General features: G+C 35.0%; 1 protein-coding gene across 7 annotated transcripts; it reads right to left on the bottom strand.

Annotated features, from left to right (window-relative positions):
• Positions 1–12082: 12082 nt before the first annotated feature.
• On the bottom strand, positions 12083–125520 carry CNOT2 (CCR4-NOT transcription complex subunit 2). Of its 7 annotated transcripts, XM_068561082.1 has the most exons (18): positions 125149–125519; positions 108202–108289; positions 83258–83400; positions 66778–66835; positions 56252–56374; positions 45791–45857; positions 34946–35093; positions 34014–34196; positions 31659–31738; positions 28885–29010; positions 26992–27116; positions 25850–25970; positions 25600–25756; positions 22965–23026; positions 22826–22875; positions 20872–20972; positions 19171–19315; positions 12083–13227 (listed from the first exon to the last, which is right to left on the bottom strand). In XM_068561082.1, exons 4-18 carry the CDS (start codon positions 66796–66798, stop codon positions 13141–13143), a joined length of 1596 nt encoding a protein of 531 aa, XP_068417183.1. In that variant the 5' UTR covers positions 66799–66835; positions 83258–83400; positions 108202–108289; positions 125149–125519; the 3' UTR covers positions 12083–13140. The 7 variants fall into 7 exon arrangements, with proteins under 7 accessions (XP_068417183.1, XP_068417178.1, XP_068417181.1 ...); XM_068561077.1 differs by lacking the exons at positions 66778–66835; positions 108202–108289 and adding an exon at positions 122236–122362 and having other exon boundaries at positions 83258–83330; positions 125149–125518; XM_068561080.1 differs by lacking the exon at positions 66778–66835 and having other exon boundaries at positions 125149–125518.
• Positions 125521–133504: the final 7984 nt, after the last annotated feature.

The raw sequence follows: 133504 nt of genomic DNA, 5'->3' as shown, positions 1-133504 counted from the left end.
GGCTGGCGCTCGGGATTCTCGTTAAATCCCTTCGGAGGGACATCCGAGATAAAAGCTTAGGATCAATATAATTTAACCGGAGTGAAAGTTTAAAACACAAAACAAAAAACAAACGAAGGAGAGGGTGTAGCGCAAGTGAAGCGGCGGGAATTTTGAACTCCAAACGGGGATTGGTCAGCCACCGGGGAGAGTGAGCCAGCGGCCAGGCGGCGGGCGCTCCCGGGGAAACGGGCCGCCGGGACCAGCAAGACTTGGCTGGAAACCCCTGGGCGAGCGGCGTGCGCTGGGGGGGCGCCCCCGTGGAAACCCTGGCGCCAGTTCCCACGCTTGGGGCGGGAGCGCACGCGGCGGGGCGGGAGGCGTGACCCGCTACCGCCCCCTCCCCGCCAGCGAGAGCGGTAACGGTCGGGCCTCAGCGTCCCGGCGCTGCCAACCGCCCTGGCGCAGCCGGCGCTCCCTCGGCCCCAGCCCGGCCCGGAAGGCAGCAGGAGAGGAGTCAAACAGGCTGAGTCAGACGGAGTTTGCAGTGGAGGCAACGCACGTGGGGGCAGGAGCCTGCGACCGGCAAGACCCGGGAAACTCGCTTCCTGGGTCCTGGGTGGACCTCGCGGCAGCTTAGGTCTCCGGCTGCCGGGTCGACCCCAACTCAATTTGCCCTACGGCTGGGGCTGACTGAGTAGGGACCGGAGGAAACAAGTGCAGAGGCTTGCAGCCCTGGAAGGAGACACCACTTTCCCCATCAGGACCGTCCCCTCGCTCCCGGCCTCCCGAGAACAGGATCCTCTCTGTTCTGTCTCCCTCCTTAGGAGTCTTGCCACCCTTGGCCCATCCCGGAATTTGTAGATGAGCTTTCCAGGAGCGCTGTGCAAGGCGATAGCGGCGTGCAGACTCACTTTGGGACAGGTACCGTTCGTAGAGCTGCGTCCTGCTCTCTTAATTCTTCCCTCCACACCCACCTCCCCACCTCGCCCGCGCATACCTTCAGCCTCTATACTTTTCGTGACCTTTAAAAAAAAAAGTTAAGATGATCTTTTTCCAAACCACACTTCTATCAAAATATCAAACTTGGAGAACTATTTCGACCTACATTTTGAAGAGTCAGAATGTTCACTTTGCAAAATATATAAAGATATATTTTTCTTGACTTGCAAGTCCCAAATGAATATACTCTTAATTAAATTCAGTTATGTTCCTGATGAATATGGAAACACCAAGTCATGGAATTCTTGACTTCTCTTTCTTGGATTTCAAATGTTACTTTACTGGTATAGTACTTTTCAGCTGGAGTCCCGATCTGCTACTTTGAAGTACTCCTTGTCGTGGCAGGTAACAATATTTCCAAGCAAGGGGTAAAGCAAGTTTAATTACAGGAAGACCCTAAGTGTTTTTCTGAATAAATTAAGAAGGTGCAGGGTTTGGAAAACTTCCAAATCAGGAAGACACTTTGTACTTTAATACCTTTCAAGTTTTGAGAGACTAGATTTCTTTCCTTCTTTACCTAGGAATTATATTATTTTCTTCCCTTTCTGTTGGCATAAAGACAATTGTTAGTGGTTACACACACTACCTGAAAGGAAAAGTGAGTTTAATAGTTGAAGCAGCTTAACCTAAGATCACAGATTTTCAGCGTGAATCTTTTTCCTACGGCAGGTTATAATTATCTTCCTTTTCAAGAAGGCTAAAGCCAATCTAAGATCTGAGGCAGTGGTGAGCAAATAAGATCCTATTATCTTTTAAGATCTCATAGCTCTGATAATGCTGAGCAACTTGACCTTGAGGCAGAATTAATTCCTATAGCGTTCATAAAACACAGGGATGGGGGTGTCTAAAAATAATTTAATGAATATGATTCATTTTTCAATGATTCCAGAGCTCAAAGAGTTCTGTGAATGAACCCTTTGCCTCAAAATTGAAGCAAGATGGTCTTCCAAGTAAATCTAGAGAACAAACATCAGAAAATTCTGTCTTAATTTAACCTAAATTCTTAAAGGCTTTTAAATCCATTTTTTTCAAGTTCTGCATTTAGTCACTTTCCTTCTTTATAATTATTCTAAAAGTATTTGAAGAAACTGTTGCCATCTAGCCTTCTGTTCTTTAAACATTTACTTTTCTCCTCTTATTTCCTATTTTTAAATTAGCTTGCTTCTCTTCTGAACCTTTCATCATTTCATGTGTTTCTTATTGAAAGTGAAACACATCAAAAGACTTTCCAAATTTCTGTTTTATCCTTAATGGAACACTGTGTGTGTTATCAGTTTCATTTATTTGAGGTGGGGCTGCCTTTTCACATTTCCAAGGAAGGTTGGGTATGTCAGCCCCTCAGTTTCTGAAAACAGGTCACCATTGACTCTCTTAAGTTAGAATGGTAGTAAGAACCCCTGGGATGTCAGAGATGCTAAGCTCTGAGGTCACTGCGCATGTTGTTTCCCTTGGAGGGCAGAGGCACAGGAAAAAAAGAAAAAGAAAAGCGAGTCCTTTCTTTGCGTAGTTGTCCACCAGTTAAAATTAAGATTAAAACTGCAATTCTCAGAACCAGACTGACTTATTTGATGTACTTCATTGTCTACAACAATATTTTCAGGAGAATCATGGCCAAGCCTTGATGAAGTTCTTTTTAAAAGAAAAATAAAATCTATCTAAACAAGGACATTAAAACCATTGTTATTTATAGTTTGTTCTCATGATCAGTATTCTTCAAGAAGTTCTGTGACTGATGTTAAAGTTGCAATATACAATTTCATATGTATATATACTTTTATTGAAAGATTCTAAAAGGAATGATCATAAGTAGGGCTTTGGTATCCTAGGAATAGAAGGGAATTTGGAATGTGTTGAGAAAATGTTTATACATGGTTTTAAAAATTGGTACATTGTGAAGTTTTTCAATAACATACTGCTACTGTACACTTGGATAGCTAAAATATATAGGGGAGAAAATTAATACTGTATCATCACCTTTTCTCATTAAAATTCACATGCTGGATAGGTTTTAGACATTTGCAACGAGAATAACTAGGTAAGAATAAATATGAATGAACGCATGAGTGATCCAACAACAAAAAATATATAGAAAAAATTTATCTTTTCCATTTAGCTTATATAACTTCAGATTTTGTTATTGTCACAGAAAATTAAGTTTCCTTTTTATTTGGTCTTAACTTAAAAAATGCTTACAGTTGTACTAAATCGTTTCCAGCTTGCTGATATTAACTTTCTTGCCATGCTTCATTGTGAATGTTAAATATTTGTTATTAGCGTCAGAATTTTACATTCGAAATAAATTTCCTATGTGGCCACTATCTTTTCTAATTACATTTATTTTTTCCTATCCATAAACTTTACCTATTATATTGAGCATATAATTATTGAGGACACTACTTACTATTTCTAAATATTTATAATCATATTACAGCAGGAAGGGATCTTAAATATTACCTAGCTACATATTAAGCAGGAAAGAGAGCTTCCAAAGACTTTGCATTTTGTTTGAAATAGTAAAGAATGATTATTAAAAAATATTTTTTCAAAGTTCAAATTTGTTTGCATACAGCCTTTATCTTTGCAATTGAAAAAGAAAAGCAAAAAGCACAGATAATCACTTCATATTAGTAAATTAATAATACTGTACTGCAAGTGCTGGCTGGATTTCCTAAATTCTTGCCATCTGTCTATCATGTTAATGGAAGTGAACTTCTGTGGGAGGTATATATACATATATGTAGTAAAAGGGTAATCAGCTTTGAAATTGGAAAGCAAGAAGCTAAGAAATTCTGGTCTCAACATTGAGTAAATAGTTTATAACTGATGTTCTTAGATTGTTTCCTCCTCCCCATACAAAAGGTTTTGAACTAGAAGATAGTTTTAACATTTCATGATTTTTCTTCCAAGTTGATTTTGTTCTTCCCATGTTCTGCAAAAACTTGGGTATTACTCTCTAATGGCACCTAGTCCTGTTAAAGAGTCTTTTAATAATTCCCAAATATGGAGAGCACCTCCTAGTACAGTGACTAAAAGGGAGAGTGTTTGTCTTTGGAGAAATGGACCGACGCCTACTGAACACCTACTATAAGCAAATGCTCTAATTTAATCTTACCGTGAGATGAAGAGGAACAAGATTAAGTAACTTTCCAAGATTTCGCACGTATTGACTATGGCAGATTACAAGGCCCATTCTTTTTCTACTGTACTATGCCATCTCTAAGGAATTTCTGTATTTAATAAAAAAGAAATGTAGGTAATACAAGCAGATTTAAAATGTGCTTATATACTTATATTCAAGTATGGTTAGGCTTGATCAACATCCATATTGTGAAACCTGACTGAAGGGGGGAGCAGTGGGTAGAGAATCAAGGAGCTGATGATTTAATCTGATCCTCCTGTTTAATTTTACTCTGAAACACTTGTGTTGAAAATAGCTCTTTTTTAGATGCATAGCAAATATAAGTAGTACTGTTTTATGCAGGAGAGGGAGATTAAGTGTAGTATTTAGGTTTCAGAGAGACTTGTTAGAAATTCAAGCTATTCAAAGTAGAAGTAAACACAGGGAACAACTAGATGTTAATACAAGTCATTAAATAGTTCTAGGGTAGAAGAAAAGCCTATCCTCTTAATGCACGGAATCACCTAATACTTTTAATAAGTTTCCTTGCTTTTGCTTGGACACTTCCAGTGATGAAAAATTCATTAACTCCTGGGACTTCCCTGGTGGCACAGTGGTTAAGAATCTGCCTACCAATGCAGGGGACACGGGTTCGAGCCCTGGTCCGGGAAGATCCCACGTGCCGTGGAGCAAGCAAGCCCGTGCGCCACAACTACTGAGCCTGCGCTCGAGCGCCCACGAGCCACAACTACTGAAGCCCACACACCTAGAGCCCGTGCTCCGCAACAAGAGAAGGCACTGCAAGGAGAAGCCCGCGCACCGCAAGGAAGAGTAGCCCCTGCTCTCCACATCCAGAGAAAGCCCACGCGCGGCAATGAAGACCAAATGCAGCCAAAAATAAATAAATAAATTTATAAAAAAAAAAGAAAGAGAAATCCATTAACTCCTAATGCTACTCATCTGATTTTTGGACCTTTTAAAAATGTATGATGTACAATTTACTTTCTTGTAAATTGAAATCTGCCTTGCCATAACATCCATGTAAATATCCTTATTCTGCCCTCTGGTGTTACACAGGTTAAAGATAGTCTGCCTTACAAATAATAATCTGCCTTACAAACTTAAGATGTGGGAAGACAACTGTCATGTCCTTAGGCTCTTTCTTCTTATGCTCATCTTTAATTTCTTCAGTATTCTCTTTTGATGTGGTTTAGAAAACTACGGTCATATCCTTACCCCAAAATGCTAAGAAAAATAGATAATTCGAAGTTGGAAACATTCTCTAAAACTAGTCTGCACCTTTCTTTTCCATGTTATCTAGTCTAAAAACACTTCTAGGATGGTGGATTTTGTTGTTCACTAATTAACATTATCATTGCAAAATGATTTGGGCTCATATTTATTAGACAGAATTGGGATTCCAAAAAGTGATGTGCAAGTCAACTAATTTAATATTCAAATATTAAATCATTTAGAATAAGCTGAAAAAAATAATTTTTAAAAACAGGTATAGGGCTTCCCTGGTGGCGCAGTGGTTGAGAATCTGCCTGCCAATGCAGGGGACACGGGTTCGAGCCCTGGTCTGGGAAGATCCCACGTGCCGCGGAGCAACTAAGCCCGTGCGCCACAACTGCTGAGCCTGCGCGTCTGGAGCCTGTGCTCCGCAACGAGATAGGCTGCGATACTGAGAGGCCCGCGCACCGCGATGAAGAGTGGCCCCCGCTTGCCACAACTAGAGAAAGCCCACCCACAGAAACGAAAGACCCAACACAGCCAAAAAATGAATAAATAAATAAAGAAGCTTTCATTTAAAAAAAATAAATAAAATAAAAACAGGTATAATTTTCACTCAATAAAGGGACATAACTTGTTTTATATTTCAAGAATATTAGCCATTTGAAGATAATTACTTAAAACATTGAAAATAAAAAATCAAACATGTCTGACTCCTAAGAGAAATATTTAACAGCTCAAATTTTCTCTTAAGACAGACCGTTTTTCATGCAACTGTTACATATGGTAATTAAAACTTCATCTTAAAATAAATGTTCAGTATGTAACAGATTTAAAGGTAGCTTCAAAGCATGCTGGCTGCCCCAAATCTTTATTTTTATACAAAGGATGAAACTATTTATGTCATTCCTGCATGTATTTTTTTCCTCATTGAGCTATATATTTTTGAATAATCATCAATTTCAAAGTTCAATTTCAAAGTTTTTTCATTAAAAATGAGTATCCATTGAGCTGGTCCTAGAAATAATCAAGTTCACCCAGCCACTTGTTGACATCATAACACTCTTGAAATTTGATGCATTTCTTCCAAAATGTTTAAAGAACTCTCATGTGTTATTCCTAAAATTATCTTCAGTATATACTAGAGAATAGATTAGTCTGGAAGAAAAACATCACTTGTTAAAAGTTTTAAAAATTAAATTATGTGGTCAAAACGTTACTTAGGCTAAATACAAATGCATGGTAGCAGAACATTATGTTTCAGGATATGCTTATGAAAATTAATAAGAGAGTAGTTCTGATTCATAGTGAAAATTTCTGTTTGTTTTCCTCAGCTAGTATCCTCAATTGTTGCTTAAAGGAACTACCACTTGGGGGGCATAGGGCGTTTTATTTCACCTTCTCTAACAAAAATGTCGAAATATATTTGTGGTGTGGTAGAAAGAAGCCTATCAGGCCTTGGAAATGAAAACTTAGTTTTGCTATAGAGAAGGTAAGTAGGTTATTAGCTAAAGTATTTTGGCAAGTGTCAACTGGTGGTCATAAGCTATTAGACTATGCAATAGTTTGGGTTTTCAACAGAGACAGGAAATTATAACAATGAAGACTATCATCACTGTGCATTTTCAAGAAGTCATTCATTTAGGGACTTCCCTGGTGGCACAATGGTTCAGAATCCACCTGCCAATGCAGGGGACATGGGTTCAAGCCCTTGTCCGGGAAGATCCCACATGCCTCGGGGCAACTAAGCCCCTGCGCCACAACTACTGAGTCTGTGCTCTAGAGCCCGCGAGCCACAACTACTGAAGTCCGTGAGCCTAGAGCCTGTGCTCCGCAACAAGAGAAGCAGCCGCAATGAGAAGCCCGCGCACCGCAATGAAGAGTAGCCCCTGCTCGACACAGCTAGACAAACCCCGTGTGTAGCAACGAAGACCCAACGCAGCCAAAAATAAAATAATTAAAAAAAAAAAAAGTCATTTAAATGACCGAGGGAAAACTGTGGCAGACAACTGAAAATATTTAGCTTTTTAAACTGAATATTGAATTCTTATGATAAATATATCATTAAAATCTTGTCAGGTCGTAGTATTTATACAACAGGATGACTGGATTTTAAAAAAAGTTTGTTGATGGACATAGAGTTGATAATGCACATAGCTGCCCTTAGCAGTTTTTATGCATACAAATTGAAGTGGCAATCTAGCAAAAGTATTCCTAGGAAATAGCTAAGATTTGAGGGGGGGGGGGAAGCATCTTTGTTGTGTTATACTTGGAAATGGATTTAGCTCTCCTCATATTCTGCTCTAATAAATGCTACTGTAATAATGTAGTTTCTGCACTAGAACACTGGTTGATACAGTAGAAAGTATCAAGTAAAAATGCCCCCGATACACAGGAATGCATTATCCCAAGATCAACTTAGTTGGGTTTCACCAGAATTTTATTTTATTCTAGTTAATACTTATACAGTAGGCAAAGTATAGTTTAAGTGTAATTGGTAGTTCACTAACTTCAGAAATGACTTGTGACACTTAACTAAATTTTGTATTCTTGGCCTCTCCCTAGACATTCGAAAATCAGAGTATGTAAACATGAGGCCTAAAATATATATTTTAATATGTTTTGCAGTTGATTCTTATGCACATTGTTTGAGAATTACCGAACTAGAGGATAACTTTGACTCTGGTGAGCTCCTGCAGTGGTCTAAATCCAAACTGAGCTTTTTATAATCAAATTTAATGATCAGTTTTCTTTATGAATAGGAGGATTATTGCTTAATCTAATTTCTGTGATCACTACTGTGGCAAAAAACAGGAGATTGCACGCTAATGCAATGTATAATTTCAGGCTGAAATTCACCTCAAAATTAACTCTCTCTTCACTCCTTTGAATGTAGAACTACATACATAAATAAATGCGGTGAATATACACATACATATAATTTACTATTTGTTGTGCTTTAATATTTCATGTTCCTATTCCAAAATTAAAAAAAAAAAACTTGAGAGATGTTGTCTTAACTCTTTTTTGATTAAATTTCTTTCCAAAGATATTGCAGTAATTTAAAGTAAACCTTACCTATGACTCAGAGAAGAGCACATTTTAGACTAGGTCAGTGTTTTAAGTATATAATTTTTAGCACTGATGACATCTTCAACTTCAGGTAAAGAAGAGTATCATCTTAAAAGAGCTTAAGTTATCAAATCCAACGTTATTCTCAGTCCTCTGAATAGCAGTTGATAGTCATCTAGTTTCTGCTTGAACGTTTTTGCTGATGGAATCCTCACTTCATGAAGCATTTAATACCGTGGGATAGCACCTTAAAATAGAGAACCAAAATCTGTCTCAACTTCCACCTGCTGGTTTGAGACTTGCCCTCTTCTTCATCTAAGACCTTCTTATATTTGAAGACGGCTGTTAAGTCTCTCCTTAGTTGTCCACTGTCTCTTCTTCAAAGGCTACATCTCATCAACTAAATTCTTCCCATGCATGACATCTTTGAAATTGCTATGCATTTTGTAGTTGATTTCTCATACTTCAATTGAACTACTTTTTTTTCCTTAGTGATATAAAAAATAATGGTGTACCTTAAAATTGTTGGCAAATAGGTTTGCTGAAATACAGTAATCCCACTTAAACATTTTTTCAGTCAATGACAGGAACTCTTGAGGTCACCCAGTTCAACTCCTTACCTTATATACAGAACACTGTCCAGCCCGTCTCTCCTCGGTTATGTTGGATGAGGTTGAATTTAATGCCTTACAAACCAACTCATTTCAAAGTCTCAATTACCTCAGTTACATTTTAATATTGTGCTGAAATCTTTCTTACGGGTCATAGTTCTGCCCTGCAGTTACACAAATGAAATGTGTCTTTCACTGACAGCTCTTGAGTTTGATACTTGAAGACAGATACTGTTTCCAAAGTTCATTCTCTAATGCTAAACATTCCTTCTTCCTGTTTTTTTTTTTTTTTAATGATATTTTGGGGATACTCAAAAACCTACCTCATGATGCTATGATGAAGACAATGTATTAATGCATGTAAAACACTTAGTATGTTGCTTGGTAGCTAGAAGGCATGCCACATTCTCTTCTTCCGCCTTCCCCAGTCATGGCAGCTCTTAAAAGACAGCAGACTTCCTACCTTGTTCTGAGCACTACTTTTGTTAATGTAGTTGAAGGTTACTTTAGTATTTTTGGCAATAAAATCACAATTTACATTGATCTACATATGAACCACTCTTAAGCCATGGTATATTCCACCATCCTTTATTCTTTTAGAAACCAAAGTGTAAAACTAAGTAATTATCCTGGTGCAATATGTCCTATTTGATGTAACTTAAAAAAAAAAAATTACTGGGTTAGATTTAGATTCCAATTTTGACTTTCAATGTGTTTATTTGCTTCATCTCCTAGATCTGTCATTTATTCATGGTATGATCTAACTCACTGGTAACACTAGCACCAAGGAGAGAACCTTGTGACATGCCATTAGGATCTAGGTTTTAAAGACAATTGAGATATGTCTGGCTTATCTTATTTTCCAGAGACTTGTTTTAACAGAACCAGTTACTAAGTATTCCTATACCTTCGTTGTTAACTACACAGACAAATCATGGTTAAGAGAAAACGTTACAGACAGACACTCCCTTTCTTTACACACATGCACATTTAGGTTTTCAGCAACTTTTTTGCAAAATTGATGCTATCAACCAAATTTAAGTTAAAATAAGTGCAGCCATGCTCAGATGCCAAAGAATGGAAGATCTATGGTTTTGGAATGAAGGAGGATTCAGAGGGAAGGATCAGTTAGAAAGGGTAGAGTGGGAAAAATTTGAAAGTTTTGAAAATTAATTGAAAATACTTAAAAAAGATTCTCTTGAAAATGGAACTACAGCAAAAAAGTTATTTCAAAGCCAACTGCTTTAATCTGTACATTTTATTTTCAAATTAAAATTATCAATTTATACCAATCAACATGTATTTACCAAGCACCTACTGTGTCCCTAGTTCAGTGGCAAAAAGGAAAAGACCAGTTAAATGGTTTATATACTGTAAGAATTTAAATAAATTTTCAGTTCTTAAAATTTGTTATATCTAAGGAAAACTATCTGTGCAATTGAAAAATCCCTGAAGATGGAGTTTGTTATAGTATCACGACAAGAAGCATAAAATATATTTGAAACTAAATAGCTGAAAGCCCTTTCCTTTGCAACTAAATAGCTTTTGTTTCCAGAAAGCCAATTATAGTATAATCACAAAAATTATTTAACATAATGTACATGGCACTAGTTACATAGGGAAAAATTAAGATAATTAAATCTAAGAAAGAAAATTTGAAATATTAGTTTGTCAACTTCTGTACATGTACAATATAACCACAAGTTATAAAACCAAGGAATATAACAGTGTGTTATATTAAAGAGTTTAATATTGTATTTTAAAGATTTCAAATAGAATTTTAAAACTTGGATTTGGAGTCAAGAACATGGTAATTTCTGACAATTTTATTAACAAGTTATAAAAAGTTGGTTTACATATAAGAGTTTTCTCATTTTGATGATTCAGGGTAAATAGAATTCAGAAAACTGGAAAAGTGTGCACTTAAAACTTTGCATATGGCAGTTAAAGCAAACAGCTGGAAGCCAGACAACAAACCACTTGAGCTATTTTGTTTTTCTGAGTCATTCACACAGTACCTACCAGTCATGATGGTGGTGACACTTTATACTATTATGTTTATATTCATAAGAATAAAGATCCCCTTCCATTTTCTCTTTTCTTTCCAGCTGTTTCTTATGATTATGTAGGAAAAGTTACATTTTACGAAGTAAATTATTATGAAAAAATGTAACCTCTTTTTAAGAAATCGATTTCTGGATTTAACAGACGTCAAATTACATATGTGTTCTGTGAAGTTTTTTTGCACAAAAGTTAAACTAGAATTACATAAGTTCCATTTTCCTACAGAAGAGATGCTTTGGTTTAAATCTAAAGATTAAAAAATCCTGATATTTTTATGTCAGTTTCTCATATCTCAAAATATATAGAAAAAGGTAAATTTAAGTCATTTTATATTCCTGATATACAAATACAGCAAGGTCATAAATGTTTCATTTTCAAACATGATTTGGTAGATGTCAACAACTTCCACTCTTCATAGAAAAATACGTTAAAAATGAAAATTTAAAGAATCAAAACTCACTTTTTTTTTTTACTTCTATCTCTAGTTCTGCTTTCATAGCTTCAGTCTTCAAACATTTTTAAATATAGTATCTTTAGATGGAAAAGAATCCATCAACTTGTATGTGAAACAACCAGGCGATCAAATTGAAGGGGAAGTCTACCCCACTCCTCCTCTTTGGCTTACCTTAATTTGCACATTACTTCTTTAAGATATATCTCAAAGGTCTAACAAGAAATATCTTATACACTTCTCACAAAAGCAGAGTATTTTGATTGGGTCTCAAGAGTGTTCAGGAAGTTTTATTTCTAATGCTGCCATTGTTCATTTAAAAAATAGTTTTCTCTGTTCTGAACTTGGTTAATACTAAGAATGTCTACATTTTTAACCTACAAGTGAAACGGTATATGGTTCCATTAAATGACCTGTCAAAAGCTGGAAAAAAAGACTACGTTTTAAATTGTTTAGTCACACCGTTCAGTTGTAAAACTTTAGGTTGGTTTTTCTCTATTTTTCATGTTGAAGAAATAATTTCACAATTTCAAATCAAAGTCAACACTGCAGTGAGGAGAGCTTTTCTACTTTATTACAAAGAGAAGAAGCCTTTATGTGGTCAGAAAATACAAGATTGATCTTTTTTTCTCTTCCTATGAAACGCTGCTGTTCAAACAGCCAGAGTGAATTGTCTCAGTTCACTTCTTTAAGTCCCATCACATTCACTTGGGTATGGATGTCCTTGGCTGCTGAAAATCTGGCCCTTTAGTGCACAGGGCGACAAAGTCCCCTGACCAGCAGTTCCAGAATGTCCCATTTTCATATATTGCATCCATGCACACCTCCTAAAAATGAGGTACAGCAGGGCAAACATTTTCCAAAATAGATGTCATATATATAATATATACACATTCGTACATACATACCTTTATTCATGTGATGTCCAAAAATTTAAAAAAAATGTACACATTTATTACAAAATCGTAACAAAGACTGGACAGTGTTTTGCTCATTCTGGAAAGATGAAGCTCAGTAATAACACAACCCTGGAAACCATCCAGAGATTGTGGCAATATCTTTCTTCTAAACAGTCATATATTCTTGCGTTAAGCTTGGCGCAACTGCCTTTCAAAAACAGAAGGGGAAGTAAAATGAAGGAAGCAGACCTTGCTCATCTTTCCAAATGAAATACGAGAAGGATCTTCACATAAAAATGCACAAACATTTCTTATTTTATTACCAAATAGTGCTACAATGAACAATGCAAATTTTGTGGTCTAATTCTGTTGAGTCTTTTGTGGGTTTTCTTTTTTACATTTTAGAAACTAAATGGTAAACTTCTGTCAGTGTACTTGCTTGTCTTTACAGACCCAAGTCTGTCTGCTGGCAAAAAAGAAAATAAATGAAAAAATTCAGACCCTGCTCGAACTAGAGAAAAACAAATTACAAATTTAGTTGTTGGGCAGCACATAATTAGTAAGGCAGGACCTCAAATGGTGACCCTTTGCGTAAGCCAATTGCCAGATCCTCAAGGAATTAAAACCAGGGTGCCTGAGCCACATCAGTTCTGCAGTTATGTTGAGTATTGTGCTGAGACAGCCATACCCCAAGAAAAGGGAAGTCTTTTTTTAGAAGGCTTGCTGAGCAGGGTTGTAGTTGAAGGTGGATGGCAGGTGAGGCCGTTCTTCTAATTTGTCATATTCCAGATGGAACTCCTATAAAACCAAATTTAAAAATTTAGATGATTTCCTTTCCATCTGATCTCACATTTTTGTCAAAATATATTTTATTTACTATACAAACAAAATAACTACAGGTATGAGAATGAACAGAGATATTAACAACTCTTTTTTCCGCTAAGTAAAATATAACTTGAAGAAAAATATGCTGTAGTTTCTATCTGATAAGTACAAAAATGTAGACTTTCTGCATAAAAGCCAGAGACTAGTCATGAACATTTATTTTATGACACACAAATTCTATGCATTTTTTTTGCTCAAAAATAAAAGGTTGAAGGGAGCAATTACTATATCACTAATAAAAAGCACTGAAAATTATACGATATTTAAAGTAAAGCTACCTTCAATGAAGTATAAAACTTAAAATTTTACTTTTTTTTCCATGAAAAAAGTTTAGAAATAAAGGATTTTCCAATTTGTCTTATCACATGTTTTTTTAAAAAAAGCAAACAAAGTTATTCTAAACTTGTTATCTCGGGAAAACAATGAATTTAAAACTCACACATCTCCAGACTTCCCATTTCACAAACCCAAAACCCTGAAAAGATGTAACTGCCACCCCAAACTAGACAGTGGTTTTGCTGTAGGCACATCTGAAGATGAACTATATAGCTCATTTTAATTAAACTTTCAAAACACTACATGAATTTTAAAATTTAAGAATGGTGAAGCAAATTCTTCATGATACTCCCCCAAGATCAAGAGGTGCAGAATATAACTTTGTATATTAAAAAAAAGCAAACCAAAAACATACCTTTTTAAAATCCAAAACCTAGAGGTTTGAAAATTACTAATTCTACAACCTGAATTCAAGTAGCACAAACTATCTCAGTTAATCCCATTTAAAACACTATGAACCGTAATATGTATTATGCACTAAAGAAAGCCCACAAGTAATGTTAGTACCATGGCTTAACATATTTCACCTTAACTGTCTTATTTCAAATTAATCCCATAGTAGATGTTTCCATTATTAAATTAAGTGAAAATTTCATTATTAAATTAAAATGAAAACCTAGGTCATGATTAAATTTTGAGATATAAAACCAAGTATTTAGAATTTAAGGATATTACAATAACAATTACAGAAATAGCAGGTATAATTTATCAGAAGCCTAATATGTGTCAAAACTAGAGACAAAGCTAAGTTTATTCTCATCTTTGTAAGCCTGTAAAGTAGATATCGTTATCTTCATTTTTGCATTGGAGGAAAATGAGGCTCACAAGTAACTTGCCCAAATCATACAATAATTGGCAGATCTAGGATTAGGATCCAGATCTGTAGGATACCAAAGCACATGATTTTTCTAGTATAACACATTATTTTTAATATTTTTAGCCCAAGATCCAAAACCAAAACTACTTAATTACACCCCTATCCATAAATAATGTTGAAAAAATTCAGTCCACTGACAAATGATGATAAAGAAGGCACCCTGTGATGACTTTTAAAAAGTTCACTTTAGAGTTAACTAAGGCACAGAGCTTCTTTGTCAGTAAAAACTAGCAAACACCAGAATCACCATCACAATCACCATAGCCTCCTTAATGCATTGTGTAGGCACCTCTCCCTCTCTCCCTGCTCTGTCCAGGCTTTAAAAGAATTTTATTGCCTGGCTGAAGATAAATATCTATATTAGTGGAGGAAGTATCTTCTTGCTGTAGCATTCTTTTATTAAAATTGGCTAATTTTAGTTCTAAAATATGTGTAGTTATTGGGTAAAAAGTCTATTTGTAACTGACAAATCATATACTCCACTAAGTTATATAAATTAAAATTTTCTTCAGTTGTCTTATCCTCATCATTGTGCACTGGTGAACTACACTGTATAATCAGAATTTAAACTAGAGTAACTTCACCAATGCACACAATTCCCCCCGCTACATATTAAAAAAAAAAAAAGATCAGTTTAAACCTAGGGAGCATAAATATTTTAATATGATAATTAAGAAAATCTCAAAGACCTTATATATCAGATTCAGAATCAAATTTTGTCTCCCATTTTTTTAAATCATTTTTTTCTCTTCTATGTATTTTCATTCTTCTTAAAAGACATAAAGCTTACAATCCATTTGCTCCCTAACTCTGATTACTGATAGTATCTTTTTTACATGTTTATGTTATATGTACACACACAACACATACCACCACACACACACACCTTTGTATAATCTGTAGGGGCAAGAAGTGTGTCTGTTTTGTTTATCACTACCTACTACTGAGAATACTACTGAGCTGCCAGGCTCCCAGGGGGTGTGTAATTAATGGCTGATGAATCAATGAACACAAGTTTTCTTCATTTGTTTTAGGAACAGAACACAAATTTTTTAAATATTCAAAGATCAGGTATTAGAAGTTCTATGTATATATTTGCTTTAATGGAGAAAAGATTTTTAGATTACAGTTTAATGGTTTAAAGCCTAGAAAGAGTTCTAGGTATAAAAAATCACATTTATAGCAGGTTATGATATGATAAAGAATCCTAAGCATTAAAAATCCTATTCAGTGTTGGACCCACAAGGTGAAGTCAGACTGAAAGAGTTCTGAAACTTTTAAGTCTTTAGTTTGAGAAAGCTATTGATAATAGAGGGGGAACTTCTATCACCTAAAAATTCTCTGTGGATAAAATTATTTTAAAAATCTTACTCATTGAGACTATATATATTATAACAAATTTTTAAATTAATGGGATACTGAATTATTCTAGCTGAATTACATATAGGATAGACCACATAGTCTGCTGACAAATCAAGATTATCTAAAAGAGAATAAGCAAATACAGTGTCAAAATTTTTATGTACATACATTATTGACATACAGGAAATTCTTTATATAAATAATGGGCTGAATCCTATAACTCACAGAATTTTTAGGGGATAAGGAATACTTCTGATTTAAATGATCTAATCCCTTACTTAAAATTACAGTTCTTCAATTCTCTGAAAATATTAAGTTATTTGCAAAAGTGAAAGAACCTCATACAAGTGAGATTAAAGACCTGATTATGGTCTAGATCAGGTCAATACTTTTCAATGATACCATGATAACATCAAGCTATTACTTAAAATACTAATTCATACTGAAGGCTTCTTATGAGTTGAAGCTATTAAATGCATGTTCTTTACCTGTGAATTATAAACCACAACCACTTTACAGATGGGGACTTTGACTTGGGACATGGCACGTCAATGGATTTTCTGTAGTTTGATGAAGTCTGTTAATAAATATACTATGGAACTAAATTTCTTAATTCCTAATCCAATTTCTGGAAAAACACTGAAAACATCCTTAAAAAACAAAACAAAACAAACAAAAACTCAGAAGCCTTTGTGAAAAGTTTATTCTGTGAATATAACACAACTTAAAAGTTTTAAGTCCATGAATTCTTTAAATATAATCAAAAGAAGTGAGCTGCATATTAATACTTGATAGAAACCAATATTTCTGCTTGCTTTCATCACTATGAAAATAATTTTGTTGAAGAGTATCAGCACAAGTGGCCAGTAAATTACCTTAAGATTTTTCAAAAATAGTTTAATAATAATATTTCTCAAATTTTATTTTCCAACTTCACAGCTAAAAATTTTAAAGGTAAAAGTTAAGACAAAAGCTCAACTGTACATAGGAGAGATCAGATAAAATTAGGTAAAATTATTACTTTATGCACGCGCACACACACACACACACATATAAATAATTTTCTTTAACATGACATTTACCTGACTGAGGAATTGCTTTTGTGGGAAATTAGGGGCCTTATTAATGTTCAAGTTGTTTCTGAATATTTAATTTTATGGTGAGAACTTAGTTCTGGGAAACTGATTTTTTCACTTAAGTTGATTTCTTCACAGATACCAAACTAAAATTCAACTAAAATTACCCATCTATCTATTATTGCAAATACCTATTTCTTTTTGTACGTATGTTTGGAATAATTTATGATGATATTGAGCAAAAAGCTTCAACTGAATAGAGAAAACTTCAGTCATTTACTATTAGAATTTTTCCCTTCCAAAGATACTCTTTCTCTCCTGAAGAACCAGGTTCTCAAACTATGAAGCCAAAGACCAGCATGATCACTGGCATCACCTGGGAAGTTGCTAGCAATGCAAATCCTCAGGTCCCATCCACAGACTTGCTGAACCAGAAACAATGGAGGTATGACCCAGCAATTTGTGTTTTAACATGGCCTCCAGGTAATTCTGATGCAAGCTAAAGGTTGAGAACCACTGACCTAACCTAACAACAAGCAGAATTTTTCCATCTTGGAAGAACAGTTAACAAGCTGTAATAATAATGATGATAAAAACAACAGCAACAAACTACCACAACTACTCTCCTGTATCAAATACCCAATATACGCCAAGCACTGTACTCAGTGTATATGTGTGCCTGTGTAATATCAATTAATCTACATGATAAATCAGGAGGCAAAAATCATTTTGATTTAAAAGATAAGGAAGCAGACATGGAAAGGAAACTTATACAAGGTCCAAGTATGAATAGCAGAAACAGGAGTTAATTTCAAATCCTGATACAAAAAAACTAAGGTTTTCTACTTCACTACATTTCTTAAAGAACAGGTAACATACACAATGTACTGTATACTATTTGTAATTAATTATTTATTACTTATTTCATGGGTCTACCTTTTAAAGTCAAGACATGCATATTAATTAGAATTGTTAAAATAACTCAAATACAGTGTAGGGTGGTATACAGTGTAGGGTGGTATACAGACTTGGTCTGAGAAGCAATGACATTTACCATTAGAGAAACACGCAAAAGTAATAATAAAAAAAGATTTAACCTTTTGTATGTGTCTTCTTTTGGGCGTTTTGGTTGGGCTCAGCCTTTCTATTTCTTTTTCATGTTTTATATGAAGTCTTCTTGTGATGTAAAATTTTGTAATAATTATTACAAAATTATTTTTGTAATAATTATTACACTATCTTTTTAAAATGTTTTACTCTTTTATCAGTTTAGTAAAGCTGATTAAAAAAAAAAACCCCAAAACCCCAAGCCAACAACTAAAAAATTACCCAATGAACTGAAAAGAAATATTTTTTTTCTGTTTAAATTTAATAAAACCAACAAAACTAACTCTTTAGTTTTTAATCCTAAGCCTCATCAATGGAAAAGGCATTCAGAGAAATCCTGGAGTTATGAAATCAGATAATGTGAGTTATATTTTCTTCTAGGTAGACTAAGTACATACATAAGGAACTAAACACAAATGTGTAATATGCTATGACACTGATGCAAACTGTTCACATGGGACAGTTAGAAAGGTGTTTTTGTGAGGAAAAGTTGCAAACCAAAACAACTTTTTCCACTGGCCTCTTTCCCCAAATATTCAGCATACTAGTCAAAGGAACAATCATGATTAATGCTTGCGATTTTCTTTCTTTATATCACTTGCAAATAAAAACTCAAGCACATTTCCTGCAAAGAGTGCAAGTGTTTAAAAAGCCTATATACTGGTTTTATATGAAAAAATATATATATTATATAAAAATATATATAAAAATATATTTATACTGGTTTTAGGAAAAATCTCATATTTGCTTAAAGTAATAATAATATAAGAATACATGACCGGGATTGCAAGAGGGTATCTTTATTTTACAACTGAGTAGACACAAAAATATTTCAAATGTTACCAAGGCTTGTGAAAAATTACAAAATTTCTTACCAAATTCAATCAGTTTCCTAAACTACAGGTAAAATGAACTGTTTCCAGATACTCTCCTAGAGTTTAAATCAAGCCAAGGAGGTGGAGACCTTTTAAAAGACTCAGCAAATATCTGGCACATTATTGGAATGGATGTACTGGTACATATAAACAGATAAAAGAGGACACTTCTTTTTAAAATCTAGATTTTTAGTTACACATTTGCACATGGAAAAAAATATACCTTAGCTACTTTCCTCCAGTTAAGACAGTCAAAGAAGTAATATGTTCCCCTCTCATATGTATTGGTTTTCATTGTTGGCTCCATGCCTGGTGCCCTGGTAATCCATACTCGTTCTTCTTTGTGGTATCTCCAATCACGGTTAAAACTTCAATTTTTAAGAGAAAAAGACAATTAATTTTTTCCTGTGGCTCACATCAAACATTTTCTACATTTTGTAAAACATTTTTCAGAAAATAGTCACACATAAAATACATAAATATTGATGCTTCTTTTCCCTGATTTTTGTTATTAAATACAACCTAGTAAAATAAATATAGGAAAAGACTTTCTTAATTTGCCCCAAAACCATACTCTTTAATTAACACACACATCTTTATTTAACTGAAGACATTTTTTATGCAAGCGAAACAAGATCTTAAAAGCTCTATGAGCAATGTGATAAAAACTTTGGCAGACCAAAGATACACTGTGTTCCAGAAACCTCACTCCTTTCTCATTCTTCTTAACATTCAATAGAAATTAAGATACCTATTAAAACAAACAAAACCCCCAACTATTTGGATTATTTTGTAAGAAACTAAATACAAAGTCTATTTGAATTAACTACATAAATTCACATAAAATTTGTAACTATGATGAAAAACCTCCATGCAAACAAATACCTTCCTATCAATACAATGAGGGGTTATTTTAGACATATATTTTATTTTAGACATATATTTTTTATATATTTATATATTTTTAGTCATAAATAAGATATGAGACAGAACTGCCAGTGATGAATGAATGAATGACTGATGAATTTATTTACTTATGAATAAATTAAAAGGAACAGGTAACAATTGCTATCTTACAAAAAATGAGGGAAAACATGGAAAAAAACATTCTCAATTGAGAAATAAAAAACAATTTATTATCAACACAGTGAATTTTACATTTTAAAGTATCTGATCCAAGGTCATTTATAGAAATGTTAGTAGGAATATTATAAAATACTTATTAAATCTATAAAAAGGTCTCCCAATCATTACATTGTAAGTTTTTAGTAACAATTCACTCTACAGTAAACATGATTAATAGAATAGTCTACTGGTAACAAAATGTTACCACCTGGACATATAAAAAATGACACAAAATTTTTATTCTTAGAGCATCAGGTAAAAACAAAAATGCTCAGAAAAACAATGTATTCAATGGACCAATTTCTTAAGACTATTTAAGTTGGCCAATAGGCTTCTGATAATGAATGTGGACTTTATCAATATTTCAAAATACACAAGAAATATGCACAGTGCCTTGCCCATATAATGCTCGATAAATATTTCTTAAATGATGAAATTCACTGTCATTAACATATGTGGTTCCACAAGGAGTAAGATGAACCACACCTTATACTTCATATTTATAAAAATTAGATTCACCACACCCATGAATCAAGTTGATTCTGTCTTCTTATACATTTACAGTTATTTAAGTTTGGAATTATTTTTATGTATACAGTGATTATGAAGACATGGTAATATAAGGTTTCAATCTAAATTAATTTTTACTAAATATAAAAAACTTAGATTTCTTGATGAAGAAATAGTTCCACTTTAAAAACAAAGACAAAAACTACAGCCACCATCATTTTAAAAAATGTTTTTAGAATAAACAATATCCACTATAATACAAAAGTTTTAAAAAATACTTTGAACATACAGCTCTACTGCAGCTAAAAGTTGTAATACGTCTCCTCCATTCATGTAATAGAGATAGAAGAGAAGGTCTTCTCCGTATCGACCAAGTTTTATTGCAGCCAGCTGGAAAAGAAATAAATTATTCTGAAATGTAAAATGAGTTTGAAAATCCTAACATATAATTGATAGCACTAAAGTAAAAATGGAAAGATAAAACAGAAACCCCTCTTTGTAGCAGATAACTGTTATTACATGATTACAAAGGTACAGTTATATAATTCTAAAGGGAAGTTTCATCATTTAAATGACTAAAGTCATTTAATAATTATTTCTGATACATTTATTTTAGGTACTAATAGGGGGAAAAAAGCTAAATAAAAACTTCTAAGCAAGACCTAACGCTGTCTTACTGGAGGTGTTTATTAATACTCAATGTGGCAATAGTGGAACACTGTGCTGCTCAGAGATGCAGGACTTACATTCAAGTCTTAATTTCATTACTTACTAATATGACCATATCCAAGTTATTTAATGTCTCTGAACTTTCAGTTATAAAATGTAGTCAACGATACCTATAAGGATTACTAAAAATGTAAATGAAATTAAGTGACACTGTGAATGCACCTTCTGTAGAGTGCCTCACAGAAGACTTAAAAGAAATAGTAACTGAATCTACATCTGACAGTGATTCACAAATCGATTATGTACTTTAGCAAATCACAGTTAAGTACAAAAATCATAAAGGGATAGTTCTTTATTTTGTTTAAATGGATGACGAAAAGATGACTGCTTTACATGTCGCTCCACAAAGCAGAAACATAACTGCCTATCAAACTATCAAACACAAGTTCAATAATCTCAAATTCTCACAGTAAGACAAATCTTTATTAAAAGCTCACTGAAATGAAAACATTCTTCTCTTTACCTAGTCCTGTATCTAAATGTTTAACTGTTGTTACACACTCTCTGAATGTTATTTTTCTGTCCATTCATATTATCCCCATTCAGGCAGCAGTCTTGAATGTGACAAATTCTCCTAAATTATTATTTCTTAAACTGGCATAAGAAAAGGTTCTGGAACCCTCAGGTAATTGGAGCAAAAAATGAGTGCTATAGTGGAGGTGGCAGCAAATCATACAGTCCACAGACAGAAAAAACTAGCTCTCTCTATCTCGTATTTCTTATCTTCCATCTACTCAAGTATTACAAGACATGTCGAGAAATACGTGTATCTCTTTAGTTGCCTGTCCACCACATCAACAACCGTTTGGCTACACAACTGCATGGCACAGACGCAGAACGCTGTCATTTATATATATTTATATTATACATACTTATGCACCTAAGTATAACACAAATATATCATTTTTAACAAACTGTATCTATCCTTTCACATAACCAAAATCTAGATACCATTCTAACAAAATTGAACTCTCAACGCTTTCCCCTAAAGCAAAAGTGTTGTTTTCTTTCTCAGGAAAAAAAAAAAAAAAAGATTAAAGTTCTAATCTGTTAATAGTTATTTTATAACTAGAAATTCAGGTAATTAAAACACAGAAAAAGATGACATTAAAAAGTCAAAGATTACAGTTTTAAAATATATATTTTTTCATTAAAAACATTTTATCTGTAAACATAAAATGAGAATATCAGAAGGAAATTCATCAAATTTTCCAAGTTACTTTATTCCCATCAACTGTGGTTATGATTGTACTGTTACTAATAACTATAAGAAAGATTTTACTGGTCCTGACATTGTTTTTAAAATATTTTTAAAATATAACCCAGACCTCACCAAAACACAGGATTATAAACAAAAATAGAAATTGAACTGTTACATATAACTGAATGGACATACAAAAGCATACCCCTGAGACCACTGCTAAATATTTCAAAAATATTATGCTGTCTGAACTGCAAAACAGCACCTGAAAATAGATAAGTTCACGCTGAGTAGAATAATAAACTACACTCACCTTATCCCTAATGTGAATGTTCGTTAAGTACTCAGATGGAACATGGAAGTCTGGATAATAAAATGAGAAAAGCCTTATTAACTGATTCTCAGTTACAAATATATTTTTTAAAGGTCTAAACAAAAATAGATTCTCCTACCTATGTCTTGAGGTCGACAAGGTGAAGATGCCCAGGGTGATGCAAATTTGGGGTAGAGATTTCTGAATAAGGGAGAAAAAAAACATTCTGAAGTCCAAAGTAGAAAAAGAGATTTCTAATTTTATTTCAGCAAATCAGGAAAAACAACGACTTCAAATGTAAAATGAGCATCTTTAAATTTCTAATATCTTTTCTTGGTTTTACTATGACTTATACAGCAGGAAACCGAAACAAGGTTAAAAAAACATACATACATACACACACATATCTGTATGTGAATTATTACTTCAACTCAGAATGCTTTAAATTCATTAATACAATGAATTAAAGTAAAATTACTTTCCCATTTATATGGCCAGAAAAAAAATATCAGTAATTATTAAAAACCAAAGCTCAAATTCAGCAAACACTTACTGAGTGTCTATTATTATATGCCTGGCACTAGCATGCTTATACATCAGCAAACATAACAAAGACCACTGACAACGTGAAGCTTACTTTCTGGTTGATGATGGTGGATTGGGAGGGAGGCAGACAAAAACAATTTACGTAATACATAGATAATATTCCATGTTAGTGGTGGGGTAGGGAGGGAAGATTAGTTGCATAATTAAATAGGGTAGTCAGGTTAGGGCACATTTAGAAGGTCAGGTCTGAACAAAGATTTGAAGGATATGAGGGAGATAACCATATCTGTTATCTGGTAGAAAACTACTATAGTCAGAGGGAACTGCTAGAGCAACTAATGCAGAGTTATGACTGACATGTCTGACATACAGCAAGAAGGCTAGTGAAACTGGAACACGGTGAACAGAGGGAGAAGCTGTTACGGTGTAGGTAGAGGAGAGACACAGATCATGTCTGTACAGATTAGTAGGCCTATCAAGATTTTGGGTTTTTAATCATAATAAAACTGCAAAACCTTACTGTGTATTGAGCAGAGAATGAACTTATTCAAAAAGGACTGTCCTGGCTGTCATATGAACAAAAGATTATAAGGGGCAAAGGGAGAATCAGAGACACCTGGTGATTGGCTAATGGAGTAATCCAGGCAAGAGAAGATGGTGATTCAAACCAGGGGGGAGCAGTTAAACGTAGTGAGAAACAGGGAATTCCCTGGCAGTCCAGTGGTTAGGACTTGGTGCTCTCACTGCCGGGGCCCTCAGGTTCGATCCTTGGTGGGGACCTAAGATACCACAAGCTGCGAAGTACAGCCAAAAAAAAAAAAAAAAAGTGAGAAATAATGTAGCAATGATTCCACTATGTCAGACGTTACTGACTGGTTAAGGAGAAGTTCCCAAAAGTAACTGCTGAATTTAATGACACAAAAGCAGTTTTAGTAAAATGGTGAGGGCAAAATCCTAAATGAAATGGGTTTAACAGAGAATAGGACAAATAGGAGATACAAAGATGGCTCTCCTGAGGAGTTTTGCTCCAAAGGAGAATAAAGAAATGGGGGGGGGGGCAATAACTTACAGAATAAGCTGGATCAAGAGAAGGTATCTGTTAACGTGGAAGAAGTAACAGTGTATTTGTATGCTGATGGAAATGATGCAACAAAGTGCAAAAAATTGTTAGATCCATATCTTTGAGTTTTCAAAGGTTTTAGGTAGAAAGCATGGATCAACTATGGCAACAGGGTGGAAGACAAGAGTAAGGTAGATGCAGATGGTTGTAGGTGACTGATTTCGTGGCAGGACTACGCTGACACTCTTCTGATTGCTTCCTTCGTTCTTAGTAAAGTAGAAATAAAAAGCAAGGTCACCATCTGACACTAAGCACAGGGGAAAAGGTATTAGGGGTTTGAAGAGGCAAGTGTAAAACAGTTGCACAAGAGAACAAAAGAATGAATGGAGTAGGCATGACAGCTTGATTATGGCTGGCAGAATTAAGGGCTCATTCTTGAGGTTCCTGGCCATGAATCTGAAGTGAGACCAGGCAGTGAAGTTGTGTATTTTTCTCTAGCCAGACTTAGTAGCACAGGTCAAGAATGGAATAGGCAGATATAACCAGGGCTGTAGTTTTTGCCATGCAAGTATGACAAAGCAAGAGAGGGGCAAAGCAGTCAGGGGTCTATGTAAACAAGCCATCATGACTGACCATAGAATTTAACTGGAGAAGAAGGAAGTGAATTCATCTAACGGGAAGAGAGACAGGGATGCTGAGGAACAGTAAAAAGGTACAAGAATCAGTGGGATGAAGGTCCCAATGGAATCTAATGATTACAGGAGCCCACAGTAGAGGGAGAGAAATGGAAAACAGGAAGTGGCATGGCAGCACAATCTTACAGAGAAACTGAGGTTACCAAAAAATGACGAAGTCAAAGGGATGACTAAAGAAGCGAGCAGCTGAGGTATGATGAAGGGTAAGATTTTTGGAGGAGAGAAATTCAAGAAGCTGGGATTTCAGGATTTAGGAAAGACCATATATGTGTATTTCGAAACTGCTAAATTATAAGAGGAATATTACTATAAAGTGAGAGTGATCCAGGAACTAATATAAGAGGGAATGACCCAAAGAGTCAGCAAATACCAGCAACAATGAGTGGCAGCAGATGATATAATTTGCAGACATGAAATTAAAAACTGCAGGGAGGTATTATACACAAATGTAGGGAGAAAAGAAAGAAACTTACTCAGGAGAGTTCAGATTGAGGCCTAATGTTGTTAAGTCACTTCCTAATGCAAGATGTACCATTCCTGGGTCTGTCTCTGCTGCCCTGATAAATGTTAACAGGCCAATCATTCCAAACTGGTCTGTCACCATCCCTTGGGGAATGTTAGTAACCCGACCTGGATAAGAAAAACATAGTCATTTTTATCTTTGAGGAAAAAGTAAAAAAAGTGAATTCTATAATATCTTTGATATATTTTATAGAGTCCCACCATCAGGTAACACCTGGATCCCTTTTTTCTGCTGGTTATTATTTTGTGTTGTTGAACTTTTATCTCCAGGGAATTTGGGTCCATCTGTACTTGAAGTTGTCTTCCCAGATGTATTCAAATTCTAACATGAAAAAAATTAAATGTGACATTAAAATTTGTTATGTGTAAAAATTTCAAGTTCATATACTAGTACTTTTCTATTCATTTTTTATTATATTTAAGTTGGTAGTAAATTATTACCTGTTTTTCAAGTTCTACATGAAATTTTTTGTTTCCACAACTGTGCCATGGTATACAAATAAATCCTGTATTGTACATATTTGAGTACTTAAAGGACAAGAAATATATGGAAAATATTCTTATTTATCTCAGATCTTCAGTCACAGACAAAAAAACCTCTCTATCTCAGAACTTTTTGTTTTGGGATACACTTGAAGTTACACTCCTCAATACTTTATTAGTATTTTTAGAAGTATATTTTAGAAGTATATTTAGAAGACAAACTAAATATAGTACATTACCTAAAATATCACCATAAAAGCCTCCAAGATAAGTTAGAAAATATGAACTTATTATTTTTATTTAATTTTAATTATGAACTTTTAAAATTCATATTTATTTTAATTCTTACCCAATAATCTTCTTTTATCAATTATTTTAACAATATACAACTCCCATCACACACACAAAAAGCTATTTTCAGTGAAATGTGGAAGAAATAAACACACTCGTTAAGTCAGAAAGAGGAAGCTGGGTTGGCTGAATCAACACAGGAATAAAAATGTGTATAAAGATTCTTCAAGGAGAAAACTTACTCAAGAAAAACACAGCTCCTTAGAAGGCTATAATATCAAACTTCATGGGATCCAGCTGACAGGGACTACAATAAAAGTCTAAATTAACTCTGAGAAGTTCAACAGAAATTTGCAAACCTATATGAAATAGGGAAAAAAATAGGCTATCTTCTAAGTTATAAAGGTTTTCCACATTCTTCAGAAGTTAGATTATTACAGATATTCAAGATAAACAATTTCATAATAGTATTTAATAAGTCCTTAATATAGTGTACAAAACTGTTAATATAACAGAAATCTGAAGGGAAAAAACTATATAATTCACATACATAATTCTCAGTTACTTACAGATTTACTGTCATCATTACTTGATGTTGGATCTTTATAACTGGAACCAGGTAACGCTGGAAAATCTTCGTTGTGTATTGAGAAGTCCTGGGATTGCTCATTTGCTGGTTTTGTTACCATTCCAACTATGTAATGAAAATAATCCAGAGAATTGCAATTGATATTTATAATATTTTGCTACAAATTATAAAAAGTTAACTTTTCTCACAATAATATAACAAAAGGATTTTTAAGTTACGCTATGAAAGCACACTTCAAAAAATTGGTGTTCTGGGTACCAATGAATAACTAAATTCTTATATACTGATTAATAACTAAATATACAAAATAATACAAGGGAAATAAGTGGTAATCCTATAATTCTAATCTAATGTCATATATAGATGCTGAAAAAACATAATTTGATATTGGTAATAATTATTGAAATTTTTGGTTTAAAAACTTGCTTTAAATATTTGACTAGTTATTATAAATACCAGTTAATTGTCAAATACAAATGAACAAAATAAATTTTAAAGAACATGTCAGTATTCTACTTGAAAGTGACTTACAGGGTGAGAAAATTGCAATCAATTATAAAACAACTCCACATTATTTCAGATTTTCTTGGACTCCATGTAATAGATGTAAAACATGCAAGAACTGGGAAGTAATCTTCCCACTATACTTGGCATTAGTCAGGCCCTTATTGGAGAACAATATCCAGTTTGGGGCTCCACAATTCAAGAACGATATGGAGAAACTAGAGATGGTCCAAGGAGAGCAACAGGAATGATTAAAGGGATGAAAAAATGGACCTATGAGGAAAGGTTAAAAACATTAGAGTCTGAACTGAGAATCAAGTAGCTAGGTACTCAACTTCCAGGGCAGATCATTTTTGTTTTTTTCTGGGGGGGAAGGCTAATTAGGAAACTCTTAATGTGTATAATAATAAATTTTTCCCTTCTTCACATGTTGTTATTTGTATTCATATTTTGAAAGCCACAGAAATCCCTCTTGGTTGAAAATGGGAAAAACAGTTATCTTAGAAAAGTGATGAAATGATCCCTCTAAGTTCACTGTTTCTGCTACTGGTCTGTATCAGATTCTACCAAAAGGAAACAAGTATGTGCAAAGGATAAAAAGAATATGGTTACATTCCTGTTACATAATTTTAATGTCTAGTTCATTTAGCATCTATTAGCCAAATCTCTTATTTATTAAAGACAGTGAAAAAGGGTATTAATGGTGACCAAGAGTCTACATAAATTATACATGACCCACAGGCAGTTCTCAACAGGAGGTAATTTTTTTCCCCATGAGACATCTGTCAAAATCTGGAGAGATCTGTGGTTGTCACAATGTGGGGGTGGGTGGGGGGTGCTACTGGCAGTGAGTAGGCAGAGGCCAGGGATGTTGCTAAATATTCTACAATGCACAGGACAGCCCCTCATTTACAAGAAACTACCTACTCAAATGTCAGTAGTGTGGAGGTTGAGAAACTGGCTTAGAAAAAATTGTTAATGTATGGTTAGTCATTATTAATCACTAGGAATGTGGGAATGTATTCTTTTAAAAAATGTGTGATGAATGGAGGAGAGGCAGACCATAGAATCATTATTAAGGTGAATTAAGGCAGAAATGCCTGAAGAAAATAACTTCTGAATATCAATGAAGACTTCCTTTTGGGATTTCTATACAAATTAAGTTTTCCCATTTAACTTTGCTATCATGGTATTCTGGGAGAAAAAAGCACTCTGCATTTATCAACTCTGACAAAATTACACTACTCTGATTAGAAAACACATAAATACATGTGTGTACACACACATGCATATACGTACATATATATATGTGTATGTGCGTGCAATAGAAAGTTTTCACTGGCCATAATTAAAAAGCTTAATTAATTACCATAAGGAGCTCTTCCAGCCAAGGGGTTTATTAATGGAGTTGGGTTACCACTTCCTTCCCTTCTATTTCGGTCTGCTAATGCTGGAAAATCTGAAAGGTCCAATCCTGTCACATTTTCACTTCCATCTAAATAATAAGAAAAAACACTAGTTACTGATTCTACAAACATTTTAAAGAGGTTATTAAAGACCAACTATAATAAAGTTTGAAATAACAGTGCCTTCTTCCTAAACAATGTACAGCACTGTACTTGGTATATGTAAATGTACAATAAATATTTGTGGATTGACTTCATGTGAAAGAATTTTATGAACAATTCAGCAAAGCAATATGTACTTACTAGCATAATAAAAATCCCAAATCCTAGAGACTTAACATAGAGAATAAGGAGTAAGGTGATACATTATTTCCCCTGTGAAAGATGGTACTCAAGTTATAGGTTGTTAGTTAGCAAGAGGGGAGACTGTTGCGATAAAACTACTCTTTCATTATATCCAAAAGCAGAGGTTGTATCTGGAATGCTTGGAGCTTCATTTATAACACAGGTGTGATAATGACACTGCCTCCTGCAAACAGCCTGAATCATATTTGAGGCATAAGCAATGGAAGCAGAAGCCCTAAGGACTTCTTTTTTCCTGTGGCCTATTAGTCCCATACACAAATGTGTATGCATGTGAGTGTGTGAAAGTGTGTGCGTGCGCAAGCGCGCGTGCATGCGTGCACGTGTGTTTTGCAGCTGAGGGTATAAAGTAGGGTGGAGAATGTAGGTAAATGTAGGGTTCCCATGTCTAGTGCGTGAATTGTATGAGAATATGATACAAAGCCCAGAAGTTTATATTACCTATTACACAGTAGGCGCTCAATAAATATACAAGGAATGAATAAAATTTATTTTTGTTCATTTTGAATTTAAAAAATCAGTTTCTTTCCTTTTAAAAAATAAATTTAACCCAACATTTCTACTTTGCCTATTTTAATCGTCACCTTGATCTCTTCTCAACATTTATTATTCTATTATTCTTACAATCGTATAGTCTTAATTTTTGAAGAATTTATTTTCTAGCTTAGCTTTACCCTGACTATTTTTCTTTAATCTGTTTCATCTAGTGTATTATAACCATGTTCAATTTATTTTGCCCCCTTTTCCAGTTAATTTTAATTTTTCTCTAAATTTCGTAATTAGAAGAATCTCAGAAAGAAACTATTAACTCAAGATTACTCTGTTGATAGAAAATGGTTACATTCCAAGTCAGGTGACAATTTAAATTTATGAAGGGTAAAAGATAAAATCATTCATACCCATTGTTTTTAAAGAAATTGCAGTTCATCAATTCTGAATTTTAAAAAGATACTACTGTATAAAAGGGCAACAATAGACATTAACAATTTATATAGTGCTTTAATTTAAAAAGCAATCTCTTTTGAATTACTTGATTACAAATTAACTAAAAACTTTCAATAAGTATTAACTTTTAATACACTTCTTCAGGTCCTCTAAGATGGAGTTTAAAACTGCCATATGCTATTTGAGAATAATTTTATCCTAAAAATATTAACTCACAAATTTTTATTTTTAGGGTAAGACTTGGAAACAATTTTCCTAGTGTAAAATATACTTAGTTAAAAATGACTTTTAAAAGTAATTCTAAAATTTACAGAAGTGTATAAACCATAATTCAGAATATAAGATGGCACTGTGAGACACACTGTTACTTTATGGTTCATTTAGGGAAAAAACCCTCGCTAATTAAACTATGATATGCAGCCTAATTTCAGAGATATTAAAATATGAAAAAAATCTGCATTTGAGGAACAATGAAATAGGCTATTTCCTATTAGAATGCAAAACTTTAAATGCTAAAATTTGACATTTTAAAGTCTCACTTGGTCAATCTATGCTACTAAACATACAATAACACTGAAAAATTAAAAGCCGATAGCCAGAAATTCCATTTCAATTACTAAATCTTCTTGTGCTTTCACATACGCCCCATTTCATTGATCATTCTTTCACCTTCCACTTCCTTCACGTGTATTTCTCTCTCAACAATCATATTCATTTTTGCTCCTATGACCATAACAACATTCTTTATTTCCTTTCTCAGGAAAGGGTTTGGAGGCAAGGGTGGAAGAAGGTGAAACCTGAAGCAGAATAGCAACAAAGCCTCCTGTTCTCTTCTGTCTGAAGCAGCTGATAAAAGAAATAAACCAACAGACTGCAAGAATTCTTTACTGTCAAAATCAGAATTGGTTTTCCATGTAATTAAATCCTGAATTTTACACATAAAACTGGATTAAAAATTTGTAAGAGTTAAATGCCAAAATTAGTATTATTAAAACTATTAAGAAAAAATTGTAAGCGCTCCATATAATTTTAAAGGTTTCTTCAATCTGGGTCTCTATAGCCAGAATGCCATACCACTCAACCTAGTTTAGACTGTAGTAACAGGACTGAGATAGGAAAAGCTCTTGAAGCAAAAAAGATTCTGAGGCACAAGTACAGACTAAGTAAATGTTTACGCTTTCTCCAGGTGTTAAGGAAACAAATCTGATGTTACAACACTATACTATTAACATGCCAAGTGAAAAAATATATTTAACTATCTTTCAACTGTTCACTGAATTAAATCCTATTGCCTGTCAAATTCTCCCTAAATTAAGTTCTATCATCTTAACACAAAAATTCCTTTAATATTTTGACTAGTATGTTGAATTGCTTTATATTTCAAGATCTATCATGTTTTTATAGGGTACTAGCTCCAGAATAAGCTTACCTGTTCCATTAAAAATGTTACTTGATAAGGAGTTATTCATTCCAAATGCCTGATTCCTGTTCATTCCAAATCCAGACATACTGGGTACATAGAAAATAATTTTAGATATACAGTAAGAACACTAACTTTCAGTTGAAGAAAAACAAAAGTGTTTACTTTTGATCTCCTCATATAAAACAACATGTTTAAAAACAAATACTAATTTTTTCTTGAGTTGAATCTTTATTGTTATTTAAAGCTTCCCTAAAGTCCTTCCATGAACAACTGAGAACCAAAACATCTTAAACAGATGAATTAAAAAACAAAAAGCAAAGAATTTATATAAGCCTTGAGGAAAATAGAGATTAAGGGTATAGTTTTGTATACTTGGAGAGCCAACTTACTGGATATAATGGAAGAAGTAATTAACCTCAAAAATAGGCAATTTAGTTTAAGACTACTGTTCCTGAATACTTGTTTTTCTTCCACTACTGGTAAAATGTGCTATTATTACTTTTCATAAAAGATCTTCTTTCATACAGTCTGTCTTTCCCAACTAGAACATAAACTCCTCATGGACAGGGTTCATGTCATATACTTCTTTGCATCTCCTGCCCTTAGCTTTCAGGAGGCTACAAAAGGCACTCTCAGTAAATGTTCAGTTGACGTGAATTAAATGGTGCTTTTCTTTAACTGAATTCAGTGTTCTAAAACACATCATCTAGTTTATCTTTTAGCTACTTAAAAAAAAAAAATCTCTCCATAGTGCTCTTAATTCTAAAGTAAGGTATTTGGTAAATAGTTACCAAAGCTTCCCTTTTTTGCACAAGCCTAAACATGGGAAAACAAACAAACAAAAAATAAGGCTGAATTTAAAGCAAGGCCAGAGTAATTAAGCATGTCAAAAAGAATCGTTAACACAAATTCTAAAATGAAAGTATGCATCTTTAACATCAAATAATCTGATAAAAGAGAGTGTATTAGTGTTATGAGTAAGGTTAAACTGTTTGAAGATGACAGGGTTTTAAATTTTTTGCCTAGATTTGTAAAACTAACTATGGCCAAACAATATTTTCATAAAATAATGCAGCTGGTGAAACACTCTAGAGAAGAGGAGAAAAGTCAATAGAAAGTTCTGTTTAATAGCATGTTAGAACTGCTGATGATATAGGTACCCTCAAACACTGAATAAGTAGTAAGAGATGAAAACATTCCATAATACATACAGCTTATCAATAGTAATAAGCAGGGCTTTAGAGACCCATACTTCATTGACAATTTATAAGCAAAGGATTTTTTAAAAACTAGAATGTGAAAAAATATGGAAAGGCAAAAATTTAAATATACATTCAATGAACGATACTACAAGAATGCAGCAAGATGTGTTAAAGCCCAAGAAGTATTATATCATCAGGAAACTGTCAAGGAGATGAGAATTTTGATAACCCTTTACAAAAATAACTTCTGTAAAAATTAAAAGAGCAGTCAAATTATAAAAGAAGTACTCAAAAGTCTAAATAAAAGTAAGAATTGGAGGTTATGGGATGAAGATTAAAAAGGAAATGTGCTAATAACCTATTTTAATTCAGAATTTACGAGTCCTAGATAAAAGAAAGTGAATTAAATGGCTTTGATGATAGCAACATCCTTTCCCCCCATATTCCCCATTAAAAAAAACGAACAATCAAACTAAAATGCTTTTTTTTTTTTACAGTAAAGAAAGCCCTATTGCAGACATAACTCTCATATAAATTACCTGAATAGCTTTAAAATCCTAACAAAATGGGTAACTGTTTTTCATATTGTTAACTATTATTTGCATAGCAGTATATGCAATGACCAGTGCAAAAAGGAGTGAAAAGCACAAATTCATCTTTTTGTTTTAAATCCCAGGACATGACACTATTTTCAAATACTACAGATGTAGTCTTCAAAAAGTCTTTGTCATTAAGTCTCCAAAGAACAAAACTGAAATTCAGTTGAAAAGGAACTTAACCAAAGCATAAATGAAGGCAGTAATAGTCAAACATGTCTCCAGTCCTATTCATAGGTATAAAGCTCTTACCACACAGGTGACCAGCCTCATTTAATAGAGGAAGGACATATCAACAAAAAATCTGCCGGTTGGCAACCTAAGAACAATCCTTTTCTAACAACAGTAACAAAAAAGTAAACTGATTTTCAAAAGAACATGTCTTTAGTTTGGGAGGTTAAAGTTGTGATGTGTAACAGAAAGAGAAGCTTTGGTCAAAATATATGATGAAACACACTTAAGAAACAGAAGCCAAGACTCAAGAACAGAACGTTGAATATGAAAAGGCAAATTTGAAAATACCCAGAAAGAACAATTATACACAGTATCAATAAACATCTTACCTGTTCACAGTAAAAGGCTGTCGAGAAGGCTGCTGCTTTGGCATACATATTATGCTTGGCGAGCTTCTGTTGGGGCTACCTAACCCTGAACTGCTCATGCTATTTGTCCTGCTAGGAATTCCAATGCCCTGACCAACCTGGGAGTGGTTCATCATATTCCTAGGATTCATAGGCAAAATACCCCTGAAAAAGAAGTCCATTATACTAAATAAGCTCTCTACAATCACTCATTAAAATTCTCTGTAAATAATCAATTGGCCTAACCCTAGAATCTCAAATATACTTTCAAATTGCATTGCTAATTTTTATTCATTTAACTCTTTTGTCTGGACATTTGAAAAGAAAAAAAGCTCTTTGAAAAGCCAAAGTAAACAAACCAACAAGAAAGGGCAAATCACAGAAGAATATATGGTGATATCGAAGATGAGAGAACTACTGGTGTGACTATGACATAAAATACAAATGTATTTCACATATATATTTAGAATAATTTCATTCCAAATGTATGTCATTCTATCTTCTTCATACTAATATGCACCATTTTTGTAATCTGTTTTATTTTATTCTCACTAGAGTAATGGATGTGTGGTGAGGGAGCAATAAACAGAATTATCTGAGGAGTGATCTGAAATTGCACATACTCCTTTGAGGAAGAGTGCTTGCTTTTGAAAAAAGCCCCCCAGGTGGTGATTAATCCTTGATACCCACCCCAGCTGATAACCAGTATGCTAGCTGCAAGATAAAAGCATCTTAAACTATACTTATCAATTTGCAATGAAATAAAATGAGCATAGGGTATCAACTTTCTTTTCCTCAGTGAAAGGCACTGAACCAGAAAATCAAATAATTAAGTTACCTTATTAAAAAACTAAAAAGCTTGCTGAATCTACAAAGATACATTTTGAGAAATATTCTGGTCCATCAATAAATACCTGCTTGGAGATGGAGGCGTGTGAAGTGACATTGTTGGTACCCCTGTTGTTGGCGTGACGTGGCTCGGTAACTGAGTGCCTTGTGATAAGCTGCGATTTAACTGAGGGGTATTGTTGCTCATCCCCCTCATTGGAAGGCCTAGTGCACCTATTAAAAAAATTCAGAAGAAGGAAATTCATTGCCATCAGGAATGAAATTGTTATCCATCTTCTGGAGTTGGTAATTTAAAACATTTAAAAATGACCTAACGTTAATAATATGCAAATTTTAAATGGAAATATTCATTTCACTCCAAATGGACTCTGATTTTAACAAAAATGTATGTCTGAAATTTAATATTATGAATTTTCATATTGCTTCCATTATTCTTTCATATTTCTTCTTTGCTTTCATATTTCTATCTTCTTTGCATATTTCTATTTTACAATAAACTGTCTGCCAATGACTATAACAAACTAGATGACTTATGTTTCAAAATAAAAACATTTTATACAAATATGCCTTTAAGAAATTTGCAATCTTGTGTGTTTTTATGTTTTAAAATCATAACTGAGGTACGCAGACATTTAATCCCCACTTTGCTGAAGTAGCTTTAATTTTTATATGATCCTTTTCAAATGCATTTAAGAAAAAGTCTCTTTATTACTATTTACACATACATACTTCTCAACATTACAATTTTTTACAAACCCAACATAAAATGTCAGCAACTGTTAAAAACTCAATCTGATATAGCTGTAAGAGACAAGAATATATAACATTTTAAAAGATTTCAAAGTACAATGACCTTCTATTTGTCTAGTATTTCTGGGGCCAGGTGTGGGAATGGATGTCCAATATGTGTATTTTTCAAAACCTACTGAGGAGTTTACCATTCAGAAACAAAACATTAAAAAGAAAAATTAACCATCTGGGATAAACTTAATTGTTTCCTGCCTTGTGTTAATATGAAATATAAATTATTATTTTGTTAATGATTCAGAATAATCATTGTGGATATTTAATGTTCTGGATGTTTTTTCCCCCTTTTATCCCTCAAAGCAAGGATGTTCAGCTATCACTTATGTTGTCATCACACCTGCCTATGGATGTCAATATGCCTCCTTGCCTCCATCTTCCTTACTCACACATTTTGGTGCCTTCTGTTACTAGTCTGCTGTGGAATGGCACATCAGTCAACCAAACATTCTAAACTGGAGGTTAAATAAAAGTGGTAAGATAGAATGAGAGTTAGTGAATAAGTAGAGGACTTTAGCAATAGGGATTTAAAGTGACTCCCTCCCTACTTTTTGGTCTAGTTTTGGGTCCAAGAATTTCAAAGACCTGAATATTTTGAAACTATGACTTCCAAAAATTGGAATATATATATTATGTTCTGAATATTTTCCTTCAAATATCTCTGCAAATTTATCTTTTTGCATAACAGTAACCTGTTTGTAACAGTAACGCTTTGTAACCTAGGGATACCAGTGAATCACAAAGATTTCACTGGAATCTGCCAGCTTCAGTACTCAGCTTGCAGCCTAACTGCTTCTCAACTGAACGAAGCCAATAAATCCAACTCAATATAGATGATATATTCTATGTGTACTCATATTCCATGAAGACCTGAGCTTGGTTCTGCATTTCTTTAAGTCACACAAAGGGAACTGATTTAGATCATATGTTGGTTTAGTCATTATATGTATGTCTGGTCACTACAAGTTTTGTGACCACGAGTATACCGCTAGCTACAGCCACTTTCTCTGAATTTGGGACAAGATAAGGAAGAACAAGAGATTAAAAACCAGCCTACGTAAGATTTCTTCAGAAGATACCAGTCTTTTCCTTTTCTCAAGCACACTAGTTTTCCTCTAGGCCCTCTAGATGCTCCCGTAATGAACCACCAACATGACACTTTTCACATCACTTACTCAACAAACATTTATTGTGTGCCTACCATGTGCCAAGCACTGTGTTAGCTGCTGGGGATACAACAGTGAACAAGATAGAAAAAGCTCCTACCCTCAGGGAGCTTACATCCTTTTCCCTAAATATGCTGTCCTAAAGTCAGCTATAGCTGCAAATTTCTCACAGGAATGTGTTTCTCAGTTACTGATAACCAAGAAACCTAATCCAATGTTCACATTTTACAGATGAGGAACCTGAGCCTCAGATAAGTTAACTGACTTCTCCAAGGTGACACAAAGAACCGAGACTCCTAGTGTTCTTAATGGCAGCCCTATGGGAGCCCAAGAACACACTAAATGAGCACCCTTGTGAGTACCTACTGACTTGTAACACCTTTTATCTATTCTTTTTCTTTTCTCTTGCTTTCTTTTTCTGAATATGTTTACTTAAAACTTTTTCTAAACCAACATCTCTTATCTCTTCCCTCCATTTTCTTCCTCTTCTTCTCTATACCTGTCAAGTTTTCTTTTCCTCCACATTTACTTTTCCTTCCCATTTCACTCTCTACATCTTCATCATTATAAATATACATGTTCCAAAAAATTGCACCCTTTGGTTCTTCAATAGGCCCTTCTAAAGACTCATGAGGTTTGTTTACTTCAACCTTTCATATACTTATTATTCTATGCTGTATTATGAAAATACGTAACTTCAGAAATATTTTAGAGATTGGAGATTATCTGAACATTAGTAAAAAAAAATTTTGGAGAAGGAAACACGAATGGGTAAGGTAATATATTTAGTCAATTACGGATTGGCACACTTGAATTAATTTATAGTGAGGAGAGTAGAGGAAGACAATATGAAATAAAGAACTCAAAGATTAGCATTTACTTTTATTTTTCCTTTAAAAAACACTTGATTTCATAAAAACAGCTAATAAATTCAAAAGCTCTGAGTTGCATTTTATTGAACCTGGTGGGTAGGAAAAAAGAAATCAAAAGAGAAGAAAGGAATGCATCAATTTCAAACTGGATCATCAACCCTTGAATACTTTATAATTGAGTTATTTTAAATTCAATTTAAAAACTGAATTCCTTTAAAACATATAGAATTAATACCACTGAGTAAGAACAGAGAAAGATTTATTTCTAGGAAACAAAATACATGGTCATTAAATTTGAGTTGCTTGAGTCAAACTATTACAACTGTGTAGGGTCAAGGGAGGGAAAATTTTACTTTTACTAGTATAATTAGAAACATGATAGAAAATTATCTAAAATGTTATACTAAGAAGAAGACATGTAAGCTGAAAGGGGGAAGAGGGGGAATAAAAAATTAGCTTAAAAAAAAATTGACATGAAATAACTACAAGTAAAAAAACATAAATATGTATGCCTGAGCTTGTGCACTGGAAGGGCAGTAGAATTAAATTTTATCAAGCACCTAAGAAATATGTGAAGCACTATGCTACTTCATCTCCTTATAAAATATTATAGAGAAGGTATTTATCCCCTTTTTATAGACAAGGAATAAAAGAATGATCAAAAAAAAAACAGCTATAAAGCAGTTTAAAAGGTTACAGTTTTGAAGCAAAGTTTTCTTTCTATTTGACAAAGTGATAATAAAGGATAATACCATATTAGAAGGAATACATGAACATATTCTAAGTAGATTCCTATTTCCTATTTGGCAGGGTGCTAAACAAAGAATGAACTGAATTCTGTATTGATCATTTTTCAGAAATCCAAAAGAATACGACCTAAGAAATGTTTCCATGAATTACTTCCATTGCACAAACTGATTAACAGCACATTCCTTAAATAGTTATGGAATGATATGCCATGCTTTAGTCAATCTTTTGTTAAAGATTAACAATATTAATAATAATACAAGTTATAAGAAAAAAAATACCAGCAACCAAATCCTTGAATACTCATACTTAAATGAAGTCTCCTGAAATCTTTAAGGAGAAGGGAGACAATTTTTAATTGATGCAAGAGGGCTTAAAGTATCCCCCATTCCATTCCCAAAGCAACTACCTTTCCTAAACTCACTGTCTTGCCCACACATAAAGGGCAACCATCTTCTTACCTCCAACCTGTCCCCATGTCTTCTTACCTCCAACTTGTCCTGAACCTAGCTGGTTAACCTTCCCTGTAACACTATTTCATTATACAATTTCCTTAATTAAAATCAAAGTATTTTAGAGATAGAAAAATCTCCAGAGAGTATCCAACCAAGTTACAGATGAAGATCATTTCAACTTAATTATAGATGAACTAACATCAGGCATTAAGTGACTTGCCCAAGTTCACAAAAAATGAAGAATAAAAACCATGATCCAGGGACTTCCCTGGTGGTCCAGTGGTTAAGACTCTGTGCTTCCACTGCAGGGGGCATGGGATTGATCCCTGGTCAGGGAACTAAGATCCTGCATGCTGCTGATACAGCAAAAAACCCCAAAAAACAAAAAATACAAAGCAAAAAACCACACACACACACAAACAAACAAACAAAAACATGATCCAATTTCTTGACTCTAATTTCAATCCCTTTTTTCAACCAATCACACTTTCCGCTTCTTGAAGTAGTTGCTAACCTTCACATCACGTGGGAAACTTTAATATCTGTGTCCCACACCCAGAAACTGTGACTTAGTCTGGGTCTGGGAAATTCATGGGCAGTGGGATTTTTTAAACTCTTTAGGTGTTTCTAGAAGGGCAGTCAGGGTTGAGAATCACTGTTCTAAAGTTAAATCCAATCACAGTGTAGTCTTTAAAATGCTGTCAAGACCCAAAAGATTCTTCTAATCTTTATTTTTCCCAGCTTTATTGAGATATAACTGACATAATACTCTTCTAATCAATTTTAATACTTTACTCACCCCAATACAAACTCTTTTTAGATACCACATACTTGACTTATAATCTTCTTTGTAATTTCCCTAGTCCCCTCCCCAAAATATGCCCCGCTATCTTTACTCATATCCTTCTCCCCACCTAGAATACTTTCCCTCCTCTTGTTCTACAGAGATATACAAGACTATTTAAAAAAGAAAACAAAAAAACCACTCAAAAAACAAACTGCTATGATCAAGGTGTTTACATGCAGTACATGTACAGTGTACTTGGTGTATATGGGGGGCAACACTCAGACATGAAAGTAGAATGAATTTTGGATCAGAACATGTTTCCTAGACAATACTGTATATGAACTCAATAATGAAAGAGACCTAGCCAGGCATTTGGTGGTGGTGGTGAGGAGTCAGGGGAATAAAAATGTCACACCAGTTCGGTCTGAGAAAACTGCAAGATATATGAAAATGAGGACAAGTGATATGCCTGGAGGAAGAGTGGGCTTACCTTCTGGGTAGTAAGGATGTATGAGACAAGCATGGATGGAGCTAACCTGGCTTCAAAATCCTCAACTATGAGAAGTTGCTGCTGTGTTAGAACCAGCTGGGAGTCCCAAACATCTGGCTGGATCTTTACAGCAGGTGGCACTCCATCTGTGGAACAGCTCTGTGAATCTCCTACATATACGTTGTACTCCTCCTCCTCAACCTATGTTTGCATGATACATTAGCAGCACCCTTTCACAAAGTAATGCAGGTCTCTAACCTTAGATGTCATCCTTGATCCCTCTCTTTCTTTCATATCCCACATCCCCAAATCATATTAGCTCTATGTCCAAAATATCCCAAATCTAACCATTTCTCAACACCTCCAGCACTAGTCCAAAGCCACCTTACTTTCCTGCCTGGACTACTGCAGTAATTGTCTTTTTCTTTTTCTTGTCACTTGTCCCTCCTCCACTCAGTCCATTTTCTACACAGCAAGGTGATCTTTTAAAAATGAAACTGTATCTTAAAATCCTTCCCATTAAACTTAGAATAAATCCAAATGCTTTACCAAATCTTTACAAGACTCCATGACCTGACACCTGCTACCCATTAACCTTCCACTTTCTTTGTTCATTATACTGGCCCTCTCATTCATCCTTTAACACATGAAGTTCATTCTTACATTCTCATGAGTAAGACCATTTGCATTTGCTGTTGTCTGTACCTGAAAATCTCTTCCCCAGATCTTTCCAAGGGCTTCCACTTCTCAACAGACTGGTTTCCATTCAAATACTACCTCCTCAGAGAACAGCCTCTTTGCCTGCTCGAAAACTACTGATCCCATCCATTCATCCATTAACCTGACAATTTTTTATAGTACTTATTATCAGAATCATATTATTTATTTACTAAGTAAATAAATTTATTTGCATGCTTATTCTGTTTTCCTTCATTAAAATATAAGCTCCATGAAAGCAGGAACTTTGTTATTTGCCATACTCTTCAATCCTGGAATGATTCTTCACTCATGGTAGGTACTAGATAAATAACACAATAAATGAATAAATCCTATCATAATGCCTTAGTCAGCAGACTCTTGGAATCTGTGTATTTAACATATGCAGTTTCTACTGTGTGCAAATTGCTTTCTAGGGTCATGACATTCAGTAAGTAATATGTAGCATCCAGGTTTCAAAGAAACTGCTGTTCTCAACTCATGTTCACATAGTAAAACTTACAAAGTAAGGCAATCCTGGTTCTACTACTTACTATCTAGGCAAGTCCCTTAACCTTTAATCGGGTTGTTGTGAAGATTAAATGAGTTTATATTTATATCAAGTACTTAACATAGCCCCTGACACATAGAAAATACTGAATAACTATTAGCTTTTGGGGGGTGAGGGTTGGGTGGGGGGATGAAACATGCCTATGGAAAGAAAATCAACAGGTGGTCCTAAAGGTAAGATAAAATGAGATAGTCTAATGAAGTAACAACGGTTTTCACCTATAAATAGTTGTTTTCTGGGGGAAAAGAGTATGCTATAGCTGCGTTCTTGAACTTGAAAAGTAGCAAATATCTTGAGATAGATTCCATAAAATTGTGAAGATTTGTACTTCTTGGATGAAACCAATGTAACAGCCTAATAGATTTCCCTTGTCTTGATAAAGCAAACCACTCAAAAATTTATCCCATGCTGTAGATTTTGTTCCCACTACTAAAACAACCTTACTCATAGTCTCTTCAAGGACAATGTCAAACATGACCTCATCTGTAAATCCTGTCCTGATCATTTAAGGTATGTGATTACTCCTACCTTTCAAGTCTCCAGAAAACTCTGTACTTCTTCCTCCATTTTGTAGGAAAATAACTTGTGTATTTATCCTACTAGATTATATATAAGGACCATATCTTGTTCATCATGCATTCAACAAACATTTAGTGAGTGCCTATCGTGTACAGAGTAATGAGGATACAAAGGCAATGAAGACATGCAATAAATAAACGCAGCAACACCGAAGGCGTATATACACTGTACAGAGATGGCATAAAAGAGAATGCTCTCTTCTACAACACATCTGCAGTCTCTAGCATGATGCAATATATATGGTAGGCACTCAAAAATATCTGTTAAACTCAATTCCTACCTCCTTTTTGAACCTTTCCCGTACTACTGTAGCTTACTGTGCTTTTCTCTCCAATCCGCAAGTCTGTCCATATCATTCAACATGATACCTTTTAACCTATGGTATTTAATACTTTGCATATAAATATGTCTTGACCTCCCCAACTATAAAATGCTTCTAGAGAGCAAGAACTCCCAGGGTATTCATTATTAATTCAAGTATCTGTTAAATGATCCTGCTATTTCCTAAAAGCTACCAAAATGTGTCACATGCCTAACTATACTGTCAAAAGCATTATTTCTGAACCATTCCACCTGTGCTCTGGTTCTCCACAAAACAAGTAGCTTTCATATATGTATTCTTAAAATAGGAGGCCAAAGGGATGTTGTTGAAAGCATAAGGCTATGCCACTGCTTTTAAGCCAGGAGTCCGGATCCCAGAAAGAGAAGTTTATTTCCTTTCCCAGCTAGTGGTCTGGGTCCTCTGAGAATTCAGATACAAATGTATATAATGGATTCATTCAGACAGCTAGTTAACCGATGTGGCTAGATTATAGGCATATAAGAAGTACTCCTTTTTCTCAAATCCTCCAAGGCCCTAAATCCTGTTGGTAAGAAAGAAAAAGTCACACCAACGATACTACCACTTAATTTCAATGCATTGACTATCCAGGGGAAATTAATTCCTGGCTCCCTGTTCATTCCCATCTAGTACACAGCTTCAGGGAGCCCAGGGGTCTTTAAACCTAGACAGTGTACTTAAAATCTTATGCACAAGTAGAGAACAAGTAGAGAACATCATGCAACTTGAATACAAGATTCCATTCACCAGCTTCTACAGTTACCACTTGATGCACAGTAGTCACATAAACCCTTGGATGAAAAGTTACATTATTTGGATACAACTATACTGTACTAGAACCCATGATCACACAAGCTCCTAATCCAGCATTTTCTGGGTATCCTTGTGTACTATACAATCACTTCCACCCAAATCTGGCGAAAAGTCGCTTTAAGCAGCTCTGTATCCATTCCAAGAGGAATTCCTTCCCTTGTTTTAAACTCAGTGAGCCTCAGTTTTGGAGAGGGCACTCTTCCTTCTCCACCTCTAATCTCTCTAATCATCAAGAACACAAAACAGATAGTAAACCTCCATTTTAATGGCTCAAATTCCTACTGAACTTTGCCAATCTGAATACAGAGTTAATGGTGGTACTCAATACACTTGGGGGGCAAAAGAACTTTGTAATATCAAGCCCAATGCACAATTAAAGTTAGCTGCCATAAGAATAACATCATGAATCTATTCCCACCTACTTATTCTATCTCCCCATCCTTTATTAAGGTCAGCCCCTCAAGTTTTATCTTTCTGACTTACTTATACTACCGAAGCCCTGACCCTCAAGTCCTACATGTTAGCTGGTGTTCTCCTCTCTGAGAAGGTGTGTGTTCAAACTACTTAGCAGCTGAAAGACGTATCTGGCCCTGTCAGGTCTATCCTAACAGACAGAGACTAGGAATTCAGGCTCTGTTTTATTTTATTTTACTAGTTGTAGCTTCTAGATCTGTGCACTAGAAAGGAATAATTGTACCCTGACTTGAGACATTTCCGTTTCAGTTGATCTAAGGTTCATTTTTTAAAATAAGTTAATACCTACAATGTCAGTTAAAAGAGTGAGCCATGAATTGAAAATGCTGGTTCATCAATGCTACAATAATAAAGCCATTTATTATACTAAACTCCAACAGGAAATATTTGTCATATGTAACTTCTTCTTAAATTACTAAGTACCTTAAAATACTTTTCCTAATGAAAATAACTTTGCTCATTTATTAATCTTTGTATACCCTTAACCATCAGCACAATCATGTACACAAATTAAGTCAATAAATGTCTACCTTACCAATGAAATAACTATATTCCAAACCTAATCCATTCTATAACTTAGCCCAATTATAACTTCACATTTGTAGGTTAAAAAAATTAGATCAGATTTTCAAAGTCCATATAGCTGATTATATTGTAAAATAATTGCCATTCTCCTTCATTAAATAACCTTGGCTTCTCAAATATAACTTTTCTCTATTCCATTATCTACTTTCTGCTGTGATAAATTGTGGGCTTTAAAAAGAAAGCAGTGTAAATTCTTTGCAGTTTCTCTATAGAAATAAAGGGTAGCTTTAAAATTTAACTAGATATTTCCAACGTAAGGGTTACCAGAAAGGTGAAAAGTAGTAGGCTTCAAACAAAAACAGTCCAAACGAAACAAACTGTTAGCTAATAATATTCCCTCAATAACTAGAATGAACATTTGCTGATAAATAAGCAACATCTTTTTTGTGTAATAAAAGACTTAAAAATGTTTTCTACTTAACTAGAGGAAAACTAATATCTGTAATTAATAACTTTCCTTACTAATTCTGTACTAACAAAATTGTTTCATAGCAAAAAAAATGCCACAAGAGGTAGAGAGAAAAAAAATTAGATGGAAACTGTATTTGTCTAACAAAATAAGTTTTTTTCCCCTTACTAAATTTCAAAATAAAATTGAAGGGTAAAGTGGTATGACAAACTACTCTTATATCTATCAAAACTTTGCCTTTCATTATACTGGGAAAGAGTTCCAAATCAAATAATTGATTTTTATTTGAAGCTGGTTAAATTATTTGGTCATCAGATTGTCTGCTTCAGTTACCCTATTATTCTGTAGTCTTTGATGGGAATTTACATCCCTTTTAACACTCCCCTCCCACTACAGAGATGAGAGATTAGCAGTCTCTGACATTAAAAGATATGACAAATCTTATTAATATATAAAAGTTTGGAAAATTAATTTTAAAAAAAGGGAAAATTTTATAATTTAGTTTTATAAAAATTATGTCATAATAATAGTTAACATTTATTGAGCGCTTACTATGCGCCAGGCACTGTGCTGAGAGCTATAAAAGTATTACAACACATAAAAGAAATAAAATCTTGTATACGGAAAAAGCTTTGAACTGTTAGTCAAAAACAGAGATTGTATACCCAGACTGAGCCAAAGTAAAAGAAGTATTTGCTAAACAAAGAGAACATTTCACAAACTGCTAGGTAATGGGCTTACATTAATAATAAGACCAAAAAACACAAACAAAACAACCTACTTAACTGACCAATCAAAAAACCTTTAACTTCCTCCAACTGAAAACATAGAGAATGTCTATTTTTAATTTGTTTAGCAAATCTTCTTCAAAAATATTGCAAAGGAACATACACATACAAAAGATGAAGAAATAAAATTTGATCTACCCTGTATCCAAATAATTTTGAATTAGAAAGGTCTGAAATAATGAGGTTTTTTGCTAAGTAAAATAAGAAAAACTGAAAATTAAATATCTTTCCTTTTAAACCCTAGAATAAACCCACAAGGGCAGCATTATTCTTTATTTGGTAGTTATTTTTTTTCTTTAAATAAAGTATCCCAGAATAAATACAAAATTCTTACTTTGTTGCCCGTATAAACTTGCCCCAAACTGAGACAGCTGACCTGATGTAGATGGTGATGCCAGCATCTAGAAACAAATTAATTATATTAGAGCATAAAGAAAGTACACAGAACATTGCACTGACACTTTACAAATCTGTACAACATATCGTAATATGTGAGAATCAAATCCATATTTCCCAATCTTCAGAAAAACAAAAACAACATTGCATAATAAATTCCATGTTACTTAAGAGCGTATCACAATTGCATGACATCAAACTATGCAAATAAAATTAATTTTTGATAATTAAAGTTTTTTTCCCCAGTTACTCTAAATGAAACTATGACAGCATCATTACCTCACTTTTAAAAAAAGCAAACTATGCTAACAAATACATGAAGACAGTACTTCAAAAAGTCTAAATTTAAGTAAAATTACTTGATTCTTAAATAATATATTAAGCTAAATTCTAAATTCAGTTTATTAAAGTTGAAAATAAAATTACTTAAATAAAAAAGTTGTGTATTTTGTAATAGTTACTGATTTTTATATAGAAATATGTGTATCAAATGGGTAGAAAAATCTAACAAACATACACACAACCATGTACGTGGAGAGGTGATACAATACCAAAGGACAAACCCAAAATACTTACAAATATGTATAGACATGGTATATAATGTACAGTGTATGTACATTCACGGCACTTGTGTACAATGCCTTTCAATTTTTTGCATCATCTTTTTTTCCCTAGAATAAAAATTCTTTGAAGGCATGTTATATTCATTTTTTACTTCTTCATAGAGACTAGCACTGCATGTGGCAGTGCTATAAAAAACTAGATACTTAAACTGAGTAAATGAAAATGTGTACGTGTAAGTGTATTCTGTGTATTCCCTGTCTTATATTAAGCAACCATCAAAACACCGTAATTAAATAAGACATGAGCTACGTCATCAAAAGGGTTGTTGTAATCTAGTGGAAGGACAGAATGAATTACACAACTAATTATGTTCCAAGGCACAGTATGGTAAGTGCTCTTAAGGAAGTATAAAGTATCACTGGAGGAAGATATTTCTAAAAAAGGGTGAGGTAACAGGAATACTTTGTAGAATGGTAACATCTGATGTGGGTACAGATGAGGGGTCTTCCAGTGTGAGAATATGCAGTGAGTGCGATAAAAGTTAGTGAAATGATTAGAACACAAACAAAATAAGAAACATCAGTGACTGAACAATAGGGTAATTAGGGAAGGGAGATAAGGCCTACCCTACGCACACTGGGGAATAGAAGAATGGGAAATAAAAGAGTGATGGGACCAGATGCAAAAGGTCTTCTTAAATGTTATGCAAAGACGGCTACTAACTATGGCGATAAAGAGAAAAAATAATTTTAAGCCAGGAAGTGACATGATCAAACTGTGCTTTGGGAAGATAATTCCAACAGCAAAACTGGATGGAAATGGTAAGATACTAAGCTAGAACAGGAGAACTGCGACTACGAAGGAGTCCTACTGAAATGGTTGAGATATAGAGGAAAAGAGATGGGTGGAGAATCACCAGACAGGGAACTATCAGAGGCCTCTCTGGTTTCCAGTGAAGAACTGGGCTGACATTGACCACAGTAGGAAAGCCAGGGGGAGAAATATGTAAACAGTAGAGGTTTATACAATACACATTTCATGCTATTTTCATGTCAAAATTCAAAATTGTTTTAATTATTCTGAATTCACGCAAGTTTTTATACAACAGTAGTTTTAAACTAATGACATACACCAGACTCTTCTGGGGTTGGGCTAAGTTACTACTGTAAACACAGCAGTATTTAAATATAGTAACAAATTTTCTAAAAAAGCATCAAATCTTATAAATATTCCTTCTGAAATCCGGAGGGTATACAATATAAACAGTTAAACTGAAAGAATACGCATTTTATGCCTGACCAAGTTCTTTTGTTAGGTACAATTATCGTTACTATTACCACATAACCGCAAATATTTTAAGCACATTAAAGGTTCATTTCTAAATTGCAAGAACAAGATCAAAGAACATATGTAACATACAACGAAGCTTTAGTTGGTGACAGAAGGTAAAATGTTTATAATAAAATGCCTTAACAATCATGATTTTCTGTTATCATTATAAGCTATAAACAAAAGTAAGAGTATAGTTTCCAAAGGCTTCACATAAAAGATGCTGGCCAGCATGAATCCATGACTTAGAATGATCCATAATGTGAACATTCTAGAATGGACCATTAAAAATTTTACTTTTCCCAGAAATGTGTATGTTTATTGAGCACATAACTCCAAAGAACAGACATTTTATAGTCTACTTTCTCACAAAGGTTATACATCCACAAGTGGGTTATAGGTATGCCAACATATCACTCCTCTCAGCACTGGGAGATAAAGTAGAGAAGATGACACAACATGAAGGTAAAGGGGGAATGGCTCCCTGGGCCAAATATTTGAGTTGAAGAGCAGCAGGGTGACCCATTTACCAGTATGACATATTAAATATTATCATTTTCTCTATGTGTGAGTACATAGCACATAGAGAAGGTTAGTAAACAATGCTTTACAGAAACATGAAAGTAGTTTGTTTAATGGTTTATAACCTTCAGACCATCCAAGTAAAATAAGCATTGATCAGCTATACAAACCGATGTTAAAATGACTGCTTCAAAATGTGTCAAAAATGCAAATATATAATTTCTTATAAAATCAATCCTAGCGGTATGTATTTTTAAACTCTGAAAGCATGCTTCATGAAATATATCAGTGCTAAAAAATGGATTTTAAAATGGATTTAACATACAATGAAGGAATATGGGGTAGAAACACTATTTACAAGCGTAAAGAAAATACACAAGAAATGTACTCTGGCACAGAAATTAACTACAATTAACAGATGATAGAAAATTTATATAATTTTTTAACTGCTGAAAGTTAATTGTATAAAGGTAAATTTCTTAGAAAAATATAATACTTTAGATCAAAAGACATATTAGAGTAGGGAAATATAAGCATAAGTGGAAAGAGCCCAGCTTTGAGTCAGAAAAAAATCTAGGTTCGAATCCTGATTCTGCCTCTTACCTACGGGAGAGCCGAGCCTCTGTTTCCTTCCTGTAAGATGGAAATAACACTACCTACCTCATAGAGTTGAAGTGAAGATTAAATTAGATAAGATATACACATATTAAGTGCTCAATAAATGGTAGCAGCTGCTGCTAGTAATCTAATCTTCCTCCCAATGCAGGACTCTCATTAATAGCAATCAGAGGGGCAGCCTTCGGGGAATTTATTGAATAGTACCCTAATTTTATATTCATTTTTGCTTAAGAAGCTAAAGAAAGAAGTTTATCAAATGAATTCTAGATAAAATAAGGAGCAGAACTTGTGTTCTTAGAGGGGGAAAATAGTAGAAAAAGATTAAATGTCACACAATCAGTAGAATGCTGAAACCAATAAGCAGGTTACTGTGTTCCCAGTCTAAAACCATTATAACAACTATATTCTTCCTCATTTCTCAAACAGTCTATAATACAACACTGCATTCAAACAACAATAAAAACCAGGAAGCAACTAGAAGAAACAGTAATGTAATACAAGTTATTTTCCTGACTCAACAAAGAGCTCCTTTATCCTTTTGCTTAATATACAGACTATCAAGGAAATCAACAAGTTAGAAACTGTATTTCTAAAATTATTTCCACTGTTACTAGATATAATTCTGAAATCCATGACCAAAAAAACTCTAAAATTATTTTGTTTTACAAAATGTATATTTGAAAAACTTAATAATAGGCCAATCTGGCTCCTTCCAGCAATCCATAAAAGGAAAGAAGTGTTAATTATTCTATCCCCCTCATGCTTCACAATAGTGATCACCTCTCGCAATTATTCCCTCCAATAAAAAGTACCTTCAATCACAAAACCTATTTCAAGAAACATTAAAATCAGTATGGTCAAGAAATAATTTTCTACATAAAAAATGACTTCAAAATGCAACAAAGTATTATTAAATAAAAATTCCCTGACCACAAAAGCAATTTAAAAATGAAATATATAAGTTTTTAAGTGTTCCTTAAAAATTCATTGTACAATATACTTAAGGTATGGTGATAATATAATTCCTAGCATTCTGTTATTTATTTCAGGATGAAAACAACAAAGAAATATGATTTTGCCTATATCATATCTACAAACAAAAAAAACCCAAAAAGTTTTAAATCTAGATAGAATATGAAAAACATTTAAAAATTAAAAACAGTATGGTTAAAAAAATAAGAAACCACTGAAGTCAGAATGAAATCTAGTAAACAAAAAGAAAGACTATTAGAAGATAATATATTAAAAAGACCAAAAGAAGAAAGGGACAAGAAAGGAAGCAGGCAGAAAAACAAAATAGTCAGTAAGTCATAGGATCTGGTAGCTTATGAATCAGAAATCAATAACAAATTATGAGTTTACCAGATATTTCAAGTAATTTTGATTAAAACATTAAGTTTTCAAAAATAACATTTTCAGAAAGTGTAATATATGCTGAAATAGTCAATGTAATTAATTCCTATAGAACATTTAACATTCAAAACATACTAAAGAAAGTATGGCAACGAAGATCTCTATATTATGTTGTCTGAATTTTAGGTTAGAGCCAAAGCACAAATTTAAAGGTATATTAAAGGCTCTTAATATGCACTGCTAAACTGTTTTCTACAAAGTTTGTATTAATTATGCTTCCACAGCAGTTACTTTAATGTTCCCTCACAGATAATGGCTACTCTTCCACTTAAAAACAAAAACCAAAAAACCAAACAACAACAAAAACCCTCTTTGCTAGTATGAAGAGGAATAAAATGGTATTTTCTGACTATGATTTTTTTATGATTGTTATTTACTGGATGAAAAATTTCGTAATTATTTTTGTAGATGTATCAAAATTTGTTATATCTTTTAAGTATATCATTTTAACTCCCTTTTATAAATAGGCTTTTATCTTTAAAATAACAGAGTTTGAAGATTATTTAAATGGCAATGAATTTAAGAGATTTTTAGAACACTGCCTTCAAATCATTTGACATTTAATTCTAATTTCTTTAAAGTCTGATTTATTTACATTTAACTCTATTAGGTTATTGTTGCCATATAAAATTTTGACATACTTATATACATTCAAATTAAAAGTTTTAAAGGTTATTTTTGAGTTTTTTTTAGGTAAATAATCGTATCTGCAAATAATATTAATTTTGTTATTTTCAATATCAACTCATTTCCTTCCTTTTCTCTAACAAAAAGACTCAGTAAGAGCCCACTATCTCCTACATCTTATAATAAGTTTAAGAACACAGCAGTAAACTAGAGAGGCAAGGTCCTTGCCTCTGTTAAACTTAAATTCTAGTGGAGTAGACAGGAGAATAAATAATTAATAAATACATACTTCAGGAAGAGATAGTTGCTGTAACTGTTAAAATGCAAGAAAGAAGTTAGAAGGATATAGTAGTAGTAGTAGTACTGACAGTATATACAAGGCTACTTAGGAAAAGAGTGATCAGAAAGGCTTCTCGGGTAAGATAGATTTAACAGATACCTGGATGTAGTGAGAGAGAATACCATGTGAAGATCTGAAAAAACTAAGCATAAGGTCCTGAGACAGAAACAAATTCAATGAGCTGGAGAGTCAGCCAGGATGACTCTGTATGTAGTTAAACACTAATCATGAGGATGACAACAATAATGGTGATAGAAGGTATCCTTATGTTATACTAGATTTTAACAAAATATTGATTATAAATTGGCCTGAGAGAAATCCTAGTTGGCATAATTGCTGTAGGCTAACACAAGTATGAAAGTTAGGTACAAGTTCAAAATGGTTGCCATTTGTCAAAACAAGGAAGTAGTCTACTCTAATCAGTTTCATGAGTTTTTTTTTTTTTTAAGTAAGGATAGGTGCTACATTTCATGTCTTTAAAGCACATATTAAAACAAGGGAAAAGAGGTTCCCACAAGTTTGTGCGTCTAAAATGATTATGCTTAATTAAGAATCACCAAATGAGTGCAACAAAGACTCAAAAGACTAGAAAATACGTTAGCAATCAAAATACAGATATAGTTTTTAAGAAAACCCTAAAATTGCTTAGATTATACTGCCCCCAAAGAGTTGTCTATTGTGTCTTATATGAATGTTTTTCATTTTCTATAAGTCTCCAAAAAAAGATTATAATTAAAAACAAATAATTAAAAATCACACAATTACATGATACAGGAACTATCAGTATCCAAGCTTTACATATAGATAAGGAAACCAAGGCATGGAAGAGGTCATATAACTTGCCTAAAGCCACAGAGCTAATAAATGACAGCGCTAAGATTCAAAAAAGGGAAAGGGAAAGGGAGAAATCAAGCCCACATCTGCCTACGATTTACTTAATCTTGTGAAAACATTTAAGTAATAAATCTGTAATATTTATATTACTTTTATACCTCAAAAACAGCAAATTCAGCATTCTTCTGAAAGACACATACATGTACAGGCATCTCTTGAAATAAAAGGCCTTGGAAAATATGAAGCAGCCCTAAAGAAATACTTAGCAATTTAATCAGCACACAATCTTATAAAGAACAGTTTACCAAGTACTTCTACAACCATGCATATGATGAAGAACAATTACGTTTTATGCTCTATGGTTAGGGTAAATCAGGAATTGGTTAGGTTTTGGGGGTCTTTTTGCTTTTGGCGTTTTTTTTGGATAGTTGGCTTAAAGATTCACTGAACTACTGGCCAGTTTTCCTTTATCATAAATTACAATTTAAAATAATTTTCTCACTGTTGCCAGGAAGAAAAATAATACAAAATTATCCCAGTCATTTATTTATTATGTTTAAATTTTTTCTCTTCAAAAGCCTTATAAAGCACCAAATAATCATTATCTGCAGATGATATACATAACTACCGAAAAAACCAAAAGAATCAATGGCATAATGTTATTATTATTCATTATAGTAGCAACATTTAATATTTACTATTTGGTCTTCTATAAGTTTTGCATACAGTTATCATTCAGTCCTTAAAACCACCACCCATTAGACATGTACTATTATTCTTATTTTATAGATGAGAAAACTGAGACATACAGAGACTGAGTAACTTGCCCAAGGACACAGCTAGTAAACCCTGTGACTGAGATATAAACTCATAAAATAGAATGTCCAGAGCCCATACTCCCAATCAACAAAAACTAATAAAAAGAGTTTTGTAAGGTAGTTGGTTATAAAATAAATATATACACATACAAACTATTTCATATATCAGTAAAAACCAATTAGAAAAATGTAATGAAAACGGCAACCATAAAACCCTACTTATTAAACGGCGTAAAGAACAGAAATAGAAGAGAGACATACCTTTCTGAAAGAAGGTAAACATCAGTATAAATGTGCAACAGTAAAAAACATTTTTGTAAAGGATGTGAAAGACCTTACCTGGCTAAGATGTGAAAATTGCCTATAAAGCTACAGCTATTCAACTATGTTGTAGTTCTTCCAAAGAATCAATATGATATACAGAACAAGAGTTAAGAAACAGGCCAAAAAAATCAGACATTAGTATATATAAGGGAGAATTCCAATTAGTCATAAATGAATGGTCTAACTCAGGGGTGGGCAATTTACTGAATGCAGGCCAAATCCAGCACACTGCTTATATTTGTAGGGTGCATAAATTAAGAATGGTTTTTCACGTTTTAAATGGTTATATAAATACCTACATATTATCCTTTATTTAGCCTCTTGGCCCACAAAGCCTAAAATATTTACTATCTGGTTCTTTATGGAAAAGCCTTCTAACCTGTGATCTAAACTATAAAAAAAGTGTTGGGACAACTGGATACCAGATAACCTTATGGGGGTGGGGGGGTGGCACGAGGAGAGTAATCTGGCACCACAAAATTCACACCTTAATCCAAAACACATTTCTAATGAATGTAGTTATATGTGTAGAACTAAGCACAAAAGTGCTAGAAGAAAGTAGGTGGGGAAAGTCTTCCTAGGTATGATCTCAAAAACTGAAAACATTAAAACCAAAAAACCCACACAAAACTGATGAGTCAAATTCAATAAAAATGATAAATATTTTTATATTAAAAAAAACCTGAAAGCAAAAAGCTGAAAAACTATTTATGACAAGAGGTTATTAACCTTAATATATGGAAAACACTGACAAATAAACAAGACTTATCCTCTCAATAGAGAAATAGAAAATGGCACAAAAACAGTAATCCACAAAGGAAGAAATAAAAATGGCCAACTACACGGAAAAGACACATTGCCCTGTGTGTGTGTGTGTGTGTAAATTAAGCAATGTTTTACTGCACATTAAAACAGTAAGTTTCTTTTGTCTATCTGTAAAAACTTAAAGATAATAGCTGGTATTCTCAAGGGCACAGAGAGTGCTGATGAGAGTAAAAATTGGTACAAACTTTCTAGTGAAAGACATGTCAATATGGCCCAGAGATTTAACTATTAATATATTTTTAAATAAAAATATGTGAAATATAGAATCAAAATTTTAGCCGTAAATTATTCCCGACTAGCATTATTGGTAATTTTCCCCCTCCCCGACCCCACGCATATTTTCTAAAATTTGTGCAATACCCCTTATTATTTTGTAATGAAAAAAGTATCAGCAACACAGAAATTTATAAGTAGCTACTATATTATTATTCCCATTTTCAGATGAGAAAACTGAGGCTTGGAGAAGTTCTTGCTAATAGGCAAAGCCAAGATCCAAACCCATATCTGTCCTGTTTTAGAGCCCAAATTCTTAATCTCCATGTCTTAACTACCTTATTAATTCATTAAAAAAAAAAAGTTTTGTGAAGCAAATCATTCTGTTATTTCTGTGACAATTAACCTGGAATAGTAACTAACATATGTATATGACTGTATGTAAGAATTCTGACTAAAAAATTCTGACATATAATACAGTATTTCTGTTCCCTAGAAGACAGATATCTCTCATTCATTTTCTGCACATACTTTTTTAAGAATTTCAGTTTGAAAGCTTTATATCTTCCTGATAAGAAAGAATGCTTTTCATCAATAAGTAATATTCCACTACCATTTTTGCATCAATCTTAACTTGCACTGTACAATCACAGTAACACACATGCAGATTAGTTTCTGCAGTGATGCTACCGGAAAGACATCCCAAATTATTTAACTATAGCATTAAATCTTAAGCTTAGAAATTTATGTAAAAAATAATTGTTATAATTTACATCAAATAGCAAATAGCTAGAAAGGCAGTAAGATAACAGAAAATTAATTAGATGACATTATTCTGTCAGCTACTCAACTGCACAAGAAAGCCACCAAACACAAAATTTGAAGAGTCCTAATAATGCACTTGATAGTCTGTTGCCAAAATGACACAATTTTCAAATAAAAATAAAGGGGAATAACACCAAAACAGGAAAACAAAACAAAACAAAACCCCACCAAAATTCTAACTTAAACCTTGAGTAAGCCTATTTGTGAAATTCTAAGACACAGGAAGTAATTTACTAATGATCAACTTTAATGAAAAATGATGGCATTTGTTACAAAACTTAGAATTTTGAAAGTGTTTTAAAACATCAGTAAGAATCTCATTAGATTAATATCTAGAGTAAATTGCTGTATAGACAGGGAAATTAGGAATAGCAAGTTTATAAAAGTTTGAAAGGGAAAAAAAAGTTGGGCAGGTACAAAGCACAAGAATGCAACTGGTTTGACTACAGTATATAGCGTATAATTTAAAGTAGCTTAACAGAATTTGAAAACAACAATGGAATTTATTTTAAAATATTTTATCAATTTGCTAATTATGACTTGGCTGTGTTCTAAATCCTTTCATTCCAAAAGGGATTACTGAACTACTAACCTTCCAAAGCATTTAACTCATACTTCTATAATATATCATCTTCCATGTTTTTGAATACAGTTCTTCAAAATTTTTCTATTGTAGCATACTTATAGCTAACAGAGGAGAGATGGTCTGCCTATCTGAGGCCTAGGATTATAACCAGAATATTAGAAAGCAAAGGAAAGGTTTCATTGCAGCCTGACATTATATCTTTAAATCTGTACAAATCAGCTTTCTGCTCTTTATAAAAGTATTGTTTTAATATAAAAGCAAGTTATTTCACAAATTAAAAATCAATGGATGTTCTAGAAGTAATACCTTGTTTACCCCATGTCTTTTGAGTACTTCCTACCACAGTATTACCATATCCCAACTTGAGAATCATATAACATTTTGTCTCCAATAAGAATGTAAGAAAGCTCATCATCTTTGTATCCCCAGGGCCTAGCACTATGCCTAAAACATAGTCACTCAACCAAAGGTGGTACTCTACAGTTCATATACTGCTTTTCAGGAATCAGAAAGAGACAGACATATACTATTGAGTAAACACAGCTTAACTGGTTAACTTACATCTTTTTCTGACCGATGCGGAAACATAGAAGACTGGCTGTAGTACATGTTTTCGTCATGGTAGTCACTGTCGACCCCCTCTACAAACTTCTTTCTTGAAGCACCAAACATGCTGTTTGTCACCTAAACAAAAATATTACTTTTATCAAGAATAACGTTTTGGAAAATGTCAGGCTTTACCTTACTCCTATGCGGAAAACATAAAATGAAGGGAGCATTGCTAAGATAAAGAAACAGATCAACTAACAATTAATGATACAGGTGAGAAAGTCGTAACAGTGCAGTAGTAAATGTTTACTTTCAGGCCCTGAAATCAAGAGGAGAAACTTAAAGTCTGTCACATGCAATGATTCCAATTATTTTAAAAGAAAAAATATCACTTATTCTTGAAAATTGGCAACCCAATATAATTTTCCCATATAAAGATTTTTTTAAAATTGTTTGGGTTTAATTATTCAAAATTTTCACATGCATCTTCAACATTAGTGTCTTTGTCATCGCTACACCTACTTTTTAAATTATGTTTTCCAGAGCATATCATCTTCACTTACAATCTAAGTTTACTGAGATACAGCACTTTTTGAGTCCATGTATAATGGCACACTGGAAATCTTATCTCAAGCCACAAGCTCTCACTCAGGTAATAGTAGGATAATTTTTTCACTCATCATCCTGGTATAAATTTATGATCTCTACTACATAACCTGCTTACTCTTTTGCTTTTTAAGTCTTTACCATATCCAACACTAGTAATTTTGAGCCCTCATCAAGATAATTACTAAATCTGTGCTAATTTTTATCTTATTTTATTTTTTTCCATAAGGTGACCTGTATAAAGCTTCCAAAACTATCAATTGACAGGTTATTTAATTAAGGTCAATGTGTCTTATCCCTAATAGTACTCTGCAGTTCAAAGTAAACTGAAATGTCACGATAGGAAGAGATTTGTAAAGACTAGAATACACAGTGACTATATTTTTTCACAAAAAAAAATGGGGAAAAACTCATCAAATTTGACATCCATCTGGTACACTCATTATGAAGTGTACCATAATGTAAGGGTATTTTCTTCCACTGTAAGAAAAAAGGAACTTTCTTTTACTTCTCATTTCAAAATGAAACACTGTAGTTACTACTGTTAATCAGTAGACATGGTGAACTGGTATACTGCAGATCTTAAGGCCAAATTTGATGTGCAAGTTTGTTGAAAACATCCATGTTATTTAATAATTGCTTTATATTTTAAGTTCCTTGTTAAATCTGTAAGAAACTCAAATATTTAAGTATTCTTCCTGTTGAAGTCTGAGAAAGAGCTATTCAGTTAAATATGAACACCAGTCTGAAGACAACTTAACCACTGCTTTGTTTTATGTTTTTAGGCTATATATCTCTTTAGGTGTGAAATACAGAAAGATATTTTCAAGGATCTATTAATTTGTTAGAACATACTTTATTTTCTTTGGGCAGTGGACTCCCTGGTGAATCTCAGGCATGTGCTTCTATAACTCTGAATGTAATTTTAGGGACTAGGTAGGATCCCTCATGCCTAGCCTCTAACCCCCTAAGTAGTCCCTAATAGGAAAGAGAGGTGTTTTTTTAGTGAGTTTTATTTCAGAAAAGTAACAGTGGAAAAAAGCACTTTAGAGTCTGTAAATTAAGACTCTTTACACATGAGATTTTAAAGGTTTGTTTTGTAAAAGTTAAGGATACATTTAATTCTCTTTAAAGGACAATTACTACTGAGTTCTAATTCTAAAAAAGGATAAACACAGGAAAATGGCATGAAACTTGCAGAATTCACTAAAATTTCAGGAGCGTACCAGGATATCTCTCATCAAATTTTACGTACATAAGTCAAATGGATGCAAAGTGAACTCTTAACAATTGTGATGTAACATTTATCATCAAAACCAATTACAGACTCTTAGAATCCTAAAATTGAAATTAATTGTACTGAATAAAAAAACTTCATTCTAATACTGTGCAAAGAGGTTTTACTGTTTTGAAAGCAAAACTAAACACATGAAATGCCTCAGACAGAGGAAAACAGAAATGTTCTCTTTCATCAATACCAAATTTTCCCAGACTCACTGTGTGTGTGTGCCAGAGGGAGGGAGAGAAAACACAAACATGTAGAATTTCATTTTTGCTTTGTGTGCTTCAACACAGAAATTACACAACAGTGAAAATACTAATTATTTTTACATGACTTCAGCAAAAAAAAAAAAAAAAAGAAAAGAGGTAAGAGTGTAATACTCTGCCTTCAAATGCAAGCCCCAGTCCCAGGGATGGGTACTGGTATGAAACAAAGAATTCTCTGATCCATGGCAAAATCAGAAAGAAAAAGGAAGACAACATAGTAAGTTTTTCAAAAAAGCTAGTTTTGGGCTTCCCTGGTGGTGCAGTGGTTAAGAATCCACCTGCCAATGCAGGGGACACGGGTTTGAGCCCTGGTCCGGGAAGATCCCACGTGCCGTGGAACAACTAAGCCCGTGCACCACAACTACTGAGACTGCGTTCTAGAGCCCGCGAGCCACAACTACTGAGCCCGCGTGCCTAGAGCCCGTGCTCTGCAACAAGAGAAGCCACCGCAATGAGAAGCCCGCACACCACAAGGAAGAGTAGCACCCGCTTGCCGCAGCTAGAGAAAGCCAGCGCACAGCAACAAAGACCCAGCTCAGCCAAAAAAAAAAAAAAAAGAAGTTAGTTTTATTTAATTTTAAAGGGTGTGTCCTGTATTCCATACAGAATGATGAAATGGAGTAGAAAAGTATTTTAGACTAGCCAGGAAGAGTGAAACTAGGAAAGTAACAATGAAGCAGAGAAGTAAAGGAACTAACTAGGTAAAGACAGACAGGAAGAGCAGTCAGTGCAAAGTGAACAGCAAGGTCCTCAGTGGTGCGGCTCAAGCAGAATGAATTCAGTGGAAGATGGTAGAAACTGAAGTCAGAGATACTAGTGTGAGCAGATCATGTGCCTTGCAGGCCTGGGGGACTCTGGATTTTATTCTATGTGAAATGAGAAGTCAAGAGAGGATTTGGGGGAATTCTCTGGTGGTCCAGTGGTTAGGACTCGGTGCTTTCACTGCCATGGGCCCAGGTTCAACACCTGGTCAGGGAACTAAGGTCCCACAAGCTGCACGACGCAGCCAAAAAACAAAACAAAACAAAACAAAAAACAAAAACAAAAAAAAGAGAGAGCGAGAGGATCCGTGGGCAGTTTAAGTGACATAATTTGGCATATTTTATTTATGTATATATTTAATATGATTGTAGCTACTCTGTAAGGAATGGACAAAAGAGGGGACAAGAGTGGAAGCAGGGAAACAGGTTGGTGAGAGATGATGGTGGCTCAGACTACAGTGGTAGTGGTAGGGGATATGTCAACACTGTACTGAAATATATTAAAATTACTGGTTATATCATATATATTAAAGTCAATTTGATAAACAGAAATTTTAAAAACTAATTTAAAAACAAAATCATACTTCATTCTACATTACATATAAAATTTGTTCAAATATTTGGTATATATAATTTGTCAGCTTTCTTCAAGCAAACATATAAAGGGCTTATATCAATTCTGTTAACTGACCACCTTCTCTCTCAACTCTCGTATCACATGTTTTAACAAAGGAGAAGTAAAAACTTGAGATTTCACCAAGAAAAATACATGAAATATGTTGTACCAAAAGCAATATTTCTTAAGTCTTTTTTGAATACAGATCTAAAACATGTAACTAAGACATTTTACATTTGCTTTGATTCCATAAGAACTAATCAGGAGATATATATATATATATATATATACACACACACACACATATGTTAGCTTACACTAATTCTTTCTATCACCCTGACAACCCTGCCCCCCCCCCCAAAAAAAGAGTTGGCCTCAAAATGTAGTAGAGAGGAATTAAACTGACAAGCAGAATGGAAGCACTAAGTTGGCTGGATTTTCCCAGTAAACACCTTCATTACTTCATTAGGACTAGCTATGAGTTCCTAAGGTCAAACATTCTTAATATCTAAATATAATATTTCAAAGCCAAATGCAGTAACTCAGAATACTCACAGAAGAATTCACAAAACCTCAAACTTGAGATAATCTTAACCAACAACTTCAAAGACGGGTAAAGTGGCCCCTGATCCAGGTGGGATGAACAGTAATTACAAAAGGGAAGGAATAAGAGGCAAGGCCTGGAGCTTTTTAAATGGTCACAGAAACAAAGTAGGACACTTTACAAGTGAAACTTCAAAAATAAATTTAGATAGATAGATAGATAAGTAGATAGATAGGCAGACAGATAGGAAAGGGTGAAAAATAGATCATATCCAAGGCAGGATGGGCAGTATTTAATCTTGCACAATTTTCCTTCAGCAAGACCTCTGGAGAGGAACTTACTCTAAAATCATTTATTGTCTATCATGCTGGCATGCTGGCCCAGGCATGGAATCTTATTCCCAGGGAACAGAAACACATCCCATGGCAGAGTGGTCCTTTTCCTGATAGCAAACAAATATAGTTTGATTTTGAAATCTATCTCCAGTCTTAAGGTTCCAGCAGCATATTTTAAAGTGCTGCTAGACATTTCTGCATGAGAAGTACATTTTAATAAACTAAATCAGTAATATTTAAAACTGACTTTCCAAGTTAACTTTCTCCTGTTCTGTTCCGCATATCATCACATTGTAATCTTTCTTCACAGTGGCTTTCACATTTGTTTTTTGCCATTCTACCTATCACCTTCTTAGTTTAAGCTATGGACTAGATTTTTCTTAGCCCTCTGACTGATCTCCCTTCACATTTCAGTGAACATGCTGAGGGTTTCCTATATGAATTATGCCAGAAACTGTGCTAATGAACACAAAAGCTGAGTAACAGCCCCAAGTCTTGAACAAGCTCACAGCCTAGCTAGGAGAAACACCTGTAAATAAACAATTACAGTATGAAAATCTGTACAGGTGTTTTGGGAACACAAATAAGGGAATATCTAACTATCTGAGGGAAACAACTGAAAGATCTTATAAAGTAATATTTGAACAAATATTTAAATGTTAAAAATTTTTTAAAATTAATTAATTAATTTATTTATTTTTGGCTGTGTTGGGTCTTCGTTTCTGTGCGAGGGCTTTCTCTAGTTGCGGCGAGCGGGGGCCACTCTTCATCGCGGTGCACGGGCCTCTCACTGTCGCGGCCTCTCTTGTTGCAGGCAGAGCACAGGCTCCAGACGCGCAGGCTCAGTAGTTGTGGCTCGAGCCACAACTCAGGCCCAGTTGCTCCGCGGCATGTGGGATCTTCCCAAACCAGGGCTTGAACCCGTGTCCCCTGCATTGGCAGGCAGATTCTCAACCACTGTGCCACCAGGGAAGCCCCCAAATTTTTTTTTTATTTTAAAAAAAGTGTAGGGTGGGAGATGAAGCAAACTTTGGCATAAGAAACAGCAGGCATAAGTTCTCGGACGTGAGAGAAAGCCCAGAAACACAAAACTTTTAATACAGCCAACAAGGAGGATGTCTGGAAGGACAATGATAGGTGGTAAGGAAAAATAGGCTAAATTTCAATGCCAGGTTAAGAGGGCAAGGATATAGACGGGAAAGCCAGGTACAAAAATCTAGGTGAAGACTTCCCTCAACTAACACTTTACTATGATGTCATATTCATAACCACTACAATGACTTTGTCACTTTCCTACTCTCGCATCTCTTGTTAATTTCCCCTAAAGGATGCAGACCAATATTCCTGCGATCACGACCTTAACATAATTTTGCAGCAGTAATTATCTCAAAATCCAACAACAACCTTATGTCTCAGCTTAATTTGGGTTATTCACAGTTGTTCCTATACATGATAATGTCTGGAAAATGCCATCTGTAACCCCTGACATCTTCAACAATTAAAACTTAAGCTGAGCAGATTAACTCTAAATATTTATTGAAATCATCCATATCTTTCCATCTCCGTCATTTCTGAGAACAAGCATTTCCAATATCCTTCAATCAGGTCTTTATTAATCCATTCTCATTCCCCTCAAATTTACTCTCCCACATCAGCCAAGTAAATTTTTAAAATAAAAATTTAACAGTCATGGCCCTGCTGATTGAAATGCCTCAACAGCTTTCCAAATCAGTAATAAGGCTTATAAGGCCCTATGTAACCTCTCTGACCTTAACTGTCTCCACAGGTCCCCTGTCACTACTAAACTGCTGCCACACCTTCAGTTACTCAAACCCAAGTTCTCTTCCGCCTCCGGACCTTTGCATAGGCTGATACCTTTACGTAGAATGCTCCTTCTCCCATTCTTTGAAACTTTCATATTAAATCAGGACCCCTGGTTTGCAGTCATTGAAAATACTTTATCATAACTATAATTATACAATAATAAGAAATAACTTTTATTGACCACTTACTATAATGCCAGGCAATATACTCCAAATGTTTCAAAATGTATTTATATAATCTTCATAATTTACTTAGTAATAACTATATAAACATGTATGTAATCCTCATGTATTTACTTACTTAGTCTTCATTTTTAGATGAGAAAACTAAGAACTGGAGAAGTTGGGTAACTTGCCCAAGGTCACATATCTGAAGTGCCCAAGATTCCGTATCTGATAAGTGACAGAGACGGGATATGATCCCAGACAATCTGCTAGAGTCCCCCCTTTTAACCACGATAGTACACTGACTCTCAGACATACAACTAATAGTTTAATGTTTGTATTCTCCCCAAACTGTAAGCTTCATGACGGGAGAAGCAGTAAAGGGCAAAAAGGGGTGGGGGGCTTACTTTGCAGTAAACAATGGTAAGTAGAGGGTGCCACATCAAATATTTGTGCATGTCAAAAAAAGATCTCTTTAGCAGAAGAATGAGAATGAACTGACTAGAGGTATGTGAAACAAACGTTAGTCTCTACCAGACTGATCATATTTATTTTAGAGAAAGCAACAATAATTTTAGAATAAAATTATGCTTAAAAGAAAGAACACCACTACACCAATTAAAAAGTAATTACTATTTCCATATTCTAAATTAACTAATATTTTTACTTTCAAAATATAGTGAACATAATTTAATCGTTCAAGGAATTAGAATGGTTATTACAAACCTCTAAATTTTTATTATAAGCTACTGAAATAGACACTGTAGCATTAAACGAGTAGAATATGTTTACCAATTGGGTTAAAACAAGACCAAATCCCTAATGGCAACTTTTTCTTGTGATTCTATTTCTAAAGTAGCCAGGAGTTTTACTGTTAACATGCTGATACATGTGTCCCATCATAAAATCAACTCTTTCACAACACTGAAGTACGAAGACTTTTCTATAGCCAGCAACTTTTCATCTTTACCAACAGAGTATGCATCCACCTTGTATTATAAAGGGTAAAGAGAGCCAAATGTAGGCGGGGGTTGGGGGTGACAGGACTGCTCTTTTACTCCTTTTTCCCTAATGGAGATTTTACTACTTCACTCTGATTGCTGAATACAAAATTTGACTTCTTACTTTTCCCTCCCAATTTCATATTCACTATCAGCAAACACTTCACACACATACATATACACACAAGTTCTCTGTTGTTTATAAAGCAGGCAGAAAATTAATAAAAACCACAGTCAATTGCCATTAACATTTATCTGCCTTTATCAAGATGTAGTCAATCAAAATTGAAACCAATCATGAGAAGCCATAATACCTGAAGATAATCTGGTTATCTTTATTACTGGCTTTTAGAGGGAAAAGCTGATAGGTCAAATCCACTGAGACACTGCCCAAATTCTATGGAACTAGAATACTGTACACCTATATCAAATATGATATACTACCACCTAGAAATATTTATAACCCAAGGAACTTTTGTTTTAGTGGTATTTTTTGGTAATAGGATTCTGAGCTACCAATCCTACTTCACAACTGTTATAAATAATCCTAATTTTATTTCATCTGGAAAACACTAAAAAAAAGAAAAGAAAAGAAAAGAAAAGAAATGGGATTAAATAAAGGAGAGAAAGGCACTTACATTAGAAAAAAAATCTAGCTCCTCAAAGAACAAAGAATTTAATATCTGGAAGTCTTTAGGAAAAGAACAAATGATCTTTCCTCCTATTAAAAAACATACTACTCTTGAAGTCCTACTAGTTCTAGAATACTATGTCGTGATATCTATAATATAAATAAATGTATAATGAATAGTTTATTAATCTACTTAGGATGGATCTAAAAAAAGTGAAGATTTAGATAAATTTTAAATTGATAATTTCTAAATTCATCAACTTAAATTGATAGGGAAATAAAAGCAATTCATTTCATAGTTTTAGTAAATGCAGACTGCCTGATAAATGAGCAATAAAAGCCTTAATGAATACTGAAAAGGCAGTTAATAGGTAGATGCAAAGGAAACTTTGACTGGAAATGTGATTCAGCAGAAAACTAGGGGCTTATAGGAACATACCAACAATCATTATTTTGGAGAGTAGTTAAATATTCTGGCACAGAGTTCTTTACAGGGGTTACAGGAATACTTCGTAAGAGATTATCATCCCCCGCAAAACAGGGTAGCTCACATTTGATGAAAAGATAGAGAGGGCATGCCAGGAGAGTGATGAAAACATATCATTCTTCCTAATCCAAAAACTGTTTACTGAAATTTGGTACCTGAAGCTGCTTTACTGAGATGACATTCCCAAAACCATGTACACCATATCTTAGGGTGTGCCCCCACCAAATCTACAAACTCTCTAAAGAGTATTACCAAAAGGTCTATCAGCGCTCCTGATCAGTCTGACTTTGATCTAGGGAGAATATGTTGTGCATGCTTCAACTTGAAGAAACAGATTTTGTGGTTTTTCAAATTCTTAAAGTTGCCTGTATCAATATGCCTCATACAGATTCAAACTTATAACCACCAACATACAAGCTTTAAAAGACACGTGCATCATCCTAAAATCAAAACACTAATAACTCAGAAAGTGCTAACCATAAAAAAAGCACACAATCATATATTAACTAAAGAACCAACTATAAATGGTATGCCTTATGAGCAATAAGTTAGATTTGAGAACTCACACAATAGGGCCTAAAATTAAAATAAGCAATATTTTATCCTTAAATATTAAGATATAAATTTATAAATTACAAGTGGAAGAACATATAACAGTAGAAGGCCCATAAGTTTAGAATATAAAACAAATCCTCTAAGTATGAAGGGAATGTTTTTAATGAGGGTGACTATCTTACGCCAGTGTCAGAGTTGGGGGTGGGGAGCGCTCGCTAATGCAGAGGAGAGAGGGTGGGAATCCACAAGAAACTGATGGATGGTCTGCTTTGCTGGGGGATATGGATTTCTACAAGCCTTCCAATAAATTTAAGAAACGCTCAAACTTAGAGGAAAGGAGAGAGAAACTGCTGAGGATTCTGTATTTTGAGGCTCTGCTTTGAGACTTGAAATGCCAAATACGTGGTGCCCCAATCTCTTTAATCCTGACATACTTTCTCTGAAGAAATGTTAGCCATCACAGGCTATATTCTATTTTTCCTGGGTATAATTTTGAATGTCTTGTTATGTGCAAAAGAATCTAGAAATAACGTGAATAAGAATTATATGGGATAGATCTGGGAGAACTAAAGAAACAATTTTTGAAGCCCTTCTGAGAAGTAAGAACCTAAAATGATAGTATTTATTTGTGAGCAAAGTAGTGCAGACCCAGGGCTACACTGCTATAGAACTATTTCTAAAAATTCTGCATTAAGAAAAAAATATCTGTATTGTTAGATCATGATTTTGGATACAAGGAACACAAGCAGACAATGACAGGAGTGTTAGCATTTTACACACACACACACACACAATTTGGTGAGCTTGTTCACTCAACAAATGTTTGCTGAACTTTGTACCAGATATTGTGCCTTCACTGCTTCTATACTTATTTTTGTTAGCCTCAAATCTAGAGATGGGTAGAAATGTTCCAGTCTTCCTGTCTAGATTTCAAGGAAAAAGATGTTTGAAGTTTCTATTCCTTCAAATTTTAAAAATATAGCTACTTGCCTGAAACTTCGGGAAACGGAAGAACAGCATGTCTAAAGCTAGTGGAAGGAAACTAAAATATGCCTCCTTCTGATACCAAGTTAAACGTAGCAAAATTTTTAGTCTATGGATTTATGCTTTCCCTGACTTTTTCTCTTAGCTTCTTTTCTGAAAATGAGTTTTCTGGTCCTGCTATACTCCGTGGAGAATATGAAGTTTAAAAAAATCTAACAAACGTCCTTTGTATTACAACATTAATGGTTTATTCAGTTTAAGGTTTTCCCTCTTTCACATCTAACTAATAAGAAATGAAATTATTTCTTAGAACACTAGGACTTTAATAATTTATGAGATAATTTTATGAAGAAAATAATTTATAAGAAACACTATATTTTTAAACTAACAAAATGACTCACTGACAAAATGGCCCAACATCCACCCTTAAAATACTGATGACAGCACCATTTTTCCCCCAGCCTTTCCCACCACCTACTTACCTGTGCAACTTCTTTCAACATTGGCTACTCTGGGGATTGGAAAGCTCAGGGCTGGAGGCTGAAGTGAAGAAGGAAAGGTTGGAGGGTGAGCCATGGCACCAGCCCCGCACTAGGAGCGCCCCTGAGATACTACAGCAGGGTTGATACCATAGCTCTGAAGTTCAAACTCCAGCAAACGATAAGAAAGGAGTCCAACCAGAACATGATAAACGATGGGATTCTTCCGCTCTTTGAAAAATAAGGAAATCATGCTATAAAGATCTGAATGTCCAGTTTCAACATTATGACTCCCTGTTCACCTCTTCATCATTCCCCAACCCCAGATTCACCTCAGACTGATTCAAAGTGCTGATCAAAACAAAGAGGATGGGGGGTGAAGTGCACAAGTAGAGCTTTCTATAAACTTGCACACAGAAAATGAGGATAGGGTTCACCTGGCCATCATAAAAACGTCCAAGACAATATGTTAAAATACTCTGCCTATCTGCCCCTTGAATACTTTCTTGCTCTCCTAAGCACTCAACATTAAATCTAAGGCTCTCATACACATTAACATTAATACCATCAGCCAGCAATATGACAGCTGGACTATTTGGATGTATTGATATTTAAATTCCTAAAAGTGGGCCAATGAGCTTTTCAAAACCTAGGGATAACTTTCGGTATAAGGATATTCCTTGGGGGGAATTTCCTGGCAACTCCAGTGGTTAGGACTCCGCACTTCTGCTGGGGGCCGGGGTTTGATCCCTGGTCAGGGAACTAAGATCTTGCAAGCCGTGCAGCATGGTCAAAAAAAAGTATATTCTTTGGGAGGAAACTAATTTCTTAAAAGTGTTCCACTCTGATGAAAGCAAATAAGGACCCCCTCAACTAAAATAACTTTAATCAAACTAGATGATAAAAAAATTAGACTTTTAAAGAAATAAATCTAAATACAGGACTTAAACTGTGACTTCTATGAGAATGTGAATCCTCATTTTATAATATAAAAAGTAAATTACTGATTCAGAGGAAACTAGACTCTGATTATTATGACTACTAAAGCTAATAAAAATAGATGCTCATTTAAGTTATTTAAAGATAACATCTACTCAATAACATAAATATTATTGGAGGTGGCAAATGTTTTAAAACAGTAAATTAAATATAGTGAAGTATCAGAATCCTAAATTATGTTATATGAAGCAATTAAAAATAAAAAGTACTCCTTTAGCAAGGGAACACAGGACTTTTAAAATACTTCTAAACATCTTGCCATATAAATTAATGCAGTAAACATTACTCAGTAAGCATCTACAATGTAATGTGCTAAATATAGTTACATTTATACCCTTATGTATTTTATCCATTTGATGCTCAGAATAAAGAACATCACAAATCAAAGGGAGTAAAGAAGAAAACACATTTACAATGCTCCTGCACCATTACTCTGGCCTCCAGGCCTTAGTGAACTTACCCTTCATTACCTCTAATCTCCTACCATTTCCCCCTTCTCTTATTGTGTTCCTGCCCCACTGCCCTGCTCCCCTTGCTATTCCTCAAACACAAAAGGCATACTCCTGTCTTCAGACCTTTGTACTTCTTGTACCCTTCAAGAATGCTTTCTTTTTAGGTATCTACATGGCTTCACCTCACCATACTTCATATATTGAGCTATCCTAGTGAGGACTTCACTGTTTATTCTATTTAGAAGTACACTACCCTTTTCCCCAACCCCTTAGACACTCTCTATCCCCTTTCCTGTTTTAATTTTTCCTCCATAGCATGTATCAAAATATAATACACAATGCATTTTATTTATTTTGTTTAATGTCTTCCTATACTCTAAAACATCAGCTCCACGAGAACAGAATTTGTTTATTTATTTTGTCTCTTTGTTCACTTCTGTCTCCACAGAATCTGGAACAGTGCCTGGCACTGAGTAGGCCCTTAACATGAACGTGTCCTCCTTTTAGTCCACACATGCTGTTACCTGAGTGTTATTTGACAGTAACCCATCACTGCAGTGCTTACAGCACATGTGAAAATTTTATGAGCAAAACAATTATTTTAAAAAGTAATGGAATTATGTCAAAAATTAATGTTAATTTTTGTATTTCTGAAACATATGAATAAAATTGTTTTATGCCTTTTTCCACTGAAATTGACAACCACTTCCAAAATACCTAATAGACTAACAGACACCTTCAGTGGTTAGAATGCCATGCCATGAGAAGTACCAAATAAGGATTTGGAGATGAAAAATTTTTTTTTCTATTTCCCAAACTTTTTCTCAAGTTAGATTACCTTTTTAAAAAAAGCTGTTTCACGAGTATTTCAGACTTAACAGTTTAATATGATGAGACAACACACGTCTCTTTTCTAGCAAAAAATCCCACTAGAAGAATTATACTACTTAGAGCCACTGGGTTGCACTGTAGTCCATGGGAATATGCACTCCTTGAGAACAGTGTACTGCTAGAGCAGCCTAACACAGTGGGCCTGGTACAAATAAGCACTAATGTGTGTTGAGAGTTTATCAAATGATAGGTATTACTCAAAGCACTTTAAATATATTACCTCACTTAATCATAACAAAACCCCTATAAGATGTACTTTTACCTCAAATGGAGGCACAGAAGGGTAGGGCCTATGGACTCTCTTTAGATTGAAAATATTTCTCTATCACAGTTATCATGAAGAATACCCAGTCCCTGCAACCCCAGTAAGATACTAAAGATTTAATCTCCACAAAAACCCAAGTGGATAGACTCCAAATTTTAGAAGTTAGCCAAAGCGTAGGTGAGGGTGGGGCATGGGGTTGAAAATTGAGAGATGAAGACCTACACTCTGAACTGTGGGATCCTCAGCTTTCTTTCCTTAACCTGCTTACAGAACACGATCAGTCAGACTTAAGAACCATCCCTCTACCCCACCTTTCCACCTGTGGAAAAACTGAATTGCTCCAGAGAAACAAATGTCACACACTATCAAAATGAGGTTCTCCCCAATAAAAAGGTTAACTCAAATACATGTTAACACAATGTCCACAAGCACTGTTACCACTTCTTAAAAACTTATTTGGAAATAATTTTAGATTCACAGAAGAGCTGCAAAAATAGGACAGAGTTCCCATATGCCCCATCTTCCCCTAGTGGTAACATCTTATTAGTACAAATATCAAAACCAAGAAATTAGCTATTATCTAACAACTTCACATGGATTTCACCAGTTTTCCACTAATGTTCCTTTTTCTGTTCTGTTCTGATCTTGGTTAAAATGGTCTATCTGCCCATTTTCTCCATTGTAAATTACTATTTTCCTCTTTAAAACAATAAATGTTCTGAAAGAAGTACTTTGAGAGCATGCAAATACCTGTTTGTCCTTAAATTTTTGCTCACTAATTATGACATTCATCCATGGATAGTGCCTACAGCACCTATTACTGTGATGGTCTAATGATGATTTTCTATTTTCTTCATTTCTTCTACACTATATTTGTGCATCAAAATGTTTCTACAAGTAGACAAATCATCTTTTAAAGATCTCACTCTCAAATATGAATAAAGTGTCAAAGACTTTACCTAACTGACCCAAAGTGATATAGGCAGAAAGTGAAGAATAACATCTCAAAACCAGAGTCCTTCACTCTATAACCATCATATTCTTTGTTTTATTACACTGATTTCATCCCAGTAGAAAAGAACAGGTTTAAAATTTCATATGCCCCAAGCAGTCTCTCTCGGTACTTCTGGACCTAAATAAGAAAGACCTTTACTTTTCTTTTTCCTAGAAACAATATCTTCCTATTTTCATTAGTACATGTAGTACAATGTCTTTAATTTACTGGGTTGGGTTAAACAATGAAGTGATGATTTAATATTCCATGTGACAGAACACAAATTTTTGAAGTAAGGAATACAAATTAGTAAAATTATTACCTCAGCTGATAAGACAAATGGCCAATGTATGTATGGCTCTATTAGATTCTAGGGAATCTTAAGGGAGGGAATGCAAGGGAAATTGTTCAACTTTTTGCTTCAGGTAAAACAGAATCACAGCTATAGATGACTCCAAATATGAATTGGAAGTTATTTACTGACTTGTACTGTTCGATGTTTCTTTCCAAATGACCTTAAGTGGTGAGAACAGGTCTGATATTTCTTTGTATTGCATACCACATACTGCCTTACACAACAGAAAGTATTCGAGTCTTGACTGAACACTGACACAGAAGCTTATTCTCTCTCTCAGGAATGATTTTTCATCTATCTTCTCAACCAAAATATAATTTTTTTTAAATGAAATCTTAGGACTTCTACTTCCAACCTAGATGGAGGAGTAGGAATCCTCTCGCTCCCGTGTCACCGGAAACAACTTTAAAAATGGATAAAATATATTAAACAATGGTTTTCAGACATAGGACATCAGGCAGTACAAGATAATAACCCTTGAGAGAAGAGAAAGAACTGATGTGAGCCCTACAACTGCCCATGCTTACTGAATGGAGGAGTTTCCAGGTGCAGGTTGCAATACAAGGAGAGGGAGTCCTGGTGAAGGCCAGCAATCTCTGTGAATTGAGGAAGTGTGGCTGAGAGTCTGAGTAGGCTAAGGTATCTAGAGTGAGAAGGCTAGAGCAACAAATAAGAGAGAGCTGTAAAGAGAAAGTGTTCTAGAGATCTGGAAAGGGTTCCTGAGTCTTCAGCTAAGTACTGATCAGCATATGCATGTGAGGAACTGACCAGAGGCTGGGAAAAGAGAGAGCAAAAACAATCTCTAGGGCTCACACAACTGTGCCCTAAGCCAGAGTAGAAAAATATTATAATTCACAGGGCGTCAGATATAGTACTCAGAAGAGTACAGCCTCAGTAGTTGGGAAAAATTAGCCCTAGACTAAAGGCTACTGTGGTTCTTTGTAACAAAACTTACAGTTAAAAAGGGGGGGTGGGGTGGGGTGGGGAAATGTCTCAAAGGGCTCCAACAGCTTCTAAGTAACTGTGCCCCTAAGAAAGCTCAAGAATATTTACAAAAGTACGAAAAAATGTATAGCACTGAACAGGTAAAAATTCCAAGAACTGGTACCCAAGCAAAAGTTTCCAGGCATGCAAAGAAGCAATAAAATAAAATACATAATGGGAAACCAACAATAGAAACAGACCCAGAAATGACACAGATGATAGAATTAATAGATAATAACATTATAAAACTGTTATTATAACTACTTTTTGCATGTAAAGGGAAGAATAACTGGCATGATGAAGAAAAGACTGGTGAACTTAAAAACACAGCTATAAAAAACTACCCTAAATACACGGAGAGAAAAAAGATTTTAAAAACTGAACAGGGCAACAGTAAGTTGGGACAACTTCAAGTGATCTAATATATTTGTAATTGGAGTCCCCAAAGGAGAATGGGAATAGAGTAAATATTTACAGAAATAATAGATTAAAAATTCCAACTGACTCACTTTGCTGTATACCTGAAACTAACACAACACTGTAAATCAACTATATGCCAATAAAAATTATTAAAAAATAAAATAAAATAAAATAAATTCCAAATTTGATTAAAAAAATACTTACAAATACACAAATTTAAGAGGTTCAATAAATCTCAAGCATAACAGACACGAAAAAAACTATACCAAGATACATCATAATTAAAATGTGTAAAATCAATGACCAAAAAATGTTAATAGCAGCCAGAGAGAAAAAGTTACATTATGTAAAGAGGACAAAGATAGAAAGACAGAAGACTTTTTGTTGGAAATGGTCTAAGTCAGAAAACAGAGCAAAATACTCAAAGCACTAAAAAATCTGTCAACTATGATTTCCATATCCAGCAGAAAATTTATCAAAAATAAAAGTGAAATAAAGACTCTTTCAGACATCCAAAATCTAAAAGAATTCATCACAATCAGAAATGTATTACAAAAATGTTTTTTTGGTCGAAGTCTATCTTGATGGGGCTTTTTCTGTAGACCCATGTTGCTGGAAACTCATCACAGAATAATACATGGTTTGCTTTACTGATTTCTAGGAAAGAACTATAAGACAGAGATGCCACTAAAAGTGTGAAAGATCTAATGGTCATATTTTTTCATCTTAGGTATTGGAATATCCCAAAGACCTGTCCTATTCTAGGATGTGATAGTTTAGGGTGAATATGACTTGAACTTATGTTTAGAGGGCGTGTGAAATTGAGAACCAGGTAGATTCACCTACTCCAACCCTAAAAGTGGCCCTAAAGTAAACTGCTTGAAGAAACTAGATCCTAAAGACTATAGGTGGGGAATTTTGAAGTATGTCATCAGTATGTCCATATTCAAGCAGAGATAAAAGAAGCTCAACTAAAAGAACTGTGGACTGGGACTTCCCTGGTGGTCCAGTGGTTAAGACTCCATGCTTCCACTGCGGGGGGCGCAGGTTTGATCCCTGGCTGGGGAACTGGGATCCCACGTGCCACGCAGCACAGCCAAAAAAAAAGAACTGTGGATTGACATGACAACTGTGGGTTAGGTAAACTTTCTTTTTAAAGGGGCTATCTTGAAGATCATGACTCAAACTTTCAAGGAACTAAGGTAAGGTGACAGGCAGTGGAAGGAATCACAAAATGCCAAATTCTTAAATAAAAATTTAATGACCTTAATGTTGTCTATGTTACACATAACTTAAAAAGCTTTTTGAAAAATTTAAAGTCCTTCAAGTAGAAGGAAAATGATACTATAAAGAAAGAAGGGAAGGAAGGAAAAAAAAAACAACCTCCTGGATTGGTAGTGTCTTAGGCACTAGCAGAAGCAAACACAAATCCCCTTGGGAAAAATGTCTTTCCATCTAGTCCTCAAAGAAGTCACACAGATTTCTAAGAAACATAAAATGGTAACTTACACACCTACAAGGAATCAAGGTATCATAAGTGAGAACCAGAAGAAACAAAAGACATGAGAATGATCTGTGGCAACTTTCAGCTGCTGGATTTATCACATATTAAACATAAGCATGTATAAAATGATTAAATAAACAAAAGAAGATATATTAGAGCCAAAATCTAAACAATAAAATAATGTAAAAATGCGAAAAATAATGATAAATATGTGGGTATAGAAGATATAGATAAGATTAACGAACTTGATCTAATGGAAACAGAGCAATACACCTGCCAACTGGTCAATATGCATTTTGTTCAAGTACGTAAACAAATAATTGATATCATACTGACCACATTCTCTAGCTACAGCGGAATATGTGAGAAATCAGCAATACAAAGATAATTAGAAAAGCCTCATAAGTTTGGAAAATTAAAAACACTTAAAAGAACAGTAAAACAAACCCTAAGGAACAAAAGGAAATATCAATAACTTAAAGAGTATAAATTGATGAATATAAAACAAAGAAATTTAAAGCAAGGGTGACAAATAAGATGAAAAGGCACACAGTAAACAATCTTACGGATGAAAAAAGGCGCTAAAAAGAAAAAATATTTAAGACGGTAGCATTATGAATAATTTCTTAATCCTGATAAAGAATATCTACAAAAAAAAACCAAAACCTGCATCAAACATCATATTTACTGGTGACAAAGTTTGTAAGACAAGTAACAAGAGAAAGATTCCTACTATTAGCACTTCTACTCAACCTTGTATCAGAAATACGAGTGAGTTCTGGAAAAAAATGCAAGTTATAAAAATTATAAAGTATCAAAACTGGAATTTCCAGATGATATATTTATTTACATGAAAGAACCCACCCCACAAAGAACCTACAGATAAATTATAAGAATAAAAATTTAGGGACTTCCTTGGTGGTCCAGTGGTAAAGAATCCGCGTTCCAATGCAGGGGACGTGGGTTCGATCCCTGCTCGGGGAACTAAGATCCCACATGCCGTGAGGCAACTAAGCCCGAGCACAACTACTGAGCTCATGCTCCTCAACCAGAGAGCCTGCGAGCCACAAACTACAGAGCCCATGTACTCTGGACCCCGCACACCCTGGAGCCCACGCACCACAACTAGAGAGAAGCCCGCGCCCCCTGACAAAGAGCCCACACCAAAATGGAAGATCCCGCATGCCTCAATGAAGACCCCGTGTGACGCAACTAAGACCCGATGCAGCCAAAAAAACAGTAATCAAGTTTAAAAGTCAACTGTATGTCAATATAACAGTACATCTATAAAATATAATTTTAAAAATCCAATTTACCAAAAAAAAGCAACAAAAAGTACTTATGTATAACTCTGACTAAAGATTTATAATTCCATTATTAAAAAAAATACAACTTCATTGAGAGAAAATACAGAAGACCTCAGTGTATGAATTCAGGGAGAGGAAGAATAACATAAACGTATCATTTCTTCCCCAAATAAAAATGAAGTCAATAAAATTCCACTTGTAAACACAATGCCTTTTTTTTTCTTCAAATTCTAAATTTGTCACTGAACAAAAGGCCAAGAAAGTGAAGACAATAATAAAGACCAAGGTGGAGAGACAGACACGAAGATTTAACACAAAGCTATAGTAGTTAAGGAAGTGGGACACTGGTGCAGGCAGAGACAAACACATCAAAGTAATAAAATAGAGATATAGGAAACAGACCCACAAATATAAACAAACTGATTTATAACAGAGCACTGCTAATTAGGAGGAAGAAAGAAGAAAATCAATACATGATGCTAATATAATTGATTATCTTTATGCCAAGAAAAGGAATTTGGTCTCCTTAAACCATATACAAAAATCATTCTCAGAAGGATTTAAACATGAAAGACAAAATTAAAAATCTTTAAAAAGACATGAGAATACCTTCTTTTACTTAATTTCAATAGGGAAATATGTCTCAAACAACCTCAATAAATTTGAAAAATTTAAAATTTGACATTATTAAATGTCAGGTCAATATGAACACTGTTGATGGGACTCAAAATTGGTATAAACACACCTAAACATATTCCTAGAAGACCTTTTGTGAATTTAATTTTTATAAAATTTGAGACTACAACATGGTTCAGAAAACTTCTCTAACTTCATAAAGCTTCCTCTTCTGTTGTTTTCATGCAGTCTCTAAAAGTACAATGGCAAGTTTTCTGAGGTCTTCTTGGCTCTGTTCCCTTCTCCCACTTTAATCTGCTCCTTCTCTTTCCTCTGTCTCTGTTGTCCCTATCCTGCTCAATTTTGATTCCACTCCCAGAAACTTCTCAACAGGGCCCTGGAAGGGAGCACTGGTGGGTCAGTCTTGAGAGTTCAGAGCTAGGCGGCTCAAGTCACTTTAGGCCTCACCACAGGTCCCTTACCCTGATCTAATAAAGTGGGCAAAACCTCCCCAATTTCAAATTGGCTAATCACACTTACCACTTTCAAAATGGCTCTTCACCACTTTGAGGTGCTTCTATGCTCAGGTCCAGACACCCCAATGCTTCTATGTTCTTATGCATAAAAACTGATAAATGTGGGTCTTTTGTTAGACTTTCACCTGCTTATATTTTGAGGTTCATGGACATATTTCATCCCCAGTTTTTGTTACAAATGTTTTCATGGGTTTTGGTTTTCTATCTAGTTGTTCTATTTTTATATGGGAATTCAGAAAGACTAAAAAAACAAAAAACAAAAAACTAAGCTGTCACCATCAGTGCAATCATCCCAGAAGCTAAGTAAGGCCTGAGATTATATTTTAAAAGGTAACTATGCACCAGTGTTTTCTTAGGTCAGTCTCCCAAAGCAGTAGAAATAAAAGCAAAAATAAACAAATTGAACCTAATCAAGCTTATAAGCTTTTGCACAGCAAAGGAAACCATAAACAAAATGAAAAGACAACCTAGGGACTGTGAGAAAATATTTGTAAATGATGCAACCGACAAGGGCTTAATTTCCAAAATATACAAACAGCTCATACAATTCAATAACAACAACAAAATCAAATCGAAAAATGGGCAGAAGACCTAAACAGACATTTCTCCAAAGAAGACATACAGATGGCCAATATGCACATGAAAAGATACTCATCATTGCTGATTACTAGAGAAATGCAAATCAAAACTACAATGAGGTACTACCTCACACCAATCAGAATAGTCATCATCAAAAAATCTAGAAACAATAAATGCTGGAGAGGGTGTGGAGAAAAGGGAACACTCTCACACTGTGGTGGGAATATAAATTGGTGCAGCCACTATGGAAAACATTATGGAGGTTCCTCAAAAAACTAAAAGTAGAGTTGCCGTATCATCCAGGAATCCTACTCCTGGGCATACACCCTGACAAAATTGTAATTCAAGAAGATACATGCATCCCCATGTTCATAGTAGCACTATTTACAACAGCCAAGACATGGAAACAACTGTCCATCAACAGATGAACGGATAAAGAAGATGTGGTACATATATGCAATGGAATACTACTCAGCCATAAAAAAGACTGAAATAATGCCATCTGTAGCAACCTGGATGCAACTAGAGATCATCATACTAAGTCAGGCAGAAAGAGAAAGACAAATACCATATGATATCACTTAAATGTGGAATCTAAAATATGACACAAATGAACCTATCTATGAAAAAGAATCACAGGCACAGAGAACAGACTGGTGGTTACCAAAGGGGCAGGGGTTGGGGGAGCGATGGAGTGGGAGGTTGGGGTTAGTAGACGTAAGCTTTTATATATATCTACATATATATTGATATATAGGTATATATCCAATAGGATGGATAAACAACAAGGTCCTACTGTATAGCACAGAGAACAATATTCAATATCCTATGATGAACTACAACGGAAAAGAATATTTTTTAAAAAGTATATATATGTATAACTGAATCACTTTGCTGTACAGCAGTAATTAACACAACATTGTAAATCAACTATACTTCAATTAAAAAAACAGTAACTTTGCTTCTATATTTTCTGATTGATAGAAGTATCTACACTAATGTTTTAACTTTCTATTTAATGATGAACACATTCCATATTCATGATTGGGGCAAATTACTTAAATATAAAATGTATTTCTGAAAGAGAACACAATATTTCATGTGTAAAAGCCTAGAGCTAAGTTCCCAAAGGAGCACCACAGTGAACACAAAAGGATGCCCACCAGATATTTTAAATCTTCTCAGGAAACACGTCAGATATCAGATATCTGTCAGATATCAGATACCACCTGAACTACTAAGTGGTTTAGACCTAATTACTTAATTTAACAAAACTGTTAACATTTCTGTTGGCCCAGGGGCACTGTGAAAAAATTACTAAGATACTAAGGGTGCCATAGAACCATGTATCTTAGTGAAACTTGCTTTTTGGAAAACAAATGTCACCTCATTTGATGATTTCATAAGATGAGTAAAAAAGTATCAGAACATATAATGCATTCTAAGAAAGACCAACATTGTCAGCATCACGTAATAAGCCAACCAATGAGGAACTTGGGAATTCATTTAATTTGATGTTTTTGGTTGGCCAGAGGAAGAAGAAAAAGATGAGCCATGAATGACAAATAAATGTCAAAATTTATTTGAAACAAATATTTAGGTCATGGAGTCAAAATAACTTTTGTTGCCGATAATATGATAGTGACATGAGCAGAAGCATCACATTTAAAGTGCAATTACAAAAGCGATCTCATTTTAGCAGGAATTGTATAACTTCAAGTGAAGACAACTTAACAGTCACGCAATTCGAGTTTTTTTATTCCCCTTCCTTCATCCTGTGGCTACAGCCATTTGTTTCCAAGAGTTTCAAGAGCAATGAACTGTGGACCAGTTCACTGATTTCGGGTACTTATTTTTGAACAAATTCCTTCCTCAGCTCACTCTTGCTCACCTTAACCCAGTGCCAAACAGCAAGGATGTCTAAAGCCTCGTCTTTCTGCTCTACACACTAGATCTATTCTGACAACTCTTGAATTGCTAAGTACTCATTTTTAAAAAATTCTTTTCCATTTTAAGTGTTCTTTATATTATGCATCTTTAACATATGTAATATATCAGATTCCAAGTGCTTTGATGCTGGTGTTGTTTTCAATCATACTAGAAGCTATCAAGAAAAGGTTATAAGCTACTATGTTACAACTATGACTCTAAGATACCATCAGTTGTAAAATACATCCTGATAGCAGAAAGATAAAAATTTTCAATAATGTGTTATCACTTATAATAAAAGAAATGGGGTACTTCATTGCTTGTTTACATTAAATTTTTACTGCAGTGCAAAAGAAAAAAATGTAATTTGTATACAGTATTGTACAATACTCTTGCATACTGAATGGAAGCACACCTACCAGATGAGTTTGTATGTGCGTCATTGATTGTTAAATAATTAGGTAACTTGTGTTTTAAATGCTTTACATTATGCAGAATTGTCAGATATCTGAAATGTCAGATAGGTGTTGAGTGTTTTAGCAATATCTGGGAAATTGTTTACGGTTCGGGGTGGGCTGGAAAGTCATTATTTTTTTTCCTATTCAAAATAACAGAATATAGGGTACCACTTTTCAAAAAATTGCCACATAATACATAAAGATGCACCTATATACTGAAATATATATGTAATAAAAATATAAAAACAAAAAGAATGAAACAAAACTCAAACAACTGAATACTTCTAGGGAAGGAGGCAATGGAAGGGTGGGACACGGAAATATCTCCATTAAGTACAATATGCAAGCTGTAGAAAAACGCGTATTTGTTAAAAACAAAGACAACAAATCACATTTGCACCTATATAATCACTAGAAAAGATACACACTAAACTGTTAAAAGTAAAATTGTGAAGGTAAACTTTCACATTCTATAGCTCTGTAATTTAAAAAACTAATAGAAAGGAAATAAAATAGTTAATGGCAGGGGGAGAGAGGAGGAAATAGCAATACATTCACTGCCATCATTCTCTGACAGGATACATTCCACAAAGTTAATGTGGTATTCTAGATAATGAGGTATTCTTAAGGAACATACAGACTAGGATGCATTAGATCTAGTTTATAAATAACATACACTGAACTAGCTAGCATATGATGTGATCAATGACCTCAAAGTAGCATTCTAAAAATCTTGGAGATATATATATATAAATGGCATTTCCCTCAGCACACTTTGCACTTTCTTCCTGTCACCTCTTTCTTTGTTTTATTTAATTTTATTGAAACAACATGCATTTGAACACCTATTATGTAACTGAAACCATGCTAGGTACAGGCAGTACCAAAATAAATATGGCTCCAGTTTTCAAGACACTTGTAACATACAGTAGCACTGTCTAATACAACTCTGTGCCATAATGGAAAAGTTCTGTATCTGCACTGTTCAATATGGTGGCCATTAACAGCATGTAACTATTGAGCATTTGAAATGTGGTCGATGTGACTGAGAAATTAAATTATTTTATTTTGTTTAAATGAATTTAAATACCACTTATGGCTAGTGCCTACGGTACTGGACAGCACATTGGACAGCACGGGGCTACAGCAAGACAAGGAAAAACAAACAAAACTACATTGTATCATGGTACACACTAAACTAGAAGTATGCACAAAAGCTACAAAAGCAAGGGGAAGGAATGCTGAAGCCCATCACAGAATGGCTTCTGAAAGTACTGATACCTAATTCTTGAATCATGGAAGAAAGGTGAGGCATTACATGAAGAGGAACCCAAACAAGTAAAGGCTTAAAGTGTAAAAGTGCATAGCATGGAGATTTAAAAGCAGTTTTATATTACTCAATGGAAAAACTAACTATAAGCAAACAGAGGAGACAATGGAAATAAAAGTATGTGGGGTTAGAATGTGCAAAGATTATATGTAATGTTTAAGAGCTCGTCTGCATTATATAAGAGAGGGGAAGAAGGCACTGGTAAGTTAACCTGGTAATTAATATGGTTAGATTTGTGCATGCTCATAGTTGGAATAAATTAGTGTAAATTAGAGAAAGAAAAGAAAATTCTAGCCAAAAACTGGAGTTACATTTCCTTGGAAGAAGCTCGACAATCTTTCTAAAAGAATAAACTATAAACCATTTACATAATTAAATTATCTCATCTGAACTAATATACCAGTCTGTCTATGCAAATAAACTTCAACTACTCTAGTCATAACTCAAAAAACTTTTACTGGGCTTAAATTCGTAGTGAGAAATGAAACACACAAAGTAGATACCAATAGAAAAATCAATACTTCAACCAACACCCATTTAAAAGTCATTAGGTTTTAGCACAAAGCTGAGGGAATGCACCTTCCCAAATGAGTTCCTAAGTCTTTAATTAAGTCCACAACGAAAGGAGAACTGGGGAAATATTATCCTTTTTATTAAACTCTGGACTATTAGCTTATTATTATCAGAATGCTTAAATAACACTATAAGACATCAAGTACCCTCCAAATACAAAAGGCCTCAAAGATAAATTAATGAGTATAAACACGGCTACAAAGAAGTCCTACTTTATCCATGAAAAACAACAAATAAAATTCCTCCGAAATGGAATTGTTAAAAATCCAGACCATTTCATCTCAGCATATACACACTCTTAGTGCTACCAATATAAATATTAGTAATTTATCTACTATTCCTTTGAATATCCCATATGCTCTTAATATACTCATCGTAATTATCAGACAGGAAATTATATTTCTATACATGTATTTTTCAAAAGAGGCTTTTAAAAATAATTTTACAATGGCAATTTAAACAAGTGTTTCCAAGAATATTTCAACATGCATTAACTGTCACTAAGTAACAAGAAAAGAGAAAAGGGAAAATATTTTCAGGCAGAAAAACCCTAACCAAGAATGCATTTTCAGGTAAGCTAAAAAACCTGGATTATTTGTAAATAATGTGACTGAAACAGTGTGACTCTAAACCATTTTTTTAGAGTAGAATGAACAGGAATTAGGAAATCTCTTCATGTATAAAATATAATCTCCTTTTATTCCTTTAAGTGTAAAATTTGGAGTTCTTTATTAATATGATTCCATAAAGTAAATTAATCATACTGTGTGATCATACAAAAGTTCTATACTTACACTTTACAAACTGGATTATAAACACTGAAAAGCCACACAATCTAGAATCACGATATTCTTAAAATAATTTAGCAGAATCTACCAAAAGATACAACAACCCAAGTAGTGTAACCAATTAAAATCTTATGAGTCAAGGTAGTTGGAAGTGGTTGTGAGGCAGGAGGAGTTACAGCAAGTATAAGTAATGAACAGAGGCCATGTTGATCAACTCTATAAAAACAATTCAGAACAGAAAAGGTTACAGGGAGAACTGATTCTGCATAGCCACAGCTTACTATGGCTCATTAAAATTATAAAAATCTGGCAAGAAACTTCAGACATAAAATTAGGTCAAATTCTAGAAAGGTTAAATATGACACTACTTTTCATTATGGACAGTGCCCAAACCAGAACCTAAGTCTTGTGTTCAAAGGCTCTTTGTTATCTCACCATGAAGACCCATTTACAATTTTCTCCAATGTTCACTGTTCCAATCTGAGGGAAGAAAAGACTAACTGGGCTAAAATAAATGATTAGAAGATAAATGGTTAGTTAACAAAAGCTGCTGCTATCACACTAGTTGCCTTCACAGCCTGGAGGGAACAAAACTTGTGGGTGGAAGAGAGAGAGGGAGGCTGGATATTTATTTGTGAAAGAAGCCTAAAGCTTATTCCTACTTAACTATGAACTACTGTGTATTCTGAGTCATTACATAATTTGATATTAAATTATTATCAAATGAATAAAGCAGATTTTCTTTGAAAAAATTAAATTCAAATGTTAGAGTTTTTAAAATCACTATTTAATAGCACTATCTTTAAAATTCACCTTCTTTTAAAAGCTCAGAAAGAAAACAGGAATATTACACTTAAACCATCCTTTCAGCATCCTTACATATTTCGTAGGGGATGGATATTATTAACTAACTTAATAAATGAGAAAACAAGAATCTAGCATTATAAGGACAGCAAGCTAATGACAAATTCAATAGAATTGGGGTCTGAGTACCCTGGGATTTTCATTTCTATTTCTTCTATACTCTAACCAACTTTGTCTACATTCCTGTGATGCTCTAGTACCCTGAATATAGCCTAAGACTTCAGATTTAGTCTTCCAGAAATAATATGTATAAAAGCAATCAACATTTTGTTTTATGGAATACTAGCTTTGAATCCAGCCATGAAGTCATAAATTGTGTTTTAGATAATCTAAGTTTTGACACAGATATACACACCAGAAAATTTATGTTCTGACACTAATAGAATATATATACATTTATTATAAGAATATATATACATTATTTATAAGAATAAATATACATTTATCATAAGCATGCTTTACTCTGAAAAATGTTCCCACTATTTCAACTGTCAAACCCAATATACGTATTTTTAAAATTATAACCCCAAGTTTTCAAACTCAGGTGTATCCAACCTGATTCCAATTAAATACAACATGTTAAACAGTTCATGTAACTTATATGACCAACAGAAAAAAGGAAAAAAATTTTTGATCTTACCTGGTAGTTTCTTTTCTCAGATAATGTATGTCCATCAGTCCTCACCATAGAGTCGTGTCCTTTCCTCACAGTACTGGAGGCAATCAAATAGAACTGTCACTCAAGGGTCGTGTCACAGGAAGGACCGCCCACCAGTTCTCCCTCTAGAGTGGAATTATCCAAAAGCCGTCAAAATTACTAACATGTAAACATATAAACAGCAGCAAAAATATCCAATACGATATATAGAAAACAAAATCAAAAAATACTCTTTTTATATCCTAATTGATCTTCCTCTTAACCATCCAGGGAGGGCTAGACTGGCAGACATACTTTATTTGAGATAGAAGTTATTAAATATGAAAACCTTTCCCTTCCAATTAAAACTGTCTGCCAGACCTCACACATAGGAAGAAACTTACAGTGAATAAAAATGGAGTGGGAAAAAAAGTTCAGCCCTGAATTGACACATTTTTTTTTTCTTTTAAATAAACATCCTCCTGTTAGTCTCAGAAATGTTCAATTAATTCAGATTCAGTCATTTAATTTCAAATCCCTCTCCTCAAAATGCTTATTTATACAGCCACTATTCATTCAGTTTATGAGGTTTATTCCTATGCCATAAGACAGGAATTCATCCTATAATGTTAGGATGATTAACAGATGCAAATCTAACTCAATATTCTATTAAAATTTACTCCAATGAAGAGTAGCAACACATGTCAACTTTCTGGAAGCCTTTGTCCTTCAATCCTCCAATTTCATGCATGCTCTAATAGAATTTGCTTATTTACATTAGGGCAGAAAAATAATGGGCCTTATTTCTTAACCTGGACAGAGCTAAATAAGTCCAAAATGACTAGGCACTGTAAACCTCAAGTACAAAAAAAAAAATCAATCACTGAAGCAGAGGTAATAGTCTCTAGAGATGCTAACTCAAAAACATAAATTGAAAATGGAAGACCAAAAATTCAAAAGTGGTACCTACAAAGAATTTGTAAATAGTCGTTTTTAAGACAAAAGTCTTACTTTTACCTAACTTTTAGTAAAATGTTTACCCCAGGGAAGTAGTAAGTTAGTATACCTACTGAACTAACAATAGTTGCTAACCACTAAAAATTATATTTAAATTTAGAGCAATTATTTAATATTAGACAAAATTTACTTTCAGAGAGGATAATAATAACATCTAATTTAATTTCATAAGAAGTATGAATCAATTTTACTAAAACCAACAAACACGCACATACACATACATATGGATTACATCTAAAAAGCAATCTAGTAAGAAGGTCAGAAAATTTTTCAAGGAAAACATTAAAAATTAATATCATTAGATTTAAGTTTTAAAAAGAATTCATGTACTGAAAACCTACACTCCACCTCCTCTCTTATGCCTGATCACAAGTTAGTGGGTGCTATATACTTTTACTTAATTTTCACCATCTTGCATTGTAAATGTTTGGTTGAAATACTTCAAAGATGCCTGGCTCTATAGCAAAAATGTAAATGTGCATTACCAAATTTATATGTACTACTGGAATTAAATGTCTCTCTCAAAAGTAACAAAGGAGAAAGGTTTTTTAAAGCGTTAAGTATATTTACTGCTGTAAATATAATCCTAGCAAGGAATTAGGTTATTCATAAAGAAAAACTATCTACTGAATTGGATGTTCAAGAATCGTTAAGTGACATACATTCAGCTCCAACTTAAATGTTCATGACTGTCACAAAATGAGAACAAACCTATTTATTATGCATCCCCTAAACAACACTAACCCTGTTTTAATGTATTTTTTAATATTAAGAGAGTTTAAAACAGTACTTACTTTACTATTAACATGTTCATGACAAGTCTGAATTCAATGGACAATAAGTGTAAAATTTCAGTTTTTTCTTAGAAAATAAGCATGTTTTCCTTCTTAAATAAGTTTAAGAATAAGTTTAAAGTCCATGCACTATCTTCCATTTGTACCAGTTTCATCAAAAGATATGTTAGAAATCTAAAATCAGGCAAGGCTATTCTATTTTCAACAACATAACATTATATATATATGAGATAATTAGGACTTTATATGCTAAATAATATAATTAAAAATATTTAATCTGTACATTTACCAAATTAAGAAACATATTAACTTTGGACTACTATGGATTTAGTACAAAAGTAAAGCTTGTTTTGTTTCTTTTGTTTCCCCATCTTGGGATAACTTCACGTATTTCATGGCTTAGGGTTTCAAACAACAGCCACTATAGGCATACCTCCAAAATATTGCAGGTTCAGTTCCAGATCACAGCAATAAAGCAAATACCACAATAAAGCAAGTCATACAAACTTTTTCGTTTCCCAATGCATATGTTATGTTTACACTATACTGTAGTCTATTAAGTATACAATAGTATTATGTCTAAAAAAACAATGTACATCCCTTAACTAAAAAACACTTTGTTAAAAAATGTTAACTGTCACTGGAGCCTCCAGTAAGTCATCATCTTTTTGCAATACTAACATCAAAGATCACCGATCACAGATCACCAAAACAAATATAAGAATGAAAAAGTCTGTAATATTGCAAGAGTTCCAAAATGTGATGGAGATGTGAAGTGAGCAAATGCTGTTGGAAAAACAACACCCATAGACTTGTTTGATGCAGGATTACCACAAACCTTCCATTTGTAAATACACAATAGAATAATAAAGCACAATAAAGCAAAGTTGTTAAGGGAACCACTGACAGAAACTGCCTGCCCTGGCCAGACACGACAGTAACCACTTGCTTGAGTTATCTTACAACAGGAGGTCCTGGTAAGGAACACAGAACTAACAAGCTACCACCAGCCAGAAGAATTTGGGAAAGGTCAAAAGGAGAGGAGACACCAGTCCATATGTCCTACCAACCTCCCAGAATCCTTCTCGCTGGAATCCATCTTGGCTGAACAACGCGTGCACCACCAGGAAGAACCCTGAGTCAGAATGATTGGCCAGAGACGACCTGGAAACTAATCCCATCACCATAAAATCCCAAGACTGCGAGCCACGTGGTAGAGCAGTTCTCCTGGGTTCCCTTACCCTGCTGCTCTCCACTTGGGCGCCCCTTCCCAATAAAGTCTCTTGCTTTGTCAGCACGTGACTCCTCGGACAATTCCTTTCCGAGCGTTAGACAAGAGTCCACTCTCGGGCCCTGGAAGGGAAGGGGTCCCCCTTCCTGCAACACAATGAAACAAGATGTATGCCTGTACGTGTTCTCACCAATATAGGAATCAACATTCTATATTGAACAATAACTAAAAATCATTGTCTCCTTTCAGTAAACAAAGGGAAAAAGAAATGAAGGCACTCTATTTTCTTCTGGGTAAACATGAAAAGCTAGCATTTGTCACCACTATCTTATATTAAACAAAGATGTTCAATAACAGATTGTGTTGATACTCATCATATTAGGAATGAAAGGACAGTGAATAGATAAAGGATGTGAATACATGTGTGACACACAGAATATGTGAAAAGAAGAAAACATGAAGGAGAACATGCACCCTAGGTGCCTAAATTTATTAAAGTTTATGCACTGCTTTCCCCACAAAGTCCTAAAAATATTTAAAAAGTCAGAAAAGACAAATATTTATAAAACTAAAATGAAATTTTCTATAAGGCAGGGATACCTTCCAAGACAGAAAAAGAGAGACTATATTTACCTTCCTACATTAGATAACTAGAAAACTAGAAAAAAAATGTATGAAACAATGATTTTCAGACACTGAACACCATCTCAGGACAGAGATCATCAAAAGAAAAAAACAAAAGAAGTAAGCTCTATTGCCTGTAGAGTTACAAGGCTGAAACACAGGGAGGGGGTTAGGCATTGGAACCCAACTGGAGCACAACAGTCTCACTGAGTTAAGGAAAAAGAGTTCAGAGTTAGGGGAAACACCAAGACAGCTACAATTTGCAGGGCAAATGGAGAGAAGGAAGCTGCAAAGAGCTCCAAAGATATGGAGAGAGATTCCCCTCAAGGTTTTAGCTCAGTAATGATCTGTACATGCATGTGATAAAACTACTGAATATGAAGAAAAAGCCTCTGAAAAGGAGTAGTCAGAACAATCCCGAGCTCGTGTTCCCATCAAAGAGAGTAGGACCTCTTAACACACGGGGTACTGAATAGAGTTCAAAAGGTAATGAAAACCTCAGTAATGAAACCATATAAGCTTTAAACTAAAGTATGTTCTTGACCAGCACTAACAGAGCTTAAAACCAAGCCTCAAAAAGATCAAAAGAATTCTAAGTACCATAACTGTACCCCTAAACAAAGCCCAACAATATTTAAAACAATACAACAAAAACCATCATTAAATAATGTAAAATTAAATGTTTGGCATCCAATCAGAAACACTAGTCATGCAAAGCAGGAAATACAACCCATAACAAGGTGAAATATAATAAATGGAAATAAACCAGCAATGATACAGATGATAGAATTAGTGGCTTAAAGAGGTATTCTAAACGTATTCCATACATTCAAGCAAATAAAGAAAACTATGAACGTAATACCAGAAAGGCAAGGTATCGGGGCTTCCCTGGTGGCACAGTGGTTAAGAATACACCTGCCAATGCAGGGGACACAGGTTCCAGCCCTGGTCTGGGAAGATCCCACGCGCCACGGAGCAACTAAGCCCGTGCGCCGCAACTACTTAGCCTATGCTCTAAGAGCCCATGAGCCACAACTACTGAGCCCACGTGCCACAACTACTGAAGCCCGTGCACCTAGAGCCCATGCTCCGCAACAACAAGAGAAGCCACCGCAATAAGAAGCCCACGCACTGCAACGAAGAGTAGCCCCCGCTCGCTGCAACTAAAGAAAGCCCTGAGCAGCAACAAAGACCCAACTCAGCCAAAAATAAATAAATAAATAAATAAATTTTAAAATTTTTTATAAAAGAAAAAAAGAAATTCAAGGTATCAAATATATCTAAGTTGGCAGAAAGAGGAATTTTTTTTTATGGTGACAGAAAAGTTCTGTATCTTGCTTTTGGTGGTGGTGGTTATACAACTCTACACATGTGAAAAATACCACAGAATGATAAAAACATACAAAAAAGTGAATGCATGCAGAAAAGGGTAAAGTGAATTAATTTGCAGCCTAGTAAGTTATATTATACCGATTTCTGGTTTTGATAATGCACTACAGTTATGTAAGATGACATCACTGGAGGAAAATAGGTGATGGGCATATGGGACCTCCTTGCACTATTTTTGCATCCTATGAATTTATAATTATTTGAAAGTTAAAAGATTTTTTAAAGGCTCAAACTGATCATCTAGAGATAAAAATTCAATGTCTCTAATTAAACATGCATTGGATAGGATTACTAGCAGATTAGATACTCCAAAAGAAAAGCTTAATGAATTGAAGACGTAGCAATAAAAAAAATCCAAAATTAAACACTGTGAGAAAAGAGGCTAGAAAAAAAAAAAGGAACCATGGGACAATGAACAGTGAGATATCATCACTAGGGACAGTGAACTGTTGGGCAACATCAAGCAGTCTAAAATTAATGTAATTAGTATCCCAGAAAGAGCAGAAGAGCAGAAGGACAGAAAAAAAAGGCCAAACTTTCCCTAAATTTGTTGAGAACTATAAACTCACAGATCCAATAATTTCAACAACCTCTAAGGAGAACCAAAAAACACACTTCATCATTTGACAGTCAAACTACTGAAAAACAGTGATAGAGAAATCATAAAGCAGCCAGAAGGAGAAAAAAGAATACACAGAGAAACAGAGATAGAAATGATGGCAAACTTGTCACTAAAAATAATGCAAATCAGGGGAGAGGTAATCAAGCTTTTTTCTGGCCGTGAGGGGTGTGGGATCTCAGTTCCCAGACCAGGAGGGATTGAACCCGGGCCATGGCAGTGAAAGCCCAGAATACTAACCTGTAGGCCATCAGGGAACTCCCCTCAACATTTTTAAACTATAGAAAAAAAATTTAAAAAACTATCAACCAAGAATTCTAAATCTAGCTAAAATATCTTCCGAAAATGAAAGCAAATACATTTGGAAGGGTTTGGCAGTTTTTTATAAAGTTAAACATAGACTGAACATACAACCCAGTAATTGTGCCCCTAGGTATTTACCAAAGTGTACTGAAAACTTATGCTCATACCAACACCTATATGTGAATGTTTATACCATGGAAAATGTTCTTCAATAGGTGAATGGATACATAAAACAATACATCTACACAACACAATTCTATTCAACAATTAAAAAAAAAACCAAGCTATTAATTTATGCAACATGGATGAATCTTAAATGCACTTGCTAAGGCAAAGAATCCAGACCAGAAAGGCCATATAGTGTTTCCATTCATGACATTCTGGAAAGGCAAAACTATAGAGATAGAAAATAGATCAATGGTTGCCAGGGAACTGGAGGAGTGACTGACTACAAAGGGGACACAGAGAGAACTTTTAAAGAGATTGAATTATTCTATATGGTACTGGAGTGGACACAGATGCTATGCATGTCCTGAAATCCATAGAACTTCACAACATGAAGAGTAAAGCTGAATGTATGCAAATCTTAAAAATCAACTAGGAGGTTAGAAATACAGAACTGGCAAAAAGAGTAACTGTATTACAAATGTATGACACAGCCACACTGAAGGGGGTATGGAAAATGGTGCTGGCCTAAATAACTTTGGAAGATGGTATTGTGACTGGTAACTGTAACAGAAAAAAAGAACTCTATATAAACACTGTGTTCTGGTTGGTAAAGTGATTCCTTACAAGGCTATGGATTAGTAATGCTGAAACAACTATACATGTCTACTGAAGATAAACAATAAGTAAAATAGATGGTGGTTGGTGGGAGCCAGATTTCCCACTTCAGGAAAGTTACAGGTAAGCAAGGAGGAAAGGCTAGAACGAACTATGTAGTACCTCTGTTGGTATCAGTTTGTTCTCAACTACAAAACACTTTAAATATGGTAACCATTCAGATGATTAGAGAATGGATCATTTCACTGGTATATTGTATGTTGCTTGAAAACAAAAATTTATAAAATGCTAGGTGATTAACATGTATGTCAAAATTATATTTTAAAAGACAGGCTTGATGAAGTAATATTTAAAAGATTTTTAAACAATGTAAACAAAGCTAATTTTTTAAAGCCTCCAAATTGTGCTGAATATTTGCAAATAACTAAGTCAAAAAACTTTATCTCTAATCTTTTTAACAGACTGGTAACAGAATTAAATTTCAAGAACCCAAAGTAATTCATGCAACACATGTATCACTAGTGTCTACTCATGCAATAACTTCTCTCAAATTCAAGATACTTTTAGAATAAAGTTACTGAATATACCCGTATAAATGATAAAAGAATAAACATTTTACACGTTCTTTTCTGTGTTGAAAACCCGTGAAATAGATTTAGTCATGCTATCAGCTTAAAATCCGACAAGAAGCCAGTAAGAGGGAAAATATAAACCAAATCTTAATTAATATAAGATAAGCAGGCTTATTCATCCTAGGTGTTTCCCTAAATCAGAGGCTAATAAAAATTCAGCACGTAATATTATCTAAATAAATGCTAACTGAACCCCAATTTTCTTTCAAAAGAAGATTTCTCAAAATAAGAAATCAATTGAGTAAAATTTCTAGAAAATACTTAATTGGAGAGAAAAAATAATTAACTTTATTCTCCAAATTCTATTAAATTTTGGATGTCATCATCATACAAAAATATACACCTTGAATGGAACAATAACCAGAAAACCTGAATTCTAGTTAGTATTAGCCTGATCAGTTTCGCCTCTCTGGCTTCAGTTTCTTAATCTGTAAAATAAAGTGATTAATTTAGATGAATTTTTTAATGTGTGCAGTTCCAAAATTTTATATTTTAAATGTTCTGTGTCAAAGTAATCCATTTAGGAAAGTGGACAATTACAGTTGATTTTTTTCCATGTTTTCTTTTTTCCTCCCACTTTATTGCTCAATAGTACTTTACAACACGGCCCAAATATTTTGGAGGTTGGGAATGGTATCTAAATAAAAGATTTTAGGGACTTCCCTGGTGGTCCAGTGGTTAAGACTTCGCCTTCCAATGCAGGGGGTGCAGGTTCCATCCCTGGTCAGGGAGCTAAGATCCCACATGCCTCGCGGCCAAAAAACCAAACATAGAACAGAAACAATATTGTAACAAATTCAATAAAGACTTAAAAAAAAAACGAAAAATGGTCCACATAAAAAAAAGATTTTAATTTGGTAGTCTTTACCAAACTCAACTTTAAGCTACAATGTGAATTTGGTCAGGTTAAGAGAGTTGAACCCGTTGGGCAGGTTTTATTTTCGGATATTAAAACACACTACCAGATGTGACCAATTTCACTGGAGCGCAATAAAAGCTGAAGTAAATGCACTTAGCATTATCTTTAAAATCTTAGGGTTTCTCAAATTCCAGAACTATGTTAAGCAACATTTTCTTGTTAGTAGGTAGGCTGTAGTTACAAATATTTTCTGAACTAATTTTTGGTTCGATCACATAGATAAATGTTTTCAAAATTCTGAGTTGATGACTTGTGTTACATATAAGAAACGTGGGCAGACAAAATAAAAATAAACAAAACTCAGGAATTTCTGTTTTATACCAAACTTAGTCTGGGAAAAATGCCACATCAACTAAAAATAGTTTTTCTGAATGTTTTAATAATACATGTTTCAAGAGTCTATGATTAACATGTAAAATGAAAAGTTGCCTATATTTACAAAGGAAGACAAATAAAAATAAATCAACACTATTCTTTTGAAATCAATTTACTCTCTGGTTGTCATAATTTAATGTTTTGTAACTTAATTTTGTGTGTCTTCTATTTTCTGTACTGGGAGCGTTCCTGATGCACTATTTCTTACGTATCCGTGTAGTTCTGTCACATGTATTTCAAGGAGGCTTCTAGGTCCCTGACACATGGAATTTACTGAGTAATAGACAGTAGATCTATCTGTCTAAAAGGCCCAGCATCTCGAGACAGAAATTTTCTACTACCAAGTCTAAAAAGTTCCAAATAAAGTGAAATACAAGAGTCCTACTGAACATAAATGACAAGAGTTCAATAATTTCTGAACCACAGGCTTTCAAAAGTTAAAAGCTCCTAATTTGTTTTAGGCTTAAATGAAATTGGGGTCCAAAATTAAGATAATTAGGGGGTCCTCCTAGCCTTCCTGCGGCCTGAAACTTACATATGTGTTTATACAAGTTGCTTAAACTCTGTGTGATTCACAGAAGACTCTGTGTGTTACTTCTTATTAAGATAGTAATATCTACAAAAAGTAATATTAAAATAGTAATATCAAATAAGTTTGTGAAATTTACAATACATAAAACCTCATTTAAGTAAACAGTTGTTTGAATTAATTAGAGCAGACTACCAGATGTGAACAACCTGAACGTGTAAATGGCCAAACTATTAATATTAATACTTACTAATTTTCTGCAAGTTTAGAGCTAAAGAAAGTATTAAAATTAATGAAATGTTGTTGAAACTTTCATTACAATTAGATAAAAGTCCACAACTTTCCAAGGATTGAAGCAGTTATTGCCAAAGCAGTCCCTCTAAAATAAGACCAAGTAATATTAGTCTCAGGACTTCCCTGGTGGTCCAGTGGTTAAGACTCCGCGCTTCCAATGCAGGGGGCACAGGTTCAATCCCTGGTGGGAGAACTAAAATCCCACATGTCACACGGCGCAGCCAAAAAAAAAAAAAAAAAAAAAAAAATTAGTCTCCCAGTCTATTAGAAGGGACATACTGGTTCTATTACTTCAACAAAGGAACTTGTGTAAGTTATAATCTATAAGTCGAATTCCTTAAAATATATAACAGCTCCTTTCTTACTCTTCCTCGTAAAATGGCTTTAAGTTCATTAAATATTGTTATTTTACATCAGCGACTGAATATAGCACATGGAACCAGAAATCTGAAAACTTTAATGCTAACAATTTTTATAGATAATACATACATATTTTTTCTCATAATTTATATAAGTTGTTCATTCTACTGATAGGGTAATATTAAAAACTGACTAGTTCATATCAACTATTTAGACTTAATTATTAAATTCATGACAATTGATTAAGCTCACCAAACTACCTCATTAAAAATTTGCTCTTAACATAAATCTAATAAGTCAGTTATATATTAAAATAAATTTTTAAGATCGCAAAACTAATTTTTTCCAGTTTTCATAAGAGTATTAAAATAAAGCTTAAGGAATTCCCTGGTGGTGCAGTGGTTAAGAATCCACCTGTCAACGTACGGGGCATGGGTTCGAGCCCTGGTCCGGGAAGATCCCGCATGCCGCGAAGCAACTAAGCCCATGCACCACAACTACTGAGTCTGCACTCTAGAGCCCGCAAGCCACAACTACTGAGCCCGTGTGCCACAACTACTGAAGCCCAAGTGCCTAGAGCCTATGCTCTGCAACAAGAGAAGCCACCGCAATGAGAAGCCTGCACACCGCAATGAAGACCCAACCCAGCCAAAAATAAATAAATTAAATTAAAAAATAAAGCTTAAGTAAAAAGCAGAAAAGAATAATTACATCCCTCCATTTAAAGAAGATAACACAGTGAACACTAACTAAGTAGACATTCTCCCAACTCCTCAAAGTTTATTTTTTGTAAAACACAAAGGGGCAACTACTGGTACACTGTTTCTGGCGTGAAAGTCAAGGGAATAGCCACAGATGCTCTGCAAAGCACTGATACATGACTGTCTAGGGCACTAACACAGAGAGGAAGAGACAATAGGCATATTTATAGAAAACAGAAATAGGCTAAAGGATTTACACTGTTTTTAATCACAGGATGCACATCAGAATCACCGAAGGTTTTTTTTAAGAAATATTAAATGTCCCCTCCCTTGCCCCTACTTTAATTAATTTGTCAGGGATGGAACCTGGTCAGCAGGTGCTTTTTAAAGTGCTCCAGGTGATTCGAATGTACAGCCAAGGTTAAGGCTGTCGGGTTAAGACTTTATAAGAAAGTGAAATTCAAAAATATTTTCATCTCAGTGTAAGTACTAAGCAAAAAGAAACATTATATAAGTTGAAGGTGGGGCTTCCCTGGTGGCGCAGTGGTTGAGAATCTGCCTGCCAATGCAGGGGACACGGGTTCGAGCCCTGGTCTGGGAAGATCCCACCTGCCACGGAGCAACTGGGCCCGTGAGCCACAACTACTGAGCCTGCGCGTCTGGAGCCCATGCTCTGCAACAAGAGAGGCCGCGACAGTGAGAGGCCCACGCACCGCGATGAAGAGTGGCCCCCGCTTGCCACAACTAGGGGAAGCCCTCGCACAGAAACGAAGATCCAACACAGCCAAAAATAAATAAATAAATAAATAAATAAATAAATAAATAAATAAATAAATAAATAAATTTATAAATTGAAGGTAGTATATAAGAGACTGTACAGTTCCTATGCATGCCAATGCACCCTTTCCTTGCCTCTTACTCACTCTACCTCTGAGAAATAATGCTGGGCCTTAAACATTAATTTTTACACTGTTTTTTAAGCACAAGATTTCTTTTGTTGAAATACATACGTTGTAAGTGCAGAAGCAGATAATCAGAAGAAGCAGATTACAATAAAACTTCTTTATTACAAGAAATTTCTAATAAAAAAAAGGTCCTCTAATATATTCAATACTTAGGTTTTAAAAATATGTCCACTATCTTAACATTTCTTCCTAGAAATGTAATATTAACTGTCATTTGCCAAGCATTAGGCACTTTGCACTAAATACTTTATGTATAATTTCTTTCAACCCTCAAAATAATTCTATAAGGTAGATATTACTGTCCCTTTTTTACAGATGAGAAAACAAACTCTAACAATAAGGAAATAACACAAGGTCAAGAGGTAGTTAACTAAGCTGGAAGTAACAGGGCCAGAATTTGAGCTCATGTTCACTTAACTTGAATTCAATCTTTACATACATATATGTATATGTATATATACATATACACATGCACCCACATATATCTCGTACCAATTATGGTTTCATGAAGAAAATGTGATATATATATTTCTTCATGAAACTGTAACTGGTATGATATCATATAAATATCATAAATATATCATATACATATATCATACCAATTATGGTTTCAAAAAAAATGAAATCATTTCTGGAAATTCCAGCTGTCAAATAATACGTCTATTCAGAAGTCTCACTATTCTTCTATAAGAAGGAAATCAGCAATGGGGTGACAAGTAACAGACATTAATCAGCTGGAGATTCAAAGTTCAGAAAGACCCCTAACAGGAAATAAAGTACCCACAATATCCTTTCACACTGAGCTTCAGACCCTAAGCAGAGAAAAAACAGGCACTGTGTCACTAGGCAAACAGCTAAATTGTTTTGTTAAAGTTTTAAGGCTACCAGATTACTATCGTCAGCCGAGGTCTCTGTGTCTATCTCAGTCACAGAAACGAATAAATTCAATGTACCTTATCTTTATACAATTCTCTAAGACGGAAGCTTCAAAATTCCTTAAAGAAGTCCAGTTTCTACATCCTTCTGAATTTTTGCAAATGTTTTCTACTTTTTAAATGGTCTCTCTAGAGCAGACACTCCTGGTTGACTCCCTAACAGTCCAGTCCTTCTCCCTGTGACTGCCATAGTTGTTCAGTGGTTCAAGCTCTCCCACATGACTTAAGAGGAAATGTTGATTGATTTAAGTAAATATGATAATGCTACCCAACCACCCCCATGCCCCTGTCAGTAAATGATTTGTGTAAGGGCATTTGAACCAACTCTGGCCAGTGAGATACTAGGAGAAAGAGGAGAGGAGAAATCTGATTGTAGGATTTCAGGAAAGGAGAGAGAGACAGCCCCCTTTGTTCCCCTAGATGTTGTTATATCAGACTATCACATTTAGCACTACCTACCATAGCCATCTTTCAACCGCAAGAGAGCTAGCTTGGGGAATTCCCTGGCGGTCCAGTGGTTAGGACTCTGTGCTCTCACTGCCGAGGGCCCAGGGTTCAATCCCTGGTCAGGGAACTAAGATCCCACAAGCCCCACGTGTGGCCAAAACAAACAAACTAAACCTGTGGAGAGTTAGCTTAAGGAGAATCTCACGCTCTAATAATGGCAGAACAGAAAGATGAAAAGAATTTGGCTCTGGCCTTAATCACTTAGCTGTTGCATTAACCAACACACAAATGACCATTCCTCCAGAGACACGAGAAAAAAAATTTTAGTCAGTTGAACCAAAAGCTTCCTAAACCTTTAGGCTTATCCACACCTAATCCTTTAGTAATTTTTAAACCATTTTATGTAAAGTCTTTCCAAGGCATCTACCTTACTTTTCCAAAGCATATACAAGCAGCTTAAAACAATAGTTCTTTCCATACTCATATTTCATTAGCTTAGATCATACTTAAACTAAAAATTGTATTAACACTGGCATAAAAACAGCTGATTCTTAGGCATATACCTAGCCTAGTAGGGGGAAAGGTACATGAGTAAGCTAGAGTAGTTCACTAGCTTAAGTGCTCAGAATACTCTGAACTACAGGAATTGAAAGCAATGGTTTAAGAGCATGTCAGTTCAGTGGAGGCTTGTTAAGGACATACGTCACCAACACATCTCTGCATATGACAGATTCTGTATATAACAAACATATATTCTTCCTCTATGGGAGGTGGGGGGTAGGGTGGGGAGGAAGTTAAAAAGTCCTACAAAAAAGCCTAGGACATATGTTTCCAGGAGAGAAGATTAGAGTAAACCTAGAGTCAAAGAAGTAGGAGTATGAGTCTACTTAGTCTCAACTCCAGCCAGGTAGCACTGTAGTAAGAGGACACAAAAACTATAAAGAACCTTTACAACCTTTAGTTGTTTCACTGCTAATGAATTAAGAATAATGACAAAACCCCACAATTCAAAAATTTCAGGCAATACAGACAAAATGTACTATTTGCTTAATATGCATAACAGCCAAGTTCCATTTTATCATACGTCCTATTAAGAATATCTATAGCAGTGTGCCATTGATAAGGGATATTTGTATTCCCTTTTAAGAAATACTAGCTAGACAAATTATTTCAAGTAGAAATTTACCAGACATTCTGGAACAATTATTCAGTATTAAAACAGCCAAATATCCTTGATACTAATAATCATATTCTTTTCTAACTTCCAAAATTATTTAAGGAGCTTTACTATATCCCAGGTGGTAAATAAAGACTCAATTAGAAATGCCCATAAGAAACAAAGAACAAGAGAATTTATTTCTGTAATAAAAACTCCATTTGTACAGACCCTGGGGTCAGAAACCATGTTTCCAAATTATTCTCCACAGAGTTATAAAGCAATGAATAACACAAAGTTACAGTAACATTCACATCTTTAATAGTAATATTCATTCATTGAGAAATGTATTTAATATTTATTAAGCACAATTTACGTTTAACTAACGCACAGTACACACTAAATTAACTGTCTTTGCAGACTAGGACTTCCCTGGGGGCGCAGTGGTTAAGAATCCGCCTGCCAATGCAGGGGACGTGGGTTCGAGCCCTGGTCCCGGAAGATCCCACATGCCACGGATCAACTAAGCCTGTGTGCCACAACTACTGAGCCTGTGCTCTAGAGCCCGCGAGCCACAACTACTGAAGCACGTGCACCTAGAGCCCGTGCTCCGCAACAAGAGAAGCTACTGCAATGAGAAGCCTGCGCACCGCAACGAAGAGTAGTCCCCACTCTCCGCAACTAGAGTAGGTGGGGAGTAGTCCCCACTCTCCGCAACTAGAGAAAGCCCACGCACAGCAACGAAGACCCAACGCAGCCAAAAATAAATAAATAAATTTATAAAAAAAGAAAATGTCTTGCCAGACTGATAAGAGCAGGAGTTTTTAACCTGGGTTCTAAAAATATTCAGTTTGTTGGGAATTCCCTGGCAGTCCAGTGGTTAGGACTCGGCACTTTCACTGCCATGGCCCAGCTTCAATCTCTGGTGGGAGAACTAAGATTCTGCAAGCCATGCGGTGCGGCCAAAAAAAATAAAAATAAAAAATTCAGAGTTTGTTGATCAAACGCAGAGGGTATGAACTTGGATGGAAAAAAGTTACATCTTTATTCTACTAACCTCTAATTGAAATTTAGTATATCTTTAATTAAAAATGTAAGTAATACAGGGGGGTGGTGGTGGTGGGATGAATTGGGAGGTTGGGATTGACATATATACACTAATATGTAAGAAATAGATAACTAACAAGAACCTGCTGTATAAAAAATAAATAAAATAAAATTCAAACATTCAAAGAAAAAAAAAAAGTGATAATCACCAAAAAGACCACAAATAAAGGATATGGAGAAAAGGGAAACCTTGTACTCTGTTGGTGGGAACGTAAATTGGACAGCCACTGTGGAAACCGGTATGGAGGGTCCTCAGAAAACTAAAAATAGAACTACCAATGATCCAGCAATTCCATTCCTGGGTATTTATCTGAAGAAAATAAAAACACTAATTTGAATAGATACACACACCCCCTTGTTTATAGCAGCATTACTTACAATAGCCAAGATAAGGAAGCAACCAAAGTGTCCATCAACAGATGAATGGATAAAGTAGAAGTGGTGCGCGCAAGCGCGCGCGCGCGCGCGCACACACACACACACACACAACTAGAATACTACTCAGCCATAAAAAAGGATGAAATGTTGCCACTGGCAACAACATGAAAAATGAACCTGGAGGATATTATGCTTAGTGAACTAAGTCAGACAGAGAAAGACAAATGCTATATGTTATCACTTATTGTGGAATCTAAAAATAAAACAAAGGAATGAATATAACAAAACAGAAACAGACAGAGAAGAAACTAGTGGTTACCATGTAATTCTATGGGGAGAGGGAAGAGGAGAGAACAAGAAAAGGATAGGGAATTAAAAGGTACAAACTAGTAGGTATAAAATAAATAAGCTACAAGGATATATTGTACAGCATAGGGAATATAACCAATATTTTAGAGTATCTTTAAATGAAGTATAATCCATAAAAACTTGGAATCACTGTTGTACAACTGAAACTAATATATTATAAATCAACTATACCCCAATTTAAAGAAGTGTTAAAAAAAAAAGTAAGCAACAAGCCACAGTGGTATTAACCGCACCTGTGATTTTGTTACCATTAGAAACTACAGGGCTTCCCTGGTGGCGCAGTGGTTGAGAGTCTGCCTGCCAATGCAGGGGACACGGGTTCGAGCCCTGGTCTGGGAAGATCCCACATGCCGCGGAGCAACTGGGCCCGTGAGCCACAACTACTGAGCCTGCGCGTCTGGAGCCGTTCTCTGCAACGAAAGGCTGCGAGAGTGAGAGTCCCGCGCACCGTGATGAAGAGTGGCCCCAGCTTGCCGCAACTGGAGAAAGCCCTCGCACAGAAACGAAGACCCAACACAGCCATAAATAAATAAATAAATAAATAAATTTAAAAAAGAAAAAAAAAAGAAACTACAGATATTTTCAAAGCACTTCAGTTGCTTCGAATCTCAAATTTTCATTTATGTTCATTACTAGCCTAAAAATTACTATACACCACTGGACATTGTTGATATGCACATTACTGAATTTATTTATTTGATATTTTAAAAACCATATTCTAATATAACTTTTGTCCTCATAAGCATGTATATTTAATTTTGCACACCTAAAATATTGAAAAAGGGTCGACATGTGTCACCAGAGAGCCAAAGGGGTTCACGGCCCAAAAAAGGATAAGAACACCTGGGTCAGAATTTCAGGGCAAGAAGAATAAGGTTGTTTGCAGAGGATAACAGAAAGCACAGCAAATTAAGAAAAAGAAAAAGCCTCACAGCATATTCAGTTGAAACTTCTTGTTTTAAAGATAAAGAAATTGTGGTCTGGTGGGAGTGTTGAAGGTCACACACACAGCTAAATTAGTGACAGAGCCAGAGAAAACAGAATCCAGGTTTTCTGGCTCAGGATCCAAGGCTAAATGAACTTTGATGTGACTTGGCTATAACAAAGCAAGACAGGGCAAAGACAACTCTGCACAAGACACAATTCTTTGCACTGAATGCATAGAAATAGCCCAAGTACCTGAATATTCCAAATGTTATTAAAATGTATTGTTTCTCCCACTCTTCCTGAAACATGTACTTCTTGGTCTATTTTCCCACTTTATAGAGAGACATGGGTAAAGTGAAATTTTTACTTCCCTCCTGATCTATGATAAGTACAACAGCATAAGCACAACAGTAGATATCAAATAACAGCTAGTATCAATATCAAGGAAACAACAGAAAGCAGAGACTGTGGCAAACTGGAGAGTCTGTGAACCACCTAAAGAAGGTAGCTGCTACTATTCAACTCTAGCTAAATGCTATCAAGAAAAGAACCGTCAACTCAGAATTCTAGATGGAACAAAAGTATCCTTCAAAAAATAAAGGTGAAATAAATACATTCTCATATGAAAGAAAACTAAGATAAACCATCATGAGCCAACCTGCTCTAAAAACAGGAAGTTTTTTTGGACAAAGGTAAATAATGAAGCTTAGAATTTCCTGAATGAAAAACAACAAAAATGGCAAATATGTGGGAACGTATACTAGACCAGGAAACAGCAAACTTTTCTGTAAAGGGCCAGCCTGATGATAAATACTTGAGGCTTTGCAGGCCCAAAAGTCTCTGTTGTGATTAATCAATTCTGCACTTACAGCACAAGAGAACCCACAGACAATACATAAACTAAGAGCTGTGGCTGTATTCCAATAAAATTTTATTTATAAAAGCAGGTGGCACGCTGTATTTAGCCGATATCATAGTTTGCCAATCCCTATTCTTTTCTTAAATTATTTAAAATATGTGTGATAATTTAAAGGAAAATTTACATCACTGTCTGAAGGGGTATATGAACCATGTAGATATAATATGACAATTACAGCATAGATGATGTGAGGAACGGGAACTACATGGTGACAAGATTATAAACTGTAATAACTGTAGTGTGTTGAGCTGTGTACCAATAAAGATATATTCAGGTTCTAACCCCTGGTATCTCTGAATGTAACAATATTTGGAAATAAAGTCTTTGCAGATGAGGTCAAATTAAGAGGAGGTAATACTCAATTTGCGTGGGACCAAATCTAATGACTAGTATATCTTTCTAAGAAAAAAGGAGGACTTCCCTGGTGGTACAGTGGTTAAGAATCCGCCTGCCAATGCAGGGGACACAGGTTTGAGCCCTGGTCCGGGAATTTCCCACATGCCGCGGAGCGACTAAGCCCGTGCGCCACAACTACTGAGCCTGTACTCTAGAGCCTGCGAGCCACAACTACTGAGCCCGTGCGCCACAACTACTGAAGCCCACACGCCTAGAGCCCATGCTCTGCAACAGGAGAAGCCACCACAATGAGAAGCCTGCGCACCACAACGAAGAGTAGCCCCTGCTCGCCGCAACTAGAGAAATCCCGCATGCAGCAATGAAGACCCAACGCAGCCAAAAAATAAATAAATAAATTTATTTAAAAAAAAAAAAAGAAAAAAGGAAATAGAGACATAGAGACATACACAGAGGAAAGATAACCAAGTGAAAATGAAGGCAGAAATAGAAGTGATGCAGCTGTAAGCCAAGGAACATCAAGGACTGCTGACAACAACCAGAAGGCAGAAAAAGCAATAAAGGATTCTTCCCCAGAGCCTTGAAAAGAAGCATGACCCAGCTGGTACCTTGATTTCAGACTTCTAACCTCCAAAACTAAGACACAACATGAATAGTCTTAAATCTGCTGAAAAAACTGAATTCACACAGTTATCCTCCAGGTCAAGATAGTTTCACTAGTGAATTCTTCCAAACATTTCTAAAGAAGAAATAGTGCCAATCTGACACAATGTCTTTCAGAAAACAGATGGGAGGGATTATTTCGTAAGTCACTTTTATGAAGTTAACATTACATTGATACCAAAACCAAAGACAATACAAGAAAAAAAATCTTAAAGACCAATATTCCTCATTTTTTGCAAAAATCCTCAACAAAATATTAGCAAGTCAAATTCAACAAAATACCCAAAGATTAATAAATGACAAATGAATAAGCCTTATTCTGGGAATGTATTTGCTCTCCCTTCTTTTCTCAGTTTCTTTAAATAAGATAAAATCATATGAAATAATAACAACATATTGTTGGGTTTATAAAATATTCAGCTGCAATATGTACAACAATAACAGCACAAAAAAGGGAGAAGAGGGAATAGAGCTATACAGGAATGAAATTTCTGTATCTCACTGGAATTAAATTAGTACATCTGAAGTAAATCCTAATAAGAAGAATATAGTAAGCCCTAGTGCAACAACAAAAAATAATATAAAAGAATATAGTGTAAATAACGTTAAAGGAACTAAAATGTTATAGTAGAAAATCACCACTTGATGCAAAAGAAAGCAGTAAAGGAGGAACAAAACAACAAGCAAGACATGAAAACATACAGAAAATATAGCAATATAGCAGACATATATTCCACTACATCAATACCAATATTAAATGTATCAATAAATGATTAAAGAATCCAATCAAAATGCAGAGTGTCAGACTGCAAAAATAAAAATAACACAACTTAAATGTCCATCAACAGATGAATGGATAGACGATGTGGTGTATATACATACATACATATATATGGGTGTGTGTGTATATGTATTCCTACATATATATAAGAATATATATATATATATATATATATATATATATGAATATTACTCAGCCATAAAAAAGAATGAAATAATGCCATTTGCAGCAACATGGACGGACCCAGAGATTATCATACTAAGTGAAGCCAGACAGAAAAAGACAAATATTATATGATATCACTTATATGTGGAATCTAAAAAAATGATACAGATAAACTTACTTACAAAACAGAAATAGACTCACAGACATAGAAAACAAACTTACCCTTTGATTACCAAAAGGGAAGGGGGGGATAAATTAGGAGTTTGGGATTAACAAATATACCCTACAAAAAAATAAAATAGATAAATAAGGACCTACTATATAGCACAGGGAACTATATTCAGTATCTTGTAATAACCTATAATGGAATAGAATCTGAAAAACAATATATAAACACACACACACACACACACACACCCCCCCACCTGAATCACTTTGCTGTATATCAGAAGTTAATACATTGTAAATCAACTCTACTTCTATTAAAATAATAATAAATTAAGAAATACTTTATTGCTAAAAAATGCTAACCATCATCAGAGCCTTCAGCAAGTCATAATCTTTTTGCAACAGTAACATCAAAGATCACTGATCACAGACAGAATAACAATAAAAAGGTTTAAAATATTGCAAGAATTAACAAAATGTGACACAGAGACACAAAGTGAGCAAATGCTGTTGGAAAAACTGGCACCAAAAGATTTGCTGGATGCAGAGTTGCAACAAACCTTCAATTTGTAAAAAACAAAATATCTTCGAAGCACAATAAAAAAAGGTATGCCTGTATTGGTTGTTTCCCCTCATGATCACGTGGCTGACTGGGAGCTTGTGGCTTGCTGCTGCTGCTGCCCAGCATCACTAGAGAGTTTCCTACCATATATCGCTAGCCTGGGAAAAGATCAAAATTCAAAATTGTAAGTACAGTTTCTACTTAATGCATATCAGTTTTGTACCACTGTAAAGTTGAAAATTCAAGTCAAACAATCATAAGTTGGGGACCGTCTGTAATAGATTTTATAATAGTTTAATAAAAGAGTTCAGCAAGTTTGCAGAGTACAAAACAAATATGCAAAAATCAACTGCATTTCTATATACTAACAATGAACAATCTGAAGATGAAATTAAGAAAACAATTCCAGTTATGAAGCATCAAAGAGAATGAAATACTTGGGAATGCATTTAACAAAAGAACTACAAAATTTATCTTCTGAAAACTTAAAACATTGTTGAAAAACCTAAAGATCAACTATATAAATGGAAAAGACAGTACAAAGACCAGAATACATAGATGGCAATACTCCCCAAACTGATGTACTGACTCAAAACAATCTGGCTTCTTTGAAGAAACTGACAAGTTATTCCAAAAATTCAAGGGACTCAGACTAATAAAAACAATCTTGAAAAAGAACAAAGTTGAAGGATTCATTCTTCCAGACTTGGAAATAGATATAGCAACAAAAAAAGAATTGAAAGTCTAGAAATAAACGCTGACATTTTATGGTCATTTCATTTTAGACAGAATGCCAAGATAATTCCATGGGTGAAAGTATAGTCTTTTCAACAAATGGTGCTGGGACAACTTAATACCCACAATCAGAAGAATCAAGCTGGACCCCTTTTCTCACATCACATACAAAAATTAATTCACATGGGCTGTAAACATAAATGCATGAGCTAAAACTGTAACACTCTTCGAAAACAGAGGGATAAATCTTCGTGACCTTAGGTTCTTCAACATGACGGCATGAGTAACAACAAGATAATATGCTGGATTTCGTCAAAATTAAAAACTTTTGTGGTGAAAATATACCATTAAAAAAGTAAAAATAAAACCCAGAGAATGGGAGAAAATATTTGAAAATTACATATTCTAGTTAGGAATCTGTACCTAGAGTATACAAGGAACTCTTACAACTGGTTAATAAAAAGACAAACTAGTTTAAAACTAGTTTAAAACTAGACAAAGGATCTGGATCCGAATAGACATTTTTCCAAAGAAGATAACACATATTTGTAGCCAAATATGTTCACAAAAAAATGTTCATGTCATTAACCACCAGGGTAATGTAAATCAGGTATCTACAACATACACAGGAGGATGACAACAATAAAAATGACAAATAATAACAAGCATTAGACAAGATTTGGAGAAACTGAAACTCTCACATACTGCTGGTGGAAATAAAAATGGTACAGCTGCTTTGGATAACAGTCTGGCAGATGAAGAGGTTAAACACAGTATCATCATTTGACCAAACAATTCTACTATGTATGCAACCAAGAGAAATGAAAACATACACAAAATGAAAATCTACACAAAAACTTATACACAATATTCATAACACCATTATTCATAATAGTCAAAAAGTAGAAACAACAGAAATATCCATCAACTGATAAATGAATAAATGGGATATACCCATACTGCGGCATATTCTTCAGCAATAAAAGGATTAAGATATTGCTAAATGCTTCAACATGTACGATCTTTGAAAACATTATGCCAAGTGAAAGAAGCCAGTCTCAAAAGACCATGTATTCCACTTATATGAAATGTGTAGGATAGGGAAGTGCGTAGAGACAGAAAGTATATCTGTGGTTGCCTGAAGCTGGGCGGAGGTGGGAGTTGAAAGAAAAGGGGAGGGCCCGCTAAAGGGTATAAGAGTTCTTCCTGAGGTGAGAAAAATGTTCTAAAATTAACTGCGGTGGTGGTTGCAAAGCTCTGTGAAAATACTAAAAACCACTGAACTGCACATCTTAGATGGGTGAGTTAAAACGTGGTATGTGAATTATAACTTAATAAAGCTGTTACCACTTTAAGACTGCAAATCAGGCAAGGATGTCCCAGGCAGTACAATTATGCAAGAAAGAGAAATGAACAAACAAAAAAACATAGATTGGAAAAACAGAAAAAATAAATCTTCCCTATCTGCAGATGGCACGGACTGCCTGAGTAAAATATGCTAAACAATCTACAAAAAAACTCTTAGAACTACTATGTAAGTTTTACAAGGTCAAAAGCAAGATCAAGATATGAACAAAATCCTCCTTCTGTATGCTAGTAATAGCTAGTACAGCTCCAAATAGTTTCCTCAAAATTAGACACTCAGGCATAGATATGAGATACATAGTTATAAATCTAACAAAACATGTGCAAGTTCTGTATGCTGAAAACAACGAAACACTGATGAGGTAAAAGACATACTATGTCTAAGAATTGGAAAGAAATATAATTAAGATGTCAACTCTCTTCTAATTGATCTATAGATCAATTAAATACAATGCCAATCAAAATCCCAACAGGATTTTTTTTAATAGATAAACAGATTTCCATTAGTCATTAGGGAAATCCAAATAAAAACCACAATGAGATCAAACACACAAGAATGGCTGCATTCACGAAAATAGACAAGTATTAGAGAGGAAATGGAAAAACTGGATCCTTCATACATCGCTGGTGGGATGTAACATTGCTCTAGGTGCTGGAGATACAGTCAAGATACTAAGTAAAAATAAGACAGGATAGATACCTGCTATCATGGAATTTTCATGTAGCTAGCAAATAATGAACAGAAATGATATTTTATAGTGATAAATGTTAAGCCAGACAGAGAGTATTGTGATATTGCAAAAGGTATACTGGATAAAAGTAATAGGAATTACTTTCTGAGATTACAATTGATAAGTCATCATCAAAAGGATGAGGTGGGTGGGGGTGGGGGTGTGTGTGTGTGTATGTATAAAAAGTCTCACCTGTTCAATAAGGACTCAAAAGTATTTTCTCCTATTTATCATCTTATTAAATAAAATGGTTTTTCTCTCTTTATTAAACACATGTAACTAACCAAGGGATTTTAATCTACAGAAAATGACCACTATTACCATAAACAGATATACTGTTTACGAAAAGCCAAGAACACTAATTTTAATTAGGTTTGATTTTTGAAATACTGAAATAACGAACACACTCCTATCTTCATTGATCCCTTGGGGTATAAAGCACTCAGGATTAAGAACCACAAACCTAAATGAAGATATTTCTAGTCTATCTGAATGCCTAAAAACTGAATCTTAACTCATTTTTTTCTATCTTCAAAGGCACAATTTATTATCTGTCCCACTTTAATTACCACGTATAACCCCACTTAATTTCCACTTTGTACTTGTTCTATTAACTTTTCTTCTACATTACACACTGTCAGACTGAACCATCCTTCTTCCTGTTTTCATCTAATAACTTTTTGCTACTGATTGTGCAGTTAAACAGTTATCAATATTTGGTTTAAACAGTTATCAATAAGACAACAAATCAATTAGACTTATCTTGTAAAAACTGTTCTAAAAAATGTGACATATTGGCAAACTAAAATTTTGTAGTGAAAAAACCACCAAAAGATATCCTTCAATATTTGGCGTCCTTATTCTCAATTTTCTACATACCATATACAAGCAGCAAAACCTACTATTATTCCCCTAACATTTTAATTTGTTCTTTCCAAGCCTAATTTGATACAAGCACAATCAATGTTTATGGTCAAAATATAAAATTTAATAACCTTTTAGTTATTTAGATAAGTTTAAAACTATCTTCTGGCCACAAGCACACACTACCGATTTAATCTGCTAAAATCCACATTAACTCTCCTCAGTTCCAAGGCCAAATAAAAATATTACTGCACTCAACAAACATACAGGGGATTTAAAATAATCATCATCATCATCATCAATCTCAAAAGTCCACAAAAGTGAGGTGGAAAAGTATGTCCTAGAAAAGTATCTGCTACCTAGTAGGCATTAATTAAAATTTGCTGAATGAATAAATGGTATGTGAAAAGCACCTACTACAAGACGTAACTGAAAAAAAACGTTAGTTTCCTGGTTGCTTACTCCCCACTAGCATATTACTCTTTGAAATAATTATCCACCAGTAATGAAGAGTTGATATTATTGGTCTTTTTCCCCCTTCTTTGTATTTTACTAAGCCTTCCAAGCTGTTAAAAAATTTTATGACTTATTATTTTTATTAGAATTTTAATTAGCAGAAATTTTGTGACCTAAAGCAGCGGTCCCCAACCTTTCTGGCACCAGCGACCAGTTTGTGGAAGATAATTTTCCCACGGACCGGCGGGGGGTGGGGGGGGTGGGGCGGGGAGATGGTTCGGGCAGTAATACGAGCCATGGGGAGTGGCAGATGAAGCTTCGCTCACTCACCTGTCGCTCACCTCCTGCTGTGCGGCCTGGTTCCTAACAGGCAGAGGACCAGTACCAGTCTGCAGCACAGGGGTTGGGAACCCCGGACCTAAAGTAAACTAATCAAGACCTTAATCATTTTCATTAGATGAAACTTTTAGTAAGCATAAACATGTGTTTCTTCAAACTACTAATGAATACTAATAAAAAATACAAAACTGCAACTACATGGGTAGGCACAATTTTGTTAAGTAGGTAAAAAGCAGATGCTAGACACCACCACCCAAAAAACACCATTGAATTACACTCCCATTTTTACAAGAGCCTAGTATGTTTGCTTTATATACAATGTTTATATACAACACCTTTAATACTTCAACAATATTCAAAGTTAAGTATAATTATCTCCAATTTAGAAAAAAGGAAACTAAGCTTCAGAAAGGTTAAGTAACTTGCCTATATGTATAGGATGGTAGAACAAGGACAAGGTTTCATGTCAAGGTCATTTAGCTCTAAACCTTGTACATTTTTTACTATTAAATCACACCTTCACATAATCGATACACAAATTTAAGTCTAGCAACACACACAATCTGGAAGAGGATTTAGCATCCTCATGATAGAGGAAGAAATGCAGCAAAACTGTGGAGGGAGGGATACTCACTGTACCAAATATGCATTCATTCAACCAACATGTTTTTAGGCCCAGTTAGAACAGCGCAACAAAAAACTATCCAAAAGAAATGAGAGATTGATACATGAAACAACCCTGAGGAAGCAAAAATATTACGTTGAGCAAAAGATGTCAGGCACAAAAGAATGCATACTGTACAATTCCATTTGTTCAAACCTCTAAAAAAATTCTAATCTACAGTGATACAAAGCAAATCAGAGGTTTGCCTGTGGCTACAAATGAAGACTGCCTGCAATAAGAACTCTGGGTGTGATGGGAATGTTTCTATCTGGATTGTGGTGATAGTTACACAGGTACATAAATTTGTCAAAACTCTTGTTAAAAAACCTGAAATGGCTGTCTTGTATTATATGTAAACTTCCTTGACAAAGCTGATTTAAAAATAAGAATGGTTAGAAAAAACCTTGAAAAAAAGAAAAAGAAAGGCATTAGTTCCTATAGATATCAAAGTGAAAATGGGTCCTGCCCTGAGAAAGCAAAATCTTAATAGGAGATACATGTAAATATATTTTAAATCTTCCTAAAATATTTAAGTAGCATATTAATGTGCTTAAAAAAAAATCTTAGTACAATAAACATTTGACAGAAATCAGTAATAGTAATACTAGCAGCATTAGCTTCCTTGTTCTTAACTGCCCTGTCCTCTTACTACAAGATTTAATTCAGCCAACTAAAGTTTCCTTACTAAGTTACAGTTTTTCTGCAAGGAATTTAAATCATATATGAATCTTCAAATGTTATATATTTTTGTAATCTACTAATTGCATTACACTTGCTTCCCAATTTAAGAGCTAGTTCTATAGATATAAGAAATGCTTTTGAAATAAACATAGAAGCCACACTTAGCATAATTCAGAGCCATAGATAAATACAGAACTTCTGGTATTCCAAAAGAAACAGCGCAGTGATTTTCAAAATACAGACTCCAACAGTGGGCCATGAAATCAACTGAGTCAAAACTACCATGTTTAAAACATGATATATAATAGAAAACATCTGAATGCATCTTGCAGTAAGGAAACTGCTTTCTGAGGTTTGTTGTTTTTTTTTTTTTTCAGTCACACACGTGTGCATCAACACTCAACCTGAATCCACACTATGGATCCTGGTTTAAGGGGGAAAAAAAAAAAGTGAATGCCTCCAGAAATATGCTAGAGCAAGAAGAACAACAGTGTAAAGAAAAGTCATATGCTTTGAAGTCAAAGACCTAAGTTTCTATCTTAGTTCTGCCACTCATTAGCTATATGAACTTGGAGAAGTTAATTATAGGCTGTCCTACAGAACCTTTATTTAATCAACTGTAAAATGAGAAGCATTCAACAAACTTTGCATAATAACTGTGAAGAGTATATGTAAGATCATTTTACATAAAGTAAAAGCCAAAGACCTTATGATGGCTTTACAAAATCTTTCCTAACTTACCTCTAGTCCCTACCTTTTCTTCACCCATCTACCATTCTCCTCCTTTCCCACCACACTCCAGCCACACAGACTTCCTGCAATTTTTCAATCATAAGACATCAAATCATAAAACATCCTCTCCCAGGGCATTTGCTCTTGTTTTTGTCCCTTCCTGGAACCCCTTTCTCCTGAATATGCACAGGATTGCTCCCTCACCACAGGCTCACTCCATCACTTTCTAGGGGAGGACTTCCCTGACCAATTTAAATCTGAATCCCATACATACATCATACTCCTTTGGACTCTTTCTCTCCATACCCTTACCGCCATCTGCCAAACCATGTTTTATTTTTTATTTTGTACACTATAATTCCCTTAGAACAGTGCCTGACACATAATAGGAGTTAAACATTTGTCAAATGAATGAATAAATAACACACAAAGTATCTAATAAAGTACCTAAATCTTACTTTGCATACCCTCCACTAGCAAACCACTTACTCTTTTCAAATTCATCCATGGATATCAAATTGAAGCCCTCCAGACAGCATAAGCTTAAGAAAATAGTAAAACTATAATCTGATTTTTGCATTAACATAACATTTTAGCTACATTTTTAGTGTCGCTACAGTATATTAGATAAAAATCTCCTTAAACTTTCACACTGTTACTTTAACCTGTTTAAACCACTTTGTGGTCAATTCTGGTACAGTACCACTATATGTTTGCTAACTTCATTTATTCGTGTAATATTAATTATAAGTTACTTTTTCCCACAGGATGCTTAGGAAGGGACCACCGACAGGATTATAATTATTTTACTCTTATTCTTATTCTTATTATTACTGACAATAAAGAATATGAACAGAAAACAGGTAAAACACAAATTACACAAAAAAATTCACTCTTCAGAAAAACAAAACAATTCAACTTTTTTTAAATTATAAGCTTACACCTTCAAAATTTAGGACTTTTTTTTTTTTACACAACTATACTATACTCAGTTTCACTGACAATAAAGTAAAAAAGATAATTCACACATAGCTGGTGAGAATGTAAACTGGCACAGCCTTGCTGTAAGGCAAGTAAATATTAAAAGCTTTGGAAAATAACTTTTCATACATTCAACAAATATTTGTCAGGCCCTATATGAGGCTTCAAATACACATTAGTAAATAAAACTGACTTGATCCCTTCTCATGCTCTAGTGGTGGAATAAGAGACAAACTGTTAAATAATGATTAATTGTAATAGATGCTACAGGAGGAGGGGCCTACTTAAGAAAGGGCAGTTGAGGAAAGCCTCTCTAAGAAGTATCCTTTATGCTACAGGCCAAGCTAAACGCTGTGCATATACTGTCATTCACGCCTAACAATCCTGAGATAAATATCATTATTATACCTATTTAACAGGAGAGGACACTAAAACTTGAAAAGTAATTTGACTAAGGACACAGCATTACATAATAAGCATTGAAAGTACCTCTAATACTTTAAAATAATAATTATACTTACAGAAACGTTTTCTAAAGAAATAACCAAATATGTAAACAAAAATTCAGGTACAAAACTGTTCATCACAGTGCTCCTTATATAATTGGAAAATCAAAATAAAATTAAATGTTCAATAACAAGGAATCATTAGGTCAGTTATGCTCTGGCCATTAAGAATCATGTTTTGGGTAAATATTAAATGACACTGGAAAATGCTTACGATGTAAATTTTAAAAAAACAGAGATGATAAATCAGTAAGTATAGCCCAATTTCCCTATTACAAAAATCAAAAGAGTGGTTGTCTGTGGATGTTTTATCTCTCTTATTTTTTAAAATAAATTTACTTATTTATTTTATTTTTGGTTGTGTTGGGTCATCAATGCTGCGCGCGGGCTTTCTCTAGTTGCGGTGAGCGGGGGCTACTCTTCATTGCAGTGCACGGGTTTCTCATTTCAGTGGCTTCTCTTGTTGCGGAGCACAGGCTCTAGGTGCGCGGGCTTCAGTAGCTGTGGCACAAGGGCTTAGTTGCTCCGGGGCATGTGGGATCTTCCTGGACCAGGGCTCGAACCCGTGTCCCCTGCATTGGCAGGCAGATTCTTAACCACTGTGCCAACAGGGAAATCCCTCCTCTTATTTTATACTTCTCTTAATTTTCCAAATTCATTTTTGTTACTTTAATAATCAGGAAGAAAAACCAAAAGAGACTGGAGTGCTTTTAAACATACACACACACACAAACAGTGGAAACAACAAATAATGTTTGCCCAGGTTAACAGTCTTCTAGTTTGCAGGACTGCAAGTCGTTTTTATTTTCTTCTTTTCCTCATCTTTATTTTCCACTTTTTCTGTAATAAGTATATGCCATTATTACTACTTTTTTTTAACCACAGGCTCCTTCAGCACATAACATCACATTTGCTTCAGCCACTCAATAACAGTATTACTTCCTTGTTATGCTGCAATAATACATATCTGTATTCAAGAATCCAAAACTACAAAATAGGCAAGTTATAAGAAAATCACTTCTGGGACTTCCCTGGTGGTGCAGTGGTTAAGAATCCTCCTGCCAATGCAGGGAACACAGGTTTGAGCCCTGGTCCAGGAAGATCCCACATGCCCCGGAGCAACTAAGCCCATGTGCCACAACTACTGAGCCCGCGAGCCACAACTACTGGAGCCCGTGCGCCTACAGCCCGTGCTCCACAAGAGAAGCCAAGGCAATGAGAAGTCCGCGCACCGCAACGAAGAGTAAGCCCCCACTCGCCGCAACTAGAGAAAGCCTGCGCACAGCAAAAAAGACCCAATGCAGCCAAAAATAAATAAATAAATTTATATTAAAAAAAAGAACATAATTTCCATTACAACAGTCTTCCCTTTAAAAAATTCAAATCTCCATACATTAATTTGAATAATGTTAGAAATCAAAGGAACATTAACTGTCCTTTTTCTGTGCCAACTGATAAATCAGAAATAAACACTATTTCTGAAATACTGTTATAACTGACAATCTAATTTTGCAAAAGCAAAAATACATATCTTTACCATGTCTTGGGATTTTGGCATGTACATTATTTGCCCAAGGCTGGCACATACAATAAAAATAAAATCTATTTAACCATATAGTTCAGGATGTAGACTATTCTGAAGAATGAATTCTCTAATGACTTCTAGTTAATTGCAGCAAATTAAGTAAAAAGCCTTTGGCTTTGTAAACTTTTCTAAAATGTGCTAATAAATCATCTTCTTAGAATAATAAACATAGTGGACATAAATCAATATTTGATGCCTGAGCATACTGCTGTACCTGACAATCATTATTAAAACCATCAAAAATTATAAAGGGGCGTATCTTGATCAAGATCTGAAGATATGGAGAAATTTATTTTATAAGTTTTATATGTAAGTTTTAGATAGGAGTAAGTTGTCTTTACTCCATTTAAAATTATTTGCCTTAGATATATGAAAAAATGGAGGAGCAACCTGAGAATTGGGGGTGGCAAGTTTCCAGTTTCTAGGGTTTTAGTATATGTTTTTAGAAGGAAAACATATTTTACTTGAAAGCAACTTTTTAAAATAACAGTACGAGATTAAATAATCACAATCAGCAGAACTCACAGGCACATACCATCACTAACTAGATTTTTAGAAGGGTGACATGAAAAGCAATGCCTTTCCCTTCAATACACAATCATTTTCCAAATTCATTACTCTGTGATTCACTTTCCTGACTTTGCTACTGCAGCTACTTAGTACTATTCTACTCTCCTTATATGGTATTTATTTTAATGCTTCAAAAGGCTCAGACCCAAAAGATCTTTAAAATTATTCATACACATTAAATAATGCAAAGAATATACAACAGTTTCAAACTACTGCACTGACTTCTCAATGCTCTAATTATAAATTACAAATGAATTTCATTTGTAGGGAAAAAAAGGCACGCATGATATTCACAAAAATATGTTTGGCTAACAATAACAAGGAGAAAGAACACAGGTTACAAAAACGAGGAATAAACCAGAATATTCAAAATCTTTCACCCTTAATGAAGAGGGAATGAAGACAAGGTAGACCTCCTTATATACACTTACACAGAAAGTATCAGGAGTTCATCGTGCAAAAAAACATGCAAGTATTAACTGGCCTACTCTGAGACATAGCAGAATCATTTTTTCCCGCACTCTGCCACGCTCCCCACTCCAATAGCCAATATTTAATTAAATAAAAATGAAGGGCAAACCACATGAATGCAGCAGTACCACAAGGTAAATTGAATGAGTGAATGAATAAATGAACCACACAACTTAAGAAACTACTAGTTTCATTACAACCACTAATAATCAGTACTCATTACCATAATACTTTCACATGCTTTACAGTTAGCCAAACATTTTTGCTTTCAATATCTCAGTTCTCATCAGCAACATTAGGAGGTATAAATGACTAAAAAGCTGAAGTTCTCCAATACTAATCTGCCCAGGTACATAGCTAATAAATTCATGGAGCCCAGACTAAAACCCATCTTCTGAATCCAAGTGGGGTAGTCTTTCCAAAATAATATATTATCCCTCCATTAAAAATGAGCACATGCTCAAAGGTAAATAAGTGACCTTTCTCAACTTCCAAAAAGTAAATCATAGGTGCTATATTAAGTATTTCCTCTGAACTTCCTCCAGAATTCTGAAATATTTACTCTGTATAAAGGAAAAGAGGAACCAACATTGCTAAGAACCTATTGTCAGGTGTTTTGCACTGTATTTAATCCTCTAAATAAGCCTAAGAGAAGATATTTTATTAATTTTAAGGAAATGGAAACTAAGGCACAGAGAAGTAACTTGCTATAGATAACCTAACATAACTCAGGCTGTAAGTGGCAGACACAGTCCGAGTGCTAAGTCAATGCTCTCCCCATTAGATTTATCCCATTTAACAAAGGAATTATTAAGTGCCTATTATGTGCCATGCACCATGCCAAATGCTTCAGATAGAGCAATGCTAAAATGTAACTATGTTACCCAAAATATTACACATAATACTTAACACAACACCATCTAAACAAAATTCCTGGTAGGAAAAACATCTCTAGACTGTAAGAACAAAACTGCACACTTCTTGTTTACATTTATAAATTTGATACAAAAAAAAAGGATAGTGTACTCTATGAAATAAATTGTGGCTAATTCTCATTTGCCTCAGAAGCTCATAGTTAAGTGGCAAGTCCCACTCCAAAAACAAAAGCAAAAAACAAACAAAAACACCCACAAGAGCCTTTATTCCTAATATCAACCTTATGAGGTAAATACAGTTACTTATCCACATTTTTCGAGTGAGAAAACTGAAGTTTAGAGAGGATTAAGTCACACAGCTAATTAAAAGCATAATTGGTGATTCCAATTCAGGCTGGTTAGTACCAGAGACTTTAACAAAATCATGTAAAATTCCAGCAAAATATAACTCTCTTTAATAGGAAATAGTTATAATGAGCTCCATTTTATTCAGTCAAAAATGAACTAAACAATTAGGCAACTTGGGCAGCTCCAAGTCATCACGTAGAATCATTAACTTTTGCTATGAAAAAGTGGTATATAATGCATACTATCAAAGTAGTAATTTGCTCAAACAGCATTCTTAGGGAATCAATTCTTTTTATTTAAAAACATTCATTTGGGCTCTTTTTTTTTCAATGTCAGAATAAATAATGCTAGCAACCTAAAATAAATGCACAGCTGTTATGTGCAGTATTTTGAAGAACACACACACCTCAGCATTGTAAAATATGCACTGCTAGCAATATATTATAGGTATAAGCTCCTATGAATGATTATATTGCTAATTTAGATTTTTTTGGTATTACTCTAATTTACTGAAGTAATGTTAAATCTCATGCCTGCAAACAATGTCAAATAACAACATTCAAACTCTGCCTGCCCTAAAACTTACATAACAAATTCCATCCATTAATATGAAACTTTTCATTATGGGCATTGGTTTATATGTATAACAAGTTCTCTGGAAGATAACAAACTACTGAATTTCAAAGTTCTTAGTAATTAAAAAATCCTGCCAACATGAATACAGAATAACTATAATTTGTCTAACAGAGAGAAAAAAAAATCCTTCAAAAACTTTAGAAATACACTAAAGCATCAAGCTTGTAAATTTAATCATAAATCGTCTGTGGAATCTAAAATTTCCTCCTGAAGCACAAATCTGATTTTCACTCGCGTTGTCAAAAATAAATTGGTTAATTATTCCTCATCATGTAAAAAAAAGTCTCTCACACTATGGCAAATTCATTCCCTCAGTCAACTTCTCATGAGGTTGCAGAACTGCATCAAGAACGATAGGAGATTACTGCGCCATTCTCTAAATCCAGCCTAGTCTTCCAGACTTTTTGTATTTGCAATGCTGATTCCGTATCCTCCCCTACCTAAGTGAACTCCAAATCACCCTTCAGAACCCAGTTCAAACATCACTGACCTGAAACCAACTCTTTAAACTCCCTCAAACAAGGTTGCTCTACTCTAGCATGTACCCATAACATGCACCACAAAAAGTGAACTTCAAGAATTATTCACTGCATCTCTAACAGTGTATGGCACATAGTAATATTTATTGAACTATACAAGGAAATCTAAGTAAACATGAAAATCATTACTGATTAATTTCTTAGAAAAATCTATCTAAAATATTGCAAAAACAAAATCTTTTAGAGGTTTTGATAATTCTATGCAAACACAAAGAAAGTTTTAAGTTTACTCTCCTTTATAATTTTCCACTAATACAGAGATACCCCCCCCAACCTGATCCAGAAAACATCATGGCCTCTTAAATGAAAAATAATTCCTCCTCCCTATAGTTCTTCGTAAAATGTATTATAAATTACTGGGTCCATCACAACATTTTCAGCAGTTGAAAGACACAGATTTACATCTTAATCATCTCTTTTTCTTTTTCCCTTTAGAGTTTACCCCTATTTATGCAGAAAGCACTAAGTAACTACTGATGAAATTCCTGTTTTCATCAAACATGAAAAACTTGACTCCATCTCAGGGTCTTCTATTCTTTCTGCCTGGAAAAACATTGATCCAGATTTTTGCATGGCTTTCTCCTTTCTCAGTTTCTGCTCAAAAGCCACCTCCAGAGAGGTCTTGCCCTCATCACCCTACTTAAATAGTCTCCTCCTTCCATCCCTAACCAATTGCTGTACCCGTATCCCCCTTTATTTTCTTCATCACAGTTGCCACCCTCTGAAATTGTGTCTACTTGTTTATTATCCGTCTCCCCCCTAAGACGTTAGCTCCATGAAGGCGGAAACTTGCCTTGTTCACCATCATATATACCCAGCACTTACAGCAATGTCTAGAAGAAAATAAACACTCAAATTATTAAAGGACTTAGTTGAAAGTGTCTACTGAAAAACAAGCAAGTTCTATGAACTTCGCATCTGCAGAGAGAAGAAAAAGTCTTCACTTTCAAACTATGCTCTGAAACATCTTAATAGCAGTCAGAGGTCAAATTCCCTGAAGCACTGGACTATATACAATTGTTTTATACATACATATCTATTTTAGATGTGTGATTCACAATCATACATAACACAAAAGTGCATCATATATCAAATTTAAAATTTGGAGACTGCTATCTCTTCCATCAGGTTAAACAGTTTTGCTATAGACCTCAAAGTTTAGCCTGACATGTCTATGAATATATGTACAATTTCTCTTAAGTGTGCATAGATTAGTTTCTATAGCTCTGAATTTTTTCTAATCTAAGGCCAGACATGCTCACTCACATAAAATTATAAAAACGACACCCCAAAAGCACTATTCCATGCACTACTAAATCAAGACAAAGTTAGCACATGACCTCAAAATATAATTGTGTGATAAGTAAATGTGTAAAATGTAGTATCTGTAATATAATATTATTACTTACTCTCACTATAACACAGGATTATTACTAAAAGTTTTGGTGTTTCTTGATGAATATGTTTATCATTTTTAAAAATGTGAGCAGCTGTTGCATTCTCCCAGAAAGTCAAGCTTGAAACACAAATTTCCTAATACTTCTCTTTCAAATTTCCATATTAATTTAATTAAATGATCCTGAATCTGCAGGATGATCAATTAAAAACAAAAACAAATCTTCTACTTACATCTACTTAATTTGATAAATCAGGATTTTCCCTATAGAGTAGCATTAAATTAAGTGAGAAAGACACTAGATGCTGAGTCCAATCTAAGGATAAAATGGCCTTCAAAATTCCCATTTACTAATTTTCATACTAATCAAAACAGTTTGATTGTTCTATCTTTATGTTAATGTTAAAATTTAACCTTATTTTAAATCTTAACATCAAAATGACAGCCACATAAAATTATGATGGTGTAATATGGAAGTGCTCTGCAGGCTGTAAAGCACTTTTTAGGTACGTGTTAAGTAGTAAAATTAAGTCAAAAGGAATGAGGTCCTTTGAATGGCATGGTAAACTTACTGAATATTATTATTTTACCAATCTATGAAAGACTCTTTTACAAACAGAAAATTAAGTACAAAATTTGCACGAAAAATAAGCATCGTAATTTACAATGTAAAAAGTAACACAAAAACACATTCCTGCCAGATATGACACAAAACCAAATGTTCCTCTCGGAAACACACTGTATTACATAATCTGTCATTACATTTTGTCCAGATGCTGATACAAGATGGAGTAATGTTTCAACATCCAAGTATATAAATGGAAAAATGGTATATCAATAAGTTTGAAAAAATGCAAGTGTACTTACTCACTGTTACCTAAAGTGCCAGAACACAAAATTTCCTCTTGCTTATTTTATCATTCCTTGGCAAAGTAAATATGTACTGTGAGTGCATTCTCATCTACTTTCACATAAGGAGAGACCTTTCAATCCACTAAAAGCAGAGAAAAAACTGATGTTCCCAGTACCAGAACAAACTCTTTTAAAATAATATACTCTCCGTACCTTCAGTAGCTTTTAGTCGTTAAAAAGTCAATGAAAAAAAAAAAAGTCAATGAAAAATACGTAGGCAAATGAGACATATCTAAGATCTTAAGTCAAATGTTTAGCTTCTTGGGACTTCCCTGGTGGCGCAGTGGTTAAGAATCCGCCTGCCAATGCAGGGGACACGGGTTTGATCCCTGGTCCGGGAAGCTCCCACATGCCACGGAGCAACTAAGCCCTTGTGCCAGAGCTACTGAGCCTGCGCTCTAGAGCCCGCGAGCCACAACTACTGAAGCCCGCGCACCTAGAGCCCATGCGCCACAACAAAGAGAAGCAAAGGCAGAGAACAAATAGAAGCTGGAGCACTGCAACGAAGAGTAGCCCTCCCCCCCCCCGCCCCCCCACTGCAAATAGAGCAGCAACGAACACCCAACGCAGCCATAAATAAATAAATAAATTCATTTAAAAAAAATGTCAGCATCTCCACTAAATGCAATTCTGTATATCATTTACTGTTTTGATTTCTACAGTTCAAAAAAGGGACACAAAACCGGTGCACAATCTCTTATTCAAACCCTTAAAGGCCACGTATTTCCCAGAATTGAAATTTATCAGATTTTAGAAAGTTAAGATAGCATATATATTATGTATGACCTAACACCTCCCAGGGTGGCCTAGACAGCACTTGCCATCAAATACATTAATATTTCTGCATCAAAACAGAAAATCAGGTTAACACAGATAGACCATGATTAGGCTACCAATTTCAGTTGGAATTTGCCTTCACACTTGCTTTTTTAAGAAGTCAGTTTGGGGCTTCCCTGGTGGCGCAGTGGTTGAGAATCTGCCTGCCAATGCAGGGGACACGGGTTTGTGCCCTGGTCTGGGAAGATCCCACATGCCGCAGAGCAACTGGGCCCGTGAGCCACAACTACTGAGCCTGTGCGTCTGGAGCCTGTGCTCCGCAACAAGAGAGGCCGCGATAATGAGAGGCCCGCGCACCGCGATGAAGAGTGGCCCCCACTTGCCGCAACTAGAGAAAGCCCTCTCACAGAAACGAAGACCCAACACAGCCATAAATAAATAAAAACCCAAAGTTTAAAAAAAAAAAAAAAACGAAAAAAAAAAAAGTCAGTTTGTAGAGCTTTTGGAAATTTGGACAGCCAATAAAAATACATTAAATCATCTCAGCCAGTTTTCATAAGGAGAATGGTATTCAAAAACTAGAGAACTCCTACTTTGTACTAGGCACTAGGTCAGGCACTGGGAGTAAAAAGGTGGCGGCCAAGGGGGAGGACATAGAATCTAACGTCAAAAAGCTCAGATCTAATAGAAGCTCACGGTTAAGCAACTGTAAATATATTATGGGGTAAACACAAAGTATCTCCTTCAACCAATGACCTTAGCCATACAAAATACAGCAAGAAATATAGACCTAAACACTGCCAGAAACACTTTGTTACTTACATCCTTCCCTCAGTCCTGTACTCACTCCACACACATTTTTCTAAGAAGCTGGTTATCTAGTTTCCCATAGGTAATTAAGAAGCAGAACTGTAAGAAATGATTCAAGGAAGTAAAGGAATGCAGGATGCCCTTCTTCCCATACCCTTTTCCAATCTGTTGTTTCCGACCAGTGGATTGGGAAACAACACATGACAGCACTGTCAAATGACAATTTGGCACCATTTCAGTTTACTGCATATTTACTGATAACCTACTAAGTATTACGCAGTTAGAAGGTACCAGAAATGTAAATATAAATAAGACAAAGCCCTACCTCTCAGGTGCTTACAATCCAGTGGAGGTTAAGGTGGACGGTGGGGATGGACAGTAAATTACAATACCATGTGACACATTCAATAATAGAAATTTGAACAATAAAAGCAGTACAGCAGAAGGATTTGGGAAATCAGGAAAGGTTTCTTTAAGAAAGTGACACCAGAGTAGTTTTGAACGATAAGAAATTTGTCAAACAACAGAGAAGTGATACTAAAAATACCACCACCATCCCCTCCAAGCCCCGCATAAAAACATATGCATGAAAGCAAAAAAAGGGAAAACTTTCAGGGTAAGTGGCAGGTATGTCCAAAATATCTAGCTATATCTAAATAGACTTAGGTCCCTGGTGTAAACATATACAAAATATTAAAGTGTGTCCAGAAAAGGAAAATTATGTATTTTTCCTCTTAGATAATTCATTTTGCATTTCATGATTATATAAGCTATGTGGCCTTAACAAAAAATAAACATTGTAAACCATTTTATTAATGCATAATGTAGCATACGCCCAAGTGATAATACCAAGAGATTATCATCTGTATTTCAGAGAACAAGATATCAGGAAAAAAATATTAGGAATTCTTTTTTCCAATTCTTTTTTCCAATGTAGCATACCCCCAAGTGATAATACCAAGAGATTATCATCTGTATTTCAGAGAACAAGATATTAGGAAAAAAATATTAGGAATTCTTTTTTCCAAGTCATTTCTAATAGTATAGACAAAGTAAATAAATAAACAAGCCATATCAGCATGACTTGTCATGAGAGGAATTTTAAGAGTTTAAAAAAGGATGTCAAACAGAAAAACTAAAGCAACAAGAAAAAAAATACATATATATAGTATTTAAGTTGAAGAAGGAAAAGTTCAACGCACAAAACCAAGGTAAAAATTACAAAATAATTTTAAAACCTTAAAACCCTAGTGTTCATTCTATTTGTTTTCGAAGGTAGACGTTCTACAACAGACACCAACTTTAGTATAGATCTTTCCAAAAATACCTAGTAAAAGTCACAATGAAATTCAACTCCTCTAAGTATCACGGGTAGAAATCATCCATAGCAAGGAAGAACAATCACATGTATCATCAACCAGAATGATTCCTGTCACAGCACTAGATCCTTTGATATCAATATTGTGATACCAATATTGCATGTAATTCTATTCAAACATTACAGTGCAACTCAGATTAACTCTGCCTCTAAAACTGCCCTACCTGGTACCTTGGTTTCTTTGGCTTCTTTGTGCTACAAAATCCACTAGAAGTCTAGGTAACAAAATCTTGTTAAGTAGTATCTTTTCTGAAGATTGTATCACTGTTTGCATAAATTGTCCTCAAATGCCTATTAAGCAAGCACATGGAAAGTTTGCCTTTAAATATGTAATCATCACAAATGAACTTCCTACAGTTAAAAATGTTGACAATTAAAAAATACTGTTTAACACTGCTTTTTAAAGAGCAAAGAATAGTTAACTTATTTTTACCAATCTAGTAATGTCTAATCATTATTTCATATTTAGGTGTGAAGCATACCTTTTCTTTATTTTTCTGTATTATTAGGAAATCTTATGAAGCATATTTGTGAGTAAAAAGGGTAAAACTATAACTTCCCACAGGTTACAAAAAATTCTGTAAAGGTCTTTCAAAATACAAATACTTTTAATACCAGTATCTGCTGAAGAGATAAGAACCAAAACAACTGGGTTAGAAGCACTTCTAATGAAATCTACTCATAAATCTAAATATTTATTTACTTTTGAACAAAGAAAATTTTCAGATAACTAACCGTGAAGTACCTATGAAAAATCAAAAAGTAAATTAAATATCCAAGGTTATTAAGTAAAAACACAGGTAACTAGTTCTCTTGGGGAGGAATATCATTCTGAGGTTTATTTTCCAAGATCAAGTAGTACTTTGAAATGGAAGGGAATATAAATCACTCACTCATGCATTTTGTCTTCATTTTTCTGCCATATAAATTTACTTTAAAACTAAAGTATTGTAGAAACTAAAAATCTTTAAAAGGTTGTATTTCTTGCTTGGTTAAATGTACAGGCAATTCTAATTCCCCAAGAGTATCAGATTAGGCTACAGATATCGCTATACAGTATACCTAGAATAAAAGGGTTCTGCCAACAAATGATGCTTACATTAATTAGAATGCCAAAAAATGTGAAAGTTTCTCAATTCCTATCTAAAACACAATACAAAGTAATCACAGAAGTCACTGCAATTCAAGCCCTCAGGAAAAAAAAATGAGAGTAAAAAACCTTTTTAAAATTAAATGAGGATCTTACAAAGTCAAGAAAGAAGTGGAGAACTTTTGTCTTTTTTTTACATGTATCTTGTATTTTTCCTTTAGATTTAATATTACAAGAGAACTACAAACTGAAGCGGAGTTCAACATACAAAGTTAACTAAACATCTTGGTCCATTAAGAAGTATTTCAATGAAAAGAGATCTGAATGTACACATCAAACCACCTTAATGTAGCCATTTAGCCATTTCAGTCCACTGTGATTCTTAAGCAACCCTTTAAATCTGGGATAAAGTTATCTTCCAAAATTGCAAAAGAGATGTCTTCACTGGCGTTTGGGAAATAACTTGTCAAATATACCAAGTATTCCCAAACAACAACATATACCCGGTATGTAAAGAGATATTTTCAAATTTCTAAGCCCCACCCCCTACTTTATTACTTCCACTTATGTTGTTTTAAGAGGCAAATAACGCTGCACTTATGATTCTAGAGGTCTAGAAATTCCTAAAATCAAGCATGACAGAAAATCTGTTCAACTTTGAACTCTAAATTCAAGCATGGCCTCCCTCACGAACAGATTCTAACTAGGTATTTCCTACCATTTCGCCAAGAATCTAAGGGTTGATACCACTGTACTTAATTATTAGAAACCGTCCAGAAGATTAAGAAAGGAGTAGGATTCTTTGACCAAGAGTTTTGAAACAAAATGTGTTGCATTCGGTCTTCTGGATGTTGAAAAGTGAAGGCATCTCCTAGGATTCGAAGGAAGCTGATGTTTAGGTTCCTTCCAAGAGTGTGGTACCCGTATGTAAGACTTTTGTAGTTGTAATATCATACCCACAGTGCCTGGAATAAACGCAAATTCTAAGACCTTGGAAATGTTCTCATAAAAGGAAAAAACTCGTATTCGCTAAGGCCCACAGTTACCAAGAGTCAGAGGCTGTCTCTCCTAGACGGACCACAGAGCCTAAACTAAGAACTAGGAGCGCCTCTTTTAACCCCAGTCACTTGTTCCGCGAAACTTTTAAGTTAGACCCAAGACAGCAAAAGGTGGAGAGGCCCCGGCGGAAGTAGAAACCTAGGGCTTGCAACTTCACAGACTGAGGCGCCTCGGGTTCCTCCGCCGCCGCAAGATTCTCCGGACTCAGTCTCTACCAGACCACGTAAGCTTCACCCCCCGGGTACGGAAGCAGAGGAAGCATCCCAGTTGCACTCTTTCTCTTCCACCACCCATAGCCTTCGGTACCCAAGGGCCTGGCAGCTCCTGAGGCCCGTTAGCCAGTCCAGTGTCCCCCACCTTTTACATGTACATACACAGAAACACACATAAGTTGCAGATGATGTGCGTGTGCTGAGAGAATGTGAAGAGCCAGAGACCGCGGCAGCTGCCAGGAAGGCGGCAGCGCCGTCTAAAGCGGGCCCGGGGCCCTTGGCCACCGCCGCTGCCGCCTTCTCTTCTTCCCCAGGAAGCAGCGCGGCGGAGGCTCCTCCGCGCTGGAGGGAGCCCGGGGGAAAGGAGTCTGAGGGAAGCCCCAGCGCCAGCTGAAGGGACCGGGCCTAGGATCCAGAACTGCCGCTGCAGCGTCCCGACTACAGCGACGCTTTACGTCCCGTCCACCACCCTCCCCATACACACCCCCTCCCTCCCTCCACCGCCACCACCCCCCCTCCCCGCCCGCTCTGCTCTCCCTCTCTCGATTGGAGCCGAGACAAAAGCAACGGGAAGCGGCGGGCCGGGACGCTGCCCGCGGACTCCGGGAGCGACCGGCCCGGCCCCGAGGCATTCCCCCGCCTTGCGGGGGCCCCGAATCCGCCGCCCCCGCCGCGCGCCCCACTGCCAGACTTCCGAAAATTTGCCAAAAACTCACCGCATGAATTTTCTTGTCCCGCGGATCCAAGATGGCGACGTATCCACCGCGGAGGCTGCTGGGAGCAAGACCTTTACCCTCTGACCCCCGCCGTGACCCCCGTCGTTCCGACTTCCCTCGAGGCGGCGGCGGAAGGTGGGAGCGGCGATTGCCGACGGGACAGAGTTGGGGGTGGGTAGACCGCTTCCCGCGCGTTCGAGGGGGGTTGGGGAGGAGCGCTTCACTCCCTCACCTTCCTCCCCGCGGCCTCCACCGTCTCTCTCACCGACTCGCGGGGAGGCTCGTAGCTTCTCCGCAGTCGTTACAGGGAGCAGGGCCTCTGCGGCCGCTACGGCTCCCCTGGGGCCGGGTTGCTTCGCAAGGACCACGGGCCCTAGGTCCGAGGAGGACCGCGGGCTCCAGGGGCGGGGAATGGTGAGGTGGCGTCGGTCCGCCCTCCCCGGGGACGCGGAACGTGTTTGTGTTTGTGTTCGTGTCGGACACCCCGCCCCCCTCCATCCACGTCCGCCTCGTCCCGGCCCCACCTCGCTCCCGCCACCTGAAACTGATCTGATCGCTGTCCCCTTTTCTTCCCTCAGCCCCCGAAACCTCCGGTGCTTGTTCACGCACTTCCAGGGACCGGCAGCACGTCACCATCAACTCTTGAGAAGTGAGTTCCCCTCAGTCGAAAACCCTTGGTATTTTCTACTCACCCCCCTTCCTTTTTTGTTGTTGTTGTTTTTTAACTTGTCGGGAGGGAGCATATTGGGGAGCAGGTTTTTAAAATACTGTTGGGTGAGCTTTGCTGAGTTAGATTTATAGCACTTTTCTCGCTCCTACTCCCCAATCCCCACGTAAGCTGGAGTGACTGTCTGCGCTGTCACCAGGACCGTTTGAAATTACGGTGGCTTTGGGGGAAACTTAAGGAGAGTGAAGTCTCTGCTTCCCAGAAAAATAATTGTCACTCAAAGTGAAATTAATTTTATTTTCTTTGAAATAATAAATCTCTCTCTATTCCTTTGTGTATTGATCAACTCTTCCCTTTTTACTTGACATTTTTGGACCTAAAAAGAGCCTCTGCATGCGTGTTTAGGAATTGTGTAGTTTCATAAAGTGAAAATTGTTAATTCCTTTCTACTTGAGTAATAGAATTCACTACTGTAAAGTACAATTCATTTGGAGTAAATAAAATGTCTACTTCCCTTGTTTTGTTTCTTTTATAAAATCATCCTTTTCTTCCAAAAATTTACTGTTGATTCAATTTAAAATTTATCACTGAAGGGCAAGAGGCATCTGTCAGTCATAAATAGCAAGAAAAATAAGCATACTATAAAATAATAGGTGACTTTGTTGTGTTTACAGAGTACAAGGTATTTTGATAAATTAGCTGATGTAGCCAGTAGAAAATGTTTTGCCTGGTTATTCATTTCATTAAACATTCTGCTTCATTGTGTTTTTTTACTTCAGGAAATTTCAAGGAGGAGCAACACTTTATGTTCTTCCTTCCCTTTTTCTTCCCCTTCCCCCAACAGTTCCTTCCTGCCTCTTCAGCTTTCCCTTCTACTATGTAAGATGGTGTGTTAAAATATTGACTATACCTCTAAGTATATGTCATACATATAGGTATATTAATACATATATCTGTGTATTATTGAGCATTTTAATCTAGCTATTAATAACTTGACAGTTTAACTATTAATATTTGGAATTGTAAGACAAAATGATAAAAGTGGGGTGTGCGTCTATGTATATAATAACATCAAGTATTACTTACCATTCTAATCTATTAGTTTGACTTATACAGAGCATAGGACTTTGTTAAAGCCAAAAGATGACCCTTATTTTTATCATCCCCATGTTTACTCAGAGCACAAGTTTTTTTTGGGTGTTTTTTTTTGTTTGTTTGTTTTTTAATGGTGCCTCGGGTCTCTCAACACCCAATTCTGTGAATTTTATATTATTTTTTTATTTTTTGGCCACACCACATGGCATGTGGGGTCTAGTTCCCTGACCAGGGATCGAACCTGTGCCCCTTGCATTGGGAGCGCGGAGTCTTAACCACTGGACTGCCAGGGAAGTCCCACAAGTTTTAAATAGTATAAACTTTGGTAAAATTGGAGAAATCACTTCCAAAAGGAGACAGGTCTAATTTGAGGGTTTTATTCCCTTGGGTATTTTACTGGAAAAGATAGAGCAGCAAACATTTTCATGGTAAATGTGTAGCATAGCAGTGTTGGGGGAAAAATACACTGATACTATTGTTTTATTGAGAACGCTATTTGTTTAGGATAAATTTACTTTAAGCCTTGTTGAGAACAAGTTTAAAATTGTTCTATTAGTGGTGCCCAATCTTTCATAAGTTTGCGAAATTTGTTTAATACCTACTTTAGAGGTAGCTTCTAGGTATTAAATAAACCAACATTTCTTTTATTTATGGCTTTCTAATAAGCACTCTAAGTAGTACATTTTTAATATTGTCCTATTGCATCTAAAAGTTCGTCTTTATTGCTAATATTGATAAAATTTGCCCATTTGGTACGTTGTGAATTTTTTCTTTAAACTATTCACTTTGATAGATTGTCTTACTTGAAAAATAGGCCATACTGAGTATGTATTTTGTGTGTTTTTGAAATGTAAGATGCATCTTATAGAAAAATTACCGATTTAGATTGAGAAAAAAATTCCTTATTAAGGGAAGAATGACTTTGTATATAACTAGTTTTAGAAAAGGGAGGCCTCCCATTTTTTAAAAGGTATAGACAATCCTGAAAATCTTACCGTGCCAAGGAATAAAAAAGAGGCATCTCAAAATTAGCATATGCTGAAACAGAACATTTGAATCCAAATTGTCTTCCTGTAGTCTTCCTGATTTCCGTAAACAGTACTGCCAACAGTTCACTCACTTGCTCAGGCAAAAAAGTAGGCATCGTCTGTGATTCGTCACATTCTCGGTCCAATTCATCAGCCAGTGGCATCAGCTCTTCCTTGTGTTTATTCTGCATTCAACCACTTCTCATCACCTCTGATGCTACCACCCTGTCCAAGCCACCATCATCACTTGCATAGCAATATCCATACCATCTCTGCTTCCACTTTTCCCTGCACCCCTTTTAAACCATTCTCTCCATACCAGCCAGGGTGATCATTTAAAAAACTTGATGAGGTTATGTTACTTGTTTAAAAGCCTGCAGTGGTTTCCTTGAAATAGAATAAAATCCAGTTTCCTTACCATGGCCTTTAAAACTGCATAATCTGACTCCTGCCTTCCTCTCCAACCTCATCGTACTCTCACCCTTCTCATTGCCTCCTTTCTGTTTCTGTCATGTACCAAGCTTTTTCCAGTCTGTAGCAAACAACGACTGTTAGTTGTCCCCTAAAATTTCTCCATTTTTTTCATAGTAATAGACATGGTCATATGGCTGTCCAGAATAAAGACTGTATTTTCTAGCCTCCCTGTAGCCATGTGGTAGTTCTGGCCAATGGGTTATAAGCAGATATGTGGCTCCCTTCCAGAACCATCCTTAAAAGATAGCTGGTGCACACCTTCAGTCCTTTGCTTCTTTTCTTCTTATATCCTGCACCCTGGAATATAGATGTGATGGCCTGGGACTCTAGCTGCCAATTTGGGACATATGCAAGCTCCCCCATCCTAGGGGTGGCAGAACCTCAACCTGGTGAAAACATGGGTCCTTGACCTTTCTAGAGTACCATATCAGGCCCGCACTCCTACATACAGATTTTGGTGTGAGGAAAATGTAAACTTCTGTCTTGCTAAAGCCACTATTTTTGGCCATCTTATTCTGAATTGAACTTAACTGATACTCCATCTCAGGACCTTTGCACTCCAATTTTTTTTCTGCCTGGGATGTGGTTTCTCTCTGTCTGTATGGCTAACTCATTCTCATCCTTCAGTTCTTAATTCAGATATCATTTCTGACTAGCCTTCCCTGGCAACCATATCTAAAGTAGCTCCTTTTCCCATTTACTCTCTCTTACATGACCCTCTGTTTTCTGAATAGCATTTGTAATTGTATCATTATCTTCTTTATTGTTGATTGTTTCCCTACTAAAAATGAAAGTTCCATGGGAGCAGAGACTACATCTCTTTTGTTCACTGCTTTATCCCCACACATAGTACACATTAGATAAGTACTGTCGAATGAATGAGACAGTGAATAAATTAACCATTGAATGAATGAAATAGATCCTTATCCAAGATTAGGTAGACTTTTTAAAAATAAATGTCTTAAGTTTTCCTTCAATACATAATGTATAAAATCCAAGGTAGGAAATCAGCTAGGAGAAATAGTGCTACACTAATGGTATATGCCTAACTTCCAGCCCTTGATGATGAAGATGTATACCTTTTTCTGGTATATATAATAAGAAGGTTATTACAGAAAAAAAGCTTAATTGATGAAGCAAACTGGCAAATCAAAAAGCACTGCAAAATAATACCTAGGGCAGAAACTCCCACTACGTAGAGGGAGTGATTATGTAACTTACTGGACCTCAGATTCTTCACCTAAAATATACCTAAAATATACGTAAGACTCTTAAACTTTGAATGGTAATGTTATAAAAGTTTAATAGTAAGTCCAACTTATGAGTGACATAACATGTTAAACATTAATTTGGTCTTCAGGTATTTTTTTTTTAATTAATTAATTTATTTATTTATGGCTGTGTTGGGTCTTCGTTTCTGTGCGAGGGCTTTCTCTAGTTGCGGCAAGTGGGGGCCACTCTTCATCGCGGTGCGTGGGCCTCTCATTATCGCGGCCTCTCTTGTTGCGGAGCACAGGCTCCAGACGCTCAGGCTCAGTAATTGTGGCTCACGGGCGTAGTTGCTCCGCGGCATGTGGGATCTTCCCAGACCGGGGCTCGAACCTGTGTCCCCTGCATTGGCAGGCAGATTCTCAACCACTGCGCCACCAGTGAAGCCCTCAGGTATTATTTTAACAGGTGATTTATGTCTTGATAATACTGGCGAGGGTTCAAGGAAACAGGGCTTCTTATACTGCTCAGAGTATAAAATTGGCACATTTCTAGTATGCAGTTTGGCAATATGTATCAAAAGCCTTGAGCATATACATTTGACCCTGCAATTCCTCTTCTAGAAATGTATCATAGGAAATAAGGATATGTGTAACAATTTCATTACAAGAGTGTTCGTTATTGCATTGTTTATTAGGATACTGGTTAAATAAATCACGCTGCATCCATACAACAGAACAATATTCAGCCATTAAAAATGATGTGGAAGAAGTTTTATTGACATGATATATTAAGTACAAAGGGAAAGGTTTAAAATATAATTCCAATTTTGTGAAAAAGTTTGTGTCACAAAGGTCTAACAGGATATGTGCAAGTTATTTAAAACTGCAGAAGTAACTGTTGCAGTTATTTTTGTTTCATTATATCTATTTCATAGTTTTTTAAAAATTTTCATAGAATAAATTTTTATACTGATCAAAATTCTACCTTTATCTTTAAAGAAAAAAGTGGATAATTTGGGGAAATAGTATCATATACTCAGTTGCCAAGCCTGGTATCTTTTATCCTTTCTTATTCCCATGCCCCACAACTAATTACCATTTCTTGTTTTACGTTCTAAATACTTCTAGGATCCTCCCGTACATCTCCATTCCTTCAACCATTCTCGTAATCATTCCCTCATAATCTCTCATCTGAACTTTTTGAAAGAGATTTTTTTTAAAAACTGGTCTTTCTTCATTAAGTTTTATGTCTCTCCAGTCTTCAAGACTACCACCAGATTTTACAGTACACATCTTAGGAGACCCCCGCCCACTCCACCCGCCGCACAAAATCTTTATAATGATGCCTCATCCACTACAGGATAAAAGTGCAAACTCCTTTCGGTGAGGTAGAAAGCCCTTCATGTTATAGCACCTTCCTACATTTGTAGCCTTAGGTACTACTTGGGGTTCTAGCCTAATACTCGATGCTGCTTCATACTTCAAACCTTGCAGTTTTCTTCCCTCTGCTTTGAGTGACCTCCTCCTTCCCCCAAAATGTCTTAAACCAGCATAGTCTCCTATGCTGGTTTTAAAAATATGTCCGCAAGGGAATCCCCTATTGGTCCAGTAGTTAGGACTCCACACCCTCACTGCCGAGGGCGTGGGTTCGATCCCTGGTAGGTGTACTAAGATCCCGCAAGCCATGCGGCGCAGCCAAAAAAAAAATGTCCACAAAATCTTTGATATTTTATTCTTCAAGAAGTGGAACTACTTAATTCACCTCCTTCTGAGTGCACGATGAACTTTGTGACTTTCTTCTAGTAAATAGAATAAGAAGTGACCGTGACTCTGAGACTAGGTCATAAGAGGCATTGAGACTTCTTCCTCTTGCATATTCTCTTGAATCACTCCAAGGGAAGCCAGCTGCCATGTCATAGGACACTCAGGCAGCCTGTAGAGAAGCCTATGTGCCAAGGAAGTGAAATCTAACAGCTGACAAGGAACCAGAGCCTGCCAACAACTGTGTGAGTGAACTTAGAGGCAAATCCTTGGGCCTCCTTGAGATGCCTCCAGCCCCAGCCAACAGCTTGACTGCAACTTCATAAGAGACCCTGAACCAGAACCACCTAGCTAAGCCCCTCCTGAATCTGATAAAATTTGTTTGAAGCTGCTATGGTTTGGGTTAATTTGTTATTCGGTAATAGAACCAAAACATCTTCCTTCGGGACTCGTGTGAAATTTTTCTGAACCCACTTTTTTCTTCACTTCCTATGGAATTGGGTTTTGCCCAACTAGACAGTGAGCTTCTTACAGGCAAGAGCTATGTCTCCTTTATCTTTTTTCCCCATTTTTAGCACAGTATTGACAGATGTTAAGTCCTCAGAAATATTTTGCCAGAAGGAAGTGAAAAATTCTTTGACCAATTGTCAGCAACTTGAGGGTTGAGACCCTGTATTTTTATCATTTTATCTTCCTTTACACAGAATAGGAAAGAAGATAAGCAGATGCTCCAGAGAAATCTATGTGATAAATAAGGTTAGACCTAAGTGTTTTATACATCAACAAGTGTTTTTAGCACTGATATGCCCAGCATTGCACTAAAAAGAGTTGTGAGCAACATGATTTGATTAGAGAAAAATATAATTAGGAAATAGTAAAAGCAGCAACAGATAAAGCAAACACTTAGAACCACCATGTACCAGGCACTGTTTTAAGCATTTTTCCTGTATTAACTCAATAATCCTTACATCTGCTTTTATGTGCTAGGAATTGCTAAAATCTGTGGTACGGACTATAAATTCTCTTCTAGATCAGAAAAGGGAAGTGAGATCAGACTGGTGTGTCAGGGATAACTTCACAACGTAGCTGTTTAAGTTCCACGTTCAGTGACATAGTTTGGTTAGATGTGGATGAAAGGAAGAGACGTTTTCAGTGAGGGGAATAACATGAGGAAAGGCAGCTTGTATTAGTTTGCCAGGGCTACTATAACAGAGTACCACCAACTGGATGGCTTAAACAAACAAATTTATTTCCTCACAGTTCTGGAGGCCAGAAGTCCAAGAAAGGTTTGGTTTCTTCCAAGGGCCTCTGTCCTTGACTTACAGATGTCTGTTTCATGTTCATGTGGTGTTTTCCCTGTAAGTGAGTCTGTCTCCAAATTTCCCTTTTTTATAAAAACACCAGTCATATTGGATTAGGGCATACCTGTATGACCTCATTTAACCTTAATTACCTTTTTAGATGTCCTATCTCCAAATAGAGTCATATTGTGAGCTACTGGGGATAAGTACCTCATAAATTTGGGAGCCGGGGGACAATTCAGGCTAACTCAGAAGCAGAAATGAGCATAAGCCAGAGACTAGAAGCGGCCTAAGATAAGCAGAGGGGGCTAGTGGAATTTATGTATCAATAGAATAAGGTTGCAGGATTTGGGAGTATTTTAAATGTCAGGCGGAAAGAGTTGATATGGATGACTTTCGCTAAGTCATTGCTAATCCATTCCCAATGTTTAGTGAGCACTTTAAAAAAAAAAAAATTAAATATTATAGAATCCTTTATAGTACTTGTTTTTATCATATCCAGTTTTATCACCTAACATCACTGCTCTTACCAAGATAATTAAATTATCCGTGAATCATCTCAAAACTAATGAGATATAAGTTTTTACCTGTTCAAATGAATATCATAAAATAAAAATTGATTCTTTTGCAGGATGTTTCCCCAAAAGAATCAACAAAACGCAGTTGGCCCTTGAGATACAGTTCAGCCCTGAAAGGGTTAAATATAAATTTTAACATAGTTTCTAACCATCCATTTCACATTACAGCGTTTGACAACAGTCAAAAGTTTGGCACAAAAATTATACACATTTGTTCAATGCACGCTAGAAACAGCAGCTT

Source organism: Eschrichtius robustus, chromosome 13 (genome assembly GCF_028021215.1).
Source record: "Eschrichtius robustus isolate mEscRob2 chromosome 13, mEscRob2.pri, whole genome shotgun sequence".
NCBI classification, from domain to species: domain Eukaryota; kingdom Metazoa; phylum Chordata; class Mammalia; order Artiodactyla; family Eschrichtiidae; genus Eschrichtius; species Eschrichtius robustus.
The sequence above is the reverse complement of the archived record's forward strand: the minus strand, read 5'-3'. Positions and strand labels throughout refer to the sequence as shown.

What these genes read in the sequence shown, in the direction of transcription:
- CNOT2 (XM_068561077.1), bottom strand. Translation starts at nt 122,345, where the DNA reads ATGCAAACAGTGATACAATCTTCAGAAAAGATACTACTTAACAAGATT. An exon ending in CTGAGAAAAGAAACTACCAG is followed by an intron (nt 56,375 to 83,257) that starts GTAAGATCAAAA and finishes ATTTTTGTTTAG; the next exon opens with GTGACAAACAGCATGTTTGG. An exon ending in ACTGGAGGAAAGTAGCTAAG is followed by an intron (nt 13,228 to 19,170) that starts GTATATTTTTTT and finishes TTGGTTTTATAG; the next exon opens with GAGTTCCATCTGGAATATGA.